Consider the following 144,179-nt stretch of genomic DNA (forward strand, 5'->3'; position numbering starts at 1 on the left):
GGCAGGGGCAGCTCCCAGCAAGTGGTGAAGCAACAGAGCACAAAATCAGAACTTTTAAAAGTCTGCTCCACTGAGGGATATTGCTCCAGTGGCTAAGTGGGAGTGGAGTCCTTGTGGGGACTGTGTTGTCTCAGGTTCCATGGGGTCACAGAAGGATGGGGGTGTCTGAGTGTCACAGAGCTTGCAAGTATTAGAGTGGGGAAGCAGGGTACTGAGACAGAGCTGTGGAATGAGCTCTCAACTCCGGGTTACCTTAAACTGTGATTCATGGTACAGTCAAACCACTGCTCTTTGAGCAGGGACCCTACAAGTGGAAGATCCAGGGAGACCACCCTGGAAGAGCACAGGGATCTGCTGGGTTTGGAGACTCCAGGCAGGGCTCTGTGCCAGAGAAAGAAACGCTCAATCACAGGCTGGGTGAACTTGGACCACAGCCAGAGACCAGGGAGATGGGAGTGATTGACCACTTTTCTATGAGGGCACACTGAAGAGTGGGGCCCTGAGCTCTCAGCTCCTCAGGGCCAGAGACTGGGAGGCCGCCATTTTCATTCTTGTCCTCCAGAGCTCTATGGAAAGTGTTCAGGGAACAAAAGCTTCCTCAGGGAATGAAAGCTTCCAAGAGCAAACCTGAGCAGATTACTTAGCCCAGCCCCTGGCAAGGGCTGATCAATTTGCCTCTGGCAAAGACACTAGAGAATCACTACAACAGGCCCCTCCTCCAGAAGATCAGCAGAACATCCAGCCAAGACCAAGCTCACTGATCAGGGAGAACAGGGGAATTACAGAGGAGGGGAAAGCAAAGCATGGAATTCATGGCTTTCTCCCCATGATTCTTTAGTCTTGCAAAGTTAATTAAATTCTTTTTTCTTATTCTATTTTTTTTAACTTTTGCTCTTTCCTCTTTTAATGTTTTTTTAAACTACTTTATCTTAACAATACCTTTCTTAAAAAAAATCTTTGTGAACCTTCATTATTATAGTCCTATTTTACCCTTCATTGTATCTAACTTTATTTTTTGTATACACATAAGGTTTCTTCTAAAAAATTTTGGGATACAACTTCTTCTAATAGATCAAAATATACCCTAAATCTAACACAGGGTTTGTTCTAGCCTCCAGCCTGAGCAAAAATTCTCTCCATTTTTTTTTTCGTTCTTTTCCAAAGCAACTTATTTTATTAACTGCTTTTTTAGAATTTTTTTTTTTTAAATTTCATCTTTACAGTCATAATCCATCCCTTCATCAAGTTTACCCTTGTTTTTGTGTACACACACACACACATATATGTATGTGTATATATGTATACATGCTTTTTTCTTTAAAATTTTGGGTGGTACTTTCTTCTAAGAGACCAAAATACTCCCAAAATTAAGTGGGTGGCTCTGTTCTACGCACTAGTCGAAATACACACACACACACACACACACACACACACACACACGTATAAATTTTTTTTATAACCTTTTACCCCATTTCTTCTCCCCACGGTTTGGGGTCTGAGTTGGTTAACACATTTTTTTGGGTCTTGGCACCTCTTTAGTACTTTATTACTAAAGTACTTTAGTATTTTATTCTCTCCTTCATATATTCTTATCTGGATAAAATGACAAGGTGGAAAAACTCACCACAAAAAGAAGAACAAGAGGCAGTACCAAAGGCAAGGTACCTGATCAATATGAATCTTGGTAATATGTCAGATCTAGAGTTCAGAATGACAATTCTCAAGGTGTTAGCTGGGCTTGAAAAAGGCATGGAAGATATTAGAGAAACCTGTCTGGAGAAATAAGAGAAATAAAATACAATCAAGCTGAAATAAAAAAAGCTATTAATGAGGTACAATAAAAAAATGGAGGCTCTTACTGCTAGGATAAGTGAGGCAGAAGAGAGAATTAGTGATATAGAAGACCAAATGATGGAGAATAAAGAAGCTAAGCAAATGAGAGACAAACAACTACTGGACCACAAGGGGAGAATTTGAGAGATAAGTGATACCATAAGATGAAACAATATTAGAATAATTGGGATTCCAGAAGAAGAAGAAAGACAGAGGGGAGCAGAAGGTATTTTAGAGCAAAGTATTTTTGGTATACCAATATACCAATTCACTCCAATTTAGAGAATTTCCCTAATATGGCAAAGGGAACAAGCATCAAAGTCCAGTAGGCACAGAGAACCCTCTTCAAAATCAGTAAGAATAGGTCCACACCCCATCATCTAACAGTAAGACTTACAAGTCTTAGTGACAAAGAGAAAATCCTGAAAGCAGCCCGAGAAAAGAAGTCTGTAACATACAATGGTAAAAACATTAGATTGGCGGCAGACTTATCCACAGAGACCTGACAGGCCAGAAAGAACTGTCATGATATATTCAGAGCACTAAATGAGAAAAAAATGCAGCCAAGAATACTATATTCAGCGAGGCTATCACTGAAAATAGAAGGAGAGATAAAAAGCTTCCAGGACAAACAAAAACTGAAAGAATTTGCAAACACCAAACCAGCTCTACAGGAAATATTGAAAGTGGTCCTCTAAGCAAAGAGAGAGCCTAAAGGTAGTAGATCAGGAAGGAACAGAGACAATATACAGTAATAGTCACCTTAGAGGCAATAAAATGGCACTAAATTCACATCTCTCAATAGTTGCCTTGAATGTAAAATGGACTAAATGCCCCAATCTAAAGACACAGGGTATCAGAATGGGAAAAAAAATCATCAATATGCTGTCTACAAGAAACTCAGTTTAGACTTAAAGACACCTCTAGATTGAAAGTGAAGGGATGGGAAACAATTTACCATGCTAATGGACATCAAAAGAAAGCTGGGGTGGCAATCCTTATATGAGATAAATTAGACTTTAGCCAAAGACTATAGTAACTGATGAGAAAGGACACTATATCATACTCAAAGGGAATGTCCAACAAGAAGAGCTAACAATTTTAAATATCTATGCCCCTAACATGGGAGCAGGCAACTACATAAACCAATTAATAACAAAATCAAAGAAACATATCGACAATAAGACACTAATAGTAGGGGACTTTAAGACCCTCCCCCCCACTGAAATGGACAGATCATCCAAGCAAAAGATCAACAAGGAAATAAAGGCCTTAAATGACACACTGGAACAGATAGACATCACAGATATATTCAGAACATTCTATCTCAAAGCAACAGAATACACATTCTTCTCTAATGCACATGGAACATTCTCCAGAATAGATCACATCCTGGGTCACAAATCAGGTCTCAACTGATACCAAAAGATTGGGATCATTCCCTGCATATTTTCAGACCACAATGCTCTGAAGCTAGAAAGAGGAAATTTGGAAAGAACCCAAATACATGGAGGTTAAGAACATCCTTCTAAAGAATGAATGGGTCAACCAGGAAATTAAAGAAGAATTGAAAAAATTCATGGAAACAAATGATAATGAAAACACAACAGTCCAAAATCTGTGGGACACAGCAAAGGCAGTCCTGAGAGGAAAATATTTAGTGATGCAAGCCTTTCTCAAGAAACAAGAAAGTTCTCAAATATACAACCTAACCCTACACCTAAAGGAGTTGGAGAAAGAACAGCAAAGAAAGCCTAAAACCACCAGGAGAAGAGAAATAATGAAGATCAGAGTAGAAATAAATGAAAGAGAAACCCAAAAAAAAAACAATAGATCAATGAAACTAGGAGCTGGTTCTTTGAAAGAATTAATAAGATTGATAAACCCCTGGCCAGACTTAACAAAAAGAAAAGAGAGGGGCGCCTGGGTGGCTCAGTAGGTTAAAGCCTCTGTCTTCGGCTCAGGTCATGATCTCAGAGTCCTGGGATCGAGCCCCGCATCGGGCTTTCCGCTCAGCAGGAAGCCTGCTTCCCTTCCTCTCTCTCTCTGCCTGCCTCTCTGCCTACTTGTCATCTCTGTCAAATCAATAAGTCTTTAAAAAAAAAAGAAAATAGAAAAGACCCAAATAAATAAAATCATGAATGAAAGAGGACAGATCACAACCAACACCAAAGAAATACAAACAATTATAAGAACATATTATGAGCAACCATACACCAGCAAATTTGACAATCTGGAAGAAAGGGATGCATTCCTAGAGACATATAAACTACCACAACTAAACCAGGATGAAATAGAAAACCTGAACAGACCCATAACCAGTAAGGAGATCGAAGCAGTCATCAAAAATCTCCCAACAAACAAGAGCCAAGGGCCAGACGGCTTCCCAGGGGAATTCTACCAAGAATTTAAAGAAGAATTAATTCCTATTCTCCTGAAACAGTTCCAAAAATATAGAAATGGAAGAAAAACTTCTAAACTCATTTTATGGGGCTGGCATTACCTTGATCCCAAAACCAGACAAAGATCCTATCAAAAAAGAGAATTACACACCAATATTCTTGATGGACATAGATGCGAAAATTCTCACCAAAATGCTAGCCAATAAGATCCATCAGCACATTAAAAGGATTATTCACCATGATCAAGTAGGATTCATTCCAGGGCTGCAAGGTTGGTTCAACATCTGCAAAATCAGTGTGATAATTGTATCACATTAATAAAAGAACAAGAACCATATGATGCTCTCAATAGATGCTGAAAAAGCATTTGACAAAGAACAGCATCCTTTCTTGATCAAAACTCTTCAAAGTGTAGGGGTAGAGGGTACATACCTCAATATCATCAAAGCCAGCTATGAAAAACCCACCATGAATGTCATTCTCAATGGAGAAAACAGAGATTTTCCACTAAGGTCAGGAACACGGCAGGGATGTCCATTATCACCACTGCTATTCAACATAGTACTAGAAGTCCTAGCCTCAGCAATCAGACAACAAAAAGAAATTAAAGGCATCTGAATTGGCAAAGAAGGAAGTCAAACTCTCACTCTTTGCAGACGATAGGATACTTGATGTGGAAAAACCCAAAAGACTCCACTCCAAATCTGCTAGAACTTGTGCAGGAATTTGGTAGTGTCAGGATATAAAATCAATGCACAGAAATCAGTTGCATTTCTATACACCAACAACAGGACAGAAGAAAGAGAAATTAAGAAGTCAATCCCATTTATGATTGCACTGAAATCCATAAGATACCTAAGAATAAACCTAACCAAAGAGGCAAAGAATCTGTACTCAGAAAACTATAAAGTACTCATGAAAGAAATTGAGGAAGACAGAGAAATGGAAAAATGTTCAATGCTCGTGGATTGAAAGAATATTGTGAAAATATCTCTGCTACCTAAAGCAATCTACACGTTTATTGCAATCCCTATCAAAATCCCACCCATTTTTTTTTCAAAGAAATGGAAGAAATAATCCTAAAATTTATATGGAACCAGAAAAGACCTTGAATAGCCAAAGGAATATTGAAAAAGAAAGCCAAAGTTGACAACATAACAATTCCAGACTTCAAGCTCTATTACAAAGCTGTCATCATCAAGAGAGTGTGGTAGTGGCACAAAAACAGACATATAGATCAATGGAACAGAATAGAGAGCCCAGAAATAGACTCTCAACTCTATGGTCAACTAATCTTTGACAAAGCAGGAAAGAATGTCCAATGGATAAAACACAGTCTCTTCAACAAATGGTGTTGGGAAAATTGGACAGCCACATGCAGAAAAATGAAACTGGACCATTTCTTTATACTGCACATGAAAATAGACTCAAAATGGATGTAACACCTCAATGTGAGAAAGGAATCCATCAAAACCCTTGAGGAGAACACAGGCAGCAACTTCTTTGACCTCAGCCACAGCAACATCTTCCAAGAAACATCTCCAAAGGCAAGGGAAGCAAAGGCAAAAATGAACTATTGGGACTTCATCAAGATCACAAGCTTTTGCACAGCAAAGGAAACAGTTAACAAAACCAAAAGACAACTAACAGAATGGGAGAAGATATTTGCAACCAACATATCAGATAAAGGGCTAGTATCCAAAATCTATAAGGAACTTAGCAAACTCAAACACCCAAAGAACAAGTAATCCAATCAAGAAATGGGCAGAGGATATGAACAGACATTTCTGCAAAGAAGACATCCAGATGGCCAACAGACACATGAAAAAGTGCTCCATATCACTCAGTATCAGGGAAATACAAATCAAAACCACAATGAAATACCACCTCACACCAGTCAGAATGGCTAAAATTAATAAGTCAGGAAACGACAGATGCTGGCAAGGATGCAGAGAAAGGGGAATCCTCCTACACTGTTGGTGGGAATGCAAGCTGGTGCAGCCACTCTGGAGAACAGTATGGAATTTCCTCAAAAAGTTGAAAATAGAGATACCCTATGACCCAGCAATCGCACTACTGGGTATTTACCCTAAATATACAAATGTAGTGATCCAAAGGGGCACGTGCACCCGAATGTTTATAGCAGTAATGTCTACAACAGCCAAACTATGGAAAGAACTTAGATCCATCAACAGATAAATGGATAAAGATGTGGTATAGGTATATTACATAAAATGGAATACTATGCAGCCATCAAAAGAAATGAAATCTTGCCATTTGCGATTATGCAGATGGAACAAAAGCATATTATACTTAGCGAAATAAGTCAATCAGAGAGAGACAATTATCATATGATCTCCCTGATATGAGAAAGTTGAGAGGCAAAGTGGGTGGTTTGGGGGGTAGGGAAGGAAAAATTGATACAAGATGGGATCGGGAGGGAGACAAACCATAAGAGACTCTTAATCTCACAAAAAAACCTGAGGATTGCCTAGGGGAGGGGGTTAGGGAGAGGGTGGTGGGGTTATGGACATTGGGGAGGGTATATGCTATTGTGAGTGCTGTGAAGTGGGTAAACCTGGCAATTCACAGACCTGTACCCCTGGGTCTATTATATGTTAAAAAATAAAATATTTTTAAAAATTGGCAGAAGACATGAACAGACACTTCTCCAAAAAGGACATACAAATCACTAAGAGACACATGAAAAATGTTCATCATCGGTAGCCACTTGGGAAATTCACATCAAAACCTGTACTGATATGCTATCATACACCAGTTAGAATGGCAAAAATTGACGAGGCAAGAAACAAGTGTTGGAGAGGGTGTGAAAAAATAGGAATTGGTAGTTGGTGCAGCTACATTGGAAAAAGTGTGGAGGTTCCTCAAAAAATTAAAAATAGAGCTACACTATGACCTGGCAGTTTTATTACCGGGTATTTATCCCAAAGATACAGATGTAGTAAAATGAAAGCTCATATGCACCCCAATGATCATAGCAGTAATGTCCACAATCAAACTGTGGAAAGAGCCAAGATGCCCTTCAACAGATGTATGGTTAAAGAAGATGTGGTCCCTATACACAATGGAGTATTACTCAGCCATCAGAAAGGATGAATACCCAACTTTTGCATCAACACGGATGGGACTGGAAAAAATCATGCAGAGTGAAATAAGTCAAGCAGAGAAAGTCAATTATCATATGGTTTCACTTACTTGTGGAGCATAAGGAATAGCATGGAGGACATTACAAGAAGGAAGGGAAAAACGAAGGGGGTGATAATTCGAGGGGGGAATAAACCATGAGAGACTGGACTCCGAGAAAACAAACTGAGGGTTTTAGAGGGGAAGTTGGTGGGGTGATGGATATTAAAGAGGGGACAGATTGCAGGGAGCACTGGGTGTTACATGCAAACAATCTTGGAACACTATCAACAACTAATGATGTACTGTATGATGACTAACAATTAAAAAAATATGTCAGAAAGCAGAGGATTCTCACAAGGAACAGAATGATAATTGACCCAAATCTTTACACCCAGGATCACATCAAACACCTGAATTAGATATAACAAAACAAAACAAAACAAAACAACTTTGTTCCTGATCAGCTTTTCCTGCTTGGAGGACCCATACAAGTACAGTTACTGAAAATCCCATTTCCTGATAGGTCTATGACTTCTGAAAGAAGATTGTTGGCCATTTTCACCATTTTTATCATTTTATTTCTCTCCAAGTATAGCTCTTAAGGCATATAAATACTTGTTCTCTGATTTAGATAATTTTTCTTCTGACTATATTCACTAGAGGTGATTTTAAAAAAAAAAAGCAAGCTATAGGAAGTCATAAAAATCCAGAAATTATCAGTGACTTTTTTCTCAGACTTCAGTCACTCAACCTATCACATGCACTACCTTCATAAACTTCCCCCCTTTTTTTTAGATTTTATATATTTACCTGATAGAGATCACAAGTAGGCAGAGAGGCAGGCAGAGAGAGAGGAAGGGAAGCAGGCTCTCTGCTGAGCAGAGTCGGATGTGGGGCTCGATCCCAGGACCCTGGGACCACGACCTGAAGGCAGAGGTTAACCCACTGAGCCACTCAGGCGCCCCAACCTCCCCTCTTTAATGCTATTTCAAATTTCTCAGATTTAGTAGATATATGGCTCCATTAGGATCTTAAATTTTTATTTATTTATTTTTAGTTTTGTTGTTTCTTTTAGGGTTAATTTGAAATACAATAGCTTGGTATTAATTTTCTAAAAACCTATTTCAGTTCTATTCTATAAAATTCTGGCTCTCCGTAATTTAATGTCCTGAATAGATTTTTCTTCTTTGTTTGCTCACCTCTTAAAGTCTCCCCTCTCATCATAATCTACAATATGGTTCCCAAACAGATGGCGTTAGTATCATACTAAGATTTTGTAGAAAAAGATTTCTGAATCTCAACCTCAATTTTCTGAGTTAGAGTTCTCAGGACTAGATCCCTAAGATCTGAATTTTTAAAAATGGCCACACCTAACTGATCTACAGTTATCTTGGGATATCTTGGGATATCCCAATAATATCCCTAATAAATTAGGGAGAATGTAGTAGGAAAGTGTGCCTGGAAAGCTGTATCTGAGGAAGTAATGTTTTGGTGAGCTCAGCAAGATACAGATATCTTGGGAATTTCTTGGCCAGCTGTGTTTTTTATCCAAGAATAATTTTCTATCTGTACTGTTGTATTGTTGTTTTCTTTCAGTGGGAAGAGTCACTTTCATTGGGTACCTAGCTTCCAATGCCCTGTTATATAATTCTGCATTTCCTGTGTTCCTGTCTCTGTAATACCATTAAATATTGCTTTATTTACTACTAGATCTACTTAATCTACTTAATCTACTTTATTTACTACCTAGATCCGGGTAAGAGCATAATTGGCTTTGGGTTCCACATTTCAGATAGTCCTACACTTCACAAATACTCACAAAAAAAAATGCCATTATTAAGGAACACACAGATATCTCAGGAACTCAGGATCTGGTGCTCCATTCTGGCACAGAAATCCCATAAGCCAAAATACTTTCATATTCAACAGTATCTAGACAGCAGAGAAACATTTCTTCCCAATCCTTCCCTCATGTCCTTGAAAGGAAGGATAGCTGTGATCAAAGCGCTTGGAGGAGTATGGATAATGGTACCATCAATGTGAAGGAAGTCTGCTTCTGAGTAATTTGAACAATGGAAGCACTTAAATAACAGGAAAGAAAAATTCAGTAACTTAATAAATCTTTTTAGTGATCAATAATGCAATAGATTCTTGCAAATTTATGTGATATTTATGTGAAGTTATATTGAGTGCAAAAAAATTTTTGAACATACTTCATTACATACCAGAGCATCACTGTCCATCAAAACACTGGACAGATATTTAAAACTAATAATTTCAATCACGTTTGCCATTTGACTGCATGTAATATAAAAATCATAGTATCACTTTTTCTGACACTTCTCATTATCAACCTATGTTTCAAGGAAGAGAATGTAAAATGTTAAGTTGCTAGCTTGATTTTTCACTCTTGATCCTTGAACACAGGTAATAGTGCCTCCATTTATAGCACTGCACTAGACCCTAGAAATATCTATCATGAGTCTACCCTACTAAGTAGCAACCCACTGCAACTGTTAACATTAATCCATTTTATTCTTACCCAGTATCACTTAAGATGCACAGCACCTTGATACATCGCACAAAGTTAATGCACAAGTTCAATTATGGCCAATAGTCATGAGAGTCTGGCAGCCAATGCACAGCAGCAAGAATGTGATGCCATGCTGAAGACCAGACGGGGGCTGCTTGTCATAAATCCATTACACATGGAAAGCAATTTTAATAGTAGTAATTTATTATTATGCCAAAAATATAGTATGTACTTACTAAGTACTCACTGAATTGCACTGGACTCATTTTCTTATAAGACACACTAGAGAAAATCCCTCAGACGTCAAAGGGTCTTGCCAGCAGGAGGTGAACACCAATTCAAAATACATGGTTTCTTATACGGACTATAAAATCATCTTGATTTCCTCCCTGCCTTTAGTCTTGTCCTCTGCAAATTTAATTTTAATGGGATACTGTGATAAAACAGAATAAATTAGGGAGAATGTAGTAGGAAAGTGTGCCTGGAAAGCTGTATCTGAGGAAGTAATGTTTTGGTGAGCTCAGCATGATCAGATCGAGAAGAGGATTTCTGGCAGAGTGAATAGCAAGGACATGTGCTAGCAGATAGGAAAGGGCTTGGCCATGTTCAAGGAGTGTCAGAGTGAATGAACTCAGCAAGGCACAAAAGTAGCTTAGTTGGGAATGGTAGAGACCAGATCAGCAATGTCTCCTTATAGATCATGATACCTCACTTAGTTTTATTCTAAGTTGAAAAGACATTAATATTTTAAAGCAGTGACATGAAATGTGACAGCAGTATGATTCACTTTTTAAGACCATTGTGGCTTTGAGCCAGCTTAAAAAAAAAATACTACCATTTCAATTTTCTACAAGATACCTTTCAAAAAGAATGAGATCTTGACATTTGCAATGATGTAGGAGCTAGCATGTATTGTGCTAAGCAAAACAAGTCAGATAAAGACAAATATCACAATTTCACTCCTATGTGGAATTTAAGAAACAAAACAGATGAACATAGGGGGAGAGGGAAAAGAAGGGAAGCAAATCATGAGAGTGTCTTAATTACAGAGAACAAACTGAGGGTTGCTAGAGGGGAGATTGGTGGGGGATGGGCTAAGTGGAGTATAGGTATTAGGGAGAGCACCTATTGTGATAGCACTGGCTAATTTTATATATATATATATATATTATATATATATATATATATATTATATATATATATATATAACATACACACACACACATACATATATACATAAAATGAATCACTAAATTCTACCCCCCAAATAACCCAACAATATAAAAACAAAAATAAGCCCCCCCAAACCCCAAAATCAAAGAAAAACTTTCAAATCCTTTCCATCACATAAAGAGTAAGGTTCAACTCCATTAGCATTATTTACAAAGCCCTCCACCAACAGGCTTCGGTCTTCCTACCCTGTTTCTTCTCTCAGACAGCTTTGCCTCTAATTCTTTCAACACATTTTTTCCTTGATATACACCTATGTTACATAACTTCTGTGTCTCCCTCATCAATGGGAAACATTACCCTGCTTTTATCATTGCAAACAATTATACATAAATATATAAGTACATATATGGACTTAGTGAATCATTTCATCTGATTGTCAAACAACTCAATAATCGAGGAAATTGAAATTCACTGATTAAAGTGATTTACCCGGAAACTAAACTATAGTTAAGACTCAAATTTGAGTTCTCTAATGAAAATTCCACTTCTCTTTCTGCTGTATGAAATGGTTTTCCCTCCTGTTCCTTATGATAAATGAACGAAATCCTCGTAGGCATATAATTGTGCTCTATAACTTAGCAGATTGATTAACTGAAGAATCAGATTGCCCTTCCTAATTCTGAAGAAGACTCTAAACTTAACAGTTTCAAATTTTTTCAGGTTTAAAAGCATTAATTTGCTCAGATCACCATGATTTTTGAGATGCAATTGAGTAGGAATGCTGGATTTGCAATGCTAATTTAACTTTTTTTTTTTTAAATCTGGTAGTTACATATTCTAAAATAGGTCAAAAGTTACATGAAATTCATACTGTGAGCTAATAATCCTAGAGCAAAGGTCCTGCTAGAACAGAGATTACTTTTTGTAGTTATTCTCAAAGGGTATAAACCTTCTGGTTTTATAACACTTCCAACAGACTAAGTAACAACTACACAGATAATTACAGCTTATTCATTGCATTTAAATAGAGTTTCAAGTTTGGGTGTTGTATTATTTTACAAGCCCCAAATTACAATAAGGAGTTTTAAAAGGAGTTTTACAGTTTAGAAAATGCTTTCATATGCATTATTTTATCTTCATGACAATCCTCTATGTGTATGAGAGAGGAACATCACCATCCATCAATTTACATGTGCTGAAACAAATTCAAAAGGGGTTGAAAAATCACTCAATGCTACTCAGTATATATGGTCCATTCTGAGAATGAAAATGCATCCAAGTTGTGGTCTATTATGTAAAAAGTAAATCATTTCACTGACCAAAACTCTGATAGAACAGAATTTGAGACATTGCCCAACAAAGAGATAAGGATTACTATTATTCTGTAATTCTTGTTCCCAAATTTCTTTCACCCTTCAGATGGAACTATAAGACAACTCTAGAACACAGAATTTAAATGTATCTAATCTGAAATTAATTCAAAATATTGTTTTTTCCAGCAATAGAAAAATGGAGAAATAAGGATCTAACCCAAAATCATTTATTTTTTATTGGGGAATGATAATCAGTGGTGAAGGATTCTACTTAATTCTTTAGTTTAGAAACTGGTATCCTCTCACTAACTCATGTTTCCTTAAAATAAACAAAAAAAAAATTTCTTATTCTGTGCAAGTCATATGTTCAGTATTATAGGGTAATAAAAAATATGAATAAGATACCATTTGATTCCCCAAAGGAATCTGAAAGTTAATTAAGGGACCAGTGCATATACAACTAGTGTTGTAGAAATGGGAATGTATCTAGAAAGAAAAAAATACTTTTTTTTTAAAAAAGATTTTGTTTATTTGTGTGTGAGAAAGACCAAACAAGCAGGGGAAGCAGCAGGTAGAGAAGCAGAAGATGCAGGACTTGATCCCAGGACACTGGGATCATGACTGGAGTTGAAAGCAGACACTTAACCAACTAAGCTACTCAGGCATCCAAAGAAAAAGTATTTTACATTTAGGTTTCTAAAAAGAACAAGTTATATACAGTTAATGGCGAATTCTGAGACCTTGAAAAAGTGGGTACCTCCCTATAGAACAGAAGGTGGACTGCCCTCAGAAAGAAGAGAGGAGACCCTTACACATGAGCTTACAAGCTCAGATGAGGCTAAGAAGCTGGCCTATATAGCAGGAAAGGGACTAGGAGTTCTTCCATGGAAGCTCCTTCTGCCAACTCAGAGAAGAGGAGAACTAAGGAGTAGATGTGGAGGGAAAAAAAAGAAATGGACGTCTATAGAAACAGTCTAAGAAACCCAAGTCAGGAAAATAAAAAGACCATGGAGTGTGCTCTGTGCTTCAAAGCTAGTATTTCAGGTACAAAGAGAGGGTGAAAAGAATTTACACAAATCCTCAAAGTTTGGGGCTCTTATGCATGAAGGTGATGATTATATACCTCAGATACTACAGGGAGGTGAGGGCAGGGAGCGTTGCAGGTGCCATTCTGGTGAGGACTCATGAAAAAACCTTAATGAAGGGTCTGTCAGAGCTAACTGGAAGCCAAAGGAAAGTACGGTTTTTATTGGCTTATCAGGTGGGACATACAAGGATGAGGAAAAGGTAAGAGGCAAGAAGAGTTCTGCAAAGCCATATTGAAGTGAAGGAAGGAACTTTTCACAGTGAAGGAAGCAACTCCTTGCATTTTGATTCATGAGTAGCAAACTGGTTTAAGAAACACTGTCATGGAGAAGCCCTCAAAAATCTAGTATCCCTGGAGATCTAAGAAGAGCTTAAACAATTCATGGAAACCAATGAGAATGAAGACACTTCGGTCCAAAACCTATGGGATACAGCAAAGGCGGTTCTAAGGGGGAAATATATAGCCATCCAAGCCTCCCTCAAAAAAATTGAAAAATCCAGAATACACCAGCTCTCTCTACACCTTAAAGAACTGGAGAATCAACAACAAATCAAACCAACTCCACATGCAAGAAGGGAATAATCAAGATTAGAGCAGAGATCAATGAGGTAGACACCAGAGATACAGTAGAACATATCAATGAAACTAGAAGCTGGTTTTTTGAAAGAATCAATAAGATCGATAAACCATTGGCCACACTAACCCAAAAGAAAAGAGAGAAAGCGAAAATTAATAAAATTATGAATGAAAAGGGAGAGATCACAACGAACACCAAGGAAATAGAAACAATCATCAGAAATAATTACCAACAGTTATATGCCAATAAGCTAAGCAACCTAGATGAAATGGATGCATTCCTGGAAAACTATAAACTCCTAAAATTGAACCAGGAAGAAATTGACAACCTGAATAGACTGATATCTAGTAATGAGATTGAAGCAGTGATCAAAAACCTCGCCCAGGGGCGCCTGGGTGGCTCAGTGGGTTAAAGCCTCTGTCTTCGGCTCGGGTCATGATCCCAGGGTCCTGGGATCGAGCCCCACATTGGGCTCTCTGCTCAGCAGGGAGCCTGCTTCCTCCTCTCTCTGCCTGACTCTCTGCCTACTTGTGATCTCTCTCTGTCTGTCAAATAAATAAATAAAATCTTTAAAAAAAATTAAAAAAAAAACCTCGCCCAAAACAAGAGCCCAGGACCTGACGGATTCCCTGGGGAATTCTACCAAACTTTCAAAGAAGAAATCACACCAATTCTCCTGAAGATGTTTCAAAAAATTCAAGCAGAAGGAAAACTTCCAGACTCTTTTTATGAAGCCAGCATTACCCTGATCCCCAAATCAGGCAAAGACCCTACCAAAAAGGAGAATTTCAGACCAATATCACAGATGAATATGGATGGTAAGAGTCTCAACAAGATCCTAGCAAACAGGATCCAGCAGCACCTTAAAAAGATTATCCACCATGACCAGGTGGGATTCATCTCTGGGTTGCAAGGACATTTCAACATTCACAAATCAATCAATGTGATAGAACAAATCAATAAGAGAAGCAAGAAGAAGCACATGGTCCTCTTAATTGATGCAGAAAAAGCATTTGACAAAATCCAGCATCTGTTCCTGATTTAAAACACTTCAAAGTATAGGGATAGAGGGAACATTCCTGAACTTCATAAAATCTATCTATGAAAGACCCACAGCAAATATCATCCTCAATGGGAAAAAGCTTACAGCCTTCCCGTTGAGATCAGGAACACAAGGATGCCCACTCTCACTACTCTTGTTCAACATAGTATTAGAAGTCCTAGCAACGGCAATCAGACAACAAAGAGAAATGAAAGGTATCCAAATTGGCAATGAAGAAGTCAAACTCTCTCTCTTCACAGATGACATGATTCTTTATATGGAAAACCCCGAAGACTCCACCCCCAAACTACCAGAACTCATACAGCAATTCAGTAATGTGGCAGGATACAAAGTCAATGTACAGAAATCAGTGGCTTTCTTATACACTAACAATGAAAATCCAGAAAGGCAAATTAGAGAATCAATTCCATTTACTATAGCACCAAGAACCATAAGATACCTGGGAATAAACCTAACCAAAGAGGTAAAGGATCTGTACTTGAGGAACTACAGAACACTCATGAAAGAAATTGAAGAAGATACAGAAAGATGGAAGACCGTTCCATGCTCTTGGATCGGAAGAATAAACATTGTTAAAATGTCTATACTCCCTAGAGCAATCTATACTTTTAATGCCATTCCGATCAAAATTCCACCGGTATTTTTCAAAGAGCTGGAGAAAATAATCCTAAAATTTGTACGGAATCAGAAGAGACCCCGAATTGCTAAGGAAATGTTGAAAAACAAAAACAAAACTGGCAGCATCACGTTACCTGATTTCAAGCTTTACTACAAAGCTGTGATCACCAAGACAACGTGGTACTGGCATAAAAACAGACACATAGACCAGTGGAACAGAGTGGAGAGCCCAGATATGGTCAACTCTATGGTCAAATAATCTTCGACAAAACAGGAAAAAATATACAATGGAAAAAAGACAGTCTCTTCAATAAATGGTGCTGGGAAAACTGGACAGCGATATGTAGAAGAATGAAACTCGACCATTCTCTTACACCGTACATAAAGAAAACTCGAAATGGATAAAGGACTTCTACGTGAGACAGGAATCCATCAGAATCCTAGAGGAGAACATAGGCAGTAAGCTCTTTGATATCAGCCACAGCAACTTCTTTCAAGATATGTCTCCAAAGGCCAAGGAAACAAAAGCAAAAATGAACTTTTGGGACTTCATCAAGATCAAAAGCTTCTGCACAGCAAAGGAAACAGTCAACAAAACAAAGAGGCAACCCACGGAATGGGAGAAGATATTTGCAAATGACAGTACAGACAAAAGGTTGATATCCAGGATCTATAAAGAACACCTCAAACTCAACACACACAAAACAGATAATCATACCAAAAAATGGGCAGAAGATATGAACAGACACTTCTCCAATGAGGACATACAAATGGCTTTCAGACACATGAAAAAATGCTCATCATCACTAGCCATCAGGGAGATTCAAATTAAAACCTCATTGAGATATCACCTTATACCAGTTAGAATGGCCAAAATTAGCAAGACAGGAAACAACATGTGTTGGAGAGGTTGTGGAGAAAGGGGAACCCTCTTACACTGTTGGTGGGAATGCAAGTTGACAGCCACTTTGGAGAACAGTGTGGAGATTCCTCAAGAAATTAAAAATAGAGCTTCCCTATGACCCTGCAATTGCACTGCTCGGTATTTACTCCAAAGATACAGATGTAGTGAAAAGAAGGGCCATCTGTACCCCAATGTCTATAGCAGCAATGGCCACAGTCGCCAAACTGTGGAAAGAACCAAGATGTCCTTCAATGGATGAATGGATAAGGAAGATGTGGTCCATATACACAATGGAGTATTATGCCTCCATCAGAAAGGATGAATACCCAACTTTTGTAGCAACATGGACGGGACTGGAAGAGATTATGCTGAGCGAAATAAGTCAAGCAGAGAGAGTCAAGTATCATATGGTTTCACTTATTTGTGGAGCATAGCAAAGAACATGGAGGACATGGGGAGATGGAGAGGAGAAGGGAGTTGTGGGAAATTGGAAGGGGAGATGAACCATGAGAGACTATGGACTCTGAAAAACAACCTGAGGGTTTTGAAGGGGTGAGGGATGGGAGGTTGGGGAACCAGGTGGAGGGTAATAGAGAGGGCAGGTATTGCATGGAGCACTGGGTGTGGTGCAAAAACAATGAGTACTGTTACGCTGAAAATAAATAAATTAAAAAAAAAATCTAGTACCCCTGATCTACAGGATCTTGTGATTGGTGATGTTCAGTGGGATCTAGGTAATCTAATAAATAAAAGAATAAGCAGAGACACAGAAGAGGCACAGCATGACTTGCAACAGTTTTGCTTTCCCAGGATGTACTTACAGCAAAGATGTACCTAAGCTTTCACTGACTATCACAGTTTGCCTCATCTAATAGCAGATAAGGTCTCTGGAAAAACATTCCTCTTAATGGAACTAGCTGTTATGTAACACTTGCTCTGGGGGGGGGGGGGGAATCAGAATACTATACACTATCTTCTCATTTGAACTCTTGCTATGATACCAGCTCTGTGAGGTGTTCTATGATCTTCATTTTGAGATCCAAAGATTTAAGAACAAGTTGATTCAGCTAATTAGTGATCATAGTTAGATTTAAGATTGTTCTTTCTGGTCCCAAGTTCTATATTCTTACCTACTATTATAGGCTGGCTTTAATCAGTCCACATAAATATACTAGAAGTTTTGCTCATGCTGAATCATAGATCATTTAGTATTTGTCTCTTGTACAGTTTCCCTACAACCATCATGATTCTAGATCTCCAAGGGTGAAAGAGAAAGGTAATTAGGGAGAGATCAGAAGATCCAATGGTGGGGGGGTGGGAAGAGTCTAAAATAAACACATGATATGACTACTCTAAGTAGTGGTCAGTGGTAATTGGTCAGTGGAGCAGAGGGTCTAACCCAGTCCTCTCAAGGAAAGGTTGGGCCTGGTCTCACCAGTATTTCAATTTTCCTGCCTTTATTTAGACTATTCTCTGATTTATACCCTGAGCCTCCAGAGATATATTGCCATGAAAGGGGGGGAAGAAAAAAAAGGAGGGGAGGAGAAGAGAAAGGAGAAAACAGGGATAAGATAAAATCAACTGACATCATGACATATATCCAGGTTAATGGTTTTGACACAATTGCTAGGGGTATTATTTTGAATATGTAGAATCCTACTTTCACTGTTAGATTTAAGCCAAAGCAGGAGCAAATTCTAACACCTATCATCCCAAATAATTTTCCCTACAGTCCAATAAGTAGCAGTTTAAAACAAATATAGGTATTTATTTTTCTGCTTTGCCACACTTGCCTAAGATCTTACAGAAGAAATAACAGGAAGCCTACACAGACATACTGAATTGAGACTAACACCTTAATCAATGGATTGAAAAAATGTGATACAAAAGTACAACTCACATATTTCCTTTGTGGTATTTTTGCCTTTTGGAGCTTATCTGGAATAACAACAACAACAACAACAACAACAACAAAATCTATATGGTTCTTTGGATTGTTCCATCCCCAGGATTTTGGCAACAACTTAGAAAACCCAAGTTTTATAGCCCCACAGTACCAGGAAAAGTAAAATTCAGTAATTACCTAGGAAATCTAAACTATATGGGTAGGTCTATACGAAGTTAAGCTCTAGGTGTAAAAGAAAGATCTCAAGCCTCAGAAAGCATCAGAGTGAAGCCATTATAGTGACTAGAAAACTAACTTTATAGGCATAGATTCTAAATCAAATCCCTTTAACAACTCGTTATGTCACATACTTAATTTTCCTAAGTTCCAGCATTCTCATAAGTACCATGGAAATAAAATATGTACAGTTATATAAAAAATTACATGTACATGTCCAAGATAGCTGGTATTTGATAAACAGCAGCTTGTTTTAAAATTATAATAATGCCAAGCATTGATAGATTTATCATTTTTTTTGCAAATGTCAAGATTTTATTCTTCTCAATGGCTGAGTAATATTTCATTGTGTATATATATATACCACATGTTCTTTATTCTTTCATCAGTCGATGCACATTTGGGCTCTATCCATTATTTGACTATTGTTGATAACTGCTATAAATTTTGGGGTGTATGTGCCCCTCTGAATCTGTATTTTTTTTTAATAAACATATAATGTATTTTTATCCCCAGGGGTACAGGTCTGTGAATCACCAGATTTACACAATTCACAGCACTCAAGATAGCACATACCCTCCCCAATGTCCATAACTCCCTCCCCCTCTCCCAATCCCACCTCCCCCCAGCAACCCCCAGTTTGTTTTGTGAGATTAAGAGTCATTTATGGTTTGTCTCCCTCCCAATCCCATCTTGTTTCATTTATTCCTATCCTATCCCCCTAACCCCCCATGTTGCATCTCCACGACCTCATATCAGGGAGATCATATGACAGTTGTCTTTCTCCGATTGACTTATTTCACTAAGCATGATACGCTCTAGTTCCATCCACGTCGTCGCAAATGGCAAGATTTCATTTCTTTTGATGGCTGCATAGTATTCCATTGTGTATATATACCACCTCTTCTTTATCCATTCATCTGTTGATGGACATCTAGGTTCTTTCCATAGTTTGGTTATTGTAGACATTGCTGCTATAAACATTCAGGTACACGTGCCCCTTAGGATCACTATGTTTGTATCTTTAGGGTAAATACCCAGTAGGGCAATTGCTGGGTCATAGGGTAGTTCTATTTTCAACATTTTGAGGAACTTCCATACTGTTTTCCAGAGTGGCTGCACCAGCTTGCATTCCCACCAACAGTGGAGGAGAGTTCCCCTTTCTCCGCATCCTCGCCAGCATCTGTCATTTCCTGACTTGTTCATTTTAGCCATTCTGACTGGTGTGAGGTGATATCTCATTGTGGTTTTGATTTGTATTTCCCTGATGCCGAGAGATGTGGAGCACTTTTTCATGTGTCTGTTGGCCACCTGGATGTCTTCTTTGCAGAAATGTCTGTTCATGTCCTCTGCCCATTTCTTGATTGGATTGTTTGTTCTTTGGGTGTTGAGTTTGCTAAGTTCCTTATAGATTTTGGATACTAGCCCTTTATCTGATATGTTGTTTGCAAATATGTTCTCCCATTCTGTCAGTTGTCTTTTGGTTTTGTTAACTTTACTGTGCAAAAGCTATTGATCATGATGAAATCCCAATAGTTCATTTTTGCCCTTGCTTCCCTTGCCTTTGCTGATGTTCCTAGGAAGATGTTGCTGCGGCTGAGGTCGAAGAGGTTGCTGCCTGTGTTCTCCTCAAGGATTTTGATGGATTCCTTTCTCATATTGAGGTCCTTCATCCATTTTGAGTCTATTTTCATGTGTGTTGTAAGGAATTGGTCAAATTTCCTTTCTCTGTGTGTGGCTGTCCAATTTTCCCAGCACCATTTATTGAAGAGGCTGTCTTTTTTCCATTGGACATTCTTTCCTGCTTTGTCAAAGATTAGTTGACCATAGAGTTGAGGGTCTATTTCTGGGCTCTCTATTCTGTTCCATTGATCTATGTGTCTGTTTTTGTGCTAGTACCAAGCTGTCTTGATGACGACAGCTTTGTAATAGAGCTTGAAGTCCGGAATTGTGATGCCACCAACGTTGGCTTTCTTTTTCAATATTCCTTTGGCTATTCGAGGTCTTTTCTGGTTCCATATAAATTTTAGGATTATTTGTTCCATTTCTTTGAAAAAAATGGATGGTATTTTGATAGGGATTGCATTAAATGTGTAGATTGCTTTAGGTAGCATAGACATTTTCACAATATTTATTCTTCCAATCCAGGAGCATGGAACATTTTTCCATTTTTTTGTGTCTTCCTCAATTTCTTTCATGAGTACTTTATAGTTTTCTGTGTATAGATTCTTAGCCTCTTTGGTTAGGTTTATTCCTAGGTATCTTATAGTTTTGGGTGCAATTGTAAGTGGGATTGACTCCTTAATTTCTCGTTCTTCTGTCTTGTTGTTGGTGTACAGAAATGCAACTGATTTCTGTGCATTGATTTTATATCCTGACACTTTACTGAATTCCTGGACAAGTTCTAGCAGTTTTGGAGTGGAGTCTTTTGGGTTCTCCACATATAGTATCATATCATCTGCGAAGAGTGATAGTTTGACTTCTTCTTTGCTGATTTGGATGCCTTTAATTTCTTTTTGTTGCCTGATTGCTAAGGCTAGGACTTCTAGTACAATGTTGAATAGCAGTGGTGATAATGAACATCCTGCTGTGTTCCTGACCTTAGCGGAAAAGCTTTCAGTTTTTCTCCATTGAGAATGATATTTGCGGTGGGTTTTTCATAGATGGGTTTGATAATATCAAGGTATGTGCCTCTTATCCCTACACTTTGAAGAGTTTTGATCAGGAAGGGATGCTGTACTTTGTCAAATGCTTTTTCAGCATCTATTGAGAGTATCATATGGTTCTTGTTCTTTCTTTTATTAATGTGTTCTATCACATTGATTGATTTGTGGATGTTGAACCAACCCTGCAGCCCTGGAATAAATCCCACTTGATCGTGGTGAATAATCCTTTTAATGTACTGTTGAATCCTATTGGCTACTATTTTGGTGAGAATTTTTGCATCTGTGTTCATCAAGGATATTGGTCTGTAGTTCTCTTTTTGGGTGGATCCTTGTCTGGTTTTGGGATCAAGGTGATGCTGGCCTCATGAAATGAGTTTGGAAGTTTTCCTTCCATTTCTATTTTTTGGAACAGTTTCAGGAGAATAGGAATTAGTTCTTCTTTAAATGTTTGGTAGAATTCCCCTGGGAAGCCATCTGGCCCTGGGCTTTTGTTTGTCTGGAGATTTTTGATGACTGTTTCAATCTCCTTACTGGTTATGGGCCTGTTCAGGTTTTCTATTTCTTCCTGGTTCAGTTGTGGTAGTTTATATGTCTCTAGGAATGCATCCATTTCTTCCAGATTGTCAAATTTGTTGGCGTAGAGTTGCTCATATTATGTTCTTATAATTGTCTGTATTTCGTTGGTGTCAGTTGTGATCTCTCCTCTTTCATTCATGATTTTATTGATTTGGGTCCTTTCTCTTTTCTTTTTGATGAGTCTGGCCAGGGGTTTATCAATCTTATTGATTCTTTCAAAGAACCAGCTCCTAGTTTCATTGATTTTTTTCTATTGTTTTTTTGGTTTCTATTTCATTGATTTCTGCTCTGATCTTTATGATTTCTCTTCTCCTGCTGGGTTTAGGGTTTCTTTCTTGTTCTTTCTCCAGCTCCTTTAAGTGTAGGGTTAGGTTGTGCACTTGAGACCATTCTTGTTTCTTGAGAAAGGTTTGTACCACTATATATTTTCCTCTCAGGACTGCCTTTGCTGTGTCCCACAGATTTTGAGCCGTTATGTTTTCATTATCATTCGTTTCCATGAATTTTTTCAATTCTTATTTTCCTGGTTGACCCATTCATTCGTTCTTTAGAAGGATGGTGTTTAGTCTCCATGTATTTGGGTTCTTTCCAGCTTTCCTCTTGTGATTGAGTTCTAGCTTCAGAGCATTGTGGTCTGAAAATATGCAGGGAACGATCCTAATCTTTTGATACCGGTTGAGACCTGATTTGTGACCCAGGATGTGGTCTATTCCAGAGAATGTTCCACATGCACTAGGGAAGAATGTGTATTCTGTTGCTTTGGGATGAAATGTTCTGAATATATCTGTGATGTCCATCTGGTCCAGTGTGTCATTTCAGGCCTTTTTTTCCTTGTTGATCTTTGGCTTGGATCATCTGTCCATTTCAGTGAGGGGAGTGTTCAAGTCCCCTACTATTATTGTATTATTATTGATGTGTTTCTTTGATTTTGTTATTAATTGGCTGATATAGTTGCCTGCTCCCACGTTAGGGGCATAGATATTTAAAATTGTTAGATCTTCTTTTTGGGCAGACACTTTGAGTAGGATATAGTGTCCTTCCTCATCTCTTATTATAGTCTTTGGCTTAAAATCTAATTGATCTGATATAAGGATTGCCACCCCAGCTTTCTTCTGATGCCCATTAGCATGGTAAATTGTTTTCCACCCCCTCACTTTAAATCTGGAGGTGTCTTCGCATCTAAAATGAGTTTCTTGTAGGCAACGTACTGAAGGGTTTTGTTTTTTATCCATTCGGATACCCTGTGTCTTTTGATTGGGGCATTTAGCCCATTAACATTTAGGGTAACTATTGAGAGATATGAATTTAGTGCCATTATTAGCCTGTAAGGTGAATGTTACTGTATATTGTCTCTGTACCTTTCTGATCTACTACTTTTAGGCTCTCTCTTTGCTTAGAGGACCCCTTTCAATATTTCCTGGAGAGCTGGTTTGGTGTTTGCAAATTCTTTCAGTTTTTGTTTGTCCTGGAAGCTTTTTATCTCTCCTTCTATTTTCAATGATAGCCTAGCTGGATAGAGTATTCTTGGCTGCATGCCTTCGGTACTGCCTCTTGTTCTTTGGTTTGTGGTGATTTTTTCTGCCTTGTCATTTTGTCCAGATAAGAGGATATGAAGGATCAAATAAAATACTAAAAGGGTGGCAAAGACCCCAGAAAAATGTGCTGTAACCAAATCAGAAGAGACCCCGAATTGTGGGGGGGGGGGGGAGAAAGGGGATAAAAAGAGGTTCAGAAAAAAAAGAAAAAAAAATTAAAAAATAAAACAAGTAAAGAAAAAATATAAAAAGAAAAAATATATATTTTAGATAAACTAGTCAAAAAACGTTAAAAAAAGAAAAGGATAAAAGTTTTTTAAAAATTTAGAAGAAAAAAGAAAGAAAAAAATTGAAAAAAAAAATTGAATTAACCACAAGAATAAAGAATCATGGGGTGAAAGCCATGAGTTCCGTGCTTTGCTTTCTCCTCTTCTGGAATTCTGCTGCTGTCTTAGGTATTGAACCTGCTTTCCTTGATAGATGAACTTCGTCCTGGCTGGATATTTTGTTGATCTTCTGGGGGAGGGGCCCGTTGTAGTGACTCACAAGTGTCTTTGCCCAAGGTGGAATTGTACCGCTCTTACTGGGGGCCGGACTAAGTAATCCGCTCAGGTTCACTTTTGGGAGCTTCTGTTCCCTGAACGCTTTCCGTAGAGTTCCGGAGGACGGGAATGAAAATGGTGGCCTCCTAGTCTCCAGCCCAGAGGAGCCGAGAGCCCGGGGCCCCACTCCTCAGTGCGCCCCCAGAGGACAGCGCCCTATCACTCCCATATCCCCAGCCTCCAGCCACACTCCGAGCTCACCCAGCCCACGACCAGTTCAAGGTAATCCCTAGCTGAGAGTTCAGTCCTTGGCTCTGCCTCTGTAGCCGGCTTCTCCGTTCTAACACCTGCGAGCTCTGCGACACTCCGGCACCCCCGATCCTTTTGTGACCCTGTGGGACCTGGGGCCATGCTGACCCCACGTGGGCTTCACCCCGGTTTAGCCTCTAGAGCAAAGTCCCTCAGTGGAACAGACTTTTAAAAGTCATGATTTTGGGGCGCCTGGGTGGCTCAGTGGTTTAAGCTGCTGCCTTCGGCTCAGGTCATGATCTCGGGGTCCTGGGATCGAGTCCCGCGTCGGGCTCTCTGCTTGGCGGGGAGCCTGCTTCCTCCTCTCTCTCTCTCTGCCTGCTTCTCTCCCTACTTGTGATCTCTATCTGTCAAATAAATAAATAAAATTAAAAAAAAAAAAAAAGTCATGATTTTGTGCTCCGTTGCTCCGCCACTTACCGGGAGCCGGCCCCTCCCCCCACGGTCTATCTTCTCATTGTTTTAGACTCACTTCTCCGCCAGTCCTACCTTTCAGAAAGTGTTTGATTTTCTGTTTCTAGAATTGCTGTTCTTCTCTTCAATCTCCCGTTGGATTTGTAGGTGTTTGCAATGTTTAGATAAGCTATCGAGCTCATCTCCTGCTACCTGATGTAGTCTCAGCCTGCTACTTCTCTGCCATCTTGACTCCTCCCTCAGATTTATTATTTTTATCATTCACTCATACTTATCATTCACATAATCACTCAAAAACTGATTATGTAAAGATACTGCATTATGTTTCATGTCCTAGAACTTTTTTTTTTAAATGATTTTAGAGAGTATGCACATCAGCATGAGTCAGGGGAGGGTCAGAGGGGGGAGAGAATCTGACGCATACTCCCTGCTGAGCATGAAGCCCAAACTGGGGCTCTATCTTCTGACCCTGATATCATGAACTGAGCTGAAATCACAAGTCGGGCTCTTAACCCACTGAGCCATCCAAGTCCCCCACAGAATTTTTTATTTTTATGTAGTAAGTATGCAATAATGGCTAAATTCTGGGGAGTCCATTTAAAATGTGTTTCAGATATAGGTATCTTCAAATTAATTAAGGTCTACATAAGAATCTGTTCATAGTGGTTACTGTGAGAAAGGAAACTAAAAGTAGTGTCAAGTTGGAATCTTACTTTTCATAACCTTGGCATTATTTGAATTTTTCATCTGGAGCACTACACATTTCCATTTGTTTGTGTAGGTATAGAGAATATAACCAAATAAACATTAGGAGTGTTAGTTTCTGGTTCAGTGGGATGATGAATATATATGCATTATATAGTCTATTTTCTGTAAAACTCAATAATTATGGCAAATACTCGTGGAATTAGATGCAACTAATTTTTAACTGTTTTTGTCACTTTTTAGCTCCACGACTTTTGCTTGCTGTCAAGTTGTCTGTTTCTGCATTTTCCCATTCCCAAAATGAGAATGGTAATGATTTCTAATGGGAATATGGTGAAAAAAATCAAATGAGATATTGTTAAGGAGGCACAAAGCACTATTTTTGCTGGTACATACTTAATGTTGAGTAAAGAATGGACATTGTTTCCATAATGATCATATCTTAGTTTTATAAGATGAATATCAACATGGTTTTGAAAAATGAGTTACTACACAAACCATAATTAGAAATTGTCACCATCCATTTATAATCAGAATTATACACTACCAGTAAGTTCACCTATTCTCCAGTGAAGTTTTCTCAACCTTAACAGCACCTTATCTGAGATGTTTTCTTTCTCTTATTTTTGTATTTCGTATTTTTATTTTACCTTGAACCCCACCCCCTACAGTTCCAGGAAATCTACCAGAAGATATACTGAAGCATCAACTTATTTCTTTTGACCTAAGAATGGACTGAGCTTCAGAGGTTCTATGCACTAGCCATTATGGGTATTAAGTTGTATGTAACAAGAGTTGTATTTAACAAGAGGGTATGAAATCTAGATTATACATATTATAATCTAGATTATATATTATTATACATCTAGATTATAACCCAGGTTTTCTGAAACTAAACTAGTAGTGTCTTAGCTACTTCAGAATGCCTCTACCAGACAAGTCCCCCGTCTTGTTCTGATACCCCCTATGGGTTGTCTGACTCCCTTTTTGCTCTTATCTTGTATTTTGGCTATCTTGGGAGAAGTCTTCTAAACCTTCATTAGGAATTGAGATTAAACTAATTTTCTGGATCCTCTAAGTAAAGCTCTAATATTTAAATTCAGGTTGAAAATAGAGTTAAGGCAGGCAGACAAGTAGAAAAGAGGTAAGGGGAAAATATTACCTTAAACAATTTTTAATTTGGTTTTTCATTCATAAGAATCACAGAATTACTAGAAAATTTGAGGAAGAGAGAACTTACATGAGTTTGTCTAAGGTTTTATTTTTGAGTCAACTAGGATTCCACGAAGCTTTCTAACAGGAGAAATTCACACAATAGCTATAAAAACTGAGGCAAAAATGAACCCACTGTGCTAGAATATCAGCATACAGGTTTAGGTGTTTGGGTTTTCATTTTTGTTCTGGCTGGTTTTTTGTTTGTTTGTTTGTTTGGTTTTGTTTTTTGTTGTTTTTCTGTTTTGTTCTGACACAAGTACAAGCCAAAGAAGTTGTATTAACAAAAGGGTACCTGTCATGAAAACATAGTCCTGGTCCTTGGTACCATAGTCCCTGGTACTTGGTCCAGTGAGTCTAACTGGCCAGAAAGGTCATAAATATAATAGGAAATACAGTGGTAATAAAAGCCCTTTTAAAAATTTACAAGAAGGATCCCTAAGAGCAGCTTAATAAACTTCAGAGTTTTCTCTGCAATGGCTGTCTCTTCTCTTCATCCATGAATATGCATCTGGTCAGTTACTACCTCGAGTTTCTGAAAATATTCAGATATTCTGATGTTTTCCATCTTCAATTCTATTCCCGTAGAGATTCCTAAGCCTCCAAAGAGGCATTTCACTAACTACCTCACTCTGTATCAAATAATTACAGTAACATTCCCCAGAATACTTTTTTTCTCCTTACAGAAGCTGAGTTGTCCTCACTTGAAGTGTTCCTTCCCTTCACGTTCCTTCCCTACACAGATGCAGTCAAACCTGACAGCATTCGGAAAGAGGGATAACCAAGACAACAACTTGTCTAATGCCTCAAATGCCAGTTAAATTTGGGGGGGGGGGAAGAACTAGAACGTAATCTTGTCCCATCTCCACATTAACATGGCATGTGAGTTCAACGTGCCTTATGTCTGTGGTGACAAAAGCATGATTAAAGAAAACAGAATTTGTAGGCCTTCATCTCATTTGTGTCCTCTAGTTGATCATTTGTTGGGGTAGTGTATTAACTTTCTAGTGCTGCTGCTGTAACAAATTACCACAAATTTAGTGACTTTAAACAGAGTCTATTATCTCATAATTCTGGAGGTCAGAAGTCCAAAACCAGTCACTGGACTAAAAAATCACAATGTCCGCAAATCTGGTTCATTCTGGAAGCTCTGAGGGGAGAGTTTGCTTGTCATTTTTAGCTTCTAGAGTGTATCTACATTCCTTTCCTCATGATTCCTTTTTTCTTATTACTCCAACTTTCTGCTTCTATATTCATATCTTCTACCTCTGACTTTGTGTCTCCAACTTATAAGCACACTTGTGATTACATTGGGCTGACCCAGATAATTCAGGATCATCTCCCTGTTACAAGAACCTTAAACTCAACCAGATATGCAAAGTCCATTTGTTATGTATGATAACATTTTCCCAGATTTCAGGAATTAAGACATGAACAAGTTTGGAAAACCATGAGTAGACTCTCCAGGTAGCAGGTTTCCTTCTCTACCACTTACTACTTAACTGTGAGGGCCTAGCTCAGATACAAAGGCTGAACAGAGATTTTAGTAGTAATTCTAGAGAAAGAAACCTTTATGACAAGAAAGCCCAGTAATTGGAAAACAACAATGAACTAAGAGTGGGAAAAAAAAAGTCATTCTAGACCAGGTGACTGATAGGTGACAAGTATGCTGCGAATTTGGGACTCTCATAAGTAGCTACAGGAAAAGTAGTTTGAGGCCTTCATCTCAGATATGGCTTCCTGTTACTGGTAATACTTGGGCTCACAGAGCTCACAGTTCCTCAGTTTCATGTGTTTCTCTCTGTATAGCAGGTTTTCCCTCCCTTTATTTCTTTTCCCCTGTGTCCTGGGTCTTTTGGTTAGTCTATGCTGAAGAAATAATGCCCTTAGCTATAGAAATCACTCACTAGGGGTGCCTGGGTGGCTCAGTGGGTTAAGCCTCTGCCTTCAGCTCAGGTCATGATCTCAGGGTCCTGGGATCGAGCCCCATATCGGGCTCTCTGCTTGGCGGGGAGCCTGCTTCCTCCCCTCTCTGGCTGCTGCTCTGCCTACTTGTAATCTCTCTCTCTCTCTCAATCTGTAAAAAAGAAAAAAAAAAAATTTAGAAATCACTCACTATCCGAGGGTGTAACTTTCCTTCTCGTACTTAGACCCAAACTGTTTTCTTCCCTAATAGATTAATTAGGAAAAAAAAAAAAGTTAAAAATAGAGTGGGTACTCAAGCTGTTCAGTCTGGGGAGGAATGAGATTCTTAAAGGTCAAGGATAAGGCGTTGCTAATCATGGAGGATGGACTGGAGAAATGGCAATATTTTGAACTTTTGTTCCCACATATTGGTTTCAGATTTAAAATACAAAAACCTAAGACACTGAAACCCCTTTTTAAAATGTTATTGGTATTTTTAGGACGAAAGGCTCACAAACCTTAGAGAAGGATAACACAACAGAGGAAATAGTACTGATTGTAAGATCTGATTTTCACTCTGGCTCTGCACTTAAACTATGAACTCTGCTAGTCCACTAAAATTCTTAGCCCTGAGTTTTCTTCTTTAATATGCAGCTTATAATGAAAATGAAATGGAGGATTCTGCGAGGTCACTGATCATCTATAAAACAATAAATAGATGAAACAATACTTTTAATTGGTTCTGATATTTTATTGTTGAATTTTGTGAAGTAAGAAGATTAAAGGAAAAGGAACACTTTAATTTATATGCAAAAAAACTAAAAGAGGTAAACTTGGAAATATTTTAAAAATGAGTTTAAAAATTTTGTACATTTAATTACATTTTTTATGGCATCATTTTGCATATCGATGCAGGTAAAATAGTTAAGACACTGAGAGTATGGTGTTTCTTTAGGGTTTTGTGCTTTTTTTTTTTTTTTGAGTACAGTTGACACAAAGCAAGTATGGTGCTTTGTTTAATCTTTACAACCTTCCTAAGAGACACAGGAGTTCCTTGCTATTCAAAGATAATGATAGCAGAAAAAAAAGTGAATCCATTTAAAATGGAAATTAAAATTTATCCTAAATGTTGAAAGTTTTTGCCTGGAAGGTTATTTTGTAAAATTAACCTTTAAAATGTTTTTATTTTATCTTCTAAGAATAGCCAACTTACAATGCAACCCTGAACACATTTTGAAAGCACAGAAACAGATTTCTTTTTGGTCAACTTAAAAAATATTTGGTAAGAGTTAGCACATCTTTGGAAGGGAAGATTGCAAGGAAGTAGAAGGACCCTAGGTTCCCCATCACACACGAATACAGCTAGGTAACTACCAAATCATCCTAAAACCCCCAGAAGCTGATCAGAAAACTGGCAGAAAAACTCCACAATGGAAGGTATAGAAGAGGCCAAACGGAGGAAGGTAGGAAGTAGAGAGAAACAGCTTGGAGAGAAACAGATCCTGGCTGATGCAGGGGGGCGGGAGCTGTGCTCGCAGGGAAGGTTGAGAGACAGACTAACACAAGGGGAGCTCATGGGGGGAAAACCTCTTCCAAAGCAACTGGCTTAGAAAGTGAATTTCCAGAGTTCTTGCAACTAGTACAGCTTGAAGCCCAGAGTTTTAAAAGTCAGTGTACTTGGCTCTGAGAGATCTTGGAGGGCAGTAAGCCTGCTCTTAGAGAAAAGGGAGGGCAAACAGCACACAGACATATGTGGAAACACCCACCTGAAGAACGCCTGGGGCACACTGTGGGGAGGGCAGTTAATGTTCTTAGAGCACAGCCTAGCAAGGCAGCATTCAAAGAGAGATTCCCTCCAAGGAATAAGGGATCTGGTGGGCACCACTTCCCTCTCCCATCCTCAGTGTAAGCACAGGGCCACCTGCTGGAACTAGCCCAGCACAGTCACTACGTAACTCTTACACCAAGCCCTGCCACCACGCCGACCTCCCCACTCGTGAAAAACTGTTCCTCCCAATCAAGTTTGCCTCAGTCCCAGCGCAGTGGGCTCCTTCCACCAGAAGACTGGCCCAAATGGCCTAGGAGGAACAAATTTAGTATATTTGAGAAATACTCAGGATGGCAGTGTGGTGGGAAGAAGCCAAGAAATAAAAATATGATGGGAAATTGGTGTGGAGACGTATTCAACTGAGGTATCGTGTACAGAATTATACAGGGTTGAAAGCAATTGGTAGATTTATAGTAAGAAAATCACATGATTTAAGAAGCATTTTAGGGGGGTAAAGGTAAACACATGGACCATCAATGGAGACAGATTGCAAAAGTCTGGGAACTTAGAGTGCCTTACACTAGGGTTAAGAGGTAAGGGTTACAAAAACAGCTTCAATGTGATATACATTTAAGACAGACCATGAGATCTATCAAACAACTGTATGGAATGAGAGAAAGTCAGAGGTCAAAGATTGCTAATACTTTGGTCTTCAAGCACTATTGAAAGACAATGCTTTATATAAGCTATAAAACACTAGCTTAAGAGGTTTCAGGGTTTGTTTTTTGCTTTATTTCTTTTCGTTTTTATTTTCTGCTTTGTTTTTGTCTGTTTTGGATGATAGGTGTCAAATGCTTCACAGTCCTCCAAGGTAAATGTTGCTTAGGGATGTATACAAGCCAGGAAATTAGGAGAGGAATTGGGGCTGGAATTCCAAGTTCAGGAGTCACTAGCTTATAATGAATCTATGCACTTTCATTTAAAGGGCTTCTTTACTTTTACTTTCTTCCTCCACTGTTAACTTGCTACTCTAAAAATTATAGATGTTCATCTGTACTATGACAATCCACTCTGGCTTCATAAATTTCTTATTCTTTATGTTTGCTATTTCATGTAACATTGTCTACATTTCATTTAGATACCTGAGAAGCTTGCAACAAAAAAGCTTGAAATTCATCAAGAGATCGACTGGCAAAACCACTGATTCAACATGTTAAAATATGTTTTAGGGTTAAGTAAACAATGGTTAACTTTAAAGTAGTCAATTTATCAGTGATATTTTCCAGATATGAAGATTTTTGCTTCCCCATAACCTTGCAAATTCAGAAACTGAATATAAATACAATTACCTGACTATAACATTAATATCCTCAATTTAACAGAATCAACAGTTTGCTCAACAATATTTACTGGCCCTTTGCTATACACAGTATCAATCTCAATACTAGGTATATAGTTATGAACAATACCGACAAAATTCCTCCCCTTCATGAAGCTTACATTCTAACGCACATCTAATTTAAATAAGTAAAATATAAAATTAGTTTGAGAGATAGATATATGTGTATGTCTCCTTCATATACACATGCACATGAGTACGTAAGTATGCATGTACATTATCAAGGAGAGAATATCAAGTATTAGGAAGTAGATGCCATCTCATAGGCTGTACCCAGAAAATCTCACTGAAAGGTGAGTCCTGAGTAGAGATCTGAAGAAACTAATTTGAGGCTGAAGGTTATACAATGGAAGAGGAACGCTTATGTGATTAAACTGCCTAGGTATCCCAAGGCATCAGACCCTGCCCTTGTGTTCCCTAGACATCCAAATGGCAATTCATCCTCTAAGTTTCAGTTAAGAAGTTCTTTTACTATCTGGAGTAGTACCTACAACAAGTAAGGAGTTCAGTAAATACTAAATGAATTATTAAATGAAAAAGGTCATGGCATCTGTTATCAGAATGTCCATTGTTTAGTAGAATTACACAGGCAGCCTTCAGGTTAAAACCGCTTAGAGTAGGAATGGGAAAAAATTGTCTAAGTAGTTTTAAGTTTTACTCTGAAAATTAGAATCATAACATTGAAAATGAGACAAAAATAGTTAACAGGCTCTTGACCAGAACACTCTAATTTTATGTTAAGAGAAAAAGTCCACATGTTCAAAGAATAGGACTCAAAAAACATTGAAGAAAATGGTGACATTAGTATTGTTAAAATAATAAGCACAAAAAATTGGGTTTTAATATTCAAATGTGACTTAAATTGTTAAATATTTAACAATCTCATTCCTTTTTTGTCATTTCCTCACCTTATGAAAAATCATTCTATACCTGCTTGTTCTGCCATAGAGCTCCAAATGATGTCCAAACAACAACAAAAGCATTGTCTCCTAGAACTTTTAGTCTGGAGGGCAAGAGATCAGATATGGACTACAGATGAACAGAATTAAACCTGAGCTTAAAATATCAATATGACAACTGAATTTGCATCTTATCATAGGCTTCAAAAGTTCTAGTGCCTTATTATTATTTTCATAAATTAATAATGACTCTTAAATAGAAATAGTCTCCATGCCTCACCAGTATAGCACCCTGGACAATAATCTTCCTTGCTTAAAAATTCAATAATCCTCTACCACTTCTAAAATTAAGTTTAACTTCCTTTCAAAAGCATAAACGTCCAACCACAACCGACCAAATGTTATCACCAACTATGTAGATTCCCTCACAGTACTTTTCTGCAAATCATGCACAGTAAGAAAAAAATATATATATCCTGTCAGCACACACCTTCGACCTTTTGCAAAATATAATAACTTTACTCATTAAGTCAGTTTTATCCTTCACATGAAATAAAGTCTTTTCTGGAGACTGAGTTTTACTCACTCCATCATGAAACTAGGCAAAAATTTTCCAGAAGGGTCTTTCTGTATTTGGAATTCCTTTAATTCATACTGAACTATAATGTGACTATGACCACATATTTAAGTAAATCTATGAACTCAATTCTTTAGTCACACTAGTCATATTTCATTTACTCAAATATTTACATGCAGGTAATGGCTACCACACTGAACATACGGACCAAAGGGCTGGCTTTTGGAGAATGTCAACAGAAGACTTGAATTTTAGAAAACAAAAGATTCAGGTGGATACAACAGCCTTTCTCAAAATTGAGTGGTCGTCCTTTAGAAACAAAGTCTAACTTTGTATCCCCAAAGGTCAAAGTGAAGAATAGTTAAAAACTAAGAAAATGATTTTTGCTTCCATATTAGGACACAATTGGCTCTAAGGCCAAAAAAGTAGAAGACACTTCAGGAGCACAAAATGAATGATTATGTAGTATGTAAGGATACACGAGATTTGAGCCCTGGAACAGTGGCTGAGTTATGTGACTATAAGGACCTACCTTATTACTAGTATTACTAATGTCCTGAATAGTCAGTGAGAGACAACAGTGTTTGCTTCAACTCCCCAGAGAAAAATTTTGTCAACATTGTAATATATACTCCTAAGCCCTTGCTCAGTACTGTTGAACTAGAATTTCTGGGAGGAGTATCTGATGGCATATATGTATCTATATTTAATACGTGCCCAAGTAACTAATACTTAGGAGACTGGGAAACTGAGGTAAGTGGTAATATCCAATTCTATCACTGAAGGAAATCCAACAGCACTATTTGTCAAAAGCTAATAGAAAAACCTATAGCTGCAAGGTAAAAAAAAAAAAGTTGAAAAGATGGAAAAAGAAGAAATGCATTTTAGGAGATGAGCTTAGGAATGACTATGGCATATTAAGGGATCAGTAAGATACTTTAAAATACTTAAAGTGTGAAAATAAGCATTTTCTTCCACTAGGATGTTTACATTTCAAAAGTATAACTAATGAACATAAGTAAATAAAATGCTGATGATATCTTTAGAGAGCATTATCTAGATCATCTGAGGAAAAGCTGGAATTACCAGATTGATTCAAACTCGTAAGGTAGAAGCATATATACATGGAGACAAATATGTTTGGTTGTAAGAGGAAACTAATGAGAACAGGTGACTAACAGTTGACACCCATTAAGGAAACCATCTAGTGTTTTCTTAGCTGGAGGAGAGAAATTTATACAGGTGGTTATGTAAGATGCTCAGAATAAGGAAAGGTTAGAAAGGAAGAGAGAACGGACTACAAAGGGCTTTAATTTTGTAAGCAAGTGTTTATTAACTACTTTATGCCCAACACTGCACTGCATGTCAGTAGAGAAGGAATATTTTGGTATATCATTGCATTTATGTGCTCTTAAAAAGAAAGTGGAGGGGCGCCTGGGTGGCTCAGTGGGTTAAAGCCTCTGCCTTCGGCTCAGGTCATGGTCCCAGGGTCCTGGGATCGAGCCCCACATCAGGCTCTCTGCTCCGCAGGGAGCCTGCTTCCTCCTCTCTCTCTGCCTAGTTGTGATTTCTCTCTGTCAAATAAATAAAATATTAAAAAAAAAAAAAGAAAGTGGAGTAACAGTAAGTGTTTTAAGGTGATAATTACCACAATTGTGGGGGATGGCTATAAGGACGTCATGGTTTCCTATAATTTAATCATTGTTCTAGCAGAGCTCTTAGATTCATCTCTTGAATCAGAATTCAATGATTAGGACCCATAGACTGTACCTGCACAAGAACATTGCAGTATAAAACAGATCACTCAAAAATCTTAAGGTCATTGATATTCCCAGAGAATGTATTATACCCCTACATTATTCAGATTTTCTGGTTTCCTTTTCTTTTTTTTTTCCCCCTGGCACTTCAAGTCCATGTACGTCTGTCTGAATTGCATAGAGTGATGAAGTGGAATGAGCATCACCAATACTGAACAGATGTGAGACATCAGCTGAGAGATGACAAGAAAAGCAGGAAGGGAATCAAAGAGGGCTTATGTAGGGGCATCTGGGTGGCTCAGTTGGTTAGACATCGGATTCTTGATTTTGGCTCAGGTCATGATCTCAGGATTGTGAGACTGAGCCCTACATCAGGGTCAGTACTCAGCAGGGAGTCCACGTGAAATTCTTTCCCTCCCCCCTTTTCCCTGCTTTCACATGCATGCACACATGCTCACTCTCTCTAAAATAAATAAATCTTAAAAAAAAAAAAAGAAGGATTAGCTATTTTCGCTATTATTCTCAAAGTGCTGGTGGCCTCCTTTGGATTTCCAACTTCCCTTTGGACTCAACAAAATTAATCTGGAGCATGATTTGACAGACCCCTAATCATAACTTCTAGAAAGTCTTTTTTTATACATAAACCATTCATTAGACATTTTCATTAAAGGCCGAATTCAGTTGTGTCTTTTATGGAACTTACCGCTTCAATAAAAATTTTAATTTATTATATACTAGGCATTATGTAGAACATGGGGATACAGAAAGAATTAAGACATGATCCCTAGCTTCCAGAATTTCATAATATAGAAGACTGACTTGAAAACTAATCACTATAATACTAATTTTTTAAGCTAATAAGTAGTGTAATAAATATGCACTAGGAACCTTGCAAGATGTTCTAGATGTAATGGAGGGTAGGTACGGGTAAGCAGAATAATAGTCCTTAAAAGATATCTAGATCATAATCTACAAAACCTGTTAACTTGTTACCTTTTATGACAAAAGGGACTTTGTGTTTAAATTAAGGATATTGAGTAAAACAGATTATCCCAGATTATCTAGGCGGGCTGAATATAATCATATAAGAATCCTAGAAGTAAAAAGAAAGAGGTCAGAGTCAGAGTTTCAAGATGGACTCTTGACTCTGAAGATGGGGGAAAGGGTCCTGAGCCAAGGAATGGAAGCAAGCCCTTAAAACCTCCAAGGGCAAGGAGTAGAGTCCCCCCCTAAAACCTAGAGAAGATCTATAGTTCTGATGACACCTCAATTTTTAGCCCAGTAGAACTCATTTCAGATTTCTAATTGCCAAAACTATAATGCAATTAATTTGTGTGGTTTTTAAACCACCACACTTGTGAAAATTTGTTACAGCAATGATAGGAAACCAGTGCACTCACTAGTAGTGATTATAGGTAAGTAAATAAACACATGAGGGGGAAAAAAAGATGTAGAAATACCATATAGATGCAATAAATACTGAGAATTCACAAAAAGCAGTTACAATTGAGTTATACTAGACTTTAGCAAATAGGTGATATTTTAACTTTTGTTCTGAAGAATGCCTAGGAGTTTATAGATTGAAAACAGAAAAGTCCTCTCAAGAGGATCTGAAAATGTCAAAAGAGAAAAGTTAGTGTAAATTTTAGTGGAAGAGAATAACAAGAGAAGGAAGGTCACACTCTTCAACTCCAAGAGGCATGTGTAGTTATAGCCCATGTGAAGATCTGTACACTGCACAACCTTAAAGAGACTACAATGGGTGTGTGTGAACCCAAGTGGGGCCCTGAGGATGCCCTGTGAACAAGCTGATGAAGGTTTGTTCCAGGCTGAGAATGGCACTGAATGCCATCCTAAATCACGTAGATCAATTCCATAGTCACTAGGGCCCTATAAGTAAATTCTTTTTAGAAAGATGCATCTCTAACAGATCTGTATTTAGAACATCAACAGATGTATGAGGAATGTACTAGAAGGTTCTAGAAGTAGGAGCCTAAGCTATAGTTTTTATAAATAGACACATCCAAGGTACATGGGAAGTACTGTCAAAAATGTAAGCCCGCAACCCATGCAGTTTTTTTTTTTTTTTTTTTTTTTAAAGATTTTATTTATTTATTTGACAGAGGGAGAGAGAGATCACAAGCAGGCAGAGAGGCAGGCAGAGAGAGAGGCAGGCAGAGAGAGAGGAGGAAGCAGGCTCCCCGCTGAGCGGAGTGCCTGATGCGGGGCTCGATCCCAGGAGCCTGAGATCATGACCTGAGCCGAAGGCAGAGGCTTTAACCTACTGAGCCACCCAGGCGCCCCCCCATGCAGTTTTTATACTAAGTTACTCGGTATTCACCTCTTCTTTAATTCCTAGTTAAGTGAAACATCAAGGTGGTCAATGAGAAAAGTTATTCTTATATTTTCTTACATTTTAATTCTTCTAAATCAAAATAAACTTCAAAGATCTGTTTGGTTCATACGGGGAGATGAAATAATCAAAATGCTACCAACAACTGTTTTTGCTGTGATGTTTGACATTTTACACTAAGAGTCTAAGTCATATCCAATTGTCAAATTCATACTTCACTGATTCCTTATTCTTTGATTTACACTTATCTGTGACCTTCACTGGGATAATCACTAGTTGCTTGCTAGGAAGTAAGCACAATTCATGAATTAAGCACCAGCTAATGTCTCAGGGATTCAAAGATTTGCTTTGGTCCAATTCACTTAATTCATCTGTTCTCCTGATCTTAAAAGAGCAGAAGAACTAACCTCTACAACCTTCAACACTGACAAGTATATGGCAATAGAGGAATATTTCAATATGATTGCTTGTAGTGCCATTTTTACACTACATAACCATGAAAATGTTAAAGAACTATGTACTTTTGACTGGATGGCTAACGAACAAGGAGGAAAACCCTGGTGATCAACATCAATTACCATTTGATTCTGGCACCATGTAGTGGTAGTTTTCTTCAGTCTAGAAAGGAATGAAAAGGATACCAAAGCATACTAAGATTACCATGCCCTGCAGGGGTCTGAAAGTATTTTCTCCATTCTATTTCAAATTCATCAGAACCCTTACCAGAATATACAACTTACAGTATAACTGTTCACAAAAAAAACCTGCTATTGAGAATAAAATCCTCAAATCGTAGAAAAGAAGGTGATTAGTCAAAACAGGAAAGGAGCACAGATCATCTAATATTTTCAAAAATGTATATATTTTTAAAGATTTTTATTTATTTATTTTACAGACAGATCACAAGTAGGCAGAGAGGCAGGCAGAGAGAGGAAGGGAAGCAGGCTCCCCGGTGAGCAGAGCCCAATGCGGGGCTGGATCCCAGGACCCTGGGACCATGATCTGAGCTGAAGGTAGAGGCTTTAAGCCACTGAGCCACCCAGGCACCACTCAAAAATATTTTTCATGGAATGTTCATAAATGAAGCTTTTGGTGAAATAAGATTGAGAAGTGCTGAGTAGGATGAGGTTAAAACAGGCTTCTTTGACTTAGAGCTTTTACAGAATCATTAATAGTTTAGTAAACATGCATCTAACAAGAAGGCAGGTTTTGTGGCAGTGACTGAAATCATTTCACCACAGAACCTTTTTGTTTTTTCCCTGCCCAGCATTTACAAAACCATTGTTCCATGGAATAATATACATTGAAATGTGCTGTTCTATAGAAGAGCAGGCAGTATTTCAAAAAAACATTTATTAAGAAAGATGAGGTCAGTTATTAGTGGGTTATTGCTTATGTCTCCAAGGATTCAAAGAAGAGTAAATGAAAGTTAATTAAGCAAGAGACATTTAAGTTAGATGAATAGGAGTATTTCTCATAGGGGAGACAGCCTGTTCAAATAGGAGTGCTTGAAGATAGCATTTCTTACACTAAGTGCCAAGACAGGAACATTCTCTTCTATTTATGCAGTGAGAATACCAACTCCCAATATTTGAAAAGCTATAGAACTGGTGGATTCTAAGTGTCACAAATCCATTTGAATAGGAAGACATTCACGGTAAGAATCATCAAGAATAAGAATACTCCATTTTCAAGAAGCTTACAGGTAAGGATGATAACATTCTTCAAGAATGAAGAAATGCAATGGTTTATCTAAAAGTGATTAATACTGTCTCAAAGGTGATTAAATTTGAACAGAAATACTCAAAGTCGAAGAGCAAATGTGAGGTACCAAAATTGGTAGGATTAGAGTAATAAGAAAAGTTAAGAGAAGGTCAAATTAGACTAGAGTTCTTTTCAGAATTCTTTCCTCATTGAGCTTCAAGAGATCAAAATGAGCAGATTAAGAGATCTTTGATTGCGAAGATATAGTCTTACTTTTCCATGAAATTTTAGGAGTCAATGAATGCAGTACTCCCATGTAAAGATTTAGAAATAAATGGAATTTGACAGACATCTAGAATTTAGCTGTCTGTGGTAACTTAATGTTCGAGTTTTAGAAGACTTTTTGGACAAATCTTTGCTCTTTGGAATATTTAAATAGATACAGTAGAATAAAGGTAAGTTAAATTATATTTTCAGAAGTCCATCCATTCAAGTAAAGTCTGCTTATGTTTATGAGCATGGATTATAAGATTTTACAATCATCATTCAAGTTCTAAGGAGTAAAGTGGAAGTACATGATGTGAAAACCACTAATTTGAATACCTTGAGAAATTGTGACTTTCACCAAAGGAAAAAAAGGTGGGGATTATGTCAGAAAAAAATTGTAAGAAATTGTAAAAAATACCAGTGTTATTTTTAAGATTTCTTTCCCCAAATCATCCAGAATACCAAAGAAACTATTGAAATACCTGAAGGAATTACAGTGTTATTACTTCTGTAAAATGAGTTTTATGTTTGCAATAAGGAGACTCTAGTTACTTACAAAAGATCCAAGTCAAAACCACATTGAGATACCTCCTTCAACCTTACAAAACCACACTGAGGGCTGGAATTAACAGGACAGTAAACAACAAGTGTTGGAGAGGATGTGGAGAAAAGGGAGACCTCTTACACTGTTGGTGGGAATGCAAGTTGGTGCAGCCACTTCGGAAAACAGTGTGGAGATTCCTTAAGAAATTAAAAATAGAGCTTCCCTTTGACCCTGCAATTACACTACTGGGTATTTACCCCAAAGATACAGATGTAGTGAAAAGAAGAGCCATCTGTACCCCAATGTTTATAGCAGCAATGGCCACAATCTCCAAACTCTGGAAAAAGCCAAGATTCCCTTCAACAGATGAATGAATAAAGAGATATGGTCCATATATACAATGGGATATTACTCAGCTATCAGAAAGGATGAATACCCAAATTTACATCAACATGAGTGGGACTGGAGATTATGCTGAGTGAAATAAGTCAAGCAGAGAGAGTCAATTATCATAAGGTTTCACTTACTTGTGGAGCATAAGCAATAACAGAGGACATTAGGTGAAAGAGAAGTGAATTGGGGGAAATCGGAGGGGGAGACAAACCATGAGAGACTGGACACTGAGAAACAAACTTAGGGTTTTGGAAGGGAGGGGATGGGGTTTGGGAGGGCTTGGTGGTGGGTATTAAGGAGGGCACGTATTGCATGGAGCACTGGGTATGGTGCATAAACAATCAATCTTGGAATAGTGGGGGAAAAAAATGACTCAGGTCAAGGGTCAAGGGCTGCAAGAACACTTTCTCTCAATTCTCTTCATCCTTAAGCAGAGTGCATGCTTCCCCCCTAGGACTTTCTCATACCCTAACTCAAAGGTTAGCCAAGAGCTAAAGCTCAATACTTATGACTGAAAGAGCAAGGAAGGAGTAAGGGAAGTAAGACAAGCAGTCAGGGAAATGTGGAAAGGATGGCCACTGTCGAGGAAAGACTTCACTGAGGTCAAGGGTTTCTCATAAAAACTGGAATATCAATAAACAAAATGTAAAACCACTGAAACAGGAGAAAACAGGAACAAGTATATAACTGCTTCAGCCACTTCTGCTCTTCCAGGGCACCTCAAGCAATGACTTTTGGTTTTTGCTCCCTCCTTTTTTCCACTTAAGAAGGCAAAGCAAATTACACTTAGGTTTTACCAATTTTCTTTTCATTTATGTTTGCCAACTGGCTCCAAATCCCAAAGCAGACCTGCATGCATGAGGTTCTTTCTACATGCAATGCCCTTCCCAAACATGTCTACTTGCAAACTTTTATGCATTTTTCAAGTACATCGTGAGTGAGTTTAAAATCCTGCATCCCATGTGATACTTTTTTTTAACCTTACCAGGCATACCAAAGTAGGATTTCTTCTGTGTGCAGGTTGTCCTGTCAATACCTCCATTAAAGCAACTGTATGATCAATTCACCATGATCTTAATTTATAAAAATAGATCTGAATCCAAACAAGATATTTTTCATATATTTAATCAATTAATATTCACAGCAATCCTGCATGGAAGGCATTATTTTTTACAGTATCACCCATTAATTAAGTGGTAAACTCAATAAAAGTCCAGGACGAAAAGAAGCTCATTTTTTTCTTTGACACTCAAAATATTTGGCATTTTTTCCCTGTAAGACAGACATCTGAATACATGAAAGTGTCCTTACTCATCATGTCCTCATGAATCCATAGACCTAGCACAAATGCATAAATATGTATATGTATTCATATTTGAATGTTTTAAAGGCAGACAAGAGTGATAGCTTGTGTATGAAGTAGAATTCCCAAGTGAGACTATTTTAATCATGGCTTAAAGAGAAAAGATCTTTAAATAAGTATTAACAGGAAACTTACAGTTTCAGCTTCAAAATGTAAAGTACTTACAAGTCTTCACTCTCATCTTTACAAGCAAAGACTAGAAAAACTGAAAACCAGCCATTTTTGTGGACCTAGCAGAGAAATGAGTTTGCAGGGCAAAGTGCTACCTTGAAATTAGTCAGGCATGTGCAGAGGGTGACAAACAAGACCTGTTTACATGGAGGAGCTTCTGGAGCCATCAACAAATAAAAACATTTGAATGGTAATTTTGATACATTTATAAGACTGAGTGTTCACTAGCCTGAGAGTGAGAAACCCCTAGGGACTGTGGTGTTGGGTGGGGGCCTTACAATATTTGTGGCCATAAGCAGCAGCAATCTGTGGGGCCTGGGGGCAGGCCTCCTCAAGATGAACATTTGAGTTAAAAGCAAACAAAACCCAGCAGATTCAGGAAAAACCCTTTACGTCCCTGCTTGTACCAGGAAGAGAGCTATTAATAGAGTCCTCTTCACCTAAAACAATGTACCTGCATAATGGGGCAAACTTTGTTTTCTAAATCTCTCTCACCTTCCTAATGGCCTTTCGCCCTTTAGTATCTTTGGATCCCTAAGTCTCTCCTTAGGTCATCATGTTGCCTCACTCTTTGGAATTTCCAGGTCTGTGTGGCTTCCCTGTACATATGCTACTCCATTATTTTCTTCTGTTACTCTGTCTCATGTCAATTTGATTCTTAGTCCAGCTAGAAGGACCTTGAAAATTAGAGATTATGCCTCCCCAACAATTCCCAACAGATTCAAACGCTAAAGATGCCAAAATGATCCCTAGATTGGAAGAATCTCCTGTACCTTATGTGCTAAGCTTTCTCCATAGAAAAGGCCAAATCCACAAGGATGGAGGTCATTATTCCTCTGGAGGAAGTTCACAAGACTTACTTCAGTCCCCTCTAGACTTATCTCACCAGAGGGCAGAACAGGGGGATGGGTTGGTACTTCCTAAGTGTCAAGTCTTCAAAGAAATGAATGGGAGGCTCATTTCAAAGAAATGAGCCACTGGGTGGCTCAGTGGGTTAAGCCTCTGCCTTCCACTTGGGTCATGGTCCCAGGGTCCTGGGCTTGAGTCCCGCATCAGGCTCTCTGCTCTGCAGGGAGCCTGCTTCCCCTCCTTCTCTCTCTGCCTGCCTCTGCCTACTTGTGATCTCTGCCTGTCAAATAAACAAATAAAACCTTAAAAAAAAATGAATGGGAATGCTGCAGCTAGGAAAGGAACTAGGAGAACTGGGGAAAATGCTATACCACTGAGGAAATGCTTGGGAAGATCACAGCTCCAAAATACAGGTCCAAAGACAGAGATTTAATCTTAAAATTATAGAGGGTTTCCTCTCACCTGTACCTCACTGCCACAGGTTCCTATATAATCACTGAGCTGCTCAAGTTACTTTATCAGTAGGATACATTGCTTCTAAAGTTCACACAGAAAGGAAAAAGACATAAAAGGAAAATATTCTGTATTGAAGAAAATATAGAATATTTAAGAACAAAGTTGGAGAACTGATGCTACCTGACTTCAAGACTTACCAGGAGTTTACTGTAACCAAAGGAGTGCATTGTGTGTCAACCGTACTCAATGACAAAAGAAGGTATAGAGAATGTGGTATTGGTTAAGGAAAAATTAGAGCAGTGGAACAGAATAAAGGAATAGTCTCCAGAAATATAGTCAACTGATCTTTGACAAAAGGCAGTACAAGGGGCAAATATAATCTGACAAGTGATGCTGGAACACTTGGACATTCACAAACAAACCTCAACAGACCTTATAGACATTGACAAGAATTTCCTTAAAATGGATTATAGACCAAAATGTAGAATTCAAAGTCATAAAAATCTCTAGAAAGTAACACCAAAGAAAACCAAGATGACCTAAGGTATGAGGATTCCTTTTAGATACAACACCAAAGACAAAATCCAAGAAAGAAAGAATTCATAAGCTTATCTTCATTAAGATTCAAAATGTCTGCTTTGAAAAGATCTTAGGAGAATGAACTAAAATAAACAAAAATACTCCAGTATGTGGCTTATTGTTTTACCCCAACCCCCCAAAAACACCTCTAACAAAGGAGACCATTATCCAAAATATACCAAGAATTCTTAACACTAAAGAAAACAACCTCATCAAAATATGGGTCAGAGACCTTCAATATCTCAAAACAAGATGTACAGATGGCAAATAAGTACATGGAAATATGTTCCACATCATATGTTAAGAAATGCAAATTAAAGTAGTGAGGAGATATACTACCTGCCTAATAGAATGGCCAAATTCCAGAACATTGATGGCACCAAATGCTAGCAAGGATGTGAGCAACAGGAATGCTCATTTATTGTTGGTGGGAACACAGAATGGTACAGCCATTTTGGATGACACTTTGGAGGTTTCTTACAAAGCTAAACATATTCTAACAGAACACCCAGCAATTATGTTCCTTGATATTTACCCAAAGGATTTGAAAACTTAAGTCTACAAAGAACTTGTACAAGAATGTTTATAGCAGATTTATTCATAGTTATTGAAATCTGGAAGCAACCAAAATGTCCTTCAGGAGGAGAAAGGATAAATGAACTATGGTACTTCTAGACAATGGAATATTGTTTCAATTCAGGGATAACACATGAAAATATTCTAAAGAATGTAGAAAAACTCCATAAACATCTTCATGTCCAAGGCCCAATTCTGACAATACTGAAATACTCAAAATCTGTGACCTAAAAAAGAGCCACTTGATAAAAATACCCCCAGAAAGCAATGAGCAAGTAGCAACAGTTAATACAGTCTGAGCACCGCCCCCTTGAGGAACAGAATTAACAGACCACTGTTAAAGTTATACTGACTTACCTTTGCCCCCCCTTAAAATTACTTACCAAAACATATCAAATATGTCATTTATAATGAGCCCTCTAATAAAACGTATTGGGAAAATTAAAAACAAAACAAGAAAAGTAAAATAAAACCAGTATTCGTTACCTACACAATACACATGATCTAGTGTCAGGCATAAGTAGGAATTTGCTGACAAATGTTTAATAACTGCATCTCCAAAACAAATGACTATATAAATTTATTGTAAAATTTTTAAAAAGATTTTATTTATTTGACAGACAGAGATCACAAGTAGGCAGAGAGGCAGGCAGAGAGAGGCGAGGGGAAGAAGGCTCCCCAGAGAGCAGAGAGCCTGATGCGGGGCTCGATCCCAGGACCCTGAGATCATGACCTGAGCTGAAGACAGAGGCCACTGAGCTACCCAGGCACCCTTATTGTAAATTTCTTATCAAACTATTGGTTCTTGTCTGCCAATGTGAACCTATCAGTTAATGATTGACAATGACTAACCAAAGACAATTTGAGATAGTATTTGAAAGTGCTAGTGCATGACTATACATAGAAATAGGTGATGTTTGTTAAATAATATTTGGATGCAAAGAATGGAAACAGTTGTTATTTCTCAAGTAAGAATTCATTTGGTGGGAGGCTAAAAGCTTATCTCAGACATCAGGCAGCAAGTATTAAAAGCAAGCCACATGGCAAACTCAGGTCTATCCACTAGTTATTCTATTTCTCTTTTGATCCCTCACTGGAATGGAGTGGTCTCTTCCCTCTGCTTTTCTATCCTTTCCCATTTAGAATATAGATTAATTTTGCCCACTTGTTACCGGGTACAGTAATGGATAGAATCCTCAAGATTACTTTGTCTACTTCCTGTCAGGTACATGATTAGGTAGAAAATAGGAACTAACCTTAGAGTCATACAGTTTAAAATACAAGTATTTACTATAACTCAAATAGTTCATTTTTCTGTTAGAAAAGGTAAGTTTATAGTCATACAAAGAATGAAAGGGAGCTAAACATACATTAGAAATAAGCAAGGGTTTTAAAGTTTGCTAAAATCTGACCATAGACTGTCATTCTCTGTTAGTATCCATGGGGAGTTGCAAAATTACATTGTTTTTAACCATAACCTGGCCTACTATTGCCTCAAGAGCTAGGACATAATTACCTGAAGTCAAAGGTAATTTCTGAGAGAGACTACTAGGATGTGTCTCATTTTCTGTGTCAAAGTCTGAATCAGTTGGTTATTGTTCTGTAACTGCCCTAAAACTTAGCAGCTGAAAACAACTAATTGACTGTCTGACAATACAGTAGATCTTGGGTCACCTGGTTGGTTCTTCTGGGATTGGCCGGCCTTCCCTGTGCTGTAGATTAAGCAGAAAACTTATGTACTGTCCCTCTGTGGGGCCTCAGCTGCCACACCTAGCCTGACTTGGTTCATGTTACCAATCACCTTCAAAGAGGCTAGCATAGGCTCTTTCCTGTTTTAGGTAGGGCTTCAAAAGGTGTTCATTATCATTAGCCATCAGGGAAATTCAAATCAAAACCACATTGAGATACCACCTTACACCAGTTAGAATGGCCAAAATTAGCAAGACAGGAAACAACATGTGTTGGAGAGGATGTGGAGAAAGGGGAACCCTCTTACACTGTTGGTAGGAACGCAAGCTGGTGCAGCCACTTTGGAGAACAGTGTGGAGATTCCTTAAGAAATTAAAAACAGAGCTACCCTATGACCCTGCAATTGCACTACTGGGTATTTACCCCAAAGATACAGATGTAGTAAAAAGGGCCATCTGTACCCCAATGTTCAAAGCAACAATGGCCACAGTCCCCAAACTGTGGAAAGAACCAAGATGCCCTTCAACAGACAAATGGACAAGGAAGATGTGGTCCATATACACTATGGAGTATTATGCTTCCATCAGAAAGGATGAACTTTTGTAGCAACATGGACGGGACTTGGGAGAGATAATGCTGAGTGAAATAACTCAAGCAAAGAGTCAATTATCATATAGTTTCACTTACTTGTGGAGCATAAGCAACAACACAGAGGACATTGGGTGAAAGAGAGAAGTGAGTTGGGGGAAATCGGCGGGGGAGACCAACCATGAGAGACTGTAGTCTCTGAGAAACAAACTGAGGGTTTGGGAGGGGAGGGAGGTGGGGGGTTGGGTGAGCCTGGTGGTGGGTATTAAGGAGGGCACATATTGCATGGAGCACTGGGTGTGGTGCTTAAACAATCAATTTTGGAACACTGAAAAAAGAAACAAAAAAAGGTGTGCAAAACTTTATAAGTCTGGGCTCAGAACTGGTGCAGTTAGCACTTCCACCACATTTTAGTGAAAAATCCAGTCTCAAGGACACTAGATAACTGGGTGGGACAATATACTATAGTTCTTAGTGGGAGGAGCTTTACAGTAAGTGACACTGCAGGAGGTTCAGCACAAAAGAGTTGAAGTTTAGCATTCTTATAATCTACTAGAGTCCTTATATGTAAATTTTTCCACAGTTCCTTCCTGGCCAATATTTTAATTGAAACTTTAATGCCAAATTAGTACTCTTATAATTAAAGAACATATCCAAGAACTATTCACTGGCCTCCGATTAATATATTAATCTTGGGTGCATTTTTAATGGTTGGCTGTCACGAGATCATATGTAAATGAAAATACACACCTGACTCGTAAACTATATTTGCTGGGTCATATCTTAATTCCTAACAAGTTCTTATATACAATGGTTTGAAAGTATTTGCTTTCAGATTGTAAATATTCTGTTTCTTTTAGAATATTTGGAAATAATGTGAAGGCAAGTTCAGAAATTCTGTGTCTCTTAAGTTTTAAAGTTCATATCAGAACTTTATATCAAATATATCAAATTATATCAAATCAAAATATAGAAGAGCTAGCCATATAAAGATATTGATTTTCCAGCTTAGGATATTAGCAAATTCTATTAATTCTAGCAGCTGTTTTCTTTGCTAACAATTTTTTTAGTCAGTACTTTGCTCCATATTTTTAAATTTTTTGTATCTCTTTCATTGTCTTGTCTAATTGTTTAACACTTTTAGATCTATTTTAAGGAATAACATTTAACAGTGGAGACCATAGGTTTTCCTGATTTTAATGGGAGTATTTCTGGTATTTCAGCACAAATTCATCAACAGATGTTTCCTGAATGCCTACTATATATCAAGTACTATCTTTTGAGTCATGTATAAATTATCATGATAAAGGACTTTTAATTTTTTTTTGGTGTTTAAAACAAGACTGTATGTAGAATTTTAGTTAAAAATGGTTTGTTTGTTTGTTTTTGCATTTTGAGATCTCATTTTCCTCTTTTAGACCGCTAATATGATTATACTAAGGATTTTAAGTAGATCTTACCATTAAATTTTATTTTCTAAATAATAATGTAAAAATTTACAGCTTTTACAAAAGATGTACAATTGGGGCACCTGGGTGGCTCAGTAGGTTAAGCCTCTGCCTTCAGCTCAGGTCATGATCTCAGGGTCCTGGGATTGAGTCCCATATTGGGCTCTGCTCAGCAGGAAGCCTGCTTCCCTCCTCTCTGCCTGTCTCTCTGCCTACTGGTGATCTGTCTGTCAAATAAATAAAATCTTTAAAAATAAAAAAAGATGTACAATTAATAATTAAAAGTAAGACATTCACCTTTATCTGTCCCTCAGTCAAACTTTTTTCCTCCAAAGGACATTTACCACACTCTCGTTAAGAAACACACTTTGTATTTGAATAAATATGTGAGTGCCCCTGTGCATGCACACCTGCTTTCTCTTCAAAGTAACATTAAACAGTTATCTGTATCTTGCTATTTCAATTTACTGGGATGTCTTGGTGATTTTTCCATATCATTACTGACAAAACAAATTTTCTTTACTTTATCATATGCATGAACCAAAAATAAATTTAACCTAAGGAGTTTCTATCTTTAGCTATTATGGAATAGAACAGGAAAATACAAAACCCCATCATTACCATACAATTCAGGTGATACTCTCACAAAGAACCCCAAATGTAACCTTACTCGTCATCGTACTGTTTGGAAACAGTAACAAAGAAAGAAAAATAAGGGGCGCCTGGGTGACTCAGTGCGTTAAAGCCTCTGCCTTCAGTTCAGGTCATGATCCCAGGGTCCTGGGATCTAGCCCACATCAGGCTCTCTGCTCAGCGGGAAGCCTGCTTCCTCCTCTCTCTCTGGCTGCTTCTCTGACTACTTGGACTTCTCTGTCAAATAAATAAGATCTTTAAAAAAAAAAAAAATGAAAGAAAGAAAGAAAAATAATTAAGCACACTAAAATTAAGCAGCTAGGATTCTCATTTCTGGAATTGGTAACAGAGCCAAAACTGCTAATTATAGAATCCATTCTGTGTCTTCTTACCCACTGTCATTACTTTAGGAATTTTTCTTTTTTTCCCTTTTTTTTTAAGATTTTATTTATTTGACAGAGAGAGATCACAAGTAGGCAGAGGCAGGCAGAGAGAGGAGGGAAGCAGGCTCCCTGCTGAGCAAAGAGCCCAATATGGGACTCAATCCCAGGACCCTGAGATCATGACCTGAGCTGAAGGCAGAGGCTTAACCCACTGAGTCACCCAGGTGCCCCACTTTAGGAATTTTTCTTAAATGAAGGGAAATGAACCTCCATCCCTGTAGGAACTAAGTAGTTAGTGATTCCTAACTTATTTGGGTTGCTTCAGTTTCCCAATGACTAATGTTACTGGAAAAAGGAGCCCCAACATGAAACCCAATGAATCACTTTGGCTGCCAGACATGAAAATATTATATCCCCTAGTGTAGCAACTGTCCACTTTCACTTTGATACTCATGATCCACCACCTTGGCCAGCACACCAATCCCTTCCTCTGAGGGGAGTAACATGAACAAAAATATTAAAAGGCCTTGCATCAGAACCTGGATCTACTACAGAAGTGTCTTGCTCGAAGCCACACAAAATAGGAAACCTTACAGTAACCTGGCGAATGGGGCAAAGTGATACACCTATATTTACATTAAAATGGCATTGTCTCTCTGCAACTGTATAATTACTCCATAGGCCTGACTCTTGGGTGCCAGCAGCTTTTAGATATGTGAGCTAAATAATCCCTTTAATGTTTAACACAGAGATGGTCTCATTATCCACCCAGGACTGGACTTTAGAGTTCAAAACTTCGTTCCTAATTCTCATTATGTAAGTTTTTCAGCATAAGAAAAAGAAACTAGTCCCCCTCATAATCACGGTGATTAGGCTGTCACCAGAGTGACTGTTACAGCCACTCGATCTCCCTTTCCCCTGTCTTCAACTAGCACTACAGTTCAAGCCAATATTCAGAGTACGAGCCATTGATTGCCCGTGATCCATTTTCCCTTGTCAAAAGGTCATTCAGATGAATATCAATATGGAGTCATTCAGTTTAAGAATATTTTACGAGTTTCCAGAGACCAACCCAGGTATTAATTACTATTTTCAAATACAGATAGTAAGCAGAAAACAGGCACACTCAAAAGATGGATAATGAGACCATCTCTGTGTTAAACATTAAAGGGATTATTTAGCTCACATATGTAAATGAAGGCCAGTAGCTCAGTGTCAGGCCTGTAGCCTGAGGGCACAGTTGCAGAAAGACAAAGCTATTTTAATGTAAATATAGATGTAATGCTTTGTCCGATTTACCAGGTTATCTGTAAGTTTTCCTGTTTTGTGTGGCTTTGAGCAAAACAGTTCTGTAGTAAATCCAGTAGATCTGTTGATTGCATTTTTACTATTTCACTTGTCTAACTATACCTAATATGCTTAGTGATAGTGACCACAGTAGTTCTGGACTTAAATGAGAACCCTAGCGTTTTCCTATTTAGCATGGTGCTAGCTTTTGAGATAACACTAGAATACTTACACATACATACACAGAATCTCAAGTTATTTACCCAGTTTTACTAAGATTGTGTTTTTAAATCAAAAATGAAAGCCACGGGGCGCCTGGGTGGCTCAGTGGGTTGAGCGTCTGCCTTCAGCTCAGGTCATCATCTCAGGGTCCTGGGATCTAGCCCACATCAGGCTCTCTGCTCAGCGGGGAGCCTACTTCCCCCTCTCTCTGTCTGCCTCTCTGCCTACTTGTGATCTCTGTCTTTCAAATAAATAAATAAAATCTTAAAAAAAAAATGAAAGCCAAATTTCAAATGTTTTCTGAACTTATTTAGCAACAGGTTTTACTCTTATTCAGCTGACAGGTTTCTTGATTCCTTTTGTTCAGAAATTTGTGTTCGGGTTTGGTATTTTTTGTTTGCTTTTGTTTGGTTTTGTTTTGTTTTGTTTTTTAAGATTTGAGAGAGAGCATACAAGCAGGAGGGGCTAAGGGATAGAGAATCTCAAGCCTACTCTGACCTGTGGGCTTGATCTCACAACCATGAGGTCATGACCTGAGCTGAAGTCAATAGTCGGACACTTAACCAGCTGTGCCACCCAGGCACCCCTGATCTTTGACATCTACACTGGACCCTTAACATACCCTAAGATAAGTAGTATTTAGGCTATTTGCCAGGCATTACATAGATTTATATTTGATCTTTTCTTGGTCCAAGTAGTTAACATACTTTTAAGGTCTAAGAGATTGTACTTGTTTATTAATTGATTTCAAGGTTTTTTAATAATAAACTTCTATTTTTACTGATCATTGGTCCATACAGTCATATTTTTTGGAAATGGAGGTTGTTTTTTAAAGATTTTATTTATTTATTTGACAGAGATCACAAGTAGGCAGAGAAGCAGTCAGAGAGAGAGGAGGCAGCCGACTTCCCACTGAGCAGAGAGCCCGTGTGGGGCTCCATTCCAGGAATCTGGAATCATGACCTGAGCTGAAGGCAGAGCTTTAGCCCACTGAGCCCCTGGAGGTTGTTTTTTAACAAGCTTACTCTTCCTCAAGGTCAAAACTGTCACCATTCTACAGATCAGTTGATACACTTTAAAGCTATGGGTGAGAGTAAGTTTAGCCACCAAGAGACATTAGAAAAGGTAGAAAAAGACTTGTAACTTATGCATTTTATAAATTTGTGTATTTGATCCACAATATATATAGGCAAGTATGAATTATATGTATAGCTTACATGCCCCTTTTATATTCTAGTACATATGTCTAATTGATTTTATCTGGTCTTGCAGGAGTCTCCTACAATTGTGGTTTTGTGTCCCTTATTTGCCAGTCTCATATATATTCATGTCACATGATACTTACCATTTCATTAAAACTAGATCTTGGTCTTATTAGTCTCCATTAGTATAGACTTCTATACCTCTCTTGCCTTCGATTCAAACCTTAGGTTTGAATGTGTATAATACAGGGAGATTTCTCAAGATGGTTTGTAAGCAAATTATTTGTGGGGCACCATTTTTCAGAGTCCACCTTCACTCCCAACTGTACAGATTAGATCTTTCCAAGAGATGGTCACTGAAGACCCATGTTAGTTTTTGTTTCCGTGTATTCTACTTCTTCGTTATATGTAACAATAATACAGCTTAAGATGAGGACAAGGAGCATTCAAGGTGTTCCCCTTAAACCCATCTCCTAGTGTATGAATTTCAAATTGGCAAGATCATCTGCATTTTCCATTACTCTTGTTCTTGTTTCTAGTTCTGTGCCTGACACTTATTAGGCACTTAATAAGGAAGAAGCTAAATGAAGTGAGCCAGAATTATGTTTGAAAGCAAGAGGACTCTCCACTTTGAATACTTCAGTGGGACCTTTTGGTAATAAGGATGTGTTCAGTGGCACCTGCGTGGCTCAGTCAGTTAAGCAACTGATTCTTAATTTCCGCTCAGTTTGCTGATCTCAGGGTTTTGCGACAGAGCCCCCATGTTGGGCTCCATGCTCTCACTCTCTGCCACACCCCACCCCGTTAGTGCTCTCTCTAAAATAAGTCTTTAAAAAAGAAAAGAAGGATAGTATTCAACTCCTTATTTAGCATCTCAAGTGTTAATAATTCCTACTTGTCTGAAAATAAACCTCAAATTATATGGACTCCAAGATTTTACATAGTCTGGCCTTTACATGTCTCTTCAACTCCTACGTTTCTACTTTCCTCCCTGCCCGTTAGAAGTATTTATTGCCTAACAACCTCCAGTTCCTTCAATATTCTATTCAACCAAACACAGAACCTTTACAAATAAACTTTGTTTTCTTCATGCAAATACCCTACCTCCATTCACGTTTCCCTTGATTTCTCTTTATCATTTCTCTATCAGCTGAAATTTCACTCTCAGGAATTACTTTGATCATCCATGTCAAATTTTGCTTCTCTGTTATACTACTAATCTACCACAATTGCAGTTTGCAAATATGTATCTGAATAGATATTTACATAGTGTCTATAACAGGGCAGTCTATGTCCAGCTCGTTACTTCTACTGAGTAAGTAGGTATTTGCTCATTATCTCCTATCCTTTTCAGTTTCCTCCACAAGTATTTTCATTGTATGTAATAAATTATCTTTGCATAGGTCACTGTCCTTCACACTCATGCTTTGGCAGGTTTTGACCCTTCCAATAGAATGGTTCCTGCCGTCTCAACCCAACACACCTCTCATTTCCCTTTTATTTTTTGCTGCCTCAGATTCTATGAAAGTCTCCTATGACTTAGACATTCAGAACACTTAGTTTCTTAATGAAAATGACAGGATTTAGTTAAGGCAGAATTGTCATTCTGAAAAAGTTAATCTTCAAGGATTAGCTCTTTGGAATTTTTTCTTTTATTCTTTCACAAAACTAGATACTCTGTTGAAAACCGATTTCATAATTATAACTTTGAAGGTTGTCAGTCAATGTAGTAACTCCATTTTTGCCCCCATGCCTAGTATCTTCATATTTATCACAGTGATTTGTGTAAATGTTATTTTTCCCTTTCTGGTAATTTCCCATCACAAATGGAATAAGCTGCGAACATCTTAGTATAATATGCATTCTGGTGCTACAATATGTAGCCTTTCAAAAATATTCAAGTCTTACTGCTGACTATTCATCACTCACAGAACTTATTAAGTGTATTTATATAGTAAATATTTAAGAACCTGCTATGATCTAGAAACTGTTTTAACATTGTAGATAAACCACTGAATAAAACAACACACGGCGGGGGTGGGGTGGTCTATGCTCATTCAGCCTAGATACTAGTTGGGGGATTTGGGGGTGGGGGGAGAAAGGTAAATATGTTAGATAATTTAAAGAAAAAAATTGTAAACATGAGAGATAAGGAGTACCAGAAAAAAGGTACAGTATTACTGTGGTCAGGAAAGGTCTCTCAGACCCTGGAACAGTGACTTGGAGGAAGTGAGCCCTAATTCCTAACTGACTAACTTAAACTACTCCTATGAGACTCAGCTATTCTGCTATAATAAGACAAATGCCTGACACCTTGTTCCCCTCATGACAATTTTGGGTTTGGTGTCCCATTTGCATGTTTCCATAGCATTCTATGTTTATCATTCTCATAGTACTCACTTGGTAAATTAAGGATAGTTCTGTGTCTGTCACATTTCATCTACTAAAATGTCAATCTCTCAAGGAACGAGACGATAAAATTTCTAAATTTTGTATATTGCTCTGAGCAAAGGTGCTTAGAATACGTTTGTTAAACCGATTTGACCTAGGTGGACTGGATGTTTTAGAAGCTATAGTCAAATCATTTCTCTTGGACTTCACTATTTCTCCATAAGATAAAAGACACTGTAAGTCTTGCAGAAGCTTAGAGTAGTGGGAAAATTCTGCCATTAAAATTAAATGATACTATCTAGGATGGCCTCCAAACTGCCTTTACGAAAAGTAAAACCTCTCAGGGGAAATCACTATATGCTTTCTTATTAGTTTCTTTTACACCAAGGAAAAACTTGGTTTTATTTCCAGACTAGTGAGTCAAGCAGTAGTACAGAATGAGTCGTAGTTTGAATTTTATTCACTGAACTTAAAGATGTCAGTTTATTTTTTAAAAATTCATAACCTTTGAGTCCTATTTCCAGTATAGCTGAGTAGTTCCTACAAAACCCAGCCTTCTACTATAGAAGAGCTAGAAAATCTGGGAGTGGTGGAAATAGACAACAACCTAAACACTAGGAAGTATGAACCAAAGCAAGCAGATCGATAAGGGAAGTAACACATAGAGAAAGGAACACATGAGACCTTGACTCCTAAGTCTTTCACCTGTGAGTAGCCTGCAGTTGAGGCTACTCTATCAGTACAACTCCAATGGCAAAAATTCTGAATCTCTTTTTAGCAGCATTGGTCGCCCTGAGAAGGCAATAACCAGAGAGGATTCTACCAAATTCTCCGTAGAAACTTCAGAGTCTAACCCCTAGAAGAGGCATGTTGGCAGTTTTTAAAGCTTAAGATAAAATGACCCAAGAGGGTAAGTACCAAAAAAAAGGCCACTACCAGGCATGTTGTAATCAAGACGCTGAAAACCAAAGGGAAAATTTTGAAAGAGGCTATGGAAAGGATGACATTTCTATAGAGGGGAGCGATGTTTAAATGCTAACTTCAAAGACCTAACTAAATCCAGAAGGTACTGGGAAATTATTAAAGTGATAGGAACTTATTTCTCAAAACATAATCTCATGTGAAGCAAATATATCCATTGACACTGAAGATGGAATAGATTCTCATAAAAGGTAATAGAGTTTTCATTAGACCAACACTATAGGAAATTCTGAAGCAAGTGCTTTAGGCTAGAAATGAGGAACATGACAAATGGTAGGTACGGAGGTAAACTTTTTTTTAATTTAAGATATATAGAATTGTTTAAAGCAAAAGGGGTTAATATAGTCTTTTCTTGCGTATAATGTATTCAGTATAATGAACTCTAGAGCAAAGAATGAGAACACTAAATGAGGTCTATGTTTACAAGGTTAGTATATATATTTGATAAAAACTACTAAGACTATGAAAAGTTAAGGATGAAAGACTTATTCTCCAGATTTTATCCTAGGCAGATGTTGAGAATATTGTGGGTAATTTTAGGTCAATAAATTTGCCAGTTAAAAACTATAGGTGACATCTGCATCATGGTAGCATAAAATATCCCTAGTTTGCCCCCTAAGAATAAAAATTTGGCAACAATTCACAGACAAAGTTATCTCTGAGGGATCTGTAGGGATCCAGCACCATATGTTAAGGGACCCAGAGCAATCTTGGCCACCCATACATTAGGAATTGACAGATCAATCTTGGTCCTGGCTGTGGTCCCTGGCATTGGTCTATGAACCACAGCCCAGAAATCCCTGGAAAACTCTGACTTAGACAATTATTCATGGATGAATGAGCCTTTGTAGAAGTCCATGTTTCCAGAGGAAGAGTTCCAACACACTGTTTGAGCAAATGGGGGGTGGGGGAGCACAAGTGAACAAATGAGCTTGGACACACTGTAGATGTTAAGAGGAATGGTTTGCTTTTACCCATATAGACCCTCCCTAAAATGGCATAGCTTGGAAACATGGGAGAAATCACAGGCTAGGGAAGACTCACACAGGAAAGGGAGAATATATAAGAAACCTGGTCTCCCCATCTGTACCGAATGCTACCAAAGGGATCACTTCTCTTGCCTCATCCAAAGTAACTACAAATGGATTACAGAATTTATCTTTCTTATATATTATGTATGTAATTACATATTTACACATATATTTAAAAAGTGACCCGGCAAGCCTATTTTTCACAACTGTTTGTATAAGAACTCTCAGAAACTTAATTCCTAATAGCCGCAGAACTGAACCAGCTCCATAACCATCAACAGAAAAATGAGGGGTGCCTGGGTGGCTCAGGTCACCATCTCTAGGTCCTGGAATTAAGCCCCACGTTGGGATCCCAGTTCAACTGGGAGTTGGCTGCTCCTCTGCCTCTCCACCTGTTTATGTGCTCTTTCACTCATGCACCTTTCCTTTCATAAATCAAAGCTTTAAAAAAGTTGAAGTAGAAAAATGACCAGCTATGGCATATTCACACTGAAAACCTAATCAGCATTAACAAAGAACTACTGATACATTCAGCAATAAGGATGAATCTCAAAATTTAGAGGAGTTTCAGTTACCTAAAGTGTGCATACAATTTCGTATTTTGAAATTTTACCACAGGCAAAGCTAATTCTTGGTGGGGGGAAAAGAAGTCAAATATATGATAACCTCCAGCTCTTGGGGTGGGGAGGGGGATGAGGGGATTTGGATTTAACTTGAAGTGTTTGCTTACTTCCATGGAGTAAATACTAAAACCATGGCCAATTTCAACTACCAACTTAATACCAAACAATTGAGAAGAGGTGTACATCAGTTCTTGTGGTTTGTTTCCAGTACATGACCAAACATGAGGGAACCTTCTAAAAGATGATTTAACATTCTATATCTTGATAGAGATTGGAGTCGAACAACTGTAGGCATTTGAAAAAATCATTATCAGTTACAATTAGTACATTTCACTTTATGTAAATTTAATAAAAACACTTCAAAAATACAAAACTGTAGGTAATGATAAACAAGCTAAAATATTCTAAATATTCTAAATATTCTGAGTATTCTAAAATACTCTAAAAATATTTTACTGAGTCCTTATCAATTAAAAGATAATTGATTGCTAGATGAATGAACAGATGTATGATAAAGCACGCATAACCTCAGTAATAGAATCTAAATTGTGATTAAGAGTGTTCACTCTAACTTCAGTTCTATAATGCATTTAGAAATTTAGGGAAAAAAATTTTCAGAAGTTAAAAATTCTATTAAATATTTTATCTTAAGTGTTACACAGAAGTTCCCAGTTTCTATTTAAAAACAATTTCATGTGTAATTACTTTCTTCTAGAAACTTCTTTATCTAGTTTTGCTCATACTACATATTAAAAACCAGAAGCAATTTTCCTATTATGTATAAAATTAATCTACTTACTGCCCTGTTCATAAGCTTTCATTAGCTCTCTATTGTCTGATTTTTAACCACATAAATATCACTTGACATTGCATTAATTTATTATAACAGCAACAGAAAACCATCATGAAGTTAGTGCCTAAGATATTTTAAATATGTCATCTTACAGTTTTGTGCATCAGAAATCCAAAGCAGGTCTCAGCGGGTTAAATCCAAGATAGCAGTTCCTTTCTGGAAGCTCTAAAGGAAAATCTGCTTTATTGCCTTTTCCAAGGCACTTTAGAGGCTGCCAGCATTCCTAGGTTCAAGTATCTCTTCTCACATATTTGAATCCAGGAACATCATGTGTCTCTCTCATTGCATTAAGAACTCATGAACTCATGATCTTACATTGTATTTATCCAGATAATAAAGGTTAATCTGCCCATCTTTGAATTCAACACATCTTTAAGACCTTTTCTCCCCCATGTTTACAGGCTCAAAGATTGAAAGAACATGTTTGGGAGCCATTTTTTCTTCCTACCACACATTCCACAATCCCATCCAGTTAGAATTACGGGCTCCTTTCTTATTACACCTTCACACTCACTGTGCTCTAGCTTAATCAGTTAATTTCCTTAGGTTCTCCCTAACCTTGGGTCTTTCAGCCCTTTCATTTTACTTGCCTGTTCAGAGACATCCCTGGCCGTCAATGTTTATTGATCATCTACCATGTATTGCCTTCAATGCCACTGTCAACTCCAGTGTCTCTTTTCAGGAAATTCACAAATGCTAATATCTTATTAATTTTTTAAATCAATCTGGGTAATTTTCTTTATGTCTTACCTGGCACCTTGTTATAGGACTGATCTTAGGCAACTTTGCATTACAGTTATGGTACAAGTTTTTTTTCTTCTAATACATTTATGCTCCCTTGAATACTGTTCCCAGGATTATAATATAACAACCCAGGCTTTTTCTTATTTGAGTCACCCACAGTAAGCACTCAATATACGTCAGTTGATTTCAATTGTGTTGAATTACATACAAATTGGAACATATGTTGTGTGCTGGGCTTGATACATGGTCTGCAAGGAAGTCTGAGCTATGTTGGCACTGAAGCTTATAATGAAATACAGGCGGAAGGGACTTCTAAAAAAATTTAAAATATAAGGTAGCATATGCCTTGCTCCAAATAAGTGGTATAAACACTAAGTGCTCAAGAGTTACGATGGCCAGGATTTGAAACATCTGTGATTTTTTTCTTCCCCCACAACCTTGACCCAGCTCAACTGGACTGAAAAAAAGGTTTTAATTCAGAACAGCTGTCTGTCTATAGTTAAACCACATTAAAATAGCACTTCCAGGAGTTGTTTTTCATCATTTTTCCACAATAAGAAACAGTTGACAGGGAAGTGTGTGAGGAAGAAAGACAATGAGGAGAAAAAAAGACAGGAAGAGAGCAAAGAATAGGGAAACCTCAAGGACCAGATGGGTTGTACATTGACATGAATTCTAAGAGTCCTTAGAAGTTTGATATGATTATAATTCTATGATTAAATGATTCTAGTGCTTTGGAATACCATCTCAATTTAAAAACATCAAAAATTTCTACTGCTCAACATTAAAACTTTATTTAATCCTATGAATGCAGGTAAATATTTTGCTATAAGTTTTTGTGTGTAAAGTTTTATAAACATTTAAATATTTAATTTCACTATTTTCCAATATTCCACTATTTTCTAGAACCAGGAGGTTCTGGAATTATGATGCTTTTTCTAATAAATGGTTATACTACTACTAGTTGTATGAATTCTTTATGGAAAAGCCACTTCAAACAATTTTTTTTTCTAGTCTGAAGTTAAAAGGGAGAAAGGCTTCCCATATTTTTCATGAGTCCTATTTTATATACAATAGTGGGATTAAAATTATAAAAGGCTAACTTTTCTGACTCTTAAATTTAAAATATCAGATTTGATGACTGATCACTTTCGATTTAATTATATATATGGATAAGTTAAGACACAGCAGGATGTGGGTGGGCAGGTTTATCTTGGCAGTGTACAGACTGGTTCAAAATAAAACTCTTGCTTATTAGCTTTTCACCTCCATTTCCTCATCTATAAATTCTTTTACTATCAGTTAAATATACATAAAGTGTCAGGTGTGTAATAATGGTAGCTGTGAACAAGTATGTCAATGCCTTTGTATCTTGGCTTAAAGTCACACCCAATCTCCACTTAGAAGTTTTCACTGAAATTCCATAGCAGCTAAATTTTAAGTTAACTTACACTGAGAATCTAAGAACTGATGAACAGAATATACTCGTACATAATGGACACAATAGAATAATTCATTTGTGTATTTTCTTAGGACTTTAAGATTGCTTTTTAATGGTTTGATCATCTACAAATAACTCATTAGTCAACAGAATAAAAACAAAGAAAAACCTGCAAAATAAAATATGCAATATTATACCAGCTTCAAAAAGGAAGAATTTTCCTCCAAGAAATAAAAATCCTTTCCATTTATGCCCTGCTCACAAAATTAAAAAATATATCACCTCCCTGAAAATCTACAACTCTAGCACGACCAAAAGAGCCATTAGGATTTTCAAGTTTTATTTTGTATTCATCATGTCTAATTAATAGTCAACTTTATTATAAAATATGAATTGCATTCTTTTAATATCCTACATTATATCATGAATGGTATACATGGAACTCTCTTAAGTACAGATGTATGCTAGAAAATGGAAAGACAGTCTAGCATACTTCAGTCTTATCAAGCACCATGAAGAAAATTAAGCAGACATCTGTTGCCTTTTTTTTTTTTAAGACTTTATTAATTTTTTTGACAGACAGAAATAAGTGGTCAGAGAGGCAGGCAGAGAGAGAGAGGAGGAAGCAGGCTCCCTACGGAGCAGAGAGCTCAACGTGGGACTCGATCACAGGATCCTGGGATCATAACCTGAGCCGAAGGCAGAGGCTTTAACCCACTGAGCCACCCAGGTGCCCCACATCTGTCACTTTTAAACAGGTACTGAAACATACTGGAAATACGGACTGAAATTACTTCTAGTTACTTCTACTTGTAGTAACTTCCCCGTTTCTAGTTACTTCTACCTTGACTAAATTACTTCACAAATATGCAAAGACACTTTGTTTCATCAGAAAAGAAAACATGTATGTGGAACAGAAAGGTCGTAAGATACAAATACACTAAAAAAAATTGCCCAATTTGGAGCGCCTGGGTGGCTCAGTGGTTTAAGCCGCTGCTTTTGGCTCAGGTCATGATCTCAGGGTCCTGGGATCGAGTCCCGCATCGGGCTCTCTGCTCGGCAGGGAGCCTGCTTCCCTCTCACTCTCTCTGCCTGCCTCTCTGCCTACTTGTGATCTCTCTCTGTCAAATAAGTAAATAAAATCTTTTAAAAAAAATTAAAAAAAAAATTGCCCAATTCCCCAACAGTTAAAAACTAAAGCCTACAAACAACCGAAGTTATTCGTAAATGTAACCACAACTGATTTTTGCTGCATATCCCAAGTACTGTAGAGATCTATATCTGAATTACAACACAGCATCTTAGAGAATTCACTTTCCAGGGGGGGGGGAAAAAAGTGAGACATCAATTTGGAAACCAAATTTAGTTTTGTTTGTGGGGTTTTCTTACTTGCTGGTTTTGTTTTGTTTTAAATACTTGGTTAAATACAAGATTAGTGTGATTTTAATTAAATGCTATTTTTGTCCCTAAGGACTTCATAAAGGCTGTGAAACCTTAAGAATTTAATCTTCAGGTTGACTGATTATGTGGATAAATTCAGGAGTCCCCATGAAGAAAATCATGAAGAGCTCCTGACCTTTCAAGTAAACCAGACAACTCAGGAACCCTTCATTCTCTAAAAACACTGGAAAGGAATGAACAGCAAGATTTTGCACTCCTAAAGATACAACTGCTAATCAAGTTCTCAATGTGAGATAAGAGGAGTTTACTTCCTACTGGGATGATAAGGTCATTTCCTACTGTGTGAAATCTCCTGTAGAATGAACTTAAGACTGATCCTAAGGAATTTGGCAACATGCTATTTCTATTAAAAAGGATCTTATTAATACCTGTTTAATATGCTATTTCAACTCCATTTTTATTCGTGAATCAAAAAAAAAGCCACCATCTAATAATGAAAACTGTCAAAATATCCAGTTCTCTCAAGATGGTAGATTTGTCGATAAAGCAACCACGTGTTTTGCATTAATGGCTTGACTGGCCCGATGTTACAGCTGGGGAAGATTTTGCATAGACAAAGTTAAGGCTTACTCCTTCACCTTTAAACTGTATTAAGTTTCCTGTTTCTCTTGACAAGGTTTCTTTTCCAAGATAGGATTTAAAGAAGGTAGGATTATGGTTTGCTAGGCTGTGGGATTAGCAGCTAACAAGAAGAAACAGATGATTCTGCACAAAGGGCAAAATGCAATACTTTCATAGATGAACATACCTGTGGAGAATTATATGAATATTTGGTGCTGACTTGTTGAGCTCCTAGAAAGCTAAATTTATAGTCTTAGTGGAAGAGTGCCTATATGCGATCTCAATGCATTTCAAAGAAGAATATAATTTCATGTTAGGCAGCAAACATTTTTAAGAGGGGATTAGAATAGAAAATGTATAGGTTCTACATATGGTAAAGATATGGAGTACAAAAGAGGGAAGAAAGGCAAGGCAAAACTTTTCTCCCTGGTGAATCACCTATAATCAAAAATCAAGTATATCCCAATGGCTTAACATTATAAAGAAAAAATCATACCTATTTGCTATTACAAGACTTGGGATAAGTAAGTTTGGTATAAGCATTTATTCTAAATGCTTTTGCCAATATGAATTTGGGAGTGTGATTCTCATTTCAAACATTTGATCTCTCATGTGCATAGGAATAACTACCTGACTGTGAGAGTTAAATAAACTATAAATACAAAAGTTAGCCTAGCCCAGTCTATGGCAGACTTTGGATCAATTGTAGATTCTGCTCCTGTCTCCATGATCTTGATCTTCACGAGGTCTCTGAACACAAATGCAGGTATACTACTACTCAATAATCATTGAGTATATAAAAGGTTTTAGAATTTGGGGCAGGATGGTATTGGTTAATAGTAGCTTTTAAATATTATGGAAGCTTTTCATTTATGTATTTATAAATCCTTAAAATGAAACCTAAGGGAAGTTGAGCCTGATTCCTTCTGAGCTGCTGTGTGATGTAGCTGTAAATAGTTATTCCGAAGCTTAGCTGTCACTCTCCTCACTTTCCCCAAGCCAAGTAAGAATGGAAAGAAAAGTAATAGTAGGTATTTAAAAGAAAAGCACAGGGTGTCCTGATTCCTCCCCAATATGTACAGAACTTAGATGCTATCGCTTACAATCGGAAAAAGCTGGACAAAGTGAAAGTCAACAGATTTTCTCGGAACCATCATGTAATTTAACAGGGTAAACCACCACTAGAAACGCTGGAAACAGAATCCTGAGATCTGCTTATCCGAAGGAGAAACTGTGGAAGCCAGACACTGGTGGTACCACTTAAAGGTAATTCTAATGAGTCACTAGAGACTCACTGCAGGAATATAGCTTGAGAATGAGAAACTCTTGGGGGCTGTGGTCTTAAGGGGCTTCCACACTTTTCATGGGTTTTAACTCAAAAACACACACACCAGGTTCTCATGATGAAAAGCCCTGAAAGATCCCCTCCTGGCTTTGGCGGGGGAAGAAGAAAGGAAGCCTTTTTAAATATGCCCACTGTTCTTGACAAAGGCCTACCCTCCGGGGAAGACCAGTAGAGCCTTATCCTCTGAGAGAAGTACATTCCTCCAACTGATTCCCCTCCATCTTTACTGCTGCAACTAGGAGAAAGAGGAGAAGCTTAAAGAAAAAAATTAGTAAATTTACAGCTCAGGAGATGGGTCGACTAAATAATAATTTTGGTATAATTACAGAATCTTTCCCCTCCACCACAAAATTTACAGATTCACCAATAAGACTTCAGTATACCAATCAACACTTTACACCTGAAAGCTCTGAAAGACCATCTGAGGAGGACTTTTTAGGGAAGCCCAGCAGTACAACTCCTAACCAGCCTGACGTAAATCTTGACAATAAAGGCATTTTTCCCTCAGTTCCTATTATCTGATACAGCATATCCAACATTTTTTAAGATTTTATTTATTTACTTGAGAGAAAGACAGAGATACAAAAAGACCAAAAGCAAGAGAGTGGTAGAGGGAGAGGGAGGAGAAGCAGGGTCCTTTCTGAGCTGGGAGCCCAGTGTGGCGCTGGATCCCAGGACCTGGAGATCATGACCTGAGTCAAGGACAGAAACTTAACCACCTGAGCCACCCAGGTGCCCTGCATATCCACCTTTCAACAACAACAAAAAAATCAATAACAAAGATAGCTAGAAATCCCAAAATGTTGGAGATTAAACAGTAATTTGTAAGTAACACATTAGTCAATATGTAAGTTTCAATAAGAATACAGAGGATTTAAAACTAAATGAAAATAAAAATACACCTTATCAAAATTTGAGAGGTGCAGTGAAAGCCGTGTTTAGAGGGTAATTTTTATTATTTAATGTATGTGCTAGAAAAATGATCTAAAAGTCAATAACCTACACTTCCATGTTAGAAAACTAAAAAAGAAGAGCAACTTAAATCCAAAATAAGCACAGGGCAAGAAATAAAAATTTGAGAAGAAATCACTGGAAAAGAAAACAAGAATTCTATGGGGGATTGGAAAAATCAATGACATCAAAAACTGGTTCTTTGGAAATGTCAATGAATTAAAAAAAAAAAAAACAAAAACAAAAGAGACGTCATAAATTACCAATATCAGAAAAGAAAGGGTGGTCATCGAGTTCTCAAGACAAAAATCTATTGTGTAATCATTCTGGCCCAATGCTAGGCAATTACAAAGGCTTACCTGGCAGACCTCGCTGTGGAAAGCCGTCCCTGTCACCCTGACTTGCTTCGTGACCCACATAAAGCAGTCTCAGAAGGAAGCTGCAGTCAGGGACTCGGGCTTATATATATTCACTTCATAGCTCAAGTGCCTCAATTCAGAGGCCACTCTATCAAAGACCTTCAGCTGAGGCTTTCCTCTACTGAGACTCCTCCCTAATTTCCCTTACGGGGGATGGGACTTAAAGACATTTTTTTTCTATCAGACTGAGTATTCAGTACTTTTTCACTCTAAGCCTTCCCCCGTCTCCATCCTCCCTGCCCCACCAGCCCCCGCAACCAATAAAACCGCAGGAGCCCTTTCCTAGGAGTTCCCTTGGCTTTGAGACAATTCCCACCTGTGTACTAATCCACCCAATCCTTCATGGCACCAGGGAGAAAACTGGAAGGAGAGATGGTGAGGAGTTGGTGCTTTCTCGGGTTTAACCTCTTGCTTATACTATCTCAGCAAGTGACTAAAGGCTTGATTTTTATTGTACTTTCATTGTGGCTTGTTGTCTTGACTACTCTGACACTCAATAGCTCAGCTCTCAAGCCCAGCTCAGTTCCTAACAGTCACAACTACTGAAACCTTGAACATGAAAGTGTAATAAAGGAATGCCATGAACAACTCTATGCCTGCAAATATGAGAATTTAGATGAAATGAAGCAATTCCTAGAAGGACAACTTCTACCAAAACTCACAAAGGGATGGATAGATAATCCAAAAGGTCTAAATTTATTAAAGATATTGAATAATGAGTAACCTTTTACAAAAGAAAATACTAGTCCCAGATGATTTCCCTGAATTCTACCACACATTTAAGTAAGATGTGACATCAATTCTCCTCAATCTTTTCCAGAAAATAAAAGCACATTAGACATTTCCTACCTCATTCAATGAGGCCAGCATTATTACACTAATATCAAAGCCTTCTCTATGGTCTCTCAAAACATAATCCTTGGGATAATCTCTCACAATTTCTAGTTTTGAGAGGAAGCCAGATTAATACAATTAATACAGGTAACTGCTATTGTTGCTTTCAATCTCAGTTTAAAGATAATTTCTTCAGAAAAAACTTCTGACCTCTGTCAAAATTCAAACGAAATTTTTCCATGAGTCTTTCACAGTACACCCTTTACTTTAGGGCCAAAGCATTTATTGCAAACTTCAGTGGCACGTCATTTTAGAAATACTTATTGGATTATGACCTCCATGAGGACAGAAACCACGCCCATTTGTCTATTGTACCCACAGCCTTACAGTATCTGACATGTATATAAGACTCAATAAATGTACAGAAAATATGACAGAATGGAAATTATAGCAGAAGCTATTTATACATGAAAGATACATACACACACACACACACACACAAATTACAATGGCCTCAAACTAAGGAGTTTAATTGAAAAAAAAAGCATAGATTAAAAAAGTTAAAAAAATACCAGGAATATTTATAAAGAGATACAAAATAACTATGTTCAATAATTTAATTCCAGAAATAGTGAAAATGACAAGTATAAAATATCTGAAACAAAAAACTCAACTGGGGACAGATGATTCATAGCCATACACATACTTCCTGTGTATGATGTGAATATGAATAGTTACGGCTACAGGAGAAGTCCCAATGTAGAAACACATTTAATGTGCTAGTTTTTGTTAATAAAGCCATGTCCTAAGCTGTCTATACATAAGTATAAAATAACAAGAAGTAAATGCTGATGAATATTTTGAGACTAATGAGGAAATAAAGGAGTCAGAAATGAGAAAATAAGGTATTGGTAACCTGTAGCATCATCTTTGGTATATAAAAAAGTAGTGAGATGTTTATTTATTTATCGTATAGAATAAAACAAAAAAGGGAAGAAAAATTGGGGCATGTTCCAAGATAAATTAATGTTCAGTGTTCCCAAAGGACTGTGTTTATGTGTAACCTAAAAGTAAATATCACAGAAATTAAAAAAAAAATCCAATATGGATGAAAAATGATTTGTAAAAAGCAATCAAGTATATGAGCAGCTCAGATATGAAGTATAAAATATTGCTTATGAGGAACTGTAGGAAAGAGACAAAGGGCACAGTCATGAGAGCAGAATGAAAGAGAAAGCCAGAGTGAGAAATGAATGAAAAATATTACAGGAGGTCAAAATATTATAGAAAATGTGTTTCAAGCATATAAAGGACCACAGGTCACTCTGAAGAAGGCTGCAGAGTAAAAATTATAAGAATAAATTATTGACCAATGAAATAGATATTGCTAAAATATTAAATTAATTCCTTGCTTCCTTGTCTCAGTTTTCACAAAGAAAATAAGGGACAAATGCTAGGAACAGACATTAATTTCCCTTGGGAGAGAAAAGAAATATTACAGGAAATTGTGATCATGCCAGAACAGGTAATCAAAAATAATGGTTGAAACCCCACACACAAGGAATATAAAAACATTCAATAGTCAATGACCAGGTATCTCCAGATTTTATTGGAGAGATCATAAAGAAAAAATTAACCAAAAAATGCAAGAGGAGAAGTGAAGAATAAAATAAAGTTCCTCTGTAGTCAGCCTTTTTCTAAAAAGTAGTATTTAAAGCATATAGCATGCCATTTCTTTGTAATTGGAAAGACAAGATATTGGTATAAGGAACACTTTCTCTCCTGAAACTCTCAATTCTACTCACATATCAAATCATTCACAAGCATTTATATAATTATTTATTATGCTACTTACAAATATATACACTTCATTTTGGCATTATGCAGGAGAAAAATGTTTAGGGTTGGGCATAGCTAAGTATTTTTTTTCATCCTAAACAAGTAAATATAAATCTATGTTTATTACAGCATACATGAAATGAATAGGGATCTCTCTTTAAAAAGTATGAAACAGAAAATTAAGATTAATTCTTAAATTATACATTTAAAAAGTATATTTACTGTTTCTAAATATAATACCCAAAGATGAGTAATATGTATATTCAATTTTACAAAAAAAAATGACCTAGGTACCACACTGGTACCCAGGTTCAAGAAGGAATCAAGATAATTTTATATATTCATTCATTCATTCCCTCACTCAGTGAGTAAACACATGACCTGCTTTGTAAATCAACTTGTCAGTCTAGTGGACAGAAAAGCAAATAAGTTAGAGTATCTTTAAAAAGCATATGTTTTGGATGAATTTATATTTGAAATATGAAACAGTTAGCTATAGGTAAACTGAGAGAACCCTTTAGGAAATGTATGAGACATGAATGGGGAGATTTCCAAAGAGAACATCAGGACAGATGTCATAAGGTAGCTACACCTGATTTAAATTTGTGAAAAGAGGACTAGCTCTATAGATGTACATAGGGCTGGTGGCAATTTGTGAAGAATATTCTAAGCAGTTCAAGAATTATGGACAAAGCGCATGGACATATGACTCTTTCCTTCTATGCCTTCTAAGAACTGAAGGTGAGTCAAGTAAATAGAGGAAGCAAAAAAGAGGCTATAAAGAGGGTGAGAAGTGAATGACGGGGTTAATGCTACAAGGCTTTTTAAACTTTCCTCACTTTCATTTATCTATCATTTTGTAATTTGATATTAAAAATAATTACTATTTAGTAATCATTTATCCTTCATTGACAGTAGAACATAATATCATATCCCAGAGAGCCGTATGTGGTAAAACAAGGATTTTTTATATGATTTTTGTTTTACTAAAAGTGATCAATGTAACAGCAAGATTCTATATGATTTTTCACAAGTGGCCATATTAGTGTAGCCATCTTACAGATAATCGTTTTTGAAATAAATAGAGAAATAATGATTTTTTTTCTTTCTTAAACATCTCTTTCAGAGAAAAGACTAAATAATGCATTCAAGGTCAATACAGATAAAGAATTTTAGAAATAATGAGCTAGTGCCTAGAACATCTAATGCAGGAAGTGTTTAGCAAAGTACATTATCCTTATAAATATTATCTTTGTCATCTGAATACTGATAATTGCACAAAACTAGCCCAAAGGACAATCAGAATACCCAGAAATCAATACAATCTTAATTAAACTAAAGCATGTGGGAAAGAAGAAAGAAAGAAAGAAAGAGAGAGAGAAAGAAAGATGGAGAGAAAGAGAGAGGGAGGAAGAGAGAAAGGGAGGGAGGGAGGAAGAAGGAAGAAAGAGAAAGGGAGAGGGAGATAAGGAGGAGGGAGGGGTAAGGAAGGAAGGAAGGGGAGATAGGAGAAGAAGGAAGTGGGGGAGAGATTGTAAAAGATCATGAAAGAGAGGGAAGCAAAGAAAGAATCAATCAACAGACTTTTTAGTTGCTCACGTTCATATTTATATTATTAAATGCCCTAAATTTCAAGAAGCCCTGAATAAAATGACAAGTTCATTTAAACTTGGTGAATATTATAAGTACATGGACAAAAAAAAAATTCTGCTCTGAAAGATTTCTGTTCTCAAATGGATTGATTTCTTATTACTCACCAGGTCCAAGAGTCTAGATCTAGATATTTTAAAAATGTAATTTCAAAAAAATTTTCTATAGATTGAAAAAAATTTCAGATTACAATGAGTTTTTAAATGAAACAATATATTGTGCATTGAAACTAATATAACACTGTATGTTATCTATACTAAAATTAAAATTTAAAAGATAAATAAATGAGCATTGTAAGCTAATGTTTATTTGGAAAAGAAAATGCATGATAATGAATAATTTTTTGAATAAGAAAACTGGGAAAGCATCATGGAGGGATTCAGATAGCAAAATATAGAAAAAATTATAATTAATATTTCAAAATGGTATATCACTATACCTGGATTATCTATTGCTATGTAGCTAACAATTCTAATACTTGAAACTTAAAACAATTTGTTAGCGTCTTTGCTTCTATGAGTTAACTGTTATATAAATCTCATACCCTCTGTTTTTGTCAAAAATTTGAAGTATTTAAATAATTATGTATCTATATTTTCTACGGTGTGTGGTGTAAAATGTGTTGCTTTTTAATTTAAATTTATTTAAATGTACTTATTACCTTGGGTTTTATTTGAAAAATCTTGTATTTTTTCATTTACTTCCTATATTTCTTTTATCATATATATGGATCTTTCAGTATTCAAATTCTTGATATCCAAAATGTCATTTTTCAAAAGCCAGAAATAAAACATTTTCAAATAATTCTGTATCAATTGCTACTTAAATGCTTACTAAAAATGAGACAGGAAAAGTAACAACTGATACAACAGGAACACGAATGATTATAAGAGAATACTATGAAAATTTATATGCCATCAAACTGGACAATGTAGAAGAAATGGTTAAATTACCAGAAATATACAATCTTCCAAAATGGAACCAGGAAGGAATAGAAATTCTGAATCTGTTACCCATTATAAACAACGAAACTGAATTGGTAATCAAAATACTACTCAAAAATAAAAAGTCTGGGACCAGATGAATTCAGAAGTGAATACTACCAGACATTTAAAGAAGAGTTAATACTTAGTCCCTCAAACTATTGCCAAAACTAGAGGAACTGAAAGCTCCTAATATATTCTATGAGGCCAGCATTACCCTGATAAGAAAACCAAAAAAAGAAACCACAAAAAAAGAAAACTACAGGTCAATATCCCTGATGAAAACAGATGCAAAACTCAACAGAATATTAGCAATATATTAAAAAGATCATTCGTCATGATCATGTGGGATTTATTTCAGGAATGCAAGGATGGTTCAATATTCACAAATCAGTCAAGGTCATATATCACCATAAACAAAGGAAAGATAAAAGTCATATGATCATCTCAATAGAAGCAGAAAAAGCATTTGACAAAATTCAACATTCATTCATGATAAAAACTCTTAACAAAATGGAGAAAGAAAGGACATACCTCAACATAAAAAGATCGTCTATGAAAAACCCACAGCTAATATCATCTTCAGTGGTGGAAAACTGAGAGCTTTCCCTCTAACATCAGGAACAGGACAAGGATGTCTGCTCTTGCCACTTTTATACCTTTGCACAGTACTGGAAGTCCCACCTACAGCAATGAGAGAAGAAAAACAAATAACAGCTATTTATACTGCTAAAGAAGAAGTTAAATTGTCACTATTTGCAGATGACATGATAATCTACATAGAAAATCCTAAAGATTACACCAAAAAGCTACTGGGAGTAATAAATGAATTCAGTAATGTGCAAGGATACAAATTAATACCCAGAAATTGGTAACATTTCTACACATTGACAACAAAGACACAGAAAGATAAATTAAAAAAAAAAAACAAACACCATTTACAAACAAAACAAACAAATAAATATTGGCACTAAAAAATTAAATACCCGGGAATAAATTTTACCAAGAAGGTAAAAGACCTGTATGTTGAAAACTATAAAACACTGATGGAAGAAACTGAAGATGACACAAAGGGAAAGATATTCCATGTTCATGAATTGAAAGAGTTAATACTATTAAAATGTCCATATTACCCAAAGCAATCTACAGATACAGTGCAATCACTATCTAAATACTTTTGTGTATTTTCCACAAAAATAGATCAAATAATATTAAAATTTGTATGGAAACACAGAAGACCCCAAATAGCCATGGCAAATATGAGAAAGAACAAAGCTAGAGGCATCACAATTCCAAATTTCAAGATATACTACATAGCTGTGATAATCAAAACAGTAAGGAATTAACACAACAATGGGACATATCAAATCAACAGAATAGGATAGAGATCCCAGAAACAAACCCACAATTCAAAGGTCAATCAAACTCTTACAAAGGAGGAAAGAATAGACAATGGAGAAAAGACAGTCTTTTCAATAAATGGTGCTCAGAAAACTGGACAGCTACCTGTAGAAGAATGAAATTGGACTACTTTCTAATGCCATATACAAAAAAGAACTCAAAATGCACTGAAGACCTAAATGTGAGGCCCAAAACCACAAAAATCCTAAAAAGAACACAGGCAGTAATTTCTCTGACATGAGCCATAGCAATATTTTTCTAGATAATGTCTCTTGAGGAAAGAGAAACAAAATAAAAATAAATTATTAGGTCTACATCAAAATAGAAGGTTTAAGCACAGCAAAGGGAACCATCAAAAAAACTAAAACCACAACCTACAGAATGAGAGAGGATATTTGCAAATGAATATCTGATTTTATATATATATTTTATATCTTCTTGGCTTTAGCCAATATAATATTATATGATATATATATGATATATATAATATATATATTATATATCAATATAAGCAAATATAATATTATATTTGATATAATATAATATTTATATATAAATATTATATATAAATATATAAATCTCATTTTTATATATAATATATATAAATATGTATATAAAATCAGATATTCATATTCATATGAATATAATATGTAATATTATATATTAAATATATTATTATTTATTTATATTATATATTATATTATATATTATATATATATTATATTATATTATATATTATATATTATATTATATTAATATATATATATTATTTATATTATATTATATATAATATAATAATTATTATAATATATAATATAATGTTATACCAAATATAATTTTTATATTTATATAAATATAAATAATATTTATATAATATAATATTATATTATTTATATTATTATATAATATAATATATAATATATATAATATATATTATATATATAAATATATACTATTTATATATAAATATATATAATATATAAATAATATATGTGAATATATATAATATATATAATATATATAATATATAAATATATAAAAATCTCATTTTATATATAATATATATAAATATGTATATAAAATCAGATATTCATATTCATATATTCATATATATACCTCTAAATTTATAAATACTCATATATTCATATATATATATCTCCAAATATATAAAGAACTCCAACAACTCAACCCTAAATTCAAAAAGAAAAACAAAAAACAAACATTTGATTACAAAATGGGCAAAGGACCTAAATAGATATTTTCCCAAAGAAGACATACAGATGCCCTTCACAGGAAAAAATGCTCAACATCACTAATAATCTGAGGAATGCAAAACCAAACTACAATGAGATATCACCTCACACCTGTTAGAATGGCTAAAACCAAGAAGACAAGAAACAACAGGGTTTGGCAAGGATGTAGAGGAAAAGGAATCCTCAGGCGCTGTTGGTGGTAATGTAAATTGGTATAGTCACTGTGGAAAACAATATGGAGGTTCCTCAAAAAGTTTAAAATAGAAATACCATATGACCCAGTAATTCCACAATTGTATATTTACTCAGGGAAAATAAAAACACTATATTGAAAAGATATATGTACCTTTATGTTTATTGCAACATCATTTACAAATAGCTAAGATATGGAAGAACCTAAGTATCCATCAATAGATGAATGGATAAGGAAATCATGGCATATATACACAATGGCATATCACACAGCTATAAAAAAGAACAGGATTGTGCCATTTGAGACAACATGAGGGTATTATCCTAAGTGAACTAAATCAGGCAGAGAAAGCCAAATACCATATGAAATCACTCATAAATGGAATAAAAAATGAATAAACAAACAAAAAGCAAAATCAGAACTATAAATACAGAGAACAAATTGATAGTTGCAAGAGGAGGCAGTGAGGGATTGGGAAAAATTGGTGAGGGGGAGAAGGAGAAACTGGCCTCCAGTTATGGAATGAGAAAATCATGGGAATAAAAAGCAGAGGATAAGAAAAGAATAGAGTAAATGATATTATAATAGTCATACAATGGGACAGATGATAGCTACACTTGTGATCATAACATAATGCATAAACTTGTCAAACCACTAAGTTCTACACCTGAAACTAATACATTATATGTCAATCATAATAAAAAAGAAAAAAAAAAGGAAAAAAGAAACTGAGTAACTTAGGTACTATGGTATACCTCATTTGTATTAAATATAGTTAAAATATATTTAAAAGCACAACGAGATTTAAGTGAAAATAATAATCTCACATAAAATTTATAAAATGTCTGCACAAAAAAGTTTTGAAACCACTAAATCACCCCGTAACACCTGAATTATTAAAAAGGAATATAGTATGCCTGCAACTAATATTTGCTTACAAACACATAAAATAAAAACTGATATAAATGAAAGAAAACAGATAAACCCACAATTATGGTTTGGAGATTTGCATCCTCTTCCCTTAGTAATCAACTGAATAAGTAGACAGAAATTGTTAAGTATATAGAAGATCTGAACACCACTATGAAATAACTTGACCAAACATATTTATAGAAACCAAGAAAAGCAGAATATCCATTCTTTTCAAGATCACGTGGGAAACTCACAAGATACACCATATTTGGGCCATAAACAAACTTCAACACATTTAAAATGATGGAAGTCTTATAAAATATATCTGGGACCATAATAGAATTAACTACACCTCAATAGCAGGAAGATGACTAGGAAATCTCCAAATATTGAGGAATTTAAAAGAAACTTTCTATAAATGACCCACCATCAAAGAAAAAGATCCATTAGGAAATATTTTGAAGTAAATGGGAAAAAATACAACATATGAGAATTTGTGGGATTTATCTGAAGCATTGCTTTGGGTGAAATCTATAGTACTGCATGCTTGTGTTAGAAAAGATCAAATGTCTCAGATAATTAAACTTTCAACTTTAGAAACTAGAAAAAGCAGATAAAATTAAATTCAAAGAGAACAGAAAAAAATAATAAAAAGCAGAAATGAATAAAGAAATGGCAAGTCAATAAAGTAAAACCTTTTTTAAAAGGTCAGCAAATTAATAAATCAAGTTACACTGAACAAGAAAAAAGATACAAATACAAATATCCAGTATCAGGATCGAGTGTATATCATTAAAGATTCCATTGACATTAAAGCATAATGTGTAAATATTAGAACAACTTTATGTCCATAATAACACACATAAATTTATCAACTGAGATTTGTTAGTTGTGCCTTAAAAGGCACAAAATCCCAATGCTTATTCAGGAACACAGCTATAACATGGATAGTTCTATATCTACTGAAGTAATTGGCATTTTAAGGTTCTCCAATAAAGAAAATTCTACCAAACACTTAAGGAGAATATAATACCAACTATAAGCAAAATTTTCCAAAAATTAAAATAGGGAACACTTCTAAACTAATTTTCAATGCTATCATTATTTTAACACTAAAATTACATGATATAGATATTATTAAAGATATTACAGATCAACGTTGTTCATTGGTATGAACACAAAAATCCTCATTAAAAGGATTTGCAAATCCAATTCCGCAATAAATGAAAAGAATAGCATACTACATAGCCAGGTGGGTAAAGGGTAGTTATTCAATGTTGGTTAAATAGCTGAAAATCAGTAGGTATAATTCACCATACCAACAGACTAAGACCACATGATAATCTAAAATATGCAAAAAAAAAAAGTATTCACAGAATACAATGTCCATTCATGATAAAAACACAAAGCAAACTAGAAATAGAAAGGAAATTCCTAATCCTGATAAAACACCTACAACTATTACTGCAAATTGGGAGCAAAGAATGGATGTTCACCTATCAATACTATTTAGCATCAACTAGATGTACTAGCCAGTCTGCACAAAAAGAATAAAAATGAAAATATGCCACATATATAGAAAGGGAAGAAATTAAATGACTTGATTACTTACCTTAGATTTTCCCAGAAAGTCTATAGTAATGAAAGTTAATGGAACTAAAAAAGTGAATTTAGTAAGAATTCAGGATACAAGATCAACTATAAAAATCAATAATATTTCTGTATGTAGGCAACGAACAATTGGAAATAATTTTTTAAAGTAAAATCTAGAATAGCACCAAAACCATGCAATATTTACATACACATTATCAAAAATATATGCAAGCTTATATGCTGCAAAGTATAAAACGTTCTTGAGAAAGAAACAAAACAAATTATATGGATGTAGACTCCAATTATTTGAAGTACATATTCAGCACAATCCCAAATAAAATTCCAACAGATTTTTTTTTTTAGAAATGGAAAGCTAATTTTAAAAGGTATATAAAATGCAAAGGAATAAGAACTTTGAATAATAACAAAGTTGGAAGATTCATAATGCTGATAACATTATCAGTCTTTAAGGAAGTGTAAATTAAAATCACAATGCAATAGTACCACACAACTACAATGTGAAACACAACCACACACTTGTCAGTATGAAGATCTGGTGAGGGTGCACAGCAACTGGATATCTCATCTGTTGCTCGTGAGAATGCAAAATGGTACAGCTGCTTTGGAAAATAATATTGGCAGTTTCTTATAATGTTACCAGAGGACTCAGAAATATCACTTCTAGGTATCCATTCAAGATAAATGAAAGCATGTCCACAAAAAAAAAAAAAAAATCACACGAATGTTTGTAGCAGCCATATTCATAATCTCCTAAGGTTCAAAACAACCAAGCTGTGCACAATGGGTGAATGGATAGACGTGATGCATCTGACTAACTTCTACTCAGCAATACAGCAACATGGGTGAATCACAAACATGCTGAAGAAAAGAAACCACTCTCATAGCCACATGCTTGATTGTTTCATTTACTATATGGTCTTCCCGAAAGGACAAAACTGTAGGGACAAAAACAGATAAGTGGTTGCAGGGTCATAAGGCAGCTCTATTTTTAATTTCTTAAGGAATCTCCACACTGTTTTCCAAACTGGCTTGTGGACTCTGAGAAACAAACTGAGGGTTTTGGAGGGGAAGGGGGTAGGAGGATAGGTGAGCCTGGTGGTTGGTACTAAGGAGGACACGTATTGCATGGAGTACTGGGTGTGATGCATAAGCAATGAATCTTGGAACACTGAAAAAATAAAATAAAACTTAAAAAAAAAAAAAAGATAAGTGGTTGCCAGGGGCTTCAGATGGGGAACAAGGAAGGATTGTAAAAGGCACAAGGGAGACTTTGGGGTGATGAAAATATTCTTTGTTAGATTTTGGTAGTGTCTACATGACTGCACGTGTTTGCTAGGATGTACAGAATGTTTTCTAGCTGTGCGTAATTGTACCTCTAAAAATGGTGAAATTAATGACATTAAAATAACTCAGTTAACCAGGTTTTTTTTTTTTTTTTTAAGGTAAATGTTGAGAAAATATTGTAAAATAGTGATTAGTGGCTACATGTAGGGAGACCAATTAGCCTGTTTGTAATACTGGCTGAGCTATTTGTTGTACATAACAGGTAACTCTTTCTGTAATTGAAACTGTTCGTTTTGGAACTACCTTTTTCTAAATGGGGCTTATAATTCTGTGAAGCTATAAATCAAGCTAAAAATCACAAGATTAAAATCCGATAGAATGGACCCAACTCCTAGCTTCAGGAAAATGATGGGCACAAACAATCCTCCTTTTCCTAGAATGTGTGTTAATTCATGGGGACTTCCACTTCTGGTAGCAAAGAAGGCTTCAGATCTTCACTTGTCAATAGTTATGTGTAAGGGCTTTAGTGCTTCTCACCAATGCATTGAACAGAGTGTAGCTGTGAAAAGTTGTATACTACTACAAAATTCTGAATTCTGGGAATCTACAATGCGAAATGACAAAAAAGTACCAATCACCTCCTGGTTTCAGCCTTGCCTTCTGGTAGAGACACTTCCTATCACAATGGTAGAGTAATTAATGGTATCTATGCAGCAGCAAATGCCATGGGGAAACAACTTGTTAATGGATATCCTGGATGACACATAATAACGCATTAGCTCCAGGCTCAGGGATTAGATTTCAAATGCAAATGCCATGGGAAAGATAGAGAATTTGTGTGAACTCACACTTAGATAAATTATTTTTGTGTATATATATATACATATTTGTTTGTTTCCTGAGAATATGCTTTAAGGTAGAATGCTTATAAATTCTATCTTAAAATAGATTTTATTCTATTTTATTTTATAATTTTATTATATTTTAAATATACATGTATATTTAAATATTCATGTATATTTAAAATATAATAAAATTATAAAATAAAATAGAATAAATTATATATATATATTTGTTTGTTTTCCTGAGAATATGCTTTAAAATAGAATGCTTATAAAGCACAAGTCTGTAAGGAGCAGTTAAGGAAGTTGGTCATGAGTCTCAGTTACTAGGGTCTCAAAGATTTCTAAAGACATGCTACCTAGTTCAATATTATGCCTAGAAAGTCCTCTTCAAAATAATATACAACTATGAATCAATACCTTAGTAAGTGATGCATGTTAAAGAAGTGTGCATAATAAATAATACATAAATAAATAAGTGTGCATAATAAATAAATAAGTGTGCATGTTAAAAATTACTAGAGCTCAAAAAAATTATCAGAGCTCTTAACTAGAGAGCCTGACTTTCTCTTCACCTCTATTAGATCCTAAGCATCCCATCGATGATTAACATCTTAAAGCCCAGACTGAACGCTGTTACTTCACACATCTTACAGAAGATCTATAGTGAATTCTCTGTAACAAGACACAAAATTCTCCATAATAAGACGCCAATTTAACTTCCCAGATGTATTTCACACCGTCAGTCCCTTCCGTGTTACTTTCCATCCCTCAGCTATCTGGACTTGTCAATACCTCCCTGCCATGTTTTACTGCAGGTCTGTGCATTATTCACTTGTCCGGGCATCCATGGGACAACACACACCAAGTATTCTTTCTGGAAGGTGCATCACTCTTTTTTGTTCTGACCAAGTAAAACTGACAACTCCATAAGCCACAGTTCAAAAGTTTCTTTCTTGGGAGAACCTAGAGACACAGTTGTTCCGTCTTTGCTACCTAATTCCTCGTTCACAATTCTGTTTTTAATGCCTATATAATCTCCATATACTTAATTATTGATGTTTCTTTTCCCTCCTTACCCAACAACACTTACATTTGTTCAAGTACGGGGAGAATCTATGCCATAAGAATCTTTGTAAACTTACTAACATAATGCATGTAACCCAGTAAATATTGAATAAATTATTATTATATGGATTAAATAGAATACACTGTGTGTTCTGAGCAGTTAGCGTATGGCAAATAAGACTGCATTTGGAGTCATTAGTCATTAATATGTATTATTAACTGGATACTTTTCAATAGAAGAGATGTGACAGTTGTAATTTATCTAATTTTACCTATGCATTAGATAACAGCATTAGATCAGCTGTTCAGTTTCTATAATACTAAACTCAAGAAGAATATCTTTACCATCAACTGTTAGTTCTAGGCTTCATGCTTCCCGTGAGCAGGTACCATAACTTACTTATATTTGTATCCTCTGAGTTTAGTGGTTCTTATTGATAGAAGGCAATTAAGTGTTTTCACATTTTATTTATTTTTTTAAAGATTTTATTTATTTATTTGACAGGCAGAGATCTCAGGCAGGCAGAGAGGCAAGCAGAGAGAGAGGAAGGGAAGCAGGCTGCCGGCTGAGCAGAGAGTCCAATGCGGGGCTCGATCCTAGGACCCTGAGATCCTGACCTGAGCTGAAGGCAGAGGCTTAACCCACTGAACCATGCAGGTGCCCCTGTTTTCGCATTTTAATTTAAACTACATGTAAATATATTTCCAAGTAGTAGTTTCTAAAGCTGAGTCAGCATAGATTTGAGTGAATTCCAAGCCCACTTTCCTACATGGTAGGCTATGTCCGTTTTTTTCATTACTAGGAGTATTCACAAAATTGTTGCTTTAATTTTTTTAAAAAATGAAGACAAGCAAAAACAATATACCACAGCTAGTATACTATAATATTTATGATTGATTCACATGCATTACCTGTTATTTCAATAAAAATGGCAAGAAAATATCCTGTGGGCCTTTCTAGCTTCCAATCTCACTTGCAAGAAATATTATGACAAAGCATAAGCCCAGATAAAATGAAGTCAGCACAAATGATCGATAAGTTGATATAAAAATTATAAAAATCATTCAACCAAAAAACTGGTAACCAAACTTTAGTAAAATAAAAATTTATACTGGAAGCTATCAAAAGATTTTTTTTAAAAGTAAAATCACTACTATCGTATAAATGTTTGTCTCAAATTGTATTTAATTTTATAAATTAATGGGGGAACCAATAATATGTCACAACTAAGTTAAAGGAGAATCCAAAGGACAGACACACATGTAGGCAATTAAGAATAATCAAAATAATTTATTTAATAAATTCAAAATTGGTCAATATTCACAGAGCAATAATCAACTGCTTTGCACTGGATAATTTGCATTTCTATAAATAAAAATCTGTCGCAATATTATCAGTTTCCTACGTCTTATAGAGTTGTAAAATAGAACAAAACAATGAAAAGTGGAGACAACCTGGAAGAATGTGCTAGAAAGGATACCTAGTAAACTTTTTGTCATTTTAAAAATCAATCATATATTTTTTTAGAAATGTGACTATAATGCCATTTATACTCATCCTACACTCATCACACATTTTTCTATGATTAAATAATGTATATATATATTCCTAAAAAGCTATCTATTACATGGCCTCATGTATGCTAACATGGATTTCAGTGGTACTCAATAGAAGATTTTAGAATATTCAGTATAAAAAAGAAAATTATGACAGCTACTAGGAAAAGTTCCAAATTTTATGCCATAATTCAGTTTAAAAGAACTGGACTATTTCACATTTGATGTGATAACATTGTGTGTAGAATTCTTGGCAATATGAAATCAATTTTCAAAGCACTTCAAATTGGAAAATAGCTTTACTTTTGCTCCAAAAAAAAAAAAGCAATTATTGCTTTCATACCATCTTGCAGTCTAAGGTTTGAGATGATCTCGTAAGTGCGCTTAACATTTTTTGCAATATATGTTGACAGGTGGTCACCCGTCTGTGCTTAGAAATGTTTTACAAAATCGAATTGGAAAGGAAGTGGATCAAGATAATGAATTGGTTATGAAAAAGTTTCATGTCTTAAACATAAACAGTTAACATATTTCTATCAGTCTCAAGGGTAAAAAAAAATCATCCCTGCAATATAAAGAAAATATAAGATTTGCCAAGACAAACTGACGAGTACTGATGTAATTGCTTGGGAAAAGGGCCACTGAGTTGGAGAGCATGATAAAAACAACTGTGGTGCTTGGGCGGAATCCAGCCCAGCAGCCCAGCAGCTGCATATTTTGTACAATCTATTGCTGATTATTAGTGATGGAAAGCCAGGTAATCATTGGAGTCCATTGTTATGAACACATGAATCAAAATTCCAAACAGCTTTTTTATAATTTGACACAAAGTGGGATATGGCGTTTGAAGCCATCTTGACATTCATTAGTATTCAAAGAATCGGGTAACTATAAATTAAGGCTACATTTATACATCTTGTTCTCTATTAAAGGACACAGCTCCATAATACCCAGAGACAACTTAAGTTTGAATTTTAAACCAGCTTTGAAAGATTTTCCAACATTTAGGAATTGGCCGTTATTCTTACATAATACTTCCTTATTAGGATAGAATAAAAACTGATAAAACCTATGTGCACAGTTGGAAACATTCTGATATATAGCAATGGAGGTGGAGAGCTAGGAATCCCTTGAGGCTGGTTACAGAGGCTTTCAACTCTTGAAACACCTGAGTTTCACACATACCCCAACATATCAGGTAGCAGAACCTCTACAAATGTCAGGTTGTATGGATGAGTGACGATGCTTAGAGTAACAAAAGAAAGAGCCAGAGGAAAAAAGTATATTTGTTCTGTAAACAGCAGAGTGGATGACCTCAGAATCCAGCCAAACTAACCATTCGGTTCAGTATATACAGGGAGTTTATAAAGGGAAGAAAAAGCTAGCACAATATAAACTGAAACAGGCACCTGTCTCAATTTTGTACCAGGCTCAGATTTAACAGTTCTGCTGCAGGACTTGGCTGTCCAAGTGTAACACAGAGAGACAAAAGAATGCTCCTGTCACAAAGTATGAAAGGCAAAAGTGGAGGCCTTACAAAGTCTCACTACACTTGATCCAGCATCAAATCACCTGAAAGATCATACCGGAAAAGGATGTGGCTAGATGGGAATACTGGCATACTTGGGAATTGGAGGGAGCAGTAACCAGAACAAAGTTCTATGGTGAAATATTCTACGGCAACAGTACTAACTAAACCTGGGGAAGAAGCAATGCAACTTCTCTTGGAGGAAAGAACTCTCACTCTTTTGTGTCCCAAGGAGCCAAAACTGTGAGTTAATGGCTTGTTAGTTCTGGAAATAAAACAGTAGGTATACATTTATTATCAGTGGAAGTCTCTAGCAGTGGGGAAACTGAATTTTGCAAAGTTGAAGAACAATAAGCAAAAACAAACAGAAGATCAGCTTGACATACCCCTTGAAGATTCCCAGATGTACTTGGAGGGAGGTAACACTTCAAGGGACATGCTTTCTTAAATGAGCAGTGGGGGGCATGAAAATATTAAGATTTGTAAGTTAAAACTTAACATAAATTTGTCTTGACTTAGAGTCCGGTGAAACCTGGGAGATTCAGAGTATGTCTTAGGCAATTACTTTTAAACTATCAGAGAAAAATTACATTTAATATTGCAGGCTAACAATTATTTCTGCTTGAAATCGAAATCTCTGGAGACTAAGTTGTCCATTCCCTGAATGGATAAATGACTTATGGTAGAAAATGGAAGTGAGACCAGCTGCTCAATCAATAGTAGGTGTTAAATGCCCACTGAATGCAATGCTACAGGAGAAGAGATCACTTAAATATTAGAACACTATATTGAACGTAACATATGGGTGGGGTCATGGTGCTTTATCAAAGGGTGGGACGTCAAAGATGAGTTGTTGATATTGTTTACCACTCTGCTGTAAGAAAATAGAAAACTGGACAAAAATTGTGTATAGCCATTGGACAACAGTTATCACAGGACTCTGAAGCCTCAGAGAAGGACAAATAAAATGGATACTGCAAATTCTCTGGTTTTACGCTATGATTCACTTTCCTGAGTGTGGAATAGGGAGGAGGAACACAAGAACACAGTGACATTGCTGAATAGTCAAGACATAAATTAGTTTGGGGAGGTTAAAACTGCTGGAGGAATCCTACAGAGGAAGAGCAAGGACAGTCTGCATAAGGAATAACAGGAGTAGTCTACGGCCGTACCACCCTGAATGCGCCCGATCTCGTCTGATCTCGGAAGCTAAGCAGGGTCGGGCCTGGTTAGTACTTGGATGGGAGGAATAACAGGAGTATGTCAAACAGGAAGTTGTGCTTATGCAGACTAAGACACTGGAGACTGAGAAGAGAGCTACTGAGAGAGGTAGCTGAACAATCAAGATGGAGAGAGCTTGTTGCCCATTAAAACAAACAAAACAAAACAAATATCCAACAGAGAGATTATTATGCTAAGACCTTAGTACGAGGGCTAAATTTGTCCTGGAATAAAGTTTATTGTAGACCTGACCCAACAAACTAAAAAACAAACCACAAAAACATTCAAGCTAATCTGCACGGAAAAAACTACCCAAACAAACATCAACACTCTTCAAATGAAGGCAGAAAAAATAAGACTTTCAAAACCACAACTTTAAAAATATTTAATACTCAATAAAAATGTACTGTATATAAGAACAAAGCAAGAGAACGTGAGCTATATGTGAAATAAATTAAAATCAAAATGATAATCACAAATGTCAGAATTTTGAAGTTCTGGCTTTTTGGACTATTGAAGAGACAGGATCTTTAAAAAACTATTAAAAGCATGATAATAGATTTAAATTAATATATAAACATAAGGAAGTCATTGAAGATATAAAAAGGAAACTGAAAACATCAACAGATAAAAAATCAAATATTGAAAATGAAAAAAATACACTGGAAGGATCTGAGTAGAGCAGGTCATGCAGAAAGAATGACAGTGACTTTCAACATAACAAAAGCCAACACAATACATGTAAACCACCACCACCACCACCAACAACAATAATAACAATAACAATAACAACAACAACAATAACAACAATAACAATAACAATAACAATTAAAAAACCACCACCACCACCAATAACAATAACAACAATAACAATAATAATAAAAAAACCCAAAAGAAAAGAGGGAGAAAAAGAAAAAAGGGGAGAAGAAAACAGAACAAAGGAACAGAGACTCATTTACAAGTCATATAATATCAGACGATATAACACATACATAGTTAGATTTCCAGAAAGAAGAAAGGAAATTGAAAAATATTTGAAGATAATCATTATTTTATATTCAAGTTTGGAAAAAAAAATCAACTCTGAGATCCAGAAGGCTTCTCAAATTCCAGCCAGGGTCAGGAGAAAGAAAACCACACTGAGCAGATCATAACCAAATTGCTGAATATAATAACAGAAGAAAATCATTGCATAGGTCAGAGAAAAACAAAATATTGCATCTTTACATGCAGGAATACAAAGACAAGAATTATCTCAGACATCTCGACATAAACTACTCAAACCATATGACGGTAGAATGGCATCTGACCTTAGAATGAGAATTAGTTCTGTTACATGGATCAAGAGAGATAGTAGATTTATTCTAGAAGATCTATTGCAGTGAAAAAAAAAAAGACGTCACTTTCTTTGCATTCTCCAAATACTAGAACAGACATGCACACACATGCACACCTGTATACACAGGAGGGGAGTGCGTATCATGAAAACCCAAACAAATTTCACATGTTTAATTCTAATCGCAGCACACTATGGTCAGGTGTGCACGCGAACATGACCTTCTCAGAGGAAGGGTGCTCTGACTTGAGTTTCACAGTTCTGATTACTCAATTTTGCATCCAAAGAAAACATAAAATAAATGAAAACTAGAAAAAGCACAGTATTACATGTTCTTCCCATGGGACTCATTATTCAAGAAGGTAGTCCTTTCTAGAGATACTCTGAAAGCAATATGCCTGGTTTTTTTTTTTCTTTCTTTTTTATAAGATGAGGGAGATTTTTTTTTAAGGATTTTATTTATTTATTTGACAGACAGAGATCACAAGTAGCCAGAGAGAGGCAGAGAGAGAGGAAGGGAAGCAGGCTCCCTGCCTAGCAGAGAGCCCAATGTGGGGCTCGATCCCAGGACCCTGGGATCATGACCTGAGCCGAAGACAGAGGCTTTAACCCACTGAGACACCCAGGTGCCCCAATATGCCTGTTTTTAAGGAAAATACCAAGCACTGCCTAACTATGTCTCACACCTCAGGTGCTCTGCGGAGGATACAGCATGAGGCAACTCCTTCCCACATTTTGCCATACTTCATTTGCTGGATTCTTACAAGGCAAATATAATAATAAGCACCTATATTCTGGGCAGTGTTGTGGCATTTGAAATGAGCCATAATGAACAGTTTTGCATATCATGCCCAGCAAAGGGGCATTTCTTCAAGATGGTGAGTTGCAGCTGAAATTCCTGGTATGAGTTTCATCAACCAGGAGGAAGAGGCAAGTTCTTTTATTATTTCTACACCCTGAGGGAATCTATTTCAAATCTGTTTTGCCCTGGGAGTGTCCCTTTTCTTATTCCCATAAGGACATTAAATGTGCTAGTAATGACCCTATATGTAGCATGGGTCGATTCATGTGTGAGCCCATTATACATATTGTTTTGACGCTCAATAGGTGATTCTCTTCTTTAGTTCTGTTTACAAAGCCTGGAAATCTAACCGTGCATCATCTAGCAATATCATAAGGATGATTAACACAGAATTATATAAGAAAAGTTCATTTAGTTTTCCCCACCCTACATCCCACAGCAATAATCAGTTAAAAGCCTACCAAAAGGGTATTTACAAATTTCAACAGTTAGAAGATTTTCTTAAACTCAAGTCTTTATGAAGGCAACAGAAGGACTTTTGTAAGAATTATTGACCTTTATTATGCAGAGAATACGACGTGGAACCGTATATGGGAAAATTTGTATCTTGCAACCTAGTAATTAGTTAGAACTTAATACTGCTCGAGGTATCACAAGAAGGAAGGGAATCTTGGGCCTGCTAAGTCACTGGGTGACCATGTTCAAGGGAACTTCACTGGGATATTATCCAGAGGTCAGGAAACGGCATTCATTCTGCCATTAAACCCATAAAGTTAGGAATGAAAACATGGAAAACTGAGTCTAGATGCCTCAATTGTCTCTAGACTTCTTCTGTTTGCCGGAAGAGACAGTGACTGGAAGCTGGCTTTCACCTCGCCTCCCCACTTGTCTTTTAAACTACGCCAGTACATCTAAATTGTAGATGTGATTCACATCCAGAATCACAGCTCTAAAAGTCTGGGAACAGAGTTTGTTTGCTTGTCTTTTTGGTTTTGTTTTTTTTTTTCTTTTTTTTTTATCTTTACAGTTGGGAAGGAAGTGTAATCCATGTGGCAAGAACCAATCTATGGTTGTCTATCACATTTGGTATCCTGGATGATGTAAGCTGAGCATCAGTATATAAAATGAACAAGGACACAAAAGAGTTTTGCTAGATGTCCCTGTCTGTGTAGTGTTGCTAAGTGAATAGTTTGGATCTCCTTCTATATCCTTACATTCTTTTTATTAACCATCATTTGCATATATATTGCAATCAGCTGACCCCTTCTTGGTCAGGACTGTCATTATTGACCAGTTTACAGCCTTTGTCTTCAGTTTTTTTTTTGTTGTTTCCTCTTGTCCTAAGTTTACTTTGAAATTAACAGATGCATGTGGAAGGCTTTGGTTGTGATACTATTATTCACTCATTCACAGACACAGCATTGTGACTCTCACCTTGTTCACTTCCTTTTCCCTAGCTGCTACAATAAGATTAGATGTTCTGTTTTTGGCAGCTGGGGATGGGGGGAACCAAGAATGGGCCTCCTAGAAAGTTCTGCCTCCAAATTCTCTCCAGTGTCACCCAGAGTGGTTTAGCTTATTTAATTTTGATCTAACGTATCACACATTTCACACATTGCAGTTTCAATCTCCTATAAATATAAACACACACATTTAAAAAAAAATTCCTGTTAAAACATCACCCATATTTCCTCATTGAGTCCTTTGAGAAGGGAGTATTCTGATGAAATGGGATATTAGAAGATTAAAAAGAGCAAATTTCTTCAGTGATGGAACTCTCAGAGAACCTGTGAGAAGGACGTTGCTCAATGGAAGAATGAAAAGGACTGGATTCAGACGTGAGCCAAATTTAGGGCTTACCTAGCAGATGGCTCTCCTTTTGTTCCCATCAGAGATTGGTAACTCAAGAGTTCTTTGCTCAGGCAAATCATCATACATCTGTTTGGGTGAGATTCTGGAATAATTACATGCATTTATTCCATCAGAGCAATACATCTGCATTGCTTAGGGCAAAGCTTCAAGTAGCTATTATGAAGATTAAAAATGGAATAAAAGAACTCTTTTATTTTGAGAAACATATTTGGTGGGTCATATTACCCAACATTTCAAATATTTCTGAATACTCATGACGGAAGAAACTAACATGTTTAATCTACTTCTCCTTCGAAAACCTATCCTTTTCAGTTTTGTTTGCTATAGGATGATCGCCCTTTCATATTTAGTTCTAAGAATTATACTGATAGGAGAACAAACAGAGGCAGGAATTATACTCAGGAAACTGATTTCAAACACAGCCAAGTTTTCTGAATATATTTTTAAAGTGGGCATATTTCTGAGTTAGTCAATATAATTGGTGTGGGCATGTGGAACATAATCTTTCTTTTTTCTTCTTTTTTTTTTCTTTCCAGTACATCATCAAGGTTGCTTGTTTTTTTTCTGATGTTTACACAGCAGAGGTCTGTGGAAATAACCTTTACAAACAATAACAACTTTTTTCAATCAAACTACCTATGTTAAATTCAATTTTTCATCCATTTCTAGATCTCCAGTGCTGAATCAGATCTGGAGAGATCTGTTGTGTTATGACAGAGGCTCCTCTCACCACCACTCACTCTTTTGTGTCTCCGGACACAAGCCAGCTTCATAAAGAGAAGCGCATGCTCAGTTTGGGAAGTCCTCCAGCAATTCGGTGAAGTTAAAAAGTGTTCTCTGGGAGCTGCACTGAGGAACTGGCAAGTAAGCAAAATGATCAAGAATTTACCTAGAAATAGTGATTTACAAAGCAAATTAGGCTACTTGTATTTTGTTTCCATTGATTGTAGTGAAAGTGCAGACTGACCTAGGAAACCTGCTCCTGGATTTGCCTTGAAGCTTCAAAGCCTCAAATCAAAAGGTAGTCCCAGGGAAATCACTTGTTCTACACAAATTACTCCAATTTCCAATTGTCCTAAAAATGCCACTTATTGCAAAAGGGACAAAAAAATTCTGCTGGAAAGTTGGATCTAGAATCATGCATTGCATGTCTTTTTATTCTTTTAATCTAAAATGTTCTTTAGCCTTCCCTTGTCTTTCATGACTCTGACATATATATTTGAAAAACAAATGACATTTTAGTATAATTATAGATTTACAGAAGTTACAAAGAGGATTGAGAGTTCTCATATATCCCATACCCAGTTTTCCTTGTTAAGATCTTATGGCATTATGAGAGACTTGTTATAGTTAGTGAACCAATGTTTATATATTATTAACTAGATGTCCATATACTTCCAGATTTCATTAGGTTTAAAAAAAAGATTTCATTAGGTTTTTATCTAATGTCCCTTTTCTGTCTCAGGATACCTTCCATGATCAAAAATTACAGTAGATATCATATCTCAGACTTCTCTAAACTTTGACAGTTTCTTAGACTTACTCTATTTTTTATGATCCTGATAATTTTGAAGACAATAGTCAGATATTTTGCAAAGTCCTTTAACTTGAGTTTATCTAAAGTTTTTGCCTAATTACACTCAGGCTATGGGTATTTCAGGGGAAGAATGGAAGTAAAGTTACATTACATAATACATATTATATTATACAATATTATATACATAATATTGAGAGTACATATTATATAACATCACTATTGATGTTAACCTTGATCACTCTAAGATACTGTTTGCAAGATCTCTCCACTGTAAGAGTGTAAAACTAAATTTATTCCCATGTATATGCCTACACATACACACACATATAATTTCTACATAGTACTCTCTGGAAAGAATTCCTCTGCATAACACATACTTCAGAAGAAGAAAATTATTGTTTTCTTCCCCTTTGATGACTTTCCATTCAGTTTTCCCTCCCTGCCCATCTGCTCCTCTGTGGTTTCTTATATTCCACTTATGAGTAAAACCAAAAAATCGTCTTTCTCTGATTGACTTTTTTTTTTTTAAGATTTTATTTATTTATTTGACAGAGAGATAGGTCACAAGTAGGCAGAGAGGCAGGCAGAGAGAGAGGAGGAAGCAGGCTCCCTGCGGAGCAGAGAGCCCGATGAGGGGCTCGATCCCCGGACCCTGAGATCATGACCTGAGCCAAAGGCAGCGGCTTAATCCACTGAGTCACCCAGGCGCCCCCTCTGATTGACTTATTAACTCAGCATAATACTCTCCAGTTCTATCCATGTTGATGTAAATGGTAAGTATTCATCCTTTCTGATAGCTAAATAATATTCCATTATATATATACGTCTTCTTTATCCGTTCATCTGTTGATGGGTGTCTCGGCTCTTTCCATAGTTTGGCTGTTGTGAACATTGCTCCTATAAACACTGGGGTGCAGGTGCCCATTTGGATCAATACATTTCTATGTTGGGGTAAATACGTAGTAGTGCAATTGCTGGGTCATAGGGTAGCTCTATTTTTAATTTCTTGAGGAACCTCCATACTGTTTTCCAGAGTGGCTGTACCAGCTTGCATTCCCACCAAACTATGAGAGACTCTAAACTATAGGAAACAAACAGGGTTGCTGGAGGGGAGGTAGAGGGAGAGGAATGGGTAACTGGGTGATGAGCATTAAGTAGGGCACGTAATGTGATGAACACTGGAATTATATGCAACTGATGAATTACTGAACACTATATCTGAAACTAATGATGTACTATATCTTGGGTAATTGAATTTTAAAAAAGAAATATAAGTGGAATAAAATATAATGAAATAGATCCAAAAGAAATAAAGCAGAATTTCAAAGGGAAAAAAATAGTAGAAAATTAGACAGATGGCTTATAAATTACAATGACTCAACTTACAATGGTGCTAAAGAGATACACGTTCAATAGCACAGCACAACGTGCTACAGAGCCAGCATTCAGTACTTTGCATTTTGAATTTTGGGCCAGCAATGTGCGATGTAATACTTTCTCATCATGCTGGGCGTGGCAGTGGGACACAGCTCCCAGTCAGCTACATGATCACAAGGATAAATAGCCTTACTTAACAACCATTCTGTTTTTTACTTTCAGTACAGTATTCAATAAATTGTGTAAGATATTCAACACTTTATTATAAAATAGGCTTTGTATTAGATGATTTTGCCCAACTGTATGCTCATTCAGAGCACGTTTAAGGCAGGCTAGGTTAACACCACATTTGGTAGGTTAGGTGTATTAAATACATTTTCATCTTAGGATAGTTTCAAATTATGAAGGGTTTATTGGGGCATAACCCCATTATAAATCCAGGAAGATCTGTATCCCACCTCCTTGAGGGCAGAGTATTTGCATATATTATTTGGAATTCTCCTATACAGAGATTTGTCTATTCTCCCCATGTATTTATTGATTTAACCATTTATTTATATCATTATGAACTCATGAATATTTATTTTTACTTTAGGTTATTATCCAATGGTACACTATTTATTTGTTGTTCAAAAGTTTTTGCCTTTGGCTATTGGGAGCTCTTTTAGTTGTCTCTTTTGTCCCTATGATATACCTCTATTATTGTGGTTTTTTCACTGTTTGCTTGTTTCTGGAAGTAAGAGAATTTCCAGGCTTATCTTGAATATTCCTTGATCCAGCATTTGAATCAACCATTTCTCTAAGGAGCCCTGCTTTGTTTTGTTTAACTAAAGAGTGGTTAACCTTGACATTTTCGGTGAATATAGACCACCTGTTTTATAGAGTGGCTCTTAATTTGGACTTGTGTGATATTTCCTCAGGATTGTATTCAGATTATGCATTTTCAGCTGGAGTATCAACCACAGAAGTGCTACTGTATTCTTCTCAATCTATCATATTTGTAAGGCTCATGATGTGGTTTGTTCCATTACTGATCATGTTAATTCTGACCACAGGGTTATTAGTTTCTGCCAGATTCCTCCATTAAAAGTCATTACTGGGGGAAATACTTTGGGATTATGTAAAGATCCTATTTTCCCATCAAATTTGTATAGCTTAACTTTAATATATATTGATGATCCTTGCCTGAATATATTAGTAAGACGCAGGCTTGCCTGTTCATTTCTCAAGAACCTCTGGTTACAGTTAATGGAGAATGGTATATAGAAAACAAGATAAAGGCATCAGGTATGCTCACTGCTACTAGGATGTGATGGTTTACGAGTTTTTCAGGAGATGGAGGTAGAATACAGAATCTACATAGAATCTTTTTCCTTTTTTAAGATTTTATTTATTTGAGGGACACCTGGGTGCCTTTGTCAGTTAAGTGTCTGCCTTTGGCTCAGGTCATGATCCTAGGGTCCTGGGATTATTAAGTTCCATATCAGGCTCTCTGCTCAGCAGGGAGCCTGCTTCTTCCTCTCCCTACTGCTCCCCCTGCTTGTGCTCTTTCTATCTCTGTCTCCCTAAGAAATAAATAAAATCTTTAAAAAATATATTTTATTGGGGGCACCTGGATGGCTCAGTGGGTTAAACCTCTGCCTTCGGCTCAGGTCATGATCGTAGGGTCCTGGGATCGAGCCCCGCATCGGGCTCTCTGCTCAGCAGGGAGCTTGCTTCCTCCTCTCTCTCTGCCTGCCTCTCTGCCTACTTGAGATCTCTCTCTGCCAAATAAATAAATAATATCTTAAAAAATATATATATATTTTATTTATTTAAGAGGGAATAGGTGCATGTGCATACACAAGTGGGGCTGGGCCAGAGGAGGAGGAATAGGGACAAGTAGACTTTGCACTGAGCACAGAACCAACGCAGAGGTTCAATTCCAGGACCAGAAGATCAGGATCTGAACCAAAACCAAGAGTCGAACACTTAAATGATTGCCACCCAGGCACCTCAAATCTCTGTTCTTTTTATAATCACAAGCCAACTAGTAATTAATAATTACTTTAATATTAATGATTTAATTAATGATTAATGATTAATTAATGGCTTAATTAATGTAATAATTAATAAATTTGGAAGAAATGATAGAATTCGAAAATCGCCATTTTTTGAACCTTCATAGTAATAATTAAACAGTCAAGGGACATCAATGAAAGCTAAGAGGGGACAAAATTTTGATGACAGAAAGGGTATATCTATATATCTACACACAAATATATATGCATATCTACACACATATGTTCTATAAAAGATACTATATCCTACGTATATTTATATTTTAAATATCCACCTATATATACTGAAAATCATGAATTCATATTAATTGCTCCAACTTCTTCATTTTAGCATCAAAAGATTTATTCTGGCTTTCCTCTCCATGTTTGTCACTTCTTTCTCCAAAATGAGAAACTTCATTCCTTTATCCATAGTATATTTATTTCTTTACATAGTCCTAGAATATACAGAGAGTGTTTCAGAAATTTTTACCCAAAGCACTGAGAAAAATAACCTCCCTAACAAAGTTCTCGACAATTATTATACATCTAGCTGGCAGTTTTGTACCGAAAATACTGTGTTCAAATGCTACATATCTTTTTTTTCTTTCCTTCAGTGTATTTACGTTATTTATATGAAATACAGATAAGTTCGTTTGTTTCTGTTTATATTCCAAGTTTTTCTTCCTTTTCTGTATTGATTTTACAATTTTGTCCAGATCCCTTTTAAAGTGATGCTTATATTTATCAAGTAATTTTAGTTTCAAATGAATTTTGACCTAGCTTCTAAATTGCTATCCTAAAGACTCAAGGACTTTAAAGTTGATGACAATTAGCTGATAGTGCCAAATTTCTGGGTGGTGGGGGGAATAAGATAATAGTTATAGCAAACACATTAACACCAAGTTCAAGCTGAATTGTGATGGAGATGTGCCCTACATATTTACTTCATACAATTACTAAGATTTTTTCTCATATCAAGGAGAAATGCTTAAACAAGGAATTTCAGTTCTTAATTTAGATTTCCTCTGTTACATACTTTTTAAAATCATCAGATATACAACAAGGCTAATCTTATACCTAGAAAATGTAGAATAATGTATTGCTTTGCTATAATTTCAAGTCTTAGGGGGAAGATTTTGTAGAGAGTCAGTTGAAAAAAAATAACTAGTGCCATCTTAAAAACTTTAAATTATTGCTTTCTACTCAAAAAACTGTTTTCCACTCAAGTAAAGGAATATTTTATTGAGCAAACTGACTAAAGCTTGTGTTTATTAATATATTTCCTTCCCAAATCCAGAATCTTGGTCTGAAAATTGCATACATTATTTTCCCCCTAAGGCTTAACTTTAAAAGAAAAATAATCTCCTCTATATTTCTACTGAGAAACTACTATGAACTCATAGCCTTGACCTAAACTGATGCTTGCAGGATCGAAGTTAGATACAGCAGACACTTTAATAGATTTTTAGAGAAACCTTCAGTATCCTCTAGTCAAAACATTTCCATTCTAGAGATAAGGAAAACAAGGCTTAGAAAGTTCAGATGGTGTACTCAATACCACACATAGGGATAAAGCTATTGCTGAAATACCTCTATAGAGTTTTGTGCATTTATTGACGTATTGTTAAACATTTAAAGGAAGTACTGGAAGAGTTTATGGAGTCCATATTTTATTTTTTAAGATTTTATTTATTTGACAGAGAGAGACCACAAGTAGGCAGAGAGGGAGGCAGGGGGTGGGGGAAGCAGTGCTCAATGTGGGGCTTGATCCCAGGACCCTGGGATCATGACCTGAGCCAAAGGCAGAGGCTTAACCCACTGAGCCACCCAGGTGGCCCTGGAGTCCACATTTCCTGATGTCACCACAATGAAGCAGACACACTGAAACATTTTTAACAGGATCTACTTTTAAACGCTGAAGAATGAGTCAGGATAGCTCAAGAAGGCACAGATACATATCATATTACCTTTTTATTTCCCTTTAGAATCGAGTACAATTCAAGGTATAAACTAGGCTCTTCATGCCTACTTATGAGAGATGACTACAAGAAACTTTAAATAAATAATTATATTGATGTAAATAAAAATAATGGAGCAACATTTATTTCCACAAAATGGGAGCAGAGATTGGGGGACAAATTAACTTTCCTTTTAAAAACTAACTTGATCCTAACTTGAAAATTTAATATTGCCTAATCATCCCATGCCTCCATTTCATCATCTATAAGATGGAGTTTCTATAAAAAATCTTAAAATATGTAGGTAATGTTTTCAGTCTAGTGCCTACTATATTTCAGAGCGCATTAAATTGGGTCTTTGTTCTATTCCCCCATCCCAGCCATAAACATTTATACAGAGAGAACAGCAGTTTACTGTTCGGTTTTGAGGAGGGAAGGGCTCCTGAGATCTTCTAGAAAGGATGTATTGACACACCTATAAAATATCAAGCCAAAGAGAAAATAAGGTCAATAATACATTCATTTCCTTAAAAAGAAGGAAAAAATGAGGACTTTGGAAATTACAGACTTACTAATTTTGTTTTGCTATGAGAAACCACAGAACTCTATGCCATTTAAAGGAAATGTCACAGGACCTTTGAGACAATGCCAGGACATCATTGGTTTAAAAGAAAGAGTGAAGGCCTTGGAAGATTCAAAAGTAAGATCTATGAAGAAATTCCAGTTATTATTTTAATGTTCCTTGGGACTTTATCTTCTTGATCCATTTTGAGAGCTTGATATATATACATTTCTAAGAAAGGAGGGAGGGAACGAGAATAGTTGGTGGGATGATGTCAATAAGGGAGAGAAGGTTAGAAGGCAGGGGGAGGAATGAAAGAATTTTCAACAACATGGCTTAGCAAACTTTTAAATATAAGGAATAACAGTTCTTTAAGTAGTAATCGAAGCCAGGGAAATGAAAAAAAAGGGAATAAGGAGCAATTTGTTGAATATTTCCTATCAGCCATTATGCCAAACATGAACTAACTCAATGTAACCTATTTAGGCTTTGTGCCATACTCAATAGAATATCACTACTGCAACCAAAGACATTTGAGAAGAAATTTATATATTTATAATAATTTCTTCCAAAAAAAGAAGAAAATAATATTTTTTATTACCACTGTGTACAAATCAGAAGTAGATGCTCCCCTTGTTGTTCTCAGTGTAGCTTACAAACATAGCAGCTAATCAAAAACTCTCATCCTAAATCCCAGATCTGCTTAAACTTGCTCACCAAATAAGTCCACATAGATTTTTACTTTTTCTTCTAGGTCAATCTTTATTATACAAGCCAACTTGGCTTCCTTGTGAGATGATTTGATTAAAGCCTGGGTTCTCTCCCTCCCCGCCCATCTGGGATTATTTCAGATTTACCTTCAAAACATATGAAAAAATCTGTTCATCTAATTTATGTGTTTATTTGTTTAGGTTTTTTTGTTTGTTTGTTTTTTGTTTTTTTGATTCACTGGCTATGATGGATGTTCCAACTATATCTCCAAAGTCTAGCACAATGTCTCATTGGAGTCAAAAAATGTTTGCCAAGTGAAGAACTTTAACTTATCCTCTGTTCCTTATTTTTTGGTTCCTACACCATAAATGAAGGAAATGATGATTCTGGGACACAGCCAGAAATGAAAATCTTTTTTCCTTGAGGAGAGTTTATGGCAGAAAGAAGTGAAGACAGGTCCCCCAGAAAATTATAAACACTTGTTTTATCAAAGAAGTACCTAAATGTGCATTGATACAATCCCTGTTTACTAAACAGTGATGAGCACAATCTATATCCCATCACCCTCTGGAAAGTTATAATAGTTCCTGAGAAGCAGGATATTCACATATCACATTTCCTTATAAACATGAAAAAAGTACAAATGGGACAGCAATTTAAGTTACTGTATTTGACTTCATACAACAGTTTGTGTTAATGTCAAATGAGCTATACACTCAACAAAGGCTACTAAATGCTCACGGGTAAGGGTGATTATAGGCTAGAGTAGTCAGGAAAGCCAAATGGGATAGGTGATTATTGCAATATGTCATGCTAAACGCTATTCTGGTGATGTTACTGAAAGCAGTTTCTTTTATATTTTGTGGCATGTTATTCAAAGTATTCTCTCCTATTACCGTTGTGCTCTTATCATATGCAATTGAAACATGTTATTTAATGCTGATGATTAAGAATAATAATAATAAGATATTGTATGCAATCTCAATTCGTTTATTCACCATCTTGTAATTATGTGTTAGGCAATTACAATATACGAGCCATTGTTCAAGTACTTATTTCAGAACAGTAATGAGAATAGAAATAGCCTCTATACTCATGCAGCTCGCATTCCATTGGGGGAGATATTTAACATAAAAAGTAAAGAAACACATGAGATCATTATTTCTTATGCTATGTTACATGAAGGAAATAACTGGTTAACAAGAATAGAGTACCTTGAAGTGGTTACTTTAGTAATACGTGTGTGTGATGCCACGCTTAAAACTATTACATTTGGTTGATAGATGACAATGGGAATGGATTGGCCTGGTGAACTGCTGTGGGAAGAGATTTTTATGTAAAGAAGGACAAACACAAAGTCCCAGATGTAGATGAAGGTTTAGTTCTGAAAGAAGAAAAGGAAGCTAAGGTGACCAGAGAGTAACGATCCAATTGTGGAATATTATGACATAAATCTAGAGAAGTGGAAAAAATTGGATTACAATGGTTTTTTTGTACACCATGAAAAAATAGCAGATTCTATTCACAGGGCAATGCAATGCAATTATAGAATTTTGTGCACGAATGAAGCAGAGAAGTAACACAGTATGATAAGTGATAGTGAAGATCATCTGGGCTGTCGAGAATGGATTCTAAAAGGACAGAGAGAAATGGGAAGCACAGTTAGGAGACAACCTATTGATTGTAAGAGACCAGAAATGAGAGGACAGTGACTTGGATAAAGAGAGAGCACTGGGGATAGGCAATAGCAATGGCTTAGAACTATCAGGACTCACCTATGGTCAACTTCATCCAATGACCATGGTTGCTAGATGTGAGGGGGGAGGATATATGTGGAGGAAACAATCAAAACTGTCCACTATAGCATAAACAAAAATATTTTCAGACAAAGGAAAGGAGTGTAAGTTATTCCAAAAAACAAAATAATGACCCTTAATTGGAAGACAGAGGGATTTTGTATCAATATTAATATGTAGAAATTTATAAGTGAACTGAATTCTGACCATTCAATCACATGATGGCTTGCTTCACAAGGTAGGAATGCCTATCAATATCTTAACAGATACTAAGTTTCAGTGGAGTGCAGTTATAGAGACTAGACTATAATTTGGAGGGATGGTAAACAGATGGTTTTACTTTCCTTTCCAAATCTGAGGTTCTATAAAGACGATGTGTCATAGTTTCCCATCATGAATGCAGTCACACTGCATGTCTGAGAGTCTGGAAAGTCAAGAGAGTTGAAGTGTCTAATTAGTTGTCTAAATATTTTTCAAATACCAAATGGTATAGTCTTTGTCAATAATTTACTGGTTTATGGAGTATATTTGCTATTTTTTTTCTCTCAAGCTAAGTCTACTACGTACCTGCTATTGGTGAATTTCTGCCACTGAATCTTGAATAACTTGTCACAAATTTTACATAGGAAGTACATGTGTAAGCTTCTTTTGATGACACATCTCATCTAAATATATAAAATCTCTTTCCCAATAGTCAAGATTGATGATCTAGATTAGAAGACACTGAATCCATACCCTTCAACACACTTTGCTCTGTTTAATGACCTTAGACTATATAATTCCTGCCCTTTCTGTCTCTCAAGTTTATGTCAGTGATTATAAGAGAGTATAGAAGTATTAGAGGAAATTCAGTACTGCAGAATCAGCTCATGATTCTTGTCTCCGAAGAAGTAAATCCTAAGAGCCATCTTAAAATAAAAGAACATTTAATTGTTTTAACATGAGATGATGCTTTCCCCTTATTCCATGCTATTCTGCCAGTGTCTGAATGTAAGCCTTACCACAAATTATAATTAACGTGTACTCAAGGATTAAAGTTGCCATTTATTTTTTTAAGTATTTGGATATCAAATCTGTAAAGTATTAAGGGACTATTTTGCAATTTTACCAATGAGGACACCAGAAATGAAAGAAAATAATAAATCTTCCCTAGACCAAAAAGAAGTTCTATCTACCCCATAAGGAAAATCTTTTGTTCTCAAAGGGAGACTAATGCAGAATTTGTGTAGAATTGTAGAATTATGTAGTCTGAATTTAAATCAAACTACAGTATTAAGCTATGAAATATGAATATTTATCAATGAAAATAAGAAAACAAAATGACTTTAAAAATTAAAAAACAGGACAATACAACAGTCACAAAATCCAGAATACTAATATATTTTTAGTAGTTACTCTTGACACACCTGACATTACTCCTATATTTTTTCTGCTTATTATTCTAATCATGTATCCATATCATAAAGATTACATAATTTCTCAAGACTAAATTAAAAGGTCAATCTTGCCTTTAGTACTTTTGACCTGTTTGATTTATTGATATTTAGATGTTTGCATCCCAGGGTAGAAAGGAAACCTTTTGTCTCTTAGCATTCCAGAAGTCTAGTAGGAAAGAGGGATCCTGGAGCTTGCAAAGGGTAGATGTGGTACGTGGTTTAAATTTACAGAACATACACACACACACACACACACACACACACACACACAATGGACAAACTTACATATATTATTACAGTTTAGCTTAACAAACTGGAAGAGATTCCTATTTTCTTCATTTGACAGATTAGGAAACTGGGGCTCAGAAATGTCAGATAATTTGCCAAAATTCCAAAGATTACTATATGGTGGATTCATGTCCATGTTTCCTGACTAAAAATCTCATGCTCATCCACTATTCCATTCTGTTGCATCTGGATGTGAAATAACTAAAAGGAATGGGGTCACTATATTTAGAAAGGAATAGAATGAAGCACCCAACTTCTTGTATCTCAAATACTCAAGTCTTTCTTCAGATCTTACAGCCTATGCTTTTACACAGTAATGAAGTAGACTGGGCCATGCCTGTTCTCTTTGGTAGGCAAGACCTGATGATTTCTATACCATTATTGCTTGTTTGTCCTTTTTCTCATATTCTGTCATTTGGACTTTTCCTGCAGTGGCTATTATCTTTGAAAGAAAGAGTAAGCATATTCTATGCATTCTCAAATGACCCAGATTCATATTCCTGGGGAATTTGGAGTTTCCCAAAAGGATCCATTTGATAGAAATTTGGCCCCTCTAAAACACCTCTTTCATGTTTACTAATCAGCTATAGCCAGGGCTATGCTAAGTGATAACCACATGCTAGAATACAAAAAAGGGGGAAAAAAAAGTAAAGAGGTGGGTGGGAGGGAAGAAGAGAGAGAGGGAGGGAGGAAGGTTGTTTTTCTGTTGGTAAGACAGAAGTCTCTATGCATGAGTCAAAGTCAAATGAAATGTTTGACTTCGGAAATAATCAAATTTAAAAATAGGAAGGAAATAAATGTTTAAAAGTAAGCTCTACAACCATTTGCATACTTTTCCAAAAATATTTACATTAAATAATTATAAATATGTAATTTCATAAATCATTATTTATATAAAATTTCATAAATCATTATATTTAGATAAATCCTTTTTTCTTATAGTGCTTTTAGGATTTCTAAAGGAAAACTCCCTTTGAAGCGTCTTTCACAAAAGGCCTTCATTTTCAATTTTATTACATTTTAGCTCTTCTCACTTTCTGATTTATTCCTGCATTCACAATTGTTGCTTTCTACACAATATCATTTAAACCTGAAGGTCCCTCTAGGGAATTAATTCATGGACTACAAAAGAGCTTAAGTATTATGTAAATTATGTTTCTATCAGTATTGAATAGCCCCAAAAAAACATGTTTTAGAGTTCCTGAATTTTTGAGAATTATGACTGACTTTAACAAGTAAAAGAAAAATTGTTCAACAAAAAGCAGTTGTTTAAATCAATATAGTGTACCATAAATGCAAGGTCAAAAACAAAAACTTGGCCTCCCAAAATGATGAAAACAAAATATCATATGAGCAGATGGAAAAAAAAAATGGTATTATTTGCCATTAAATATTTTATGCCATGGACAATGGTGAGCCATGGAAGCTTATTGAGAAAAGGGTTTACGCTGTCATATCTGTTATTTAGGAATACAGTTAGAAGGAAGTTGTAGCAAGATGAGAACTCAGGGAGAAGTGGAAAAATCAGTCAGGATTTTGACATAATAAAGACAAGGAACTCAACCAGGTTAAAAAACATACACGCAGCCTCAATTTGCTTAGCTTCTTAAATCAATAATTGCATATCTTTCACCAAAATTTGGAAAATGTTCTACCATTGTTTTTTTCAATTATGATTTTTTTAAACCCTTTTCTGTCTTTTCTCCGATTCTGGGCTGCCAATTACACACATATTAGACCTTCGATTAGATATTGTCAAATAGGTTCTGAGTCTAAATTTCTTTTTAAAACTTTTTTTTTTCCTTTCCTCTCTGTTTCTGGTTCAAATTAAATGATTCATATTTATCTGTCCTCAAGCTCACTGATTTTTCCTTTGTCATACTTATTATGGTACTAGTCTTATCCATTAAAAATTTTATTATAGATACTGTACTTTTTCATTGTAGAATTTTCATTTTATTTTTGATAATTTCTATTTATTTGCCACAATTTTCTATTTTTTTTTCATACAATGAGAGCACATTTCCCCTTATAATACTGAGCATGTTGATTTTAGCTGCTTTAAAATACTTGTTGCTAATTCCAGCCTCTAGGTCACCTCAGGGTCACATTTTCTTTCTTCTTCAGATGTATAATAATTTGGATTAAACCTGTACAATATGGAAGTTCCACAGTGGAGATTCTGGATTCTGTTATATTCTACCAGTATGACTTTTTGTTATTTGGCAGGTAATCAAGTTTTTTAAACTCAAATTACAAGCTCTCACTTGGATATCTGCTCAATTCTTCATTCATTATTTTTATTCTTATCTAGGCTGTGATTTGCTGTTGTGTGTATACATAATTCCTAGCAATCCTATAATTCATAAAATCTGTCCAAACCCTAGCATGAGAGTTGGAGTGGCTCTCCCTACTGGGACTTCTCTCTCACTTTCTAACCACTTTGGATGGTCCAACTTCTGTTTCTTGGGTCTTCAGTCTTAAAATATTGTGGCTTTTCCGTTGGGAAGTTAGAGCCCTGTGCAGTTCTGACTATGGTTTGCCCTAAGAATAAGAACCAGAAAAACAGGAAATATCCCTTGCCTCATTCTTCTTCTAAATCAAGTCCCCTTTGAATATGCCTGCTTGAATTCACTCTTCATGGCTTCAGAAAATACTGTTTTTTTGTTTGTTTGTTTTTTGTTTTTTGGGGTTTTGTTTGTTTGTTTTTTGTTTTTTTGCATTTCTCCAGGGAAAGTGTGGGATTTTTGCAATTTTACTTGTTCTGTAGTGATAGATCTATAGTGATTTTAGCACATATGTGGACGTTAGGATTTAGGTGACTGCCATTACCTCAAGCTCCTGGAATTCCTCCAACAAATGTTTGTTTTCCCACCAAGAGCACCAGATTGCAGCCAAACTTAACTGTGTGTTCTCTGCTTGACTACCAAAACCATGCTGACATTACGTATCCCCTATACTGCATAAACAATCAGAAATAACCTGATTCCTTTGGTAAGTACCAAAGAGGTAATGTAAATGATGTGGCTTTTGTTCTTCAACATTCTTGGACTGGAAAGCTGACTCTAGTGCTCATGGGCTATGCTTTCTGAGTTATACAAACTTTCTGTATCTTATTTCTCACAATTATAAAATAGGAACAACTATAGTTTTCTGATAAAAATATGTAACACATACACAACAGTACTGACTATATACTCCTTATTTATATACATAATGAAACAACTTCTGTGAAATGAGGTCAATGCACATGTCCCCTGTTAGGTCAAAACCAGGCTTAGGAGCCTTATCTCCGGATCCCATACCTGATGTTCTGCAAAATTTCATGGTTGGTTTGTTTGTTTGTTTGTTTAGATTATTAGATAGTTATTGAATTCTGGAAAGAGCTTACACTGAATTTTAAGTGTTTTATATACTATTATTATTTGTAAATTTAGGAACTTCTGTGACTCCCAATGACAATATTCATAAAGTCAAGTCAAATCATGCCTCAGGAATACTAATTAAAACTCCATACATATGAAGTATCTGAAACATTATTGTTACATAACATTGTTGGTTTACCTTCTTGAATTTTTGTGTAAGTCTTTATAAATGTTTGCAAAGTATTTTTCATTGCCTTGTCCCTAACGGAATACTTATATTAATTGTGTTGTGATTCCTATCACCTGAGTCTCTGACCAAGGCTATATCTTGTGCCCTATTCTATTTGTCGGTAAGGCCCAAATATTTTCCAGTCCTGTGAGTGACAGACTTCTGCAGTGAAGAGGTGACAGACACCCCAGAATTTTTTCTCAACCATACATTCTCCTCTCTTTCTGCCATATAATGCATGTAACTGTGCTATTACGAAGAACTCAAATTTTACCCCTTAACCCTGCTTAAAACCAGCATATACAAATATGCCCTCTTTCTGCAAGACTGACGCCTATTAAGAGCAGAGACAAGAATGGCTGAGGCAGACTGTGTTTCATGTTTCATAAACAGTAGATAGGTATAGCTTTCTAAAGATTCCAATGTATTCCCAAGGGCAAACTTATTCTAGGTAAAAGTTCTGTTTTCTTAACTTGCTCACAAGTTTTCTCATTTGTCCCCACCATCTAAAAAACAATTTACATTGAGGTCAGGCTGATACTACGAGACAAGTCACAACACTGCCTGAGATTTTCATTTCAGGCTGCCTCTCTGATTTAAACTCTATGAGCTAGAGTTGGAGCCTCAGGTATAACCTACTGTTTTTGTGCGTGTGTGTTTTTGTTTTTGTTTTTGTTTTTAATCTGAGAATGCCCTTAAAAAAAAAATACAACGACTTTACCTTTCTTTTCCTTGTTTTAAAAGAAACTCAAATGTAGATGATAACACTCCTCCACAAGCAAAAAACCTTCACATTTAAAATACAAATTTAAAAAGAACAGTTTTCTGTATTTTATTGAATTTAAATTTTCAACATAAGAACATTTCATTCCCAGACAGAGCTGGACCACTTTTAAGCACTGTTATAACATGACTTTGAATATGCCAGAGGTAAGATCGATCAAGCTGACTGGTGATGATATTGGTAGAGATAGTGCAGGGTGACTTTTCTAATATAAGAGCATGTAGAGAGAAAATAAAAATCAGATTTTACCAAGGGACCTCATATCAGATATACATACAGATGGTATATAAAATAAAATAATTTACTTAAAAATACAGATAAAGTCTAAAGGTAGAATAGATAATTTCATAAGGTAGAGAGCATGCAAAGAAATGGAGAAAGCAGGATTGTGTAATTAGTTGTCTTTGTGTTCAAAAGGAACGCTAGCCATACATTGCTTTTTGCACACCTAAGTGAGAAGATGTACCTCTTTTAGAGTCATTTGACTAATGGTACAAGATAACAATATTTATCTTAAACTGTTGTTTTGAAATGTGATTGTTTACATGAAGGTGTCTGGCACAATATCTGACAACAGAGGTTAAATAATATTTGTTAGATTCTGTTCCCAATACGTGTAGAATGAGAAAACTGTATGAGGAAGACAGCACATGAACAAAAATTTTTATGGTGAGTAGGGTTTGTAGTGTAAAAACAGGGAAAGGTGCTGTAAGCCAGCAGAAACAAGATAGTTAAAGCTATAAAAAGGGTGAAGAACTGAGCACTTAAGTAGTTTTAATAAGAAGGTTTGTGGTTAAGTATTAAATCTGTAAGGGTACAAAGGGGTACAGTTATTTATAACCTTGACAGTGAGGTTAAGGATTATAAAACATGTTGTTGTTGTAGATTTTAAATGGGAGTGCACAGATCTTTTTCTTTTATTTTTAGCTTGGAGAGTTAATGACATAAGTAGTGTCTCTGAAAGGTTTTCCTAGCAATAAGGCATACAGCATTGTAGTAGAGATTTGGGGAAGAAAAATATTCAGGAGAGACCAATTACAAAGCAACTACAGTAATCAATAATAGAAGAAATAAGAGTAAATTAGGTAAACAGCAGTAACAGTAGGTATGAAATGAACAAGACACAGAACAGGTATAAAATGGACTAATGTTGGTAACAGATTATATATCTGTGTAGAAGGTGAGGAAGTCAGAGGAAAGATGTTGAGAACTTGGAAAACAGGGAAGACTGGATTATTAGTCAAAACAAAACTGCGGAGACATGCATCAGATATTAATAATGGCACAGAAGTTCATATTTTTCAAGAAGCTTGAAATGTATCTAACTGTAAAATATATCACATAAAAGGAGTATGTGTGTTCCAGTTTATATGCACACACACACAGACTTACACATGCACACACACACACACACACACACAAACACTCACTCTGGATTTCAAGTAATATATCTGCCCGTGGCAGATAGCAGATTCGTATTCTTAATGAGGAAAAACTAGAAAATCCAGATTATTTATATTTTATATATATTACAGGTACTTTATATTACACATCATTAGTATATAAAATTTATATATTAAACACACACATACATATGTGTTACCACTGTGGGCACTGAAGTCAAAAGATATTTTGATGAGATAATAAAAATAAAGAGAGGGGCACCTGGGTGGCTCAGTGGGTTAAGCCTCTGCCTTTGGCTCAGGTCATGATCTCAGGGTCCTGGGATCGAGCCCCAGGATGGGCTCTCTGCTCAGTGGGGAGCCTGCATCCACCCCTCTCTCTGCCTGCCTCTCTGCCTACTTGTGATCTTTCTCTCTGTCAAAAAAAAAAAAAAAAAAAAAAGTAAAGAGAAAAAGTTGGATATTTAAAGGGTTGAACTGCTATTGAAAGGAGAAAGGTGAAGAACTATCCCTAACATAATCCTTGTTGTCCTCCTATGACAACTGCCAAATGTTCAAGCTACACAGAGAAAGGGACTACAAAGTCAAGCACAAAGGCTTGGAAAAGAAGAGGGAACTACTGATGGGTCTACTCTGCTAAAGAAAAGGCATTAGCATTTACATCCCAACACAGAGAGGGACCCACTGAACCACAAAGCTCTTAAGAGCCCTGTCACCTTATCCTGAACCGCTGGGCAAACTGGAAGTATTAGAATATTAATAAAACTGTACCCCAGCCTGAATTTATCTCAATCCCCAACTACGTTAGGGAATTCTTTTTTTTTTTTTTAAGATTTTATTTATTTATTTGACAGAGAGAGAGATCACAAGTAGGCAGAGAGGCAGGCAGAGAGAGAGGGGGGGAAGCAGGCTTCCTGCTGAGCAGACAGCCTGATGTGGGGCTCGATCCCAGGACCCTGAGATCATGACCTGAGCCAAAGGCAGAGGCTTAACCCACTGAGCCACCCAGGTGCCCCTCTCTTTGCTTTTATTATCTCATCAAAATATCTTTTGACTTCAGTGCCCACAGTGGTAACACATATGTATGTGTGTGTTTAATATATAAATTTTATATACTATGTGTATATAAATGATATGTAAATCAATGATGTGTATATAAAAGCATCAATAAATAAAGCAAAACCCACATAAGTCCAAGAGAAATAAACTATAACAAATGAATTCTAGCAGTATGTTTTAAGTCATTTCTCTCTATTCATAAAACGTCAAAGTAGAAGGCTTAACTAATCTGATTGATAAGGCAGATCTAATTAACATGTATCACACTCTAAAAGCACAAACATATCAGCTTATTGTAAGTAACCATATTATGCTATAAAACTGACCACATATCAGACTTCAAAAGATCTCATTAAATTCCAAAAATAAAAAGTAGTCACACTCTATTTTTATTAGAGATACATTTTAAAAATTAATAAAAACAAGAAGTCTAAAAGCATAATACTTTTTCAAAGTCTTTGAAACAATGTAGGGTCAAAAAAACCCTCTACAAATTATATATAATATAACAGGAATAAAATCACTGTATATTAACAACAAAGGGGCATAGCAGAGTACAAGGATGATTCATTGTCTCAAATGCCAACAATGGACCAGGAGAACCAAAAGAAATTATTTCCAATGCAATAACTGGAAAAGAACAACAAAATGAAGACAAAGAAAGAAGAAATTAGTAAATATAAAAGTGTTTTTTTCCCTTCTCTGGATTTTATTATTTATTTATTTATTTATTTTTATTTTTATTGTGGTAGCATTGACACATGATGTTACTTTGGTTTCTGGTGTACAACACAGTGATTCAACAACCCTATACATTACGCTGTGTTCACCACAAGCATAATGACTATCCGTCACCAGACATCGTTATTACAACACTATTCACTATATATCCTATGCTGTCCTTTTTATCCCTGTGGCTTATTTATTCCCTAACTAGAAGTCGATACCTCCCCCTGCCCTTCCCCATTCTACCTGTCACCCAACCCTCCCATTCAGCAACCACATTTATTCTCTGTATTTATGAGTCTGTTTTTGCCTTTTTGTATGTCAATTTGTTTGTTTTTTAAATTCCACATGTAAGTGAAATCATATGGTATTTGTCTTTCTCTAACTTATTTCAATGAACATAACACCTTCTAGTTCCATCCATGCTGTCACTCAATACTTTTTAAATACAAAAAAAAGCACATAAAGAAGTCCAAGTATTTAAAGGAAAGAATAATTAAATAAACCATTATCCTACCATCCATTAAAAAACAAAATGATGAAATTACAAATACTCAAAATAGAAAAAAATAAGGGGAAATAACTAGAGGAATGTAAGTATAAAGGCCTGTAACCTCATGAAATAACAGTGTTTAAAACATTATTTTTTTTTTAATTACTGGAGGGTGTAGAGCTGTGTTATCCAACTTACAATTAAAAACAGTAATACAAAGAGCCTAGCAAAGCACAGAAACTACTATTTTTCAGTAGTTATCAAACCTGGTAAACTTAAGCTTTGGATTTAATAGCCTTGGGAGATATGGATCAGTATGGTAAAAGCCTGGCCCTGTACAAAATGAAAAATCAAGTTAAAAAGTCTTTCTGTGTAAACTAGAACAAAAGGCTGAACACCCACAGGTAAAGCTGAAACAGAGACAGAAAGGAAATTTACCTTGATGTCAAGTGTTGAAATGATACCGTATTAAAATATTTTGTTTTGGTCTTGTGTTATCACAGAATTGTTTTTGTTTATTATTTTTTTCACATGTTTCTAATTCTTGAACCTGTATATTGATATCTTTCATCACTTGAAAATTCCCAGCCATTATCACTTTAAGTATTCCAAGACTTGACTGGTAGTCACAACTTTGTAGGGATGGAATATTTTTGTCTATTTTAATAGATAAGCAAAAAGTACAAAGCTCTTTTACAAAAGAGTTTATAAAAATTCTTAATAAGCTATGAGAATAAAGAAATGTATTTAACCTGATTATGAGTTATCTACCACAAAGCTACTTAAAATGTAACATTTATTGAACAAATGCTAAAAGCTTTTAATTTATGATCAGGAAAAACACAAGAATGTCCACTATCAATATTTTTCAATATTGTTCTAGAATACCTAATTTGTGTGTTAAAGCAACTAAAAAGATTATAGAGATCAGAAATGAACAGCTGTAATTATCTGAAAGTTGCATAATTTTGTAAAGGTAATACAAAAGAATCAACGTGAAGTTATAAGAAGAGTTAACAGTAGGTACTAGATTTAGAAAAACAAAATTCATAGACTATTTGTAACCTTACAGACTAGCAATTAAAAATTAAAACCACAATATAAATGATTTATATATTTATATATATTATATATTTACATAAGTATAAAATTTCAAATACACAGTAATCTAGCAATTGTTATGCAAAATATCTTAACATTAAAAAAAAGAACAAAAGACATAAGCAAGCTTTATTTAGAGACAAGTAGGCTCTGAGGCACATACATCTACATCTAGTGTTAAAACTGTTCTCTGATTTCAGATAACTTTCCTTCGACCACTTCACGATAACTCACAATCTGTGATAGTTCTGAGGCCCACTTCCACAAATAAACATAAAGGGTTTTTCAAGGTACACTGGCATATTTATTGTAGTATATATGTATTTTTTTAACCACCTAACATATACAAAATCATGTTACTGGTTTTTTTTTTCCTATATTTTTTAATGTGTTACTGATGATGTTTTTTTAGTTTTTCCCTAATCCCATTTTTCCCAGGGCCCTTTGGTTTTTATTGGACAATTTTTCACAGAAGACAGATTTGTAATAAATAAATATGTTGCTTTATAGCTTAAATGACTATATAAGAAATATTTTAATTCTCACCAAATGTTTCTGTATATTCAGTGTAATTCTAATTAAAATATCAACAGGGTTTGTGCTCACATGTAAGCATGGTGTATGTGTGTGTCAATTGGCAAGCTATTATAGATTCATGTGGAAATGTAGAGTCAGGACCATGTTGAAAAAGAAAAACAAGTAAAAAGGCCACTCTAGCATCCAGAGTTATTATAAATTTATAGTGATTAAAAAAGATATTTTCAAGTGATAGACAAAAAGCCCAATATATCAGAATATAAGGCCAAGAAGTAAACCGCACATATATTGATATCTGACATATGAAAAATGTGTTTTTTTTAGATCAATGAGAAAGAATGGGATTTTCAGTAAGCAATGCTGGAAAATTAAGTATCCATTTGGGATAAAAATGAAATTAAACCTCTATCTTGCATTAAATACAAAATCAATTGCTGGATGATTTAAGTTTGAAAGGTTAAGGGTAAGTTTTTTAAGCTTTTAAGGATAATATAGTAAAATATCTTTATATTCTCAGATACAGAATATGTTCCTAAACAAAATGTAGGAAGTACAAACCATATTCTAAAGCAGTACATTTAAGTGTGCTTAAATTAAGAACTTCTCATCAAAATAACACTATAAAGAGAGGGGGGGGAGGTATATAGTAAGAAGGATCTGGAATGCATATAAGTAACAAAAAAAAACTGGTCTCTGGCATAAATGACGAACTTCTTTGTATCAATAATAGAGAGACAACTCATTAGAAAAATATGAGAAGCTTTCAAGCAGATATTTCACCAAAAATAACATCCATATAGCCAAAAAATATAATGGGAACTCAATTTTTTTTAGCAATCAAGGAAATAGCAATAGTAGTAAACATGAAATATCACCACACAACTAACACTTGGGAAAAATTAAGAATCTGATCAGTTCCAAATATTGGTGAAGATTTTAAGAAATGGAAACTCTCTGCATTGCTGGTTGGAAATTAAGTTGCTGTAATCACTTTTATTTATTTATTTATTTATTTATTTTAAGATTTTATTTATTTATTTGACAGAGACCACAAGTAGGCAGAGAAGCAGGCAGAGAGAGGAGGAAGCAGGCTCCCTGCTGAGCAGAGAGCCCGATGCGGGGCTTGATCCCAGAACCCTGGGATCATGACCTGAGCCGAAGGCAGAGGCTTAACCCACTGAGCCACCCAGGCGCCCCTGTAATCACTTTTATGTACAGATTTCCACTACCTAGTAAATTAAAGATATTCACACATTTGATACACTATTTCGATTAACAATAATATACCCCAGAGAAACCTATACAAACTCTTGTATATATCTCCAGTGTATTAATTTTAGCCTGGCTTAACACAGGATTTATTTTAAATTATTTTATTTTAATATTTTAAGTGTTACATATTATATATGATATAGTAATACCTTTTAAAATGTTTGATATAGTATATATGTATTTTTATTATTTCCCAGTATTAGGAGAAATAATGGATTCTGATTTAATAAAAATACCAATATAAAGATAGGTTTCATTGCTAAACTCCATGCAAATAAATTTGAAAATCTGGGTTAAAAAGAATAATTTACTTGAAAAAAACACAATTTACCTAAACTGCTTCCATAAAAGCTGAAATCTGTACAAATTGCTTAGAATAATTAAAGAAACTAACTTGCCCACAGAAAACACCAGACTCAGATTAGTTCTTTTAGGAATGGTGGTACTTTTTCATCTTGGAAAACCTGTTGGTATTATTCTCTACACCAGTAAATCAGAGGAGAAATTAAGATGATCAGCTATCTAAATAACTATCAAAACCCATTTGATAAAATAAAACAACCATTCTTGGGGAGGACTAGGAAGAAACAGATGGATAATTCTTTTCATAAAAAAAAAAAATTAAGGGGCACCTGGGTGGCTCAGTGGGTTAAAGCCCCTGCCTTCGGCTCAGGTCATGATCCGAGGGTCCTGGGATCAAGCCCTGAGCTGGGCTTTCTGCTCAGTGGGGAGCCTGCTCCTCCCCACCCCCCACCACCTGCCTCTCTGCCTACTTGTGATCTCTGTCAAATAAATAAATAAAATCTTTAAAAAAATAAATAAATAAACATTAACAAACTGAAAGAAGGTCCACAAGAAATATTTACATTATTGTTTTTTAAAAAAAGGAAAGAAAAGATGCCCATTAAAGAATTTTTTTTTCATGGTGTCTGGAATTATTAGTCAATGCAATTAACAAGAAAAAAATAAGATGAATATGAATATGAACAAAGGAAATAAACTACTTTTCCTTTGGCACAGTATATGAGTGTATACATAGGATTATATTATTGTGTACTTTACATAAAGTAGAAGGATCCTCAATCGTCTAAGAAATTGTTAGTGTTATAAGTGAACTCAGTATGATACAGAAATTAACAAACTTTATAACACAAACCAGAACCAGTTAGAATTTATAAACTAATAAGTCCATATATAATAGTCCATAGAATTAAATACAAAAAAATAAAAGTAAAAACCTAGGAATAAGATAACAAATATAGAGGGGCGCCTGGGTGGCTCAGTGGGTTAAAGCCTCTGCCTTTCGCTCAGGTCATGATCCCAGGGTTCTGGGATCAAGCCCCGCATCGGGCTCTCTGCTCAGCAGGGAGCCTGCTTCCTCCTCTCTCTGCCTGCTTCTCTGCCTACTTGTGATCTCTATCTGTCAAATAAATAAAATAAAATCTTAAAAAAAAAGATAACAAATATAGCAGATATCTATGAAAAATAAATAAGCAGTTAATGTTACTGAGAGTCCCAAAAGGACCATTGAGCAGAGAAAGTTTTACCACATTCTTACATAGGAAGACACAACTTCACAAACATTTAAAATCTACCCAAGTTAATTTATAAGTCTACTAGACCCAACATAAATATCAAAGAGACTTTTTGGAAGAATTAGATAAATGGCAGTATTATTATAATAAAAGCTATTATGATTCTGAAAGAGAACAGTAATGAGGGGGAACTATGCATAATAGATATTTAAATGTTATTATAAAGTTTAAAGTTAAAATAGTGAAAATGGCAATGTTAGTATATAGATAAACATATCAGTGCAATGGAATGAAAAGTCCAGAAATAGGCTGGAATATATCATGGAACCAGAATATGATAAACATAACATACCAGATAATTTGGTAAACCCCTGTTATATCATAAAACATTTATACAACTTGGAAACGGTCTTTAAAAAGTAAAAACAGAGTGATAAATTTAAAAATACATAAAAATCAATTCAGAGAAGAATATATATTAAAACTTAGTAGGAAATCCACAATAGTATTAGAAAAATGATACAGAGTAACTGTATGATCTCAAGCTGAGGATAGTCTACATATTATGACTTTAACCTCAAAACAATACATTAGAAGATTAGATTTGTAAGTTGAGTTCACAATAATGAAAAAACACATGATAAAAAAGCAACTTAAAAAAATCACAACACAAACAATGGAAACAGGTATAATTCCTCATGTGGCAAAGAAGAGATGTCTATGCATGTGTGAGAGAACAGCCATTAAATATTTAACTAAAAATGAAATAACAGAAAAACAGGAAAAATGTATGAAGATGGTAACTGATGGAAAAAGAGATTAAAAGAGCCTTTCAATTTTTGGAAAGACAATCCATCTTAAGAAAATAAATCTAAATTTTAAAGACTTCAACATATCTTTTTTTTTTTTCTATTTACCTGATTGTTAATGACCAAACAGTTGTTAAAATATCATAAGGGTGATTGTGTTAGGAAAAAGTACTCTCATAAATTTCTCATGGGCATATAAATTGGGATAACATCTATTTATCAAGGAAAATTTGCCAGAATTTATAAATTAAAAATGCATTCACTCTTTAAACTGGCAATTCCAATTATAGGTTTGTGTTGTTCAGTGCTAATCATGCATGTGAAATGGCACTGGAACATTGTAAAATTAAAAATTGGGGGCACCTGGGTGGCTCAGTGGGTGAAACCTCTGCCTTCAGCTCAGGTCATGATCTCAGGGTCCTGGGATCAAGGACCGCATTGGACTCTGCTCAGCACAGAGCCCGCTTCCCCCAGCTTTCCCTGCCTACCAGTAACCTCTTTCTCTCTGTCAAATAAATAAATAAAATCTTTTTAAAAAATTGGGAAACAACCAAAATGTCCATCAATAACAAGGTACTTAAATAACTTATGGCATAGGCATAATGTGCTATTGTACAGCTGTAAAAAACAAATAGAGTAGCCCATATGGGACAACCTTCAAAATGTATAATGTATTTTAAGTGAATTTTAAGTGAATAAAACAAAAGTATAGAATAATGGAAGTAACACATAATAGTATTTTGGAAAAATGATATTATGTTAATGTATTTTTATATATACACACACATAGTGTATGTATGTGTCTATGTAGACAAAGAAAATATATGAGAAATTACTTTTGTAAGAATATATCAACTAGGGGCACCTGGGTGGCTCAGTGGGTTAAAGCCTCTCCCTTCGGCTCAGGTCATGATCTCAGGGTCCTGGAATCAAGCCCTGCATCGGGCTCTCTGCTCAGTAGGGAGCCTGCTTCTTCCTATCTCTCTGCCTGCCTCGCTGCCTACTTGTGATCTCTGTCTGTCAAATAAATAAATAAATAAAATTTTTAAAAAAATATATATCAACTACTACAAAATTGGATGCAAAGAGGAAAACTGAGTGGCTGGGCACAGCAGATATTGGAAGAATTTTCACAAGTATATTCTCTCATGTTTTCTGAATTTTCTTAAAAGAGTGTTTTATCTATTAAATAATAAGTGGTTTGTTTATTAAATGCATAAATAAAATTATGAAGACGAAAAAGGAAGGCAGAAACGGGAGGAGGAAAAGAAGAGGAGAAAGGAGACGAAGGACGAAGGGTGTTAGTTCCCAACCTCTAGAGTTCTGGCATAAAATTGAAAATTGTCCCTTTCCTTAAAGGGGGGCAAGGGGAGACCCAAGAAAGAAACAGGCCATCCCAGGACGGTACATGGCAGGTGTAGTAAGCAAGGGAACTGACTAAAAACGTTTCTTTGGGCAACTGCAAGACAAAGAGATCTCAATCCCCCCGTACTGAGAATCTTAGAAGTTTATATAGAGGCCTTAACAGAGTTAGAAACAGAATAACAGAAAAATGGGAAAAATATATGGAGATGACAGATAAAAGAAGAGACTTAAAGAATTCTTAAACAATTGGAAAGATGATCCATCTTTCTCATTATAAAAGAAATCTCAGTACCCACCCACCCAGAATCTTTAAAGTTTTTATAGAGTCCTTGTCAGGATTGAGTAACATACACTATCCAGATGGTCTCAATAGCACATTGCTCAAGGCTGCCTCAAGTGGATCCTATGGCTGAACAGTGAGGGGAACGTCTAGTCCGAGGACAGGGGAGGGGCTGAAGAGTCTCTGATGGCCCAGGACAAGCTCAAGGATCAACCTGCAGTCACATCCTCTTGAAGACCTCCTCCAACCAAAGAAAAGAAGGAAGGAGGAAAAAAATCTTGCATTTATAACTTCAGTCAATCCTATTTGAGATAACGAGACTGCTGAAGCTGAATATTTACTCAGTTATTATAATATGACTTTGAACTGTCAAATTCAGATAAATATAAATAATGGGGGGTTTAAAGAATTTCACCTTGTATTTGTTAAGCTAAATTCTAGCCATGTTTTGTAAACAGCTTTTTAGTTTAGAAAACATTTGCAGATATGTTTATCTTTCTTAGTTAGGTACTACTTTTTTCCACTTTTAAGTTGATTAACTAGAACCTCAAAAATGTCAAGTGACACAATGAAATATAGAAGTTAATTTTCATGGTGGTGGGTATTATGGAGGCACGTATTGCATGGAGCACTGGGTATGGTGCATAAACAATGAATTCTGGATCACTGAAAAGAAATCTAAAAAAATAAAATTTTTTTTAAAAAGTTAATTTTCAATTCAAAGTCTTCTGAGTTTATACCCCCATGCTCATTACAAACTACCCCATTATCATAAATATGGAAAACTTTGCTTCCTTTATCCCTCCTTAACCCCCATGGTATAATAATTTGGAGGCAAACCTTAGGCTCTATCGGTGAGTAAGGGAGTGAATAAGGGAATGAATGCATAAATGAATGAACCAGGGTGCATTCAAGGGGTTCAGAGAAAGAGAAATTAAAAATTGAAATATGTTAAATATAGGAACAACTTTAAACTTAAAACTTAGTCTGCTGGGAATGCTATAATCTTTCTGATAGTCAGTTAAACACTACAAAAGTCTTATAGATTAATGAAAATAGTCCTTTATCAATTTTACTTCCAGAGATTTACCTAAGAACATAATAAAACAAATGCACAAAATACATGCATGACTACATTTAATATGCATATATTATTTAACAAAATAAACTAACTAAAAAGTTATTTTAATAGAACAGGTTAAAACAGATTCATTACCAAAAGAAAATGTGTAAAGGAATGATTTTGTTAAGTTTTGTTTTACTTCTTTCTTTTAACCTAAACTTCCTTTCATCTTCATTAAAATACTCATCAAATTTGCCACCAAGTATACCTTTGCTTGGACTCCTTCAAAGTGGCCAAGAGCTCAACACCAGGTGTCTCCTTCGTCTCTGAGTCCCCCAAAGTTTAATGCATTTGAGCACCAGTGTTTATTCAGAGCCAGATACAATGCTCCCTTGGTAGCCCAAAGATTTAACTGGAATCAGTCACTGTATTTGAAAGAATCATGACTCTCCCTTTTGAGCCTTTTTAGATCAAAGTGTCACTGGCTCTGCTTTCAAGCTCAATGCCTAAAGACCTCACTATCAATTAAAGTGTTCTCACTCCAAACCCACTAGAGCCCTGAATTATGTTCCTGAAGCATACATCTAAGGAGAATCCTAAGACTTACAGATTTAGTGTTCCAAAATAGCCACTCTTTCTGCCAGAATCCTCTCCCCTCTCTTTCCACCAGCAAATTGGAAAAAAATCCTCCTGATACTCAGAGTTATCAGAAACCTTAAAAAGAAAATCAACATTTCTGAGTTAGAGAGAATGTCCAGCAATTGTGATTCGAGCCTCTATCCTTCTAAGATTTTGGTCATCACAATGTGTCTCTTATTTTCCCTCCCTATCTTTTGTTCATAAATATAACTTTTTGAAAGTAAAAAGGCACATATCGTGTGGTTTCAGTACCAGCAATGAAGACTACGCTGGAGAACAAATACAAATTTACGAGTTATAATATTTACTCTTTTTTTTTTAAGATTTTATTTATTTATTTGACAGAGAGAGATCACAAGTAGGCAGAGAGTCAGGCAGAGAGAGAGGGGGAAACAGGCTCCCTGCTGAGCAGAGAGCCCGATGCGGGACTCGATCCCAGGACCCTGGGATCATGACCTGAGCCGAAGGCAGAGGCTTTAACCCACTGAGCCACCCAGGCGCCCCACGAGTTATAATATTTACTCTTAAAGCAAGAAAAAAAGAACAAAATATCAAATTCATGGTTGCTGTTCATACGGACTAGTATATTTTTTAAATGCCCCATAAAATTTGTATTAAAGTAAAGCTAGTTAGTAGTTTGTTCTTTGTTACATGGCAGCCTAATCTGGGGTTCTTTTATGGTTAGGCCATGTGGGCCCTTTAGATATAACAAGAAACCCAAGAGATTGCTAATTGAGGACTTGGTTCAATAATTACAAGGAGCAGTAAAATGTGTAGAAAATATAATAGCAGATTCTGTCCTTGGGAATTGTGAGATGACTGAGCTCATTTGTTTCTATCATTAAATTAGGATGCCTTACCTTGACAAATTAAGCTGGGACTAACAGACACTATGTGATCAATGGGATCGAAATGAGTGACATTCAATCACATCATGCATTATTACATGCACATTTTAATAAGATGAAGGATGGCCTTGCAGCACAGGTAAGATGCAAGAAATCACTTTTTCCCTCCAAATTATCAACTTTTTTTAAAGAGAGCATACTAAGGAGCTGAAGTTCCAACGCTTTGCTCTGCTTTGCATACATAAAAAAGCGAGCTCACCTAGTCTGTGATACCACGTGGTAGCTTTAATCTGACCCATATTAAGTCTCACTAACGGAAGAAAGCAGCAACCTGAACTAAAATAAAAATAATATTTGATTTTTTTACATAGATATGATTATTGAGTGTTTTTGCCTCCAAAAACCTGTGGAGAAATTTCTCATTTGTAGGTAAAGACAGAGTATTTTTCTTGGAAATGATTAAAGAAATTCATAAATCTTTCTAGAAATGGTTAAAGAAACTCATAAATCATACTTTCCATTGTATATTTCTTCCATCAGTTAGTACATATATGGCCTAAAAGACAACCAGAATTTAGAGTTAATAAGTTCAACTAGTAAATGCTGCTTTTTGTTTCTTTTCTCAAAGCAGATACACATCAATAGCCAAAATACCTTTGTTTTCTTTTCTTCAATCCTCAAAGTCAGACAATGTGTCAATGATACAATATTGTTTCAGTCTGCTAAATTTTATAATGAAAGAAATTCATTTTCTTGCATAAAGAGTATGACAATGGAATAAACTTAGATTAAATATATTATGACTTTTACCATCTTGTAGCAACAAGAATTCTCATTCCATTATTTCCACTTACTTAAGAGTCCTAGTATTAAAGCCACGTATTTTATCTATAAGGAATCAGTCCCCTATCCCAATTGCTTTGTTGGGGTTTTAAAACCAGGTCTAACAAATAAACATAGAAAAGCATGAAATAAAATTCCATTAATTAGAGGGAAATCAGTATGAAAAGTCTGGAATTTACAGATGGTTAAGATGTCTGACTGAATTCACAGGGAATGCAAATTGGCTACAGATGGTGAGGAAAACTGGTCCAGAACTTAGAGTTCACACCATTTTTGTTTTTACTTTTATGTTTTAAAGTCCATTTACCAAATTCTTATTTTGACAGGAAAATCCCCTCATATGAACTATGCTTAATGACTCACATTTTTGAGTTTCGTTAAATCACTCTTTTATGATTACATAAAGATTACACTGGACACTATCATCACCTGGTGATTTGATACTGTTTATGCTTCTTTAACAAAGTAATTTAGTTACAGCCATCATTTGCTTCTGAAAGCAAGAATTAGAAATTCAACCTGGTATTGAACTAATCCATTAAGATTTGACAAGAAAAATGCTTTGGAAGTAGACGAGTCTCACTAAAAATAACCAAAAGGAAAATAGCCTATGCAAAACATCAGGCTTAAAAATTATTAAATATAACTAGCACAATATTTAAACAAAAATGTTAATATCAAATCATAACCTAAGATTAAGAAAATCTGCACTGACTAAAACGCCTTTTATCTGAGCCAGATCCTAAACATATGAAGCTAAACTGATTAAGTTCCTAAATCTGTCAAGTTTCTATCAATGTGTATATATAAATGAAAACTGAAAAATTCAGTCAAGAATCTCAAATCTTTGCATTATCAGCTCTAATGTTAGCATAAAATACAATAGAAGAAATAAAGTATTTAGTTAAAAATTTGGCCTCTGGACATGAGTCCTTGGGTTTATACACTGGTTTTACTACTTATTAAATATATGTGAACTTGAGAATAGTAGTTAAATGCATAGAGGGGGTGCCTGGGTGGCTCAGTCATTAAGCATCTGCCACTGGCTCAAGTCATGATCTCAGGGTCCCAGGATCTAGCCCCTTTTTTATTAATTTTTTCAGCGTAACAGTATTCATTCTTTTTGCACAACACCCAGTGCTCCATGCAAAACGTGCCCCCCATCACCCACCACCTGTTCCCCCAACCTCCCACCCCTGACCCTTCAAAACCCTCAGGTTGTTTTTCAGAGTCCATAGTCTCTTATGGTTCGCCTAGGATCTAGCCCCATATCAGGCTCCTTGCTCAGTTGGGAACCTGCTTCTTACTCTTCCACTCCCCCAGCTTGTGTTCCCTCTCTCAGTGTCTTTCATCAAATAAATAAAAATAAAATCTTGAAAAAAAAAAAAAAGAAAAAGAAAAAAAGAAATGCACAGGGACCTGGTTTCCTCAATTTTAAAATGGGATATATCAGTCAGGGTGTTAGTTGCACACAACATAACCCATTCTAGCTAGCTAAAACAGAAAGGTATTTACTAAAACAAATATTTATTAAAGCAATTATTTATTAAAGCAAACTTTTTTTCTCTTTGAGCCACAAACAAATATTTTAGACTTCATGACCAGATGGTCTCTGTTGTCAAGCCTGACAATTTTTTTTTTTTTTAATTTGACAGAGAGAGAGGTCACAAGTAGGCAGAGATGCAGGCAGAGAGAGAGAGAGAGGGAGAAACAGGCTCTCCACTGAGCAGAGAGCCCGATGTGGGGCTTGATCCCAGGACCCTGAGATCATGACCTGAGCCGAAGGCAGAGACTTAAACCACTGAGCCACCCAGGCGCCCCAAGCCTGACAATTTAACAAAAGCAGCCACAGACAATATATAAATAAATTGGTGTGACTTTATTCCAATAAACCTTTATTTACAAAAATAGGCACTGCTAAGCTCTGTCTTCAAAAGATACTGTGCATCTCAGACTCACAGATTTCAGGGATATACATGCGGAACCAGAGGTATGAAGCCTATTTTGATGGAAAAAATCATTCAGCCCCTGATTTCACATACAAAATTCTACCACCACTGCCCCTAAAAAGCACAGCTTGTAATATTAAAGAATGAGCATACACAGACACTATTACTAGGACCTTATCACTATGATGCAATTTTTAATGTCCTCTAACTCTTTGTCAGCAAAATGGAGTCAACCAAGCACCTCCTACTTCATATTACCCTCTCCTATGAGTGCATCTAATTGGAGAAAAGTGGGTCATAAAATGCAATGAAGGCTAGGAAAGCAATTTTTAGCTTCTATCTTGGAAAATTATGATTAATGATAGGAAAATTGCCAAAAAGACAGAAAAGATATTTAGAATATACTACAGGCAAAAAAATAAACAAGATAAATCATATAAATAGAGATTAAAAGAATATATACATCATGATAATTGTAATGATAATTAAACATAATACATGTATATATCATTCCAACCAATGCCTGGCATCATTTATTTCAAATTGGAGAACTCCTTTAGCATTTCTTGTAAGGCAGATCTAACGGTAATAAACTCTATAAGCTTATTTATGTAGGAATGACTTTATATCTTCATTTTTGAAGTATAGTTTTTCTAGGTATAATACTCTTGGTTAGGAGGGCTTTGTCTGTTTGCTTTTCAGAACTTTAAATATATAATCTCACATTTTTCTGGGATGCATGGTTTTTACTGAAAAATCTTATGGGTGTTCATTTATTTGTGACCAATTCATTTTTCTATTACTGGTTTCAACATTCTATCTTTGACTTTTGATAATTCAATTATAATGTGTCTCAGTGTGAATTTCTTTGAGTTCATTGTATTTGATGTTGAATCTCATTGGTAAAAGTAAATGTATCAATAAATACAGAACATTGTGTTACTGTAATGGTAATAGATAGATCACTTTATTCTAACATAAAAGGTAAAATGCAAAAGTATTAAAAATAGCTGTAACTGAAATATGTTAAAAGACATACAATATAAGTAGATGAAAATTATGATGAAATTTTCATCATGAAATTAAGATGAAAACAATAAGATAATATGCGTGGGAGAAAGAAGTTCAAGTATAGAGTTGTTATTTTAAATAGAATTATAAATAAAAGATTTTTAACATAATTCCCAAGGTAACTACATACACAAAAATATATCTATAGAAGTTACACACACACAGAAAAGGGAGCCAAAGTATACCAACACAAACAATAAAATACAAAAGAGGACATCAAGAGGAAAAAAAAGACAATAGAACTACAAAACTAACAGGAAACAACATAATGCCAATAGTAAATCTTTCTCTAACAAAAATTATTTTAAAAGTAATTTAAACTTCCTATTCGAAAGACACAGAGTGCCTTCATGACAATCTGAATGGACCTAGAGGGTATAATGCTAAGTAAAATACGTCAGAGAAAAACAAGTATCACATGATTTCACTTATATGTAGAGATTACTTAAAAATAAGAAAGCTTAAAAAATTTATATGTAGAACCTTAAAAAAACAAAATGAACAAGCAAACAATAACAAAAACAGAAAGAGACTCATGAATACACAATATAAACTGAGGTTTGCCAAAGGGGGGGATGGAAGAATGAGTAAAATAAATGAAGTTATAGTATAACTTCAGTTATACTATAAAGTTATAGTATAAAGTTATAGTATAAAGTTATACTTTCAGTTATAGTATAAAGTGGTGAGGATGGAAAGTATCACATGCAGAATATAGTCAATAATACTGTAATAACTTTGTATGGTCTCAGGTAGTAACTACACTCATGGTGAGCATTTCAAGAGCATTTCAAGTCAAATCACTATGTTGTACAACTGAAATTAATATAATATTGTATGTCAACTATACTTTTAAAGATTACTTAAAATGTATAAATAAATTCAAAAAGATAATTTTAAACCATAGCATACTAAGAAAAAAAATAAGATAAAACGAATTGAGTAAAGTTGCATGCACTGACCTAGTAGATCTCCAGGATCTATTACTATGTGTAAAAAAAAGGTAGAAAATAATGTATACTATGAACAAAAGCATGGAGTGGCTGAACAGATTTTTTAAAAGACACATTGTATTCTCTCTATAAAAACTCATTTTAAGTTTAAGGACACTCATAGGCTGAAAGTCAAAGGATGGTAAAATGCATTCCATACAAACAGTAACCAAAAAAGAGCAGAGGTAGTTTTACTGAGATAACACAAAATAAACTTTAAATCAAAAACTGCTACAAGAGATAAAGAAGAATGTTATATAATGATAAAAGGGTCAATCACCATGAAGATCTAAAATTATAAATACATATGCACCCAATATCAAAAAACCTAAATATATAAAGCAAAGTTAATATAAGTGAACATTCAAAGAACTGAAAAAGCATTAATAGAACTGAATTTACTTCTATTTTACTAGAAATAGATAGCAATGCAATAATGGTAGGGGATTTCAATGCCCAACTTTCAATAATGAATAGAACTTCAGACAGAAAACCAATAAGGAAACAGAGATTAAATAATAGTACAGAAAAAATGGACCTAAAGGGCATATACAGAACATTCTACCCAATAGTAACAGAATAAATTCTTTTCAAGTGAACACAGATTTTGCCTCAGGATAAATCATATTAGGTCACAAGACAACTCTTAATAATTTCAAAAATATTGATGTCATAACAACTATCTTCCCCAGCCACAATAAAATGAAACTAGAAATTGACAAAAGAAAAAGTGGAAAATTTGTAGATATGTGAATTTTAAACAATCTACTCCTGAACAAAGAAAAAAGAAAAAATGATCAAAGAAAAAAATAAAAAAAGATATTAGAAAACACCTTGAAACAAATAAAACTGAAAACACAACATACCAAAACTTACAGGGTGCAACAAAAATAAATTGAGAGTTCATAGCAATAAATACTTACATTTAAAAAAGAACATATCAAATAAGCAATGTAACATCACATCCCCAGGAGCTAAAAAGAGAAAAAACTAAGTGGAAGGAAGAAACAACAAAGATTAAAACAAGAACTAAAGAAATTAAAAATAGAAAAACAATAGAAAAAGATCAGAGTTTAGTTTTTGAAAAGATAAAATCGACAAACCATTAAACTAAGAAAAAAGAGAAGACTCAGACAAACTCAGATATGAAGGAAAAGACATCACAACTAGTGGCACAAGGAAAAACAAGAATCATGAAACACTACATTGAACAGTTACACACCAGCAAACTGTATAATTCAGAAGAAATGGATTAATTACAAAAAACATAAAACATCCCAAGACTACATGAGGAAGAAACAGAAAATCGGAACAGACCCATACCTACTATGGAAATTAAATTCTCAGTCAGAAGTTTTCCTATAGAGAAAAGGTCAAGACTAGATGGCTTCACCAGTGAATTCTACTAAATATTTAAAGAATACCAACCCTTTTCAAGTGCTTTCAAAAATTAAAGAGGAAACACTTCCAAATTCATTATGCCACTATTAACCTTACACAAGAGCAAAGACAACGCAAGAAAAGAAAGTGACAAACCAATAACCTGATATGCAAAAATCCTCCACAGATTAGCAAACTGAACCCAACAGCACATTAAAAGGATCACAAAAAAAATAAAATAAAAGTAAAAATAAAAAAATAAAAGAATCACATACCACTTCTAAGTGGGATTTATCCCTGAAATGTGAGGCTGGTTTGCCATATGAAAATCAATTAATGTGATGCAACAAACTAAGAACAAAAAATAAAAAACACCTAATCATCTCAGTACATAAAGAAAAGTCATCTGATATGACTCAACATCATTGGAAAGACATGCTGTGTTCATGGATAAACTGGATTTTGTTAGAACGTCCACATTACCAAAGTAATCTACAGATTCAATGTAATCCCTACCAAATTCCAATAACATTTTTTTGACAGAAATAGAAAAAAAAAACTCTATAAATCATATGGAACCACAAAAGACCATGAAAAGCCAAATCAGTCCTGAGAAAAAACAACAAAGCTAGAGGCATCACACTTCCTATTTCAAAATATATTACAAAATTACCATATTCAAAATTAGTGTCATGTTGCATAAAAACAGATATATAGACCAACATAACAGAATAGAGAGCCCAGAAATAAAACCATCCATATATGGCGAACTCATATTTAACAAGAGTATTGAGAAGACGATGGGGAAAGGGTAGTCTCTTCAATAAATGGTGCTGGGAAAACTGAATATCCACACGTAAAAGAATAAACCCAGACCCATATCTTACACCACTCACAAAAATTAACTTGAAATGGATTAAAGATTTCAATGTAAGACTTTACACCATAAGAAAGCATAGGGAAAAATTTCCTTGACACTGGTCTTGACAATGATTTTTTTTTGGATAAGACATCAAAAGCATTGGGGTGCCTGGGTGGCTCATTGGGTTAAGCCTCTGCCTTCAGCTCAGGTCTCAGGATCCTGGGATCGAGCCCCACATCTCTGCTAAGCAGAGAGCCTGCTTCCCTCTCTCTCTCTGCCGGCCTCTCTGCCTACTTGTGATCTCTGTGTCAAATAGATTAAAAAATATTAATTAAAAAAAAGACATCAAAAGCATGGACAACAAAAGCAAAAATAGACAAATGAGAACTATATTCCTGGACAACATTGACCAATCATTAACCATACTGTACACTTAAAAATTCATTAAGAGGATACATCTCATGTTAAGTATTCTTATTAGAACAAAACAAATCTTAAAAATTAAAACAAGGTTTGGCTCTCTGGGCTTAGAAATTATTAGATATTATTGCCTGGAATTCTAAAATTGTTATGGTTTTTTTTTTTTTTTTTTTTAATTAGCAAAACCCAACCAACATCTCATGGCATCATTCATTTTGTTTTTTGTTTTTTGTGGGGTTTTTTGTAAAATTTAAGTATAATCAGCTAGATCTTCAAGCTGCATGCTGCCAGGAACAAATGTAATATGTTCTCTGAAAATAACTACTCTCCATATCTCCCCTTCCCGATTCACATAGAGTTTTCTCTACTCCATATATCTGCAGTAAAGACAGATGGAAAGACTAGGCATTAGAAAGTGTTACCTTTCCAAGATATGAAGACAACTGAGAACCATGAAAACCATGGCCCCAGTTGCAGGCCATGCATACTCAGAGTTGTTTTTCATCAGATTAAAAGGAATCAGGAATCAATCAACAAATAGTGGAGGTCCTGTTGGGAGAGTTTGTACTCTGTATGTGCCATGCCTTACATTGGTATTAATGTGTTCCACATTCAGTGGATTCCAACCGTCTTACTCTAACTTCTTGACTTTATCTTGTTATGTTATTCCTCTTGTAAAAATCCTCCAAAGAATTTTTACCTCACTGAAAGTAAAAGAAAAAACTTTGGAAATGACTGATAGGGCCCTCATGGTATTCTGGACAGGTTACCTCTCAGATGACAGCTCCTACTACTCCTGCTAGATCATTCCACTGTACCTGCCATACTGGTCTACTCATTCTCCAGCATCCAAAGCATATCTGCCTCAGGGTTCTTTCTACTTTCAGCTTCATTACCTGCAATGCTTTTCCCATATCACTCCCACATTTCCTTCAGAGGAATAAATGTCACTTCCCCTTTCTTACACTATTCATACGTTCATCCCCTTTCCCTTTTTTTTTTTTTAACCTTAATCATGACTATCATCTTTCCCTTCTCCTTAACTGGAATGAAAGTTCTACAAATTAGGGGTTTTGCTTAGTTCATTTCCCCTTGAATCCCCTAGAAATGTGCCTGGCACACAGAAGATCCTCAGTAAGTATCTGTTGAGCACATTAGTGACTCCAAGAGTGCTTATTTTTCAGCTGCTGAACTTAACTCATTTTCTAGAGGACTGATGCCTTGCTCTCTCTGTAGCCTTTGAGTGCTCTTTAATTTAGCCTTCTTTAATACAAGTCTCTGCCCTACCACTTTCATTAACTTTTCCACTCTTTGCTCCCACTAGTCTGTTGGACCTCTGATAATATACAATCTGCTCAGAAAAACAAAACAAAACAAAACAAAAAACTGGCATTTAGTGGGAGGATCCGTGGATAGATCTGTTCCCATCTCTTCATCATCATCCCTACCAATATTTCACCTAATCATAGACATTATTTTGTTCTTCAGGAGATTTTAGATCTGAGAAGATGAACTAAACTTAGAGGGATATATGAATTCAAACACATTGACAATGATTATATATGTTACATCTCATATGTCTATATCTCTTATCTATCAATCTTCTCTATTAAAAAGTGATTTCATGAGGAAGCTAAGACTCAAAAAACTTTAACTTGCTGATTTCCATACATCAAGTTCTGTGGCAGAGATCATCCATATTCTTCCCATCCTACCACTGCCTTTCTCTCAACAGAAATTTAATCCAAATCAAAATATCGTAAATACTCACAAATGCACAGACAACAGAATTGAAATGTGGTGGCCACTGGTTTTGCATCCATGAGCAGAAATTAAGCAAAATCATTATAGTGTCGCCTTTTCCACTTTACAGTCAAGCCACTTTAAATTAATAGGCAATGCGTTGAAACAAGCAAGCAGGAAGGCCTCTTCAGTATAAGAAGCTGCACATGACACTGGGTAAAATTAAATACCTTAGAAACATAAGCCCAGGGTTGTTTTCCAAAGTGCTGCCATTCAGTTCCCTCAACTTGCACATCTGTCCTAAAATACTTGAGAGTAATATTTGAAATGTATTAATGGACTCCCTCAGATGGACTTTCTCAGATTCTCACAGATTAACCCACAGATAGGAAGAAATCATTTTCCTTTCTATCAAAAAAAGTTACAGTATTCCCCAAATATGTTCATTTTTTCCCCACCACCTTTAAAGAGAACAAAGTCACTTTCAGCCTCCTAAAAAGAGATTCTGTAGGAAAGGCCATGTTGGGGGGATAGAAGCTAGAAGGATGCAACTGAGTGTGTCTGGAGAGAGAAAAAGAAAACAAGGGTATTGAGAGCAAAGGGGGCTTACTGATCACAGCTGTCAACAGCTTCAAAACCAGTAGGGGAAGACTGGGGATAGATTTCTGAACACTGGAGGGACTCAATAGGACTACAGAGCAAATGGAAACATCATGCTATTTTTCACTTTTTTGGTCTTTATTTTTGTGAAAGCCATTTTCCCCCAACTGTAATTTTCAATTTGAAACCCTTTGAAATTTAAGTCACAGCATTTCTTTTGATATAAATGACATAACTAGAAGATACCCAGTAAGTTCTATCTCCTATTAGCCTCTGTGATTCAAAGTGATTTGATTTTCCCTAAGCAGTGGATTTAAACATTTTTTTTAAATTTAAATGCTGTTTGAACGAAATAAAATGACTTAAAATCTATTTTCAGTCTTTCTAAAACAACTTCAGACAAATTTCTGTACCCCAAAATGACAGCCAGCCAACTTGGTTTTTTCACTATATGTATTCAGAAGCAATCACAACGAAGGCTACAAGACCAAAGTGGCAATTAAAACATGCAAAGGGCAGTCATACCTTGACTTTAGTTTCCTGGTAAATTAAAGGGTCTGCCCATGCACACAGCATTCTATTACAGGTTCCAACCACTCACAACCTTAGATTGTCCCATTTAGTGTGTCTATTGCACTACTGATATCTTACTCCTTCAGGCATAGCCCACTTGTGTGCTCTGGTTTCTCTGAAGCTCTGGTGAAAGTTCTTACAATTCTATTCCCTGATTTCCTTCTCCAACACTCTCACCAAAGTCTTTGAGTACTGTATCCAGGGGAGTTTTCTATTTTCATTCACATTCTCTCCAACTTTCCGAACTGTTACATATGTTTGCTGACTAATCCTCTCCCTATCACAATACATGCTTTTACCCCTCTTCCAGAAGCATTACTTTATGAACACTATCTAAAATGAAAATACGTGTTTTCACGCAAGTATATTCATTACAGAATTGAGTGAAACAAGAGAGAAGTGTGTGATAGTGCTAGTGGACGTGGAAGAGCATAGTGGAGGAGAATCCCTCTTCTTATATCATTTTATGAAATGAAAATATGGAAACAATGAATTATTTATATTTATAAATATTAAAATTAAAATTATATACATAGACATATCCATCTATATGTCATGTCTCTGTATTTCTTTAAGAAACAATAATTATCAATTATTGTTCCAGATGGCACAATTACTCAATATGTCTACCTTTGTCTTATTCCCACAATTTCAGGACTGATTAGTCAAGATCTGATGGCATGAAAACCAAAGCTGTCACTCAAGTGGATGTGTTAGAAGTCTGCTGCGCCTCAGAGTAAGAGGTTTGACCCTGAAATCCTGGGTCTAGGGACACCTGGGATAGGATATAAAATTCTCTTAAGCCACACATGTCCAATTTCTCTGGTGTAAATTAAATCTTAAAAGAAATCTGGCAACTGTATTTCCAACCTTCAAAAAACTCTTCAAAAGCAATAGAGGACATAGTGCTTTTACTGATTATGACAAGTAACTCATTTACTACTGTAACCAAAATGACAAGTGAAGATAATATACAGTACTTAAAAATAAAAAATAAAAAGACAGCCTTATAGAACAGATACTTATGCTTAATCGTTTGGCCAGAAAAAAAAAAAACTAAAGAGTCTGAGAATATTAGTGTGATTTTTTGTTTTAATGCTTTTATGTTTTGTTCCTGCAGATCACTGAGATGTTGAGTCTGTCTGATCGGTTTGCTGACCTGAAATGCATTTTCTCTAGCCTCTGTGGCAGTGTTTTTCTTTTTTTCCTGCAGCTTTTTGTCCGTTCTAAAGTCTGTACTGACAGTATATGACTTTATTCAAATGTTGTCACCATGAGAACACTGGGTTTTATACACAGGGATAAAACAAGTCTTCGAAAACAGGAAGAAGTGGGGGAATATAGCCTTGCCTTAAGAGTTGTAAAACCAATGCTGAGTAGCTCACAGAGATGTGCAAGATGGCCTTCAGGAATCAGAATGTTTCATGGGCATGCAAAGACTAAAATGTTCAACACAAATTTAAAGAAAACAATGTGTAACTTAAAAAGATTATTGGTCAGCTCTGGACAAGATAAAAGGGGAGGCATGGTGACAAATATTGGCATAGTCCATGCCTACATACAGCGAGGTCTAGGAAAGAAGCCCTCTTAGCTAAATTTTTAATTATGATGATCCCACCATCCTCACTGTGAGATTACACAAGCAGGATTATACTTGGTATAGGTTAGACACTATTTTAAATATTTCAGTGCTCCATTATTTAATATGAAGTTAGTTACTATCACCATCCCCATTTAATTAATGAGCACATCAAGGTTAGGTAAGTTAAACAATTCCCAGCTAGTTATTGCTCAGGCTGAGATCTGACAGTTGGATCTGAGAGCCTCTGCACTATACCATACCACTTAAATTTTGCCCAGTGCCACTTAACTTTCATCCAGTCTTCTGGTTATCATTCTACATTCATCAGATGATTCTGTAACTAATTTTTGGCTTGGGATGTCTTTATTTTAGACATGCACATCCCAGCTTTTCTTATGATTATGTATAGAGGATACGCTAAGGCCTGACCTTCTGGTTTCATACAGCAATCACATAAGCTTTGTTACTGAGAAGCTCTAGGGACAGATGGGTCGGTTCTCCGTAGATGACAAAACTAGGTTTCCAAATGATGATTTAACAATTTAATTGTATCAAACAGTTTTCCAAGAGAGGAAAACCGGGTATAAGGAATAAACCAAGAAATGAGTTAGTTAATTGTTCAGATTTGAGTCAGAAAGGAAGGATAAAGGGGAATATAAAGGGCTAACAAGAAGGAAAAGGAAGAAAAACTGACCGAGAGGCTGAAGACTACCCAAGATGGGTCTTCCGTATGACATACTCACTTCGAATTTTTGTTTTGTTGAAGCTGTAACAAGGCGGTGCGTGACCTGGTGCGCTCGGTCTTCCTGGGCACAGCAAACCTGTCAACGCCTACCTGCGGTGGAGCCCACCAGACTTCTCCCTGCACTGCGCGGGCAGCCCGCCTCAGCACCTCCCCACGCGCCGCTACCTGCGGCAGGGCAGTGTATCAGCCGCGGTTGGCACAGGGGACCTTTGGCCTGGCCCAGGAGGCCTGCCACTCCTATGCTCCTAAAGACATGTGGTGCTCAGGAAAGTGCACTTCAAACTGCAGGTGCCCATTCACTCTCAGCCATCTTAAGGTCAACCTGCAGATCCTATGCCCGGTGCTCAACCCCTGGGCGGGGCTGCTCCTGTGCGCACCGCTGGCATGTGACAACGGCATCAGGCTGGACACCAGCGGTGCGCATGTGCATGTGGAGGCTGACCCAGACCTCAGCGTGGTGCGAGAGGTGGGCTGCAGCCTAGTGCGCGTTGTCAAGGCCGCCACTCTCAGGCTGCCGCCTTCCTGGGCCTCACTTTGCAGCTGGAGGCTTGGATCCACAACATTATCTAAGGGTATGGACGGGACTTGCACCACGAGGCCAAGATTACGTCCAGGCATGCCCTTCGCCAAGATCCACGGCGTGCAGGAACTGAGTCCTGGCGCGCAGCAGCTGCAGGGGTACCGGCCTATGTCCTCTGAAGGGAAGCAGGGAGACCCTGGCCTGGATCTTGTGCTGCCGCGGGGGCGGTGCAGCTTCAGCTGGGCATCGCCCAGCCCACAGTGGTCCGCCCCAGGCCTCAGCAGAGGCCCCCGGTTGTGGTGGTGGGCAGGGAGTCGGGGCACACAGGGCGCAGGCTGCTATTGGAGGGGCTGGGACTTTGGGTGTCCTCCCCTGTAGTAAGAACGGAGTTCCCCAAATTCGTGTTTCTTTCTTTTTGCATCTAGATTTCTCCCTTGAGTACCCTTTAGGTGCTGGGTTCCCATCAGGCACTCTCTTCACTGAAAAGCAAAACCACGTCCCCCTTTCCTCTGGGCACAGAGAGTGAGTTTACACAGCTTGGCTCTTACTCAAAGGCTTTCTTCCCAAGTTTCTCCTCTCTGGGAATGTGGCATCCAGCAGCTGAAGAGGAGGACCCAACACTGGGAGCAGAGGGGCACTGTGCTGAATTGGTTCTGAAGTCTGTACATTCCCCCACCCTTCTGCACACACACTAGACTCCATTCCACCCATGCCTGGGCACCACACTCTATCAGAGCCATTGACATGCATAGTCACATTGTATCTTGCAGCAGAAAATCAGACCAGATAACTCTCCTTAGCCTCTGTCTGCCTTATCTTCCAGGAGCCCACAAACCCCCATTACCTGCCCTGGTAAGGTGAACCTTTGATTTGTCCTGACAGGCAAGATCCTACCTACAAAGCTAAACATAATAATTAATCTGTGTGGGGCAGAAGAAAAGAATAACATAAAGGAGAATATTGGTTGCTTCTCATTGCAATCATAATAATTGACTTTATCCCTAAAATGTAATTACGTTAGTGTAAAACATGAGATTGGTAGCTAGTGGAAGCCGTAAAGATAACCGTGCAGACTCATAAAATTAATTGTGAAGCACCATTTTTATTCCTGGGATGCTTGATGGAAGAGACTAGAAAGGGACTGAGGAAAGAGAAGAGTCTTCAGCCAAGAAAGACGCTCAGTTTTTCTGACTTAAGCCATGAATGTCTACGTAGAACAGCGGGCCATTGCAGGCTCTATGCAGTTTATCACAGGAATTCTTAAGCATTTGTTTATCAGTTCCTACATTTTATGATTTGGTAGGTTCTCAATTAGAAACAAAAGTGCGAACAATAAAAATAAACTTGGGGCAGCTTGGTGGCTCAGGCAGTTAAGTCCCAACTCTCAATTTCAGCTCAGGCCATGATCTCAGGGTGGTGAGATAGCTCTGTGTAGTGCTCTGTAGTGAGTCTGCTTCTCTCCCTCTCCCTCAGCCCCTCCCCCATGCTCCCACTCTCAAAAATAAATAAAAATAAATCTTAAAAAAAAAAAACTCTGTGAGTAATATATACTTGAAAAACGGTGTCTTATTACTTTTAGGATTTAACACTGGACAGTTGTGCTCACTTCGGCAGCACATATACTGAACACTGGACAGTTAGAGGGAGGCCATTAGCTTCTAGAAAGAGCTAGATTTAGTTGTATGCCAGGAAAGAAAAGAGAAAGGGAACAATCATTCTCCACTGGACGGAAATAAGATCACTGGGTAATGGATTCAGAATGAACTCTTTTTACATATTATTGTGATAATCTCCATTATTTATTATGGGGATCATGGTTATTATGATGGGTTGGGGGAGTACGGACTAGGAGGGAAAACTTTTTTTATACTATTGTGCCAAGTATGGTTCTTATGTTCGTGGGGGCATCTGTATATCATACAAGAGCTGCCTTGTGTGAATTGCTTGGGAAATTACATCAGCTACAAAAATGACACACAGGAAAGGAGGTATCACAAAATGAAACAATAAATGGGGGTCAAAGGTAATATGAGTTCCAGTTCTGCTACTAACATGACATATGGCTTTATATAAGTAACCCCATCATGGTTCTTCCATATAGGAATGTTACACATTGTGACAACTCATAAGAACAGAAGAAACAAATGTCTCTTTTAGAAGCACTCCAAAAAGAAAAACCAACAAAACAAACAAAAATGGTCTCAATTCTAGAATTCTACAATTATGAAAACTCAGCTAGTAGGTGATGTTTAGGAGGGAAGATACATACGTGTGTTATGTGTATGTTTATATACATGCATGGAACTCTAAAGCAGAGTATTTTTTGGAATGGATGATGGGAAAGAGGGAGGACAGAAATTTATTTATCACATGAGAAAGTTTTCTCTGTGATTTTATTCATTTTATTATTATTATTATTATTTTAGAGACAGAAAGAGAGCACGTGCTGGTGGGGGTGGGCAAGAAGGGGGCAGAGGGAGAGAGAGGATTCTACACAGGCTTCATGCTCAGCGAACAGAACCCAACATGGGACCCGATCTCATGACCCAGAGCCCATGACCCAAGCTGAAATTAAGGGTCAGACGCTTAACCAAATGCACCCCTGATTTTACTCATTTTAAAACAGGTTCGATAGTGGTTTTCTTTTTTTTTTTAATTTTCCTTTTCAGTGTTATGATCATATAGTAGTAGCATTAGTATTTTCAAGGAAGTAGAGTGAGTAGGTAGTTTAGAATGCAACTATATTCATTTTCAAAAGGCAGAGTACTTCTAGTTTTTACACAGATGGCCTAAAAGCCTTGTTTTTAATGGTGTGTTCATACTTGTCTTTTCCATATGCATAGGTTGGGCCCTATTTTAAGTCCAATACCAAATTGCAAGGTAGATATCAAATTTCAAAACATAATAGGCACTGTGATATAGTTTTCACTTTCAAATTGATTCTCTTGGAAAGTAGAAGAACAAACAACCTTGTTGTCTTAAGGTTTAATTCACGAGTTAAAAAAATGAACAGAGCCTACTGTTTTATTAATTTCCACTAGATACCTTTAAACGTGATGAAAGGCTCTTACACATGAATTCAAGTCTCAGGCAGTTTTTCATTGAAAGAGTATTTTTCATTATTCTCTTACTAGAACAAATGCATTTGCAACACAGAGAAGCTATGGGCTGACTCTGCTACAGTATCTTAAAGATAGCTATTTCCCAGACATTCCATTCATTAAAAAAAACAAAAACAAAAACAAAAACAAAAAAAACTACATTTCTTTGTTCTGAGCATGATAATGGAAACTTGATGCCAGTTTTTCCAGCTGAAATCTGAAAGTAGCAGCTTAGATGAGAAACTACAAAGTGACTTTTCAAAGTTAGTACTGAGCCAGACAGCAAAGAGCCCTATAACCCAAATAGTAGTTTATCTTTAGATATATTTTACATTTTTCCTGGTATGTGGTCTCTGCCAGACACTGAGTCTAAATACCAGGAACATTGCATATTTGAAAATACACATGGAAAACGGTCTTTTAAACAATTACCATGTCTTCTAGGAGTGTTAAAGCTCCAGAGCAACACACCAGGTATATGGAAGCTTCCAGCCTGGGCAGACAGGTCTTACTCAGTGGGATTGGTGGAGAAATTTATAATGCTACTGAGAGTTATGTGAAGTGTCCTGCCTCTCCACCTTTACTTCTATCTTTATATTATATATTTTCCTTTGATTATGGAGGAAACTTCTTATAGAAAGGACCCACCGAAGAGAATCTGGCCATACCAGTCTGATTTTATCTTGCTGTTTGACTCGAGGCCTGTTTCTCAATATTCCACATTTCTGAATTTTCATATTAAGAATTCTGTCTCGAGCGCCTGGGTGGCTCAGTTATTAAGTGTCTGCCTTTGGCTCAGGTCATGACCAGAGCACCTCATCAGGCTCCCTGCTCAGCAGGAAGCCTGCTTCTCCCTCTCCCACTCCCCTTGTTTGTATTCCCTCTCTCGCTGTCTCTCTGTCAAATAAATAAATAGAATCCTTAAAAAAAAAAAAAAAAGAACTCTGCCTCAGGTGAGTTGGGAGAATTAAATGATCAGATGCAGATGAATAATCTGGAACAATGTGGCATCAAGTGGGCAGTCATGGAATATTGGCCTCTGCCCTCCACTTGCACTGCTCTGCTTTGAAATTTCCAGAAGGTAGCACAGTGTTTCTACCATGGTCTTTCTATAGGGAAGTGTGGTCCCTTGCCTTACATATTCAGCTCTGGTAGTAGACTTAGTCTTTTCTGTTAGATCTATGTGACAGCAGGCAATGATGCAATAAAGCATCCTTTGTGAAAGCATATTGACTACATATTGACTACATATAAATTGTTTTATTCCAGCAGGGTTTCAGAAGGTAAGTGACAAACGTATTTTCTTCAGTCAAATAGAGGCTTTGAGAGGAAGAGATAATATAAGAACATGAGAGGAGTAAACTTGAGTTATAACACCTGACTCCAAATAGAAAAAAAAACAAAAAACAAAAAAACAATTGGGGTCATGATGGATAAAACTGTCCTACTTAAAGAAGTTTGACATCTAGTCCTCATGTCTTAAAAATTCACAGAAACAGGGGCACCTGTGTGGCTCAGTGGGTTAAAGCCTCTGCCTTCGGCTCAGGTCATGATCCCGGGTCCTGGGATTGAGCCCCACATCGAGCTCTCTGCTCAGCAGGGAGCCTGCTTCCTCCTCTCTCTCTCTGCCTGCCTCTCTGCCTACTTATGATCTCTGTCCGTCAAATAAATAAATACATAATCTTAAAAAAAAAAGAATTCACAGAAACAGTAGAATGGTGGCTGTCTATCAGGGACCAGGAGTGAGAGAAATGGGGAGATGTTGGTCAATGTGTACAAACTTCTAATTACAAAATAAATAAGTTCTTAGCTTCTAAATATACTGCATGGTGACTATAGTTAACAATACTATATCATATACTTGGGAGTTAGTAAAAGAGTGTATCTTAAATGTTCTCAACACACACACAAAAAGTGGTAATTATGTGATGGAATAGAGATACTAACTTAACTTGCTTTGTGTTCCTTCACTGATATATATGTATCAAAGTATTAAATCATCACCTTCTACACTTCAAGCTTGCACAGTTATGTATCAATTATGTCTCAATAAAGCCATTAAGAAAAAGAATTCTCAGTTGGATTAGTCCTTTTAAGATTATCCAAATTAAAAATACTTAGATAATTTATCAATAAGATGTATGGGCATTTTGTGAGAAGGAAAAGTTACTGAAACTTTATAAATACCTACCTGTGATATTGGTTTACCAGATACCAGGGACACTTATAAATTCCCAGTTGTTTGGGCAAAGAACTTGGATACAATGTGTGACAATAGGATAAATAATCAATAATCTTAATACCTTACATATATGGAGTTGAAGAAAACCAAATGGACTTCCTCAGCATCACCATGCACACCTTAATTTTCATAGTCCCAGTGTAAGAAGGTAATTTTTTAAAATTTAGCTCTATCACTCAGTGTCCTGTGTGATCGCCCCGCTATTAACTTCATGCTCACCAAGTAGTCTACAAACTGTCATGCATGAAAGAAGGAGACTAAATCCATGCCCTGGGGTCTATCCCTAGCTTGATCACAGCCAATGAGGTCTGGATGCTTATACAATGCATAAGAGAAAAGGTGAGAAAAGATAAATATCTCCCCTGTTGAAAGCTTCACTTGTAAGCCGTTGCATTAGTTATGTCCCTACCATATCCCAACACACCATTCTCTCATACTTGAGCTCCAACACATGATTTATTTTTTCCCCTGTGTTTAGTATTTCCTATTTTCTGTTAAAGGAACTCGAGTCATCCTCTAATAGTCACAAAAACATCGTGTGGAGTCTTCCCTGTTCCTGTTACACTGTTGTTAAGAAAAAAAGTCCTGCTTCATTTCACTAGAATTTTATCACATCTTTATTATAGAATTTTGTGCACTGTAATCCAGTTGCTTGTGTATTTCTTAAAGCACTTTTTAAAAAAGATTTTTTATTTTATTTTATTTGACAGAGAGAGAGCGCGTGCACAAACAAGCAGGGGGAGCAACAGGCAGAGGGAGAGAGAGAAGCAGTCTCCCCACTGAGCAGATAGCCTGACGTGGGGCTCAATTCCATTACAACCTGAGCTGAAGGCAGCCATTTAACTGACCGAGCCACCCAGGTGCCCCTACTTGTGTATTTCTACATCTGCTTTCCTATTGTATTCAAATCAACTTGGGAAATAGTTCTGCACCACTTAGTACTACTTCTAAGATACAACGTCATTGTATCTTATGTTTTATGGGAAAACAGTCATGATATAGAAAGCATGCATAATTCAAATTAGAAGCAGGCCAGAGAAATATTTACAATTATAACCACTGAATAGTGGAATCTGGGTGACATTTTTCTCTTTGCTTATCATTTTTCCAATTTTTCAACACTAATTATATTGCATACTAAAAATGAAACATAGTTGCAATGCTTACATTATTTTAGTCACTGATCAAATTCTGTGTGAAAAACCACAATCTGCTTTACCTCATTAAGTCAAATATTAAGGAATAAAGAGAATCTTTGACACATTGGAAGGGGAGTAAAGAACAGAAACTAATGTATGGGTAAGAAAAAATTAGACCTTGCAAAAAGGTCAAAGAATAACTGAGATTTTGAATAATTGAGATTATTCAACTAAAGAAAAATTACTATTGACTAATTTTATAAAAGATAAGGACATAATTTATGATGAATAACTGTCGTCTATCTCTATGGAGGACAAAATTTTTAAAAAAAGGAAGGAAGGAAAGGAAAGGAAGAAAGAAGAAAAGAAAGAAAATGAAAGAAAAAAGGAAAGGAAAGAAAAAAGAAGAAAAAAGAAAAGAGACAAGACTGAAACTCAGCAGAAGGGATTGAAACAATATATAAGGAAGACTTTCTGACAGTGGAAACTGCTAAGTACTATACCAGATTACTAACGGAATAAGGAAATATTTATTAAGGCGTTATAAAACCAGTCCGGAATAATTTTCAAATTGGCATGTGTGCAGACAAGGGATGCTTAAGTTGACTTTTAAAGGTCCTTTGCAGTGCTTTGCTTTTATAGTATGATGGATTTTATAGGAATAACACTTATTTCTCATATGACAGTAAGTGATTCATTCAAGACTTTCCAGAAGCCAAAAAGCCCTATCCCCAGTCCCGTACTGACATGTAGTTTTTATTTTCTAAATCTCTAAGGTAGAAAATAGATTTTTTGAATGTAGGCACTGAGATTTTAACAATCTCTTAAAGCTCTTACATTTTGAATTCCCAACTCAGATCAAATTCATTTTATGCTCTACTAAATGCATATCATCTCTGAAAAGCAATTTTTAGTCTTTACAATCTAACCTTTCCTCTTCCTGTCTTCCGTTTTGACTCCCCTCCTGGCAAGACCAGTTTTAGTCCAAGATGCATTTTAGTCCCTGGTTTCTTATTCATTTAGACTATGACAGAAAATGCACTGTCATTTGTTGAAAAGGAAATTGAGAAGATGAGTAATGAGATGTCAAAAAGATCTCATATTTACTTCACACTATCCATATTATTTGTTATTCTTCCTTATGATTGAATAATACCCAAGACTGAGGTGTTGATACTATTTCCCCAAGTTTAATTAAAGGTGCCGTGATTGACTAATGCAGTTTCATTTTTCTCATAATATGATTTCCTCTCTAAGAAAACATGTCTCAGAGGGAGACAAACCGGAGAGACTCTTAATCTCAGGAAACCAACTGAAGGTTGCTGGAGGGGAGAGGGGGTGAGTGGGGTGGGTGACTCAGTGATGGACACTGGGAGGATGTGAATTGTGTAAGAGTAATGAATCACAGAGCTGTACCGCTGAAACAAATAATACACTGTATGTTAATTTAAAAAGAAGAGAAAAAGAAAACATCTTTCAAAAGGCTTAAGATCCCTTACTCTTTCATTGCTCAAAAAAAAAAAAAAATCCTTTTATTAACTGTCTTTGTTATTTTAGGACCCCTGGGATGTAAATATGTGGGAAAAAGCGATTTTAAAAATGGATAAACACTATAACTTAAAAAAAAAAGTTTTACATCTCAATCTACCCAGATTTAGAGTAGATACAGTGCTATCTTCAACCCTTTGGAAGCTTACATTTTTAAAAAAGAAAAGGTGCTTAGCTCTTTGTTCGTTTTTTTTTTTGTTTTTTTCCAAAAAGGAATAGGAATAGAGACAGAAGGGCTATTTTCCTGAAAGTTAATTCCAAAATCATGATTTTAATGACCATTCATTCATTCATTCATAATCTTTATTCTTTTAAGAACTAATATAGCATGTATTAGATATGTCATTTTATTTTTATCGTATCTAATTATTTTCCATATTTACAAACCATATGCAGGAAATCATTGACCAGACTAGCAATCATTAGAGTTCTGATTATTTCTTGAATTAAAAGGATTAGGCACTGTGCTAAGAAGTGAGGCTACACCAGTGAAAGGACAGTCAAAGAGGTGCAAAAAAGATAAAAAGACAAGGATATAGGAAACCAGTTGACCCTTGAACTACATGGGTTTGAACTGTGAGGGTCCACTTACATATAGATTTTTTAACAGTATATAAACATATATTCTCTTATGATTTTTTTCTTTTTTTAAATAGACATATAGTTGACACACAATGTTACATTAGTTTCAGGCATACAACATAGTGATTCAAAAAGATTATACATTATGCTGTGCTCACCACAGTGCAGTTATCATCTGTCCCCATTTAACACTACTACAGTGTCATTGACCATATTCCCTATGCTGTACGTTTCATCCCCATGACTTATTTATTTCATAACTGGAAGTCTGTATCACCCACTCCCATTCACTGATTTTGCCCATCTCCCCACCATTCTTCTTTCTGGTAACCATCAAATTGCTCTTTGTATTAAATGGGTGTGTTTCTGCTTTTTATTTTTTTTTTTTTGTTTCATTTTTTAGATTCCATATATAAGTGAAATCATACAGTACTTTTCTTTCTCTGACTTATTTCACTTAGCTTATCACTCTTTAGATTGATCTTTCTTATGATTTTTTAAAAAATTTATTTACTTGACAGACAGAGATCAGGAGTAGGCAGAGAGGCAGGCAGAGAGAGAGGAGGAAGCAGGCTCCCCACGGAGCAGAGATCCCTATGCAGGGCTCAATCCCAGAACTCTGGGATCATGACCTGAGGGGAAGGTAGAGGCTTTAATCCACTGAGCCACCCAGGTGCCCCTTATGAGTTTTTTTTTTTTAAAGATTTTATTTATTTGAGAGAGAGAGTATGCACATGAGTGAGGGGAGTGGGGGAGAAGGAGAGGGAGAAGCAGACTCCCTGCTGAGCAGGGATTCCCAACAGGGGGCTCAATTCCAGGACCCTGAGATCATGATCCAAGCCAAAGGCAGTTGCTTAACCAATTGAGCGACCCAGGCACCCCTCCTTTGATTTTCTTAATAAAGTTTTCTTTTCCCTAATTACTTTATTATAAGAATACAGTATATAATAAATATACAAAATGTGTGTTAATCAAATATTTATGTCCTCAGTAAGGTTTTTGGCCAATAGTTGGGTATTAGTAGTTATGTTTTTGAGGAGTCAAAAGTTACATGCAAATTTTCCACTACCTGAGGATCAGCCTTCCTAACCCTGTCTGTTGTTTGAGGTCCAACTATATAATCTAACATGATAAGGTCAGGGTACAGTATGGCTCTAGGAAGCGTCCAAGAGCCTATATTTAGGCAACGTTCTTGCAGAGAATAAAAATATACTGAGACCTGAAAAATGAGTAAGAGCCAACAATGCAAAAAAGGCAAAGGGAAGCCGAAAGCAGGAGAGCAAAGCGCTTCAGACAGAGCAGAAGTGGAAGGAAGACTGAAGGTGTCTGTGTGTGAATTCCCAAAACCACTCCTGGACCAGCACCATGGGTAGCACTGGGAAGACCCAGTAAAGTATGCAAATTCTGCAGCACCATCACAGATCAAATGAATTAGAAACGTTCTTTTTATAGCCCATCAATCTGTGTTTTACCAACCAACCAATCCTCCATGTCATTCTAACGCCAGCTAAAGTGTGAAAACCACTGTGTAAGAGGAGTGAAATTCAATGGGTGAGATTATATGGAATACTCAAAAGTAGATTAAGATTAGCCTTGCAAAATGAGAGATAAGAACCAAAAAAATTAAGACCTTATCACACCAGGACCTGATAACCATAGCCATTCATTCCCATCTCTTCCTTGGAGGAGCTGTCCCTGACTACCCTATCTAGAACAGCCCATTGGCCACTTTGTCCCACAAATCAAGTTTTACTTGTGTCACAGAACTCGTCACTACCTTGAACTTTCTTATTGCCTTGCTTTTGTTTGTTTGGGCCTATCTCCTTTCACTGAGATGTAAGATCCCTGGGGACAGAGCCCTTGTCTGTCTTCTTTTATACTGAATTTCCAATGTTTAGAATATTGCTTGGTATATAGTAGACACTCAATTAATGTCTGTTGAATGAATGGATCAATGTATAAGTCACTAGGGATATATAGGTAAGAAAGACCCAGGTCCTGATCTCATGGTGCTTATTTTCTAGTTTACATGACTAAATTTGCATTTAGATAGTATTTAGATTGCTGTGGGATAACTGGGGGAAAACCAGAGACACAAAAACTAATTCCAGTGCTGTGGCTGCCATCAATGTCCGAGGTAATGGTGATTTCTACCACAGAATACCAATGGGAGTAGAAAGAAATAGATACAGTTATAAAACATTTAGGAGATGGAATCAGGAGTCTTCTGTGATTGATAAAATGTAAGAAGAAGGAGTCAAGGGACGAAGGGGTGAATTCTGGCTTAAGTCACTGAAAGACAGAGACACTCTGTAGAGAAAGGGAAATGAGAGAAGAAAAAACTTGTAGGGCTGCAAATACTGTATGAAGCATACGGACACTAAAAAAATATTTTTTTACTTGAAATTCACATTTAACTGTATTTTTTGTCCTGTATTTTTATTTCATAATAAAATATAGAACAAAATTAAATAAAATCTTAGTGAAATGACATGTACTAATCAAACCAAATTCCTTATTAGACAAATCTAAATGATGAACCAAACACTGAAAACATTAAATTGAGGTTACTCAGTGATTTCATTCACTAACAAAAAGACATGGGTTGCCTTAAGTTCCCAAAGATGATGCACTTGTGTATCATTTACATAGGAAACTAGGGATACCTAGGGAATTATTTTTGTTACTTAGTATTTTAAAATAATCACTTCTATGTACACTGAAGGTAGATGAAGAGGATGGAAAGATTTTGCCAAGCCTCCAACTAAGTTTAGATATTGTTAAGCTAGATTCACCACTTGAATATCCTCCCTCAAGGAACGAGTTTTTGTTACAGCAAGGTCTTTAAGAGGAAGGACACCTAGGCAGGGGAAACTAATGCTATTGTGGTTACAGTTCTATAAACTTTTATATTCATTTAATAGTTTACAATGTTAAAAACATTTTCCTATTAATTCAACTTTACCTAAGGCTTCCAGTATCTTGGGGTCATTAGGATTTATCTCCATTTGAATAGGTGAAGGACATGAGATTCTTTGAGATTTGATTGTTTTTCTTGAGATCAAATCTCTAGAAAGTGGAAGAGAGAACACTCACCCATCACTTCTGGCAACAAGTTCAGAATTTGGGGTGCCTGCATGGCTCAATCTGTTAAGCATTGGACTCTTGATTTCAGGAAAGGTCATAATCTCAGGGTGGTGGGATTGAGCCCCACATCGGGCTCTGTGCTGAACGTGAAGCCTACTTGAGATTGTCTCTCTTCTCCTCTGTCCCTTACCACCCCCCTCTAAAAATAAATTTAATTTTGTTCATTTCAAATTGGTCAATTTTCAATTTGTTGTCAATTTGTTCATTTTCAAAACTGTCAATTTCAAGACAAGGTTAAAGGAAGGGAAGTAACATGTATGTGTAACTCACAGAGATATGTGTACTCACAGAGATGAGCTTTCCCAGTGCAATCAGAAGGCTATCTGAAGGAACATGCATCCAAAGATTTGTGCAGCAAGGTGGCTACGGTGAAAAGCTTTCACAGAACTGCCTCTCAGACACCACAGAGGGGATACTCAGAGAGTATTTAAATTCTAAGAATTTTTTCTTTACGAGTTGCCGAGTGAGGGTGGGACACCATTAACCTACCAGACTAGCCAGTAGTAGCTGCTAACCTGAACATCTGAAGCAAAGATTAAAACCAGGTAGAAGCTGCCATGGCTACAAGCTGAAGAGGACAGGATAGTGGCCAGAAATGATCATTAAAGGAATTGGCATGAGCTGGAGAAGCTGAGGAAAACTGTTGGAAAACCCCTTGCAGGCAGAAGGGACAACGAGAAAGACGGAGTCTCAGACAAAGGAAGCCTAATTGTCAACCAGTTTTCGACCATGGCTACCCTATTGGCCATTCCAGTGAGAGTGGCAGTTTTAAGGTAGAAACACTCACCCTCTCTGTTTATCAGAATGGAAGTGGATTTCATCAGTCTACTGCTATCAGTGAGAGTAAAAATTACCCCTTCTGGGGTGAGGTTGTTTTGAGGACCTTTATTTCCAGCAGAGAGATCATGAAAGTTCACAACCCAGGTGTACCGGAAACAGGGGAAGGGCCTGACAATGTGAAGGCCCTCGAAATACACTTCTGCAGGCTCTAAGACCTTAGACTGTTTCCTCCAGTAATAAACAGGGGAGTGGTGGTGGTGGTGGTGGTGTAGGTTGGATGAGGTTGTTTTTAAGTATTGTGAAAAGTCTGAAGGATTCTCTAGGTGCCCCAACAGTCAGTTGCCAGGCTCGAGTTGAGTCAAGTTCTTCCATATTCACATAGGGATTTGGCATACGAGTTTGTTTGAAGTTGATTTCCTGCGACTATAAAATTGAAAAATATCTTGACTACGTCACCTCAGAATTTTCTTCTAACTCAAGAATCTGCATTCACCAGCAGAGAAGTTATTCTGGTCTGTTTCCAAAATTCTCCAAGTTCAGAATGCCAGCACATTCTACTGTGTTTCCTCCTTTCCCCTCTTCACTACTTCTCCTAGTCTCCCATTCTCTTTCTTTCTTCTCACTCCCGCTCCCAGGTTTTCCCAGTGACTGTAAATTCTATCATTATTTCTTGATTTCGCATTTGCTTGGCATTTGTCTGCCATTCCCAAATCAATCTCAGGTTTGTAGGGAAGGCTCCAGCTGGAAAAATAAGCTTCCTGTTCAGGCCCATCCTGTTTCTAATCTGCCGTTGTAAGAAATTCCCTTCGGGGATTTCTTTACTTCCTATTGCTTTGCCTTTTCTGCTATAAACCTCACAAATATTAATCTCTCCTGGTCCCCATTTTCCCTTACTGCCTAACTTTTTTTTTTTTTTTCAGTCTAAAATGCCTGCCAGTACTATTCACACTTCATCATGTCTCCAGGAATACTGGCCCTAGGTCAGAGCCAGAGGCTGCATCTTGACAAACCATGTTGCAAGGTGGTTTTCCCTCCACACTGTCTGCAGCTGTCATCTTCTCTCCAGTCCCCAAACTGCAAATTAGCCAGCGTCCGCAGGGGATCATGGGATTTTCTAATTCCTCTTCATTAAACAAAGAAGGTTGTAGCTTCTCCCCTCCCCCTATTTCTAGGAAAATAATTAGCCCATAAATCTATATTTTTTACTGTTTTCTCTTGAGATTTTGATTCGTAGAATCAGAAATCATACTACAGGAGCTGAAAAGTCTATTTTTTGGAGAAAAATTATTTACAAATAACACTTTGACTATAAGAATTACATATTATCCTTTAATGGAAAACATATCTGCCACACGAATATTGTTGAGAATTTAAATTTTCCTTTGGGTGATTGTGGTAACTGTGATGACTCCAAGGCTGAGAAGTGTGGGCTCTTTATTTACAGGAAAAGCAATCTAAATTTCTCAAGCAAACTGTCAAGCCAAAAAAAGTTGTTTGTTTTTTTTTTAAAGCACAATTTTCTGTATTCTGGACACTAAGTTCTGTTAACACCCAATTTAAAACCAGTGATGAGACCATTGATATTTAGAGATTGCACTTTGCTTTACAAACTCATGTGGAATAAACTTTGGAAATTGTTGAAATTCAAATGTGATTAGCAGTCCCTTTCATTTTGAAATAAAAGCAGAAATGTTGTTTAGTTCAAAGTCTGTAACAGCCAGCCCTGTGTGGTTATTCTAAGTGTTCTGTTTTTCTTAGACATTTGCTATAATCAGTCATTCTTTAAATAAGTTTGCCACAAGTTTTTACGATGAGAATTTTACATTTCTCATCTCATAGGAGTACCAAAAGTATATAAATATCTATCGAGTTACTACTATGGACTAGGAAATGTACTAAGTACTTGGGATGCAAGAGAGAATAATACTGACATCATTGTACACTCATGAATTATGAAGATATTAAACGAGTAACTGCAAAAAAAAAAATTCCTCTAAGTTAAGTTGTCTGAATTTTACAATTTCTCTATCTAGTGTTTGGGAAAGAAAACAATAAAATGAAGTTGCATTTATTAGCTTTTATCCATGAGTATGGAAAGGAATGTACTTCTACATTTTGAATGATCCCATATCCAAAACTGAAGATATATCTAGACCCTCATTCCTAAAAATTATATGTAAAATCTTGACTTGTAAGTCATAGATAAAGAATGAACAGCTAAACACTTTCTTAATATTATTTAATAATTTAGGGTGAGACAAGTCTCCTACAAAACAGAACATTAGTCAAAAATTGCACACTGCTCCTCATTTCAACTGATGCCTGGAGAAAATGTGTGCAACATTCAGTGCAGCACAATGGAAAGTCAACTGAAAATTAATGAAAATTTGAACACAGAAATGGAAAGAAAGA

Source organism: Meles meles, chromosome 8 (assembly GCF_922984935.1).
Source record: "Meles meles chromosome 8, mMelMel3.1 paternal haplotype, whole genome shotgun sequence".
NCBI lineage: Eukaryota > Metazoa > Chordata > Mammalia > Carnivora > Mustelidae > Meles > Meles meles.